The sequence below is a fragment of the Chelon labrosus genome (assembly GCF_963514085.1).
Source record: "Chelon labrosus genome assembly, chromosome: 10".
NCBI lineage: Eukaryota > Metazoa > Chordata > Actinopteri > Mugiliformes > Mugilidae > Chelon > Chelon labrosus.
The window spans coordinates 4,892,445-5,016,197 of NC_140360.1; the positions used below are offsets into that span (position 1 = coordinate 4,892,445).

Sequence of the window (123,753 nt, forward strand, 5' to 3'; positions counted from 1 at the left end):
TAATGCAATGCACAAAATATACAGAGCATCTCACAGGAGATAGGTTGTATTTCTTTCAGTGAAACAATCTAATAAAACGAAATTACGACACAGTAAAGTTGATTCATGAATCTTTGGATATAAAATAGAAACCTCGTGTGCAGATGATTTCTTCAAGGGAAGATTTTCTTCTACTCGCCACATTTAAAGAAAATAGATATCTTGTGTTTGGGAGGAGATTTTGCATCCTTGTGCCACATAATGTAGAATTTTACACCACAATCACTACACTAAAATATCTGAAGGGGCATCCTCGTCCTGCGACGGAGACAAAGTCCCGCTGACTGACCTGTTAAAAAAAAAAGTGTTGGTCTGAGGTTTATGAAACCTTATCTGAAGTTTTAATGTTGCCCCTGAGGCTGTCACAGCTTTGTTTGGGGTTTTCACTGCAAGAAGTTTCTGGGTTCTAATCCATGGGCCGACTGGTTCCTTTCTGTGTGGAGTCTGCATGTTCTCCCTGTGTCTGCGTGGGTTTTCTCCAGGTTCTCCAGCTTCCTCCCACCGTCCAAAGACATGCTGGTTAGGTTCATTGGTGATTCTAAATTAGCCGTAGGTGTGAGTGTGAATGGTTGTCTGTCTCTCTGTGTTAGCCCTGTGATAGACTGGAGACCTGTCCAGGGTCTACCCCGCCTCTCGCCCCAATGACAGCTGGGATAGGCTCCAGCCCCCCTCCCCCGCAACCATCCAGAGGACAAGCGGTTACAGAAAATCTCAGTTCAACTACAGATGAGCTTACAGTGTCCTAAAAATGCTGCTTAGTTCGTGGTTTACACTGTTAATGTCCCCAAAATATGCAAATAATGATTAGAAAACATCCGTCACTGATAGACTTTCCAAGCTTGATCCCATTTACCACTTGAAAATGCGTTTTTCTTTTGGACCCAAACACAGACTGGAAACAGTCTGACACAACTTATTGAGGGATAATTGAACAGATGAATGGTGAGAGCAGCTGTGGCCGACACAAGGGAAGGAGCGTGGTGGTAACAGGTGGGTGAATGATGAAGTTATTGGCAGAGTGAAGCAGGCCACTGTGGTCTTTCTTGTACCAAGTCTGTTTCTTTACTGGTTCAACCACAGGCTTTGCAGCTTTTTAGTTCCTGCCTGTAGATTGAAAATAAGTTGAGTAACATGCATCTTTAAAACAAAGAATGTGCCGTCTGCAGGTTGGAGGTTTGTGGTTTAAATTTGCCACGGTAATTGATAGAAAAATACTACTGATTGTATCATTGATTGTGTTCTATGCTCACCTTAGCTTTAGACTAGTTACACATGGACCTGAGTAACAATGGCACAACATATGCATAATCCTTTATTTAACGTCTTTATGGCCCTTTATGTGACATCTCTATGGTTGGATTTAGAATGGTTGAAGGTCATTGCACTGAGGATGTTGCGAGCCCAACCACATACCAAGATTATCTGTGTAAAAGCTCTATGTAGGGGAGGTAGCCCGAGGAGCTTCTCTCCAGAGAGAACCTGTAATTAGACTCTCTGTGAACTGCTGGTTAAAGAAACCTTTTTGACTTTTGACCAGAGTCATTAATGTCGTCAAACATAATTAAAACTTTTGTTTGTTTATCCAGAGTCACACCGGGCCCCTGAAGCACTGTACCAATGTATGTTCAATTCCAAACGTTTTTAGTTTCTTAGTTACTCAGGATGTGTGTGGTGAAGGTCCTCTTCATCACTTGGACAATTCAACAATATGAGATGGACTAAATAACTCACAGACACAGAAACACATAAGACTGATTGTATTTTATTGTGGGTTTTGGATGTGTTTCTCTTGATGGGGCCTCTCGGCTGCTACTGATGATGGCCACATTGGTTGAAAAGATTGTGTAGTGGTTTCAGTGGTGCAATCTGTCTGTATATTTTGAAATCTTATGTTGAATAATGTTTCGTACCTGTGCTGTCTGCTCAGGTGTTCAGCCTAAAAGAGTCCACCAGAGGCCTGAACACCTTCCTAAAGGCCTTCGAATAACTGGAGAGGGCGATAGCAAATGTTGGGAGATAGTAAATAATTGCTATGAGGGAATGTTGGGTATATAAGGCTTTTTAAATGAGGTGGATAAAACCAGAATATATTTACCAGGATACTGTATGGTGGATCTGGGGAGGGAGTGATCGATTGGCTGGGCTGTGACCCAGACCTCAGGCCTCCAAAGCGCATTAAGGATGAGTTTTCCTTTGTTGTGTCTTGTAAGCCTTTTTTTTTTTTGTTGCAATGATTTATATTGGTGAATAAACACTTGGTTTGTCTGCACCTCGTCTGAGCCTCAAGCTTCCTGTTTCAATCCAACTATCTGCTATCAGGCCATTCAAACAATGTGTTATGAATGTGTCACCGCTGTCATGGTAACTCATGGAGGACCTCCGCTTTGGGACAAGTAAAGAAGAGTGTGACCTGATGAATGAATATGTTATAGAAGCTCTCTATTAAAAAAGTGTTGACAGGTTTTCTTCAGCTAATCATATTTGTACTTAGTTTAAGATCTGTCTTGTATCCGTGACAGTGTTGTCCTTTTTTATTTATCTGGTGCTATGACAACGCCACTTGCCATCAATCAGTACCGAGAGCACAAGTCCTGGTTCTTCCAGTTCTTCTCCAGAAATGATACTGCGGGTTTGTCAAGTCAGGCCAAACTTTAGACGATCTTATTAGTACTGAAGAAGTTTTAAATGCCACGTCTCAGTCTGAGCCTCGTACACCACTGCTGTTTCCCTCATGGTACGAAGCGTCTTTCTCTCTTGGCCTCCCCTTCCTCCCTCCCCTCCCTACTTCCCCTCCACTCCTGTCAGCCACACTCACTTGTCCTGATGTGTTGAAGGCGGCTGAGATCATTAAGTAAAATGACTCTTGGTTGCATACCAGCTCTGATAATAAAACTGTCACAAGGGGAGGGAGGCAGCGTGATGGCTGCAGCCGCTGCGCTGATTAGGGAGAACATGACTCTCTCTCTCCGCTGTTCTACCTTCTGCTCGGTCCATTTGATTCTCTTCTTTTGTTATGTAATCTTTTTTTTTTTTAATGACGCTTGATTAAAATGTGTTTTATTTTGGGATTTCTGGCGTTCATAACTATACGGCAGTAGCCAAGAAATGTGATCCATCAGCCGTCAGTCTGCTTGTGAATATAGAGTAAAAGATACGTATATTTATGGGTCATTATTCATCAGAAGGTCTGAAGATCCTGAGGGGAAAAGTTAGGAGACAAACCCAGTTACACAGAGTACTGAACCCTTGTATGAGATTCAACTGAATTTTATAATAGTTTTTGCACAGAATTACTTGCGAACATGGGAAAGCATTTGAAGGCAGCATCACTTGCATGGGAAATTGCTTTAGAAATGAATATATTTGAATCAATAACACTTTTGACTTCATATTTGCTCTAGAGGTTTCAGACTCTGCAAAAGTGATCTCAAACATGCAAAACAGGCCCACCACATTGTCCAATCTTTTTAATGAAAGTAACGGCCATTCCTAGTTTGTCCACTAGGGGTCACACTTTTTCAGAGTTGCAAACATAACAACACTAGAACTACACAGCAGATGGCAGCAATGTGCAGAAATTGCACTTATTTCCTTTTATAAATTTGCGTTTGCTCATAACATGTTTTGTAAAAGTATGATTTACATTGTGCTTATTTGCATTAAAACAAAACGAAACATCCGGTGTTGTTATTTTATGGGTTATTAAGCTGTTGCGTTACTGGTCCTGCCCCCTTGAGAAACAAACTGTGCTGTATGTGGCCCCTGAACCCTGAAATGAATTTGACGCCCCTGGTTTAGAATCTATTAGTCTCCGTCTTTGTGTGGTCGGCTTGCATCTCTTTGTAATCTGACTCTGTGATAAGAAATGCGAAGTCAGTTTGTTGGAGTGTAACAGTTTTCCTCCGAGACACTGGACAAAAGCCCGACTCTGAAAAGATGAGCTTGATGCAGTGTTTGAGGCAGTAGATTAAAAGGGAACATGGGAGTTGGGATCACTTCCTCGGATCACTTCCTGGACTCTGATAGAGATCTTGTGCCCACTCCAACTGGTGCACCTGGGTTTCCAGTGACTCATTGTGATTCCACTCACTCCTTACCATGGTCTTTAGTTTCCTGTCCTGTCTGTACACTAGGAGTTGTACCAGTTCATAATTTTTTAAAGTCAGCAAATAAAAACACAGTAGAAAGTAATGCTTTGCAGCAATGAAATCTATATTCTTGACCTGAATACATACGCTGAGAACAGACAGTTCATGTGCTACATACTGTGAGCTGCAGATATGTATAGCCTGTATAAAAACAGGTAGCACCTCAGCACCGTCAACAGCATTTAACAGTGCTCCACGGCATGAAGCCTTCTCCGTGTACTGAAGCTAAAGGTCTAATAACTTTATCAAATAGTTGATGTTCAGCCTCCTTCTTCCTTCTCCACAGGACGTTTGATGAAGTTGATAAGTGACTCCCGTGCAGAGGATTTGGACCGTCCCTCTGCTAGCATTAGCGGATGCCTTTTTAGATCAGTGTGCGTTGCGGTAGTACGGTTGTATGGCCTTGATCTTTAGTGAAGTATTTCCACACACTCCATGAACCGCTGCTGGTTTGCTGCAACGACAAACTGGGCTGCTCACCTGTCTTCTTGGAGGCGTCCTTATTGTTATTGTACACTTTTTATTTTTATTTTTATTTGTTCACCCATTACTTGCCTCTATGTATAAGGTGTGTTTTGGCTGCGCAGTCCTGGTTGTGTTTCATTATAAGGCATCGTCTCGTTTGTTAAAATTGAAAAGCTAATTTAAATGAGATGAAGTTCTGATGCTAATTAGTGAAGGTAATGTAGGAGCGGCTGGCTCTTAGGCGACACATCATTAACTGAAATCTGGAGCCCTGGCAACCAGACCCGGCAATATTGTGTTTTGCAGCACATGCCTAACAATAAATCCTACCTGCTTTTCATCACTGCTCCAGCCCGCTGACCTGTAGGAGGTGTTTTTCATGCATTCATCTGGTTTCTGTGCAGAAACTTACAAAGGCTTCCGGTGGGATTCGTTGGCTTCAGATCGGGGCTGAGCTTTATAAATGGAGGCTGTTAGCGTCGTGGAGACATTTGGTTGCTCTCTGTGCGCTGTTGCCCGCTCATGGGTGACTGTGGGGGGTTGTTCTAAGCCGGAGGTAATGCTATTGATATCTGTCAGGACCCAGCGGGTGGCCTGCAGCGGGAGAAGGAGGGGCGCTAAAGAGCTTTTAATGACATTGTTTTAAAAATATCCTCGAGGGATACTTGTATACGTCCACACTGGAGCACACTCTGGACTGGTTCTCGCTTTGGAGAAATAATAAATGGAAAAGATAGATAGATAGATAGATAGATGGATAGATAGATAGATGAACTAATGCTAAATATATAGAGAGTCTCTTGTGTTGAGTGAAAATAGTCTTATCTGTGGAAAACACTTGCATTTACAGCCTTGTGCACGGTTGTCTTTCCAGAGCCAGCGGGAAGGGGAAGGCATGATATAACGGTGTGGGATTCTGGGATCAGTCCAGGACAGCAGGACCCTCACCATGAAGGTTAAAACTGTGCTCATCTGCAGCTTCAGCATTAGCAAGGTGGACCAGAGCGGAGATGTTTGCTTGAGGCCGGCCACGTGGAGAAGAGAAGGGAGATCATACATGCATCTAATAATAAAGCGCACATGCAGGATATCAACATGGGTAAAAAGAGAGCGGGACACGAAGTTCATGACATGCTGTGCAGTAGTAGCACGTAGCAAATGCCTGAATGGTGAGAGAGAAGAAAGTCGAGGATAAGTCCGCAGACCGTGGCGCGTCCAAACTTTTTACACTGAGAGTCACATATGAAAAAACATACAAAGTGCTGAGTCACTCAGGTGAAGTAGGCCAACAAATGTAGGTAAATTTTTTACAACCTGGACCTTATTTCTGGCATAAAATATGATCGTTTACTCACCCATATAACTTTGGTGTTATTTGGAGCCCATCGGAAGATATTTAGATCCAGTGGAGGGCCGCGTATATCCGTATAGTGGGAGTGACTGGGGCACCAAAACACAGCCTCTAAATAACGCAATATCTGCCTTGAAACTCATTAATTTCACCAATATTTTGTTATGATACGCTAGTGCTATTCCCCGTTGAGTCCCGAGTTACCTTCTTATATTTTTTTTAGGTGAGATGTGAAGGACATTATTGAGACAGCCGTTCTGGTGCAGTCCGCTTTTCTGTAAAGCAAAGTAAGTTATCGTCAACTTCCAGATGAAAAATTAACAGACGATGACATTTTTTCCAGACACATTAATCCTGTGGCAATCTTTTATGAAGTCACCATCTAACAAAGGCGTCTCGTGTCAGGCAATGAGTTCGGCTACTGTGTTTTGTTTTGTTAGCAAGGAAAAAGAAAACAGCTGCAGAGCTTCAGACCAGCTGCTGTTTAAATAAACTTTCTGCTCGTTTTGCATCAGTGTACGTCTTACTTTTGGTTTCATAGTGTCTTTCATCACAGCAACAGTTTTCTGTTTCTTGTGTTTCTTTGGTTTTGCCATTTTGGATCTCCTGTGGCAAACGTCTTCTTTGATTAATCTTGTTTTGTGGACTAAATAGTACAATACATTCAAGTTCCATATGTGGCACCATGTTCCATTATACACTATAGTGCCCAAAGTATTCACTCACCCATCTAAATAAATGAATTCAGGTGTTCCAATCACTTCCATGACCACAAGTGTATAAAATCCAGCACCTATGCAGACTGCTTCTACAATCATCAGTTGCTACAGACCTCCAAACTTCATGTGGCCTTCAGATTAGCTCAAGAACAGTGCGTAGAGAGCTTCATGGAATGGGTTTCCATGGCTGAGCAGCTGCATCCAAGCCATACAACACCAAGTGCAATGCAAAGCTTTGGATGCAGTGGTGTAAAGCACGCTGCCACTGGACTCTAGAGCAGTGGAGACGTGTTCTCTGGAGTGACAAATCACGCTTCTCCACCTGGCAATCTGATGGACGAATCTGGGCTTGGTGGTTGCCAGGAGAACGGTACTTGTCTGACTGCATTGTGACAAGAGTGAAGTTTGGTGGAGGGGGGATTATGGTGTGGGGTTGTTTTTCAGGAGATGGGCTTGGACCCTTAGTTCCAGTGAAAGGAACCCTGAATGCTTCAGCATACCAAGAGATTTTGGGATCCTGTTACTTTCCTGTTCCATCACCAGTGCACAAAAAAAGGTCCATAAAGACTTGGATGAGCAAGTTTGGTGTGGAAGAACTTGACTGGCCTGCACCTCAGGAGTCCTGACCTCAACCCGGTAGAAAACTTTGGGATGAATTACAGCGAAGAATGTGAGTCAGGCCTTCTTGTCCAACATCAGTGTCTGACCTCACAAATGCGTTTCTGGAAGAATGGTCAAAAATTCCCATAAACCCTTCCCAGAAGAGTTGAAGCTGTTATAGCTCCAAACGGTGGGCCAACGTTCAATTTTATCCATGTAGTGTCAGTAATAATCAAATCAGTCTCAATATCTCTTATAGTACCCAGAGCCAAGGACCCTCAGAGTCAAACATTTGGTGTGAAAATTTGTTGTTTCAATTTTGATAATGAATATGCAACTTACTTTGTATGACTAATTTGTTTTTACACTCAGGTGGAGCTTTCATCTCAAAGTGATTTCTATATTTGATATTGCTGTTATACTTGGCTGCATATTCGTGTTTTTTATTTTGTGTGTTTTGTTTTTTTAACTTGTGGCGTGTTGATCTCTGAGGGCCAAATGCTCTAGTTTCACTGTGTTATAATACCTCACCTCAAGCAGTGGTGGTGATTCTCTAAGCCAGAAATAACCCGAAGCATGTAATGTCTCAAACATTTAATCTCTACCCACAAGTTAACAAGTCACCCGGATGGGCCTAAGTGTCTACAGAGGCATGTTTTCACAGGTATTTTTGGAAAAGGTTGTCAATGATTACCTGTAATGAGTAAGCTGTGGTTTGGAGGAAGGTCGGAAAAAAGAAAAATAGAGATCTATTAATAGGCAATTTATTCCTTATCCGGTCAAATTATTGGGTCAAATGTCTTTGTGAACGTTTCAAGGAACTTCTCTTTTCATCTGTTTGCTCAAAGAGCTGTGACCTGGGCTACGTGTATAAAATAAATTCTTAAAATGAGTGCCTTGAATATATCCCACTGGCACACTGTGAAATGATTCCTCAGGTCAAAAGCGTCAGTCACCGACACCTAATGAGTCACCCATATGACGCTGTGGATGGGTGAAAGGTAAACTTGGAGAAGGACGTTGTTCTCCAGCGGCCCGCTAAGGGCAGACAGCTGAGGACTCTTCCAGCAGTGTGTTGGAGATAAGATAATCAGTCGAAGGGAGGAATTGCGGGAACACTCCAGACTGAATGGCTTAAATGAGCATCCGGACTGTCCCCCCGTCCCATACTTTATCAGGTGCCACATTCTCTGCTTACACCACATGGCGATGGACGCCGTGTTAAACGGAAAGTCAGAAAGTGTAACTGTGACAGAGCTGTTGCCATGTTTGGTGTGGCTATTAGCATGTTAGCATCACGTGTTGGCCTCAGGTGATGTTTCTAGCTGTCATTATTGACTGATTTGATTGTATGAAGGGATGTTACATCATAATCATGAATGACAAATTATGAACAGGTGCTTATTTTTAATCCATGTTAAGTTCCAAGATGCTAATTTCAGAGCAAATCCTAAAAACAGATGCCACATACGGAAAAATATGTGAAGAGCTGGGCCACTGAGGTGAGGCATATCATCATTATCGATTATCATTACAGCAGGACAGGAGGAAGTTTGGGGGTTGAGATTCTGGTCCTTAATCTGATTTTCTGTAACGCAAAGTAAGTTATCGTTGACTTCCAGATAAAAAATGAACAGCTATGCGGCGTCTCTGGAATCTCTCATCACAAGTCTTCAATTGTGTTTCTAGACACATTAACGTTGTTGAATTCCTGCCTTTTTTTCCCCCAGGCGCAATAATCCTCCCATGTCGGGCTAAGAGTTGAGGACCTAGGAACTGTCTACTGTGACATTTTACTGCGTTACGATAGAATAAAACTGCTGTAGAGCTTCAGGCTAGCTGCTATTAGCTTAACTTTCTGCATTCTTTGGGCTCCAGCGTAAGTCTGACGTTTGGTTTCATGGCGTCGTTTGATTTCATATCAATCAAACCCGTTTTCTGTGAAGAAATGTTAATTTTCCCACCGTATCTGAAATGTTCTGCACTCACTTACATATCTTGCGTTTCCTTGGTTCTGTCACTTTTGTTCACCTGTGGCAAGATAGATTTTTGTTTTGTGGAGAAGCTGCGGCGTTCAAAACGCTAGCGCCAACTACTGTTAAAAATTAAGTACAATGTCATGCGCCGTGTTCCATTTTAAATGTTTAGAATAATTTAAAAAAAAAAGATTTATTTCTCTGGGGAAATATCAGTTTGCTGCAACTTCCACCTCCGCACAATCCTCAGCTTCAAGGGGCCCAGGGACAATTGCCCATCATTTACCTCTTGTACCTCTCTGGAGATTGGTGAGCACTTGCTTGTGTCCACTCTGAGGACAATTACACATGTTTAAACATTTCGTAACTAGTTTCTTTATATTGCTTTTAATCGCCAGGGAAGGACGGCAGTCGAGTTTTATGTCTGGGTAAAAGGGAACTGTGTTCATTACTGCTATACCGTGACGCTTTAAGCCGGAAGTCGACAAGTCGCGCTGATCACGTGACAATAACAACATGGACGCCTCCGAGAAGACAGGTGAGGAGCCCAGTGGGTCGTTGCAGCAAACTAGCAGCGGTTCATCAAGTGTGTGTCAATTAACAACTTCACCTGTGGTAACAGAGAGAAGGAGGCTGCACATCAACTATTTGATAGTGAATTTCATTAGTTATTATACTTTTAGTTGCTATACGCGGAAAAGCATTAGGAGATATACCGCAATTTTTTATCCTATCTGACGCGCTGTGAAGTACTGTTGTCGATGCCTACTTAGGCTACTGTGTTTTATGTGTGACGTCATCGACTAGTCGACGCCGACTCGACTTTCACCACATATTAGTCGACTTTAAAATATCTGAACCCCTACTGGGTAACACAAATGATGCTTTTATGTTCTTCTTTATGAGGACTCTAATCTAAACCCTAAAACCAGGACTTAATGTCATCCAATCCAATCCAATCCACTTTATTTATATAGGACATACAGTCTGTATATCATATGTCATGTCTCTGAAGACATATGTAAAGTTTGAGGGCCGCCCAAAATGTCCTCTTTCATAAAGGTGGTTGTACACACACACTCATGAGTCACACATGCGTGCACATGTGTGTAACCAGGCTTATTATGCTGGCTGCATAATGGGACACTTGGAGGCAGAATGACGTGGGCGCCCTGTTGCAATAATGACTGGAGAGGGCTATCATGTCCACCGTGCCAAGTCTGGAGCTGTTAACAGCTGTACAGCTCCTCTGAGAGCTGGACAGTGGACGTGTTCAGGAGCCCCTGTACTGAACTGCCGAATTGCGTATTGTGTATTTGTGCCCTGGCAGCAAGTCACCTGGTCTGGGTCTGTAGCATTGGTGGCGAGGGAAGAGGAGACAACTAGCTGACATGCTAATGGAGCAGAGTCCACATGAAACTCTACCTCCACTGGAGTTAATCAACACAGTTTCTATCCAAAAACAATAAGCGAGCTAAATGCTGAAGACTCTGGACTGTGCAATTTCAAATGTGCAATCTCATCATTACTTAACACTGGTACCGTGCCCATAAAAACACATACAGAGATCAGGCATAACATCATGACCGCCTTCATGATATTGTGTACGTCTCCCTTGTGACTCATCAAAAAATGGACATGGGCCTTCTGAGGGTGTCCCGTAGTGTCTGGCAAAAGGATGTTGTTAGTGGGGGGGGTCTTTGAGGGGAGGGGCCTCTGTGGATCATCCCACAGACACTGGATCAGTTTTTGATCTAGGGAATTTGGAGGCCAGGTCAACACCTTGTGCTGTTCTTCATGTTTTATTGAGTTGTTCCTAAAGCATTTTTGTGTGTTTGTCTGTGTCAGGCTGCATCCTGCTGCCATCAAGGAGTGTCATTGCTATGGGGTGGGGGTGCCTGGTCTGATCTAGGTGGGTGCTACATGTCTAAGTAACATCCACATGAATGAATGCCAGGTCCAAAAGTTTCCCAGCAGAACACTGAGTTGTCACAAGATGGTTTAAATGTTATCCACCTCTCCTGTCATTGGTTTGAATGTTGTGGCTGATTGATATATATATCTCTATATATTCTGTGTTTCTCTTATCTGCACCTGTGTTCATTTTTCATAGTGTTGTTTTACACTTTTGTTCTTCAATTTGCTTTTATACAAAACCACAGGCCCTGTGATAGACTGGAGACCTCGCCCGATGACAGCTGGGATAGGCTCCAGGTCCCCCCGCGATCCTTCACAGGACAAGTGGTTACAGAAGATGAATGAATGAATGAATGAATGAACAAAACCACAGAGGAGGTGACTTTAATTCTCCTTGGCCCGTGTGCAAGGAGAATTAAAGTCACCTGATTCTGATTCTGACCGGTTGTGTTATTCTGTCCAGTCACTTGGTCCCTCATCATCCTCCAGAGCGCTGCACATAACACACCAATAGCAAACTAGAGAAAACAGCGGCCGTCCTGAAGAAAGGGAAGTTATTGCGGTAGTGCAGCGTAGCGTAGGTTGAATTCTCTGAGAATGGGAAGCCCGGTTTTATTCTCAGAAGGAGAGTATGAGGGTTTCCCAGAATCGTCGCTTTTGCAGCTGACTGAACAGTTAACGTATTTTAATCGTCTTCAGCTGCTCCATTTAACTAAAGCAGGTATTTGAGGTCATGGCTCTCGAACAAGTCATTCAAAGAGAGATGATGAGATATTTTGCTGTGCATGTACATAAAGGTGATATGGATTCGATGAAGGACATTTATTCAGACACAAACACCGTACTACGTATTGCTTACATAAAGAACCATGAACAAAGCGTAGTAATGCAATGATGCAAAGAAAGAAACGGGATTCGTCCTCATTGCAAATTTCCTGCTAACATGCAAATTCAGTTTCTTTGAGAATTAAATGCGTTGAATAAACTGTCAGTAGTTTATTCATTCGACTCATTTTGTTCAAAGAAGCCAAGTTAAAACGACTCCTAAAGACAGACGTAAGTGAGGGACAGATGCTAAACATCAGGGCTAATGCTTATTGTAGTTAGGACTGTGAGAGGAACGTGTGAGACGTCCCACCGCTGCTTTAAACTGCGTCTGCAGTGACCAGAAGTGGTAAAGGATACTCTGCAATGTTTTATCATCATGGTGCTGAACAGACAGCTCCATCTGGGAGCAGTGGTCTGAGTGTCAGAGCTGTCTCTTCAGCACCACCGGCAGCGCTTGGAACTGAGGGCTGCGTCTGCTGATCGTTAGCGCGACGCCGCTCGGGAGTAAGTCCAGTTTGACAAAAAACAACTAATTAAACACTGCTGTGTGTTCTGTTGGTGCAGAGCCATCAAAGAGTACAGTGCTTTGAGGCGCGCGTGTTCAAAAATCCAAACTGAGGAGGAGTTTTCCGAATGTATCGCGACTCTTTTGAGAACAACGTGGAGCACTCCTTGTTTGGGTGTCAAACTTAGGGTCACATAGACCCCAGTTTGATCTCAAGCGGGCCAGACCAGTAACATAACAGCATAATAACCTATAAATAAGGACCACTCTTAATGGTTCCCTTTGTTTTAGTGCAAAGAAGAACAAGTGGCGTGGCGGTTAGCACTGATGCTTCACAGCAAGAAGAACCTTCTAGCTAACCGCTACACCACTGTCCCCCCCTGGATGGGTTCTCTCCAGATTCTCCAGCTTCCTCCCACCGTCCAAAGACATGCTGGTTAGGTTCATTGGTGATTCTAAATTGGCCGTAGATGTGAGTGTGAATGGTTGTCTGTCTTCCTGTGTTAGCCCTGAGATAGACTGGAGACCTGTCCAGGGTGGACCCCGCCTCTCTCGAACAATTTTATGAACGACCTGATATTTCTCAAGAAAAATAAATGAAATCTCTGCGTGTTGTTGTCAGCTGTCACTAAAGAAGTGGACCAATCAGGAACAGCAGTTAGTTTTAGTGAAAAACCACAGTTTAAATCATATTCATGCTAAGGGCCAGATCAGACCCTCTGGGGGGCCGGATTTGGCCCACGAGCCATATGTTTGACTACCCTGCTATAGACTATGTTCTGTTCTGTTCTGAATCATGCAGAGTGAACTTCATATGTTCTACCTCTTTCCGACAAAGAAGACCAATTTAAAAATGGCACCAGAAGGAAGGTTAAAGAAGAAGCCAGTCAGCAGGAAGTGACTAGAGGTGGAGCGAGGCACCACACAGGACCGGCCCGGGGGCCCTGAGGACGACACGGTGCATAATGATGAGGCGGCAGGTCTGTGACCCTCACAGACTGGAGTCTTCAGTCAACGTCTGCGGCGGTTTGAACACCAGCCACGGTCACGTTAAGGCTGTCCTCCCACTCAGGAGCATTAGTCACACCTCCTTAATTTTCCCAGGCCTGTGACGGAATCAGGTCGCCTATAAAAGAGGCACCTGTTCACTGAGAGCCAGAGGAAGAGGGACGCACCGAGTGAGCCAGACGGTCTTTACGCAGAGCAGAGGAAGAAAATGAGCCCAAACATCCCAGTCTGCTCTTTATGCCTCTGGTTGGTGTTGCTTAATGTTGCAAGAGGCAGCCCTGTTTCTGACCTGCAGGTACCTATCTATCTATCTATCTATCTATCTATCTATCTATCTATCTATCTATCTATGTGTTTTATATATCTATCTGTCTATCTTTCTGTTTTCCCACACAGACTCTGAAGCATCTTCTAGAAGAGGAGATCCTCGCGTTGCCCTTCTCCTCCCCGGAGGAGGAGATGGAGGTGGAGAGGAAAGAGAGGAAGGAGGCGGCGGTCCCGGACACGGAGTCGGTGTTCGAGGATCCAGAGGAGCTGCCGTGGGACTTGTCCGACCCCAGGAACTCGGCCCTGGAGGACAAGCCCAGCATCCTGGAGCGGCTCCTCAAGGAGCTGACGAGGACCAGCAAGCGCTCGTGGAGCCGCTACAAGAAGGGCGGAATGAGGAGCTGCTTCGGGGTCCGGTTAGGGAGGATCGGCTCCTTCAGCGGGCTGGGGTGCTGAAGGTAGGACGGCTACAGAGAACCTGATCTGTAGTTTTCTGTGTTTCTTTTCTTAAATGTGTGTGTTAGTGTGTTAGTGTAAAACGTGAACTGATATTAAAGTACATGGAGGGTGTTAGATGTAGATGTGAACATGAGATTATGATCAATTCAATCTATCTCGCTCTCTTTTATCTCTTTCTCTTCACCTCTTTCTCATTTTTGTCTCTCTCTTTTCTGTCTATCTATCTTTTCTCTCTCTTCTGTCACATTTTCTCTTTTATATCTCTCTTTTATATCTATCTCTCTTTTTCTCTCTCTTTTGTCTCTATCTTTTATATCTATCTATCTATCTATCTTTTATCTCCTTTTCTCTATCTCTTTTCTATCTATCTCTCTTTTCTCTCTTATCTCTTTCTCTCCTTTCTTTTATATCTATCTCTCTTTTTCTTTATTTTCTATCTATCTATCTCTTCTCTCTCTCTTTTATCTCTTTCTCTCCTTTCACTCTCTCTTTTTTATATTTAAATATATCTCTGTTTTATCTCTCTCGCTCTCTCTTTCGTGTCTCTTTCTCTCTTCTATATCATTTCTCATTTTTCTCTCTCTCTATCATTATATCTCTCTTTCTCTCTCCCCACCTCTCTCCACCCCCTCTCCCTCTCTTTCTTTTCTCTCTCTCTCTCTTTTCTCCCCCCCCCCTTCTTTCTCTCTCTCTATCAGATTAGACGTCCTCCATCAGACACACCAGTGCAGAAATGAATCTATAAACAAGTAGATTATTGTTTTTCTTAACGTATAAAAGTAGAACCAGACCAAACTAGCTGATACCAGATCACTCATCCTCTGACTGGACCTTTACTCCAGCGTCTAAGTCTTCCTCTGAACCTTGTGTAATCATCAGATGTCTTTGTCTCGTCCACAGCTCCAGACCTGATTCCATCCGTGTGATGACTCCATCGGTGTGACCACAGCTGACCCCCCCGGGGTGGTGGTGGTGTTGGGGGGCTCCTCTCTCAGCTCTCGGCTTCCCTCCCGTCTCTCCCGTCTGTGGTTCTGTTTTCATATATGAAGCTGTTAAATATTAAGTTATTCTAAACGTATTTATTATTTTCTTCTTGGATAACGTTGAGTTGCCTTGTAATGGACTGTATTGTAGTAAAAGAGTTATTTTGCACAACGGCTGCGTCTGGGGTTTCATTCAAACTTTCTTGCTGATATCAGCTGCATATACACAGAGGGATATGACACCATCGGTTCATTTCATTTTATTGCATTATAGAATATTTTATGCTCTGGCACGTCTGTGAAGGTTCTCTGTCATCCAGGTCATGTAATATAAAATGCTTCAAATGCCAATCAGTGCAAAATGCAGAGCTTTTATTTAATGATATGTGCAAAAGAATAAACCCGATCATGACGGCAGTAGATTTGAAGTTAAGAATGTAAAGCCACGCTTAGTATAAGAAACCCCCGGGGTCTAGACGCCGGTGCTGGTGGTGATGATGGGAAGAAGAGGATGCTGGAGATCTGAGGAGTCCAGACGGATGAACTCGACCCCAGACGTGGAGGTGAACGTGGTGGAGGAGAGGGGCCGTGGAGCATCCACCGAAGCGACAGCAGAGAAAATCAGAATCTAAATCTGAATGGACAAGCTGGAGAGTCATCTGATCAGAGAAGCAGAGAAAAGCAGTGACTCATCCGCCCCGTCGCTCACACACATCGAGCACCGGAAGCGACTCGGGGTTTAGTGTCTTGCTCGGGGGCACTTTAGCTCATACTGGGTGATTGAACCGCAACGTGATGAATCCATGCACGGATCTAGAGGATGCATATATATATATATATATCTAATCACCTGCTTCACATCGGTTTAGTTTCAGTTTTGTCTTCTGAAATATATTAGTTGTTGACATTTTATTGTCAAATGCACGAGTAATTTTCATGTTGATGTTACTTCATTTGTTGGGATGTATTAGTGCATCTGTATTAAGATCATTTTATCAAAGTTGTTCAGATAAAGATTTATTCATTTAAATTTAATAACATTTTCTGATTTTTAAGGGCTGGTTAAGTGTGCTAGTTTAAAAAGATAAATAAAAATCTTTGTTAACTTCAGAAAATAAATGACGTTTGATTTCCTGTTGAATTATGGGTAGTTTTTTTTTGGGGGGGGGGGCTAATGAATTTGGAGACCAGGTCAACACCTTGCGCTGTTCTTCATGTTCTCTTGAGTTGTCCTCCTCATCTTTTACAATGTTTGCCTAGCATAACATTATGACCGGGCGGCACAGTGTTGTGGTGGTTAGCGCTGATGCCTCACAGCAAGAAGGTTCTGGGTTCTAATCCATTGTCCGACTGGTTCCTTTCTGTGTGGAGTTTGCATGTTCTCCCTGTGTCTGCGTGGGTTCTCTCCAGGTACTCCAGCTTCCTCCCACCGTCCAAAGACATGCTGGTTAGGTTCATTGGTGATTCTAAATTGGCCCTAGGTGTGCATGTGTGCAATGACAGCTGGGATAGACTCCAGCACCCCCCACGACCCTTCACAGGACAAGCGGCTACAGAAGATGAATGAATGAACATTATGACCACCTTCCTAATATTGTGTAGGTCTCCCTTGTTGCCTCCAAAACAGTTGTGACTCATCAGAGAATGGACATGGGCCTTCTGAGGGTGTCCTGTGGTGTCTGGCAACAGAATGTTGTTAATGGGGGGGCCTTTGAAGGGAGGGGCCTCTGTGGATCATCCCACAGATACTTGATCAGTTTGGGATCTAGTGAATTTGGAGGCCAGGTCAACACCTTGTGCTGTTCTTCATGTTTTTTTTAGTTGTTCCTAAAGTGTTTTTGTGTGTGTGTCTGTGTCAGGCTGCATCCTGCTGGGGATGTCTGCTGCCATCAAGGAGTGTCATTGCTATGGGGTGGGGGTGCCTGGTCTGGTCTGGTCTAGGTGGGTGCTACATGTCTAAGTAACATCCACATGAATGAATGCCAGGTCCAAATGTTTTCCAGCAGAACAATGAATGGTCACAAGATGGTCAATGTTATTTACTTCTCCTGTCAGTGGTCATTATGTTGTGGCTGATCGGTGTATATAGTACAAATATTGACACCATGCTTGTAGGTCAAAGGTCTGCCGTGCACCACCCCAAATTCATTTCCTCCCACTGAAGCCCGATTTCTCCGACCAGCAATCAGCAGCGACCCCACAACCATCACGTCTGCTCCTCGATTTAGTAACACCGTCACGCTGGTTCACCCGCTTCCTGTAGCTCTGTGACACCGGCGCAGAGAGGTGCCGGAATATGTGTCTAAAACAAAGTAGAGTATGGAAGCTAGCAGCTATGTCATCCGAATGTCCCTTATCTAACAGACAATTCTTTAAAAGGAGCAGTTTCCAGCGGCGCCTGTCATCAGAATCAAGTGTCAGGAATGCCAGTCCAATTCCTGGCATACCTACGTGTGTCCAGATTAAGTATAAAAGAGCAGAGGGTGCCGCTGTGTGCTCCAGCATCCGACAGCTACCAAACAAAGAAGCGAAGCGAGCACCCATCCATAAATCCATCCTCAGACCGACATAAACTCGTAAAGCAGACATGCATCTGTGTTCCATTCAGATCTGTGGGCTCCTCTTCATCTTAAACCTGCAGCTGTCCGTCACATATCCCATCAGCACTGGATTGGTGGACTCTAACATGGACATCTTAAAGGTGAGTGCAAATACTGACACTTTGGTTCTTTGGCTGCAAGAGACAGTGTGATATGTGCTGTAGGGAATCATAAGAAAGTGTTTGGGTACCATAAATGCTAGTTCTAAGAAATTAATTTACTTCTGAAAATGGTTTTTGAATGGTGCATCCTCAACAGAACGATTAAATGCTCAATTTTCTGATCTTTGTGGATGCTGCAGGAGCTCCTTCAGAGGCTGGAGCAGTCAGTTTCAGACCAGACCGCGGTCGACCAGGTGGCGGCTGCTGAAAAGGAGGATCTGGACCGCCAGGACGAGGAGCACCAGATCCCCAGGTGGTCGTCAGCGGCAGACGGACGTCGGACAGAAACCGACGACGAGGCCGCCATCAGGGAATTTCTTTCACCCAAGGACCTGAAGAGCGTCCGCAACGACTCGTCCAGGAGATCCTCGGCCTGCTTCGGGCGACGGATGGACAGAATAGGCTCCATGAGCTCCCTGGGCTGTAACACCGTGGGCAGATCCTGTAAGTTACCAAACTGGTGTGGTGTTCAGGTTCATACTTTTAAATTCAGACTGACTGTTTGGTGAATTTGCTCTCTAAGTAACGACTGTTTGTTGACATGGTTCTCTTCCAGATCCAAAGTAAAGATGAAGTCTTACCTCCTCCACCTGGAACTGCGACGTCTCTAACCAAAGACATTTTTAATTTCAAATGCTATTTATTCTATTTATTGTTTTGTGCCTTACATGGATATTTATTTGAATGGATGTAAGTGTTGTTGATGTTTTAATAAATGTAATTGCAAATTAAACTCGTAACGTGATGTTTACTTCGCCGACACGTGCATCACATCTTTTAATGGACATAAATAAAACAGATTCCTGTTCGGTGAGGTAACTTTTACTCCTGGGTCTTCAGTGTGCATATACTTTTATTTTTGCTGGAACTTTATTTAGTTTTAGTTGTAATCTGGCTGGGATATTTCTCTATTGTAGTGTATGTACCTTGTTCCTTGCTATTAATAGCAGCACATCTTTCTGTCTGCTTTTCAGGAAATATACCCGCTATAAAGAACTTAGGCTCTTACTTTAAGTCGAAGACAGCAATTTCCCTTTAAACACCTTTCCAATAATCCACGGTTTTAGGACAGTCCCATAGTATAGGGGTGAAATCTCCCACCATCCCACAGTCTCTCCTGCACAACCTAAATATATGTCCTGTTTTAAAAATATCCTCCCGCTAATTATATTTTATGATTATTGACCACCTTCCAGAGAATGGACATGGGCCTTCTGAGGGTGTCCTTTGTTGTCTGGCAACACAATGTTGTTAGTGAGTGAGGGGCCTTTGAGGGGAGGAGCCTCTGTGGATCATCCCACAGATACTTGATCAGTTTGGGATCTAGTGAATTTGGAGGCCAGGTCAACACCTTGTGCTGTTCTTCATGTTTTTTTTTTAAGTTGTTCCTAAAGTGTTTTTGTGTGTGTGTCTGTGTCAGGCTGCATCCTGCTGGGGATGGCTGCTGCCATCAAGGAGTGTCATTGCTATGGGGTGGGGGTGCCTGGTCTGGTCTAGGTGGGTGCTACATGTCTAAGTTACATCCACACCAATGAATGCCAGGTCCAGAAGTTTCCCAGGAGAACAATGAATTGTCACAAGATGGTTAATGTTATTCACTTCTCCTGTCAGTGGTCATTATGTTGTGGCTCGTAGAAGAATTTATTCCAGGAACTACATTTATGGACAGTTTAGTTTGCTAAATGCTAATCCATTATTATGTGTCAGTAACAAGTCAGCAGACGGCAATAACTTCATATAGTGCAAAACAGCAACTTGTAAAGTCCTTGGATGAGACTTATTAAACGTCATAGTTAGCATTCAAAAACATTAAAGAAAAGCAACTGGACTTGTGGGGAGTTGAGGTTTAAATAGGAACATCTGTAGGTGTTACCCATCAGAAACTTGACTAGAGTCCTTTAACTACCACATACTTACCTGGCGTTACCTGGAGGACTGTTTGTCCCTGTCCTCTTCTTCCAATGAATGGTGCTCTAACGACTCTAACGTCAAGTCGACACCGACCAGTCTCTGATGACGTCACTAATTAAAACACAGTGGAAAGTAATGAAATCTATATTCTTGACCTGAATACGTACGCTGAGAACAGACAGCTCATGTGCTACATACTGTGAGCTGCAGATATGTATAGCCTGTATACAAACATGCAGCACCTCAACTCCATCAATAGCATTTAATAGTACTCCACACTGTGTTTTATTAGATTGAAGCAGACTGCAGCTGAAGGTCTAATAACTTTATCAAATAGTTAAAGTTCAGCCTCCTTTTCTCTGTTACCACAGGATGTTTGGTGAAATTGTTAACTGACTGCTGTCCAGAGGATTTGGACAGTTCCTCTGCTAGCGTTAGCGTTAGCCTTTAAAAGATTAACCATCTTAAATCTTTCTTTTTAATTTACATTTTCTTACTTTAGCTCTGTGCCCAATTCAAACCAGACGTTTGCTAACAATCTTCTCAACTCATTCTTATAAGATTACAGCAATATTTCGACACTTATCCAAAGTATGTCCCACCCTAAACACACTTTGAAACATAACCCATTGATGGAGACACAAAGAAATCTCTTCATCTATGTTTTCTTTTTTACACTGCTGACATTTAAAATAATTTAAACCACGCAGACCCTTTGTAACCCGGCAGCAGCCGCGTTAACCTACTATGGTATTTTTCGTGCTCAGGATTGCAGACGGTGTTAAGTATTTGCTGCGTGGTGAAAGCCACATTCCTATCAATACACACCACGTCTGAGCTCACAGATCCGAGATGACTCCTGAGGTCATGCCACTGCCGGCTGCCCGGCACGGCGGTGCATAGACACCTATAGCGCGCCTGCCGTAAACACACACACACAACCACCACCAGCCTCCACTTAAAGAGACATCTGACCGGCGGCCTTATCACTCGGAGGTGTCAGAATGCACTTGAGGCGATCAACAAAAAACGACGGGCCACTGGCACTGTCTGTCTGTTGCATGGTGAGTATCTGTGTGTGTGTGTGTGTTGGCGTGTATATAAAATCCCGCAGTGCAGGCTGTAGTATCGTAGCAGCAGAAGGATAAAATGAGAACTGTATTCCTGTGGGTCCTGTTGGCCCTGCTGTGTCATCAAACTGTGGTTCGCAGCCACGTAGTGGGACCGCTGTCTTCAAACAGTGACCTGGCTCGGCTCAAGGTAAGAACACGGGGGTAGTTAAAGGTAGGGAGAGACAACTGAGCCAAGACCACAGATGAGAAACAAGTTAGGACCGCTTTGCTCCAGGATATAAGACGTTGCAGTGAGGTAGTGGAGTTGGAACATTTTATTTGTTTGACTCTGTAGTTTCTCAGTATTTTACTTCGAGGTTTCTCTGAAAGCCCTGCAGCACAATAGGTAATCGAGTGTAGTTAATCTATGTAAAATTGTTCGCATAGCACGCTAAGGACTATTTTCAGCCAAACAAACAGACCTGTGTCAACAACACATCTGTGTCAGAAGGTCTACGATAACGTGTAAAACGGCAGTGGAAAGCGAGAAGGAGGGCTGCAAGGCAAGAACCCAAAGAAACTATTTTTTTTCTTTTTTTTCTCTCATTTATAAAAGTATATTATTTATTAATTATCCTTGAAGTGTATCTACAACTTGTCTGGAGTCCACCTGTGTGTGTAGGGGCCCACACTTTAACACACTGCATGTCAGCCAGGACTAAAAGTCTCCAACTGGTCCTGGCCAACGTCCAGACTTCTGCAACATGATAAAGTGTGCACAGGTGGAAAGGGTTTGAATGCACTTTATGGAATAAAAGATTTTTTAAAAATAATACTCGACCTAGACGGACTGATTGATGGAGCTCAGGTAAAGGACTTCTGAGGCTGCCGAAGCAGACAAGCTAAAATTAAACAGGATTAAACAACATTATACTTATCTAGTTTGAAATTTGACACTTTAACACAACTTTTTTTTTAGCTTTTATTCTTGTTCCAGCAGCATTTATCAAACACAATTTCACCAGAAGACTAAGATCTATATTTATAACAATCGCACAGACTGTACCTCTTTTTGATTTCTCTTTAAACCTCCACCCTCTCACACCAGTCTTTACTGGAGCGTTTTGAGGAGGGTCTGGCCGAAGCAGCCCAGGAGGAGTACTCTGATTACGAGGGGGCAAACCAGGAGACGGAGCGCGGCCAGGCCGGCCGGGGATGGAGCCCGGAGCAGGAGGACAACAAAGAATCCTTGGCTCCTTCGGAGAGAGCGGCCCCGCCGGCTGAGGGCCCCGGTAGGACCAGCCAGAGCCAGAGCCAGAGGAGCCGTTTGCAGGACCTGTTGATGGGGGCCAGGAAACGGGCCTCTGGCTGCTTCGGGGCCCGCATGGATAGAATAGGGAACGCAAGCGGCCTGGGATGCAACAGCGGCAGAGGTAAGACTGCAGGGAGGGATTTAAAGGTATGTACTGATTAAGTGGTTATTTAGAGGTCATACACTTCAGGAACACCCAGCGAGGAAATGGTCACTTACTTGTTTAATGTCTTTGTTACCAGTTATTTAATTTGAGGAACGTTCCTGTGCACTGATGCCTTAGTGAACAGTATATGAGCTTTTCAATTTAAAAGGAAATCTTTCTGTCTGAGCGATATAGAATGGATCTGCAATGCATTTATTAGCTCTACCTGCAGTTGGTTAGTCGTACTATTTTATCAACCAATACGTTCTTCCTACTGTTTTTTAATAAATGCATGAAATAAAATTCCATAAATATGCACAAATGCATTAATTCCTGTGTTGCTCCACTTTTGTTTTCCCACCAGGTTAGTCCGACAGTTTCCTGGGACACGTGCTGGAGTCTGGTGGAACCTCAGATGCGACAGGAGAGATTGGAAAACTGGATTTTTTTTTTCCCCCTTTTCATTACAGACAGATTCGACTTTGTGTATTTCTCGTGTGCGCCTCTCTGCATGGGTGACAAATTGTCTGTTTTATCAACCCTGTGATGAATTTTACGGAGCCCACCACGGGCCAATAAGAGCACCTTGAAGTGAACGAGTTAAATGAATACTACAACTGCATGCGGGTTGGTGACAAACATAAATAAACACATTTTTAATATGAAAAAACATCTGCAGGGTTTGTTTTTTTTACTGCATTTGGACCACTCTGCTTTTATTTTAGCCTTTGCTTCAACTGCCACCTGCGACAGCCATGGGATGAGACAAAAAAACATCTGATTTGTCTTTGATTTGTTCATTAAACAGCAAAAAAACCCAAAATTATTAATGATTGAATTCAGCATTAACCAAAAGCAATATAATCTGAGATGTAGCTCACCCGCCTCAAAACAGATTAACCATGAGAAAACGTTAAGTAAAGAAATACTCAGTGAGGTTGCTTAGAATATATGTCCAAGAAAAGAAGAGCCAAGAAATGCTGATATTAAAGAGTCTTGACTCCTGAGGGGACAAAGGACGTCCAGAAGCGTTCCTTCTCTGGCAGAAGGAGCTTCCTTAAGTCCCAACCGTCTCATACGGGGGTGAGAGGGGTTGTTCCTGATATTGACAGTTTGTCCAACATCCTCCTCTCCCCCACCTGCTCCACTGAGTCCAGAGGACAGACCAGGATGGAGCCGGCCCTCTTTATCTGTTTACCCTGTCTTTGTTTTCATCCGTCTCTGCAACTCCGACATCAATGCATCAATGCGCAACACACGAAATCTTATCTTTTTCAAATGAGAAACCTCTGCAAACCTAAACAGCAAAACCAGGTGAAGTAATAAAAATAGACCGGGAGGGAAAGGTGGCAGTGATTCACCCATTAACTAGTGTCGTCTGAACGTATCTGACAGGCAGCGAGAAGGAGATGTCACTGCGGGTTACGATGACAGTGACGACCACGGTCACACCGTTCTGTCCAGTCAGATTATGAAGGGTCATTATGTTCAGTTCAACTCCATTAACACACCGGTGAAACACGTGACTCGACGGCAGCACCCAACCAGACAGCTGCTGAGGTAAACGCCGCATTTGGCTTCCAGCGTGGCCACAACAGAGGCCCGAGGGCCACCAGACCAGCGTCTGTTATCAGTCTGATCGTACTCATAAGGAAAACTGCAGGTTTCCTTTCCAGTCTAGATCGGCATGACCTGACTTCTAACTGAAACGCTCCCAGACTAATGTGGAAACCTTGGAGTTGGACTTCAGCACCAACATGACCGGCTGAACCCGAGTGAAATGTCAAACACATGATGGCGGGTAATCACGGAGCGCCCTCTTGTGCAGCAACGTTTTATTTTTTATTCATTACAGCTGAATTTAAGAGGGTCATTTTTACCGTCAGAACATTTACGCTTCAAATTAATCTATTATTCCACAATATCAGACGTTTGCATTTAATACATTTTTGATTTATTTAATTCCTACTGAATTTGATTTCTTTCTTTCTTTCAGTCACGGAGGAAGATTGTGATTTTTCATTACATTACAGACAGAGTACGTCTGATGTTAATATTTTTAATATTTTTAGCAGTTACTTAAGAGTTAAATTTAGATAAAAGTTTGTAGGTTTATTTTTTTATTTTTTTTTGTTTATTTTTTATTTTTTTCTTGTTTAATCTGTTCTCATAGACGGTATAAATAAATAAATATAATATAATATAATAGTATATAATATAAATCGCTCCACGCTCCTGTCGGTAGGTGGCGGTACTGCACCTTTAAGATGGTTTGCCATAACCGCCGTTAAAAAACAAACGAAGAAGAAGAGCGATTTGTTTTTGTCACATGACCGGAAGAATATGTTAGACGTTCACCGCTGTCCGGAAGTGTTTTTAACGATGCAGCCACCCAAACCTACGAAGTTAGTAAACACGGCAGTCTCCCCTTTATTGTGAGCGGATCAGCTGTTTCACGTGAAAACGAACGAGGCTGCTGCCGTTGGAGCCCGAGTCACCGCCAGCTGTCTGTGTTTTAGCTTGACAGCTCGTCGCATGCTAGTTTAAGCTAAGCGGTTAGCTAACTGGGATCGCCACCTTGCGCTGTCCTCGCTGCGAGCACGGGGACTTCTGCCTCTGTGCGGACGCTTTTCGTCAAGTTTCGCTTTCTTTCTCATCGCCCTCGTTTGGCTAATGTCTGTTGGATAGCTGCCGTGTGGGGACTTCGCTGGACAGTCCACGGTTCGCCGCTCATGTGCCGCTAACTCTCCCTGTAGTCTGTCCTGAGTGGCTTTGACAAGACAAGACAAGACATAACCGCCTGCTGCCAGTGGCATTAGGCTGGCACCGACATGGATTCAAAGCTGGGACGATAAGACGGCTGTCGTCTTTGGCGGTGAGTCAACAACAACAACAACAACAACAACACCACAGTTTGTCTCCTCACCAGTGAGTTCATTGTTGCTGGTGCGGGCTAATGCTACCCCGCTAACGGTTAACTTTAAAGTTTATTATCTTGAAGTCGCGGACTCTTGACAAGGTCGGCTCAAGGAAGGCTGTGATTAGTCCGTGTCACTAATGCTTTAATGTCACTGAGATTGAAACTGCTCCTCCAGCCTGCTTTCTGCTGAAGCTCGGAAACACTGAGACCACTGAACATGATCATTCACAGCTTTCAGTCACACCAGGTCACAAACAACAAAAGTGAACTATTGGACAATAATCAGGGAAGATATGTGACTTTGTTTGTGACGGTTTTTGGAGAATTAATCTGCAAATCAAACTGAATAAGAAACCGAATAAATGCAGGTGTTGATTTATGTGTTTAGATCTTTATGAATATGGAATTTAACTAATAAAATAAAGAGGCTGATGATATCTGTGAGGTGATAAAAGGAATCAAGACTCTTGCAGTGTGGATCTTAAAGTCAGCGTTTCTTTATTCAAGCACAGAATCTCACACAACACAAGGTTATGGGAGAGGAAAAATACACAATGGTAGATTATCTTCAGTACACGCCATGCTGCCCATCAACAATCATGCTATCTGTTCTCTGGAAGAAGGGAATATCTTCCTTGAGATGGCACCAAGGCCTCATGCCTCCTGCACTCTCCTTGAACTAACAGGTTTTCTACAAAACAAGGCACTTAATCATGCATGAATACAACCTGATTACTAAACCTAGTAACTAAACCCAAAATCTTTCTATCAGTATCATTACATTCAAAATGTGTAAAGACATTTTCGATCTCTAAAGCTATTACCTGTGATGTTTACTTTCTATAAAATGTTCAAGGTTCTTCATAAAACAAGCAAATTAAGCTTTCTTGCTATGATATATCCGTGGATTATACCCGGATGACTCTGAAACGTCGCAGACATACAGCACCAGACATTACTAATTTCTATTGTCAAACCGTGCAGAAACCTGCGTGTTGAGTTTGACCAGCCCGCCCTGAACAGATGCGTAGATGTTGTGTCCCATCGTTCGTTAAACAGTGAACATCTCCCCCACAGTTTTCTCCCGAAGCGCGGAGTTGCTCCCGCCTCCAGGATGTTGGAGGGCCTTGTTGCCTGGGTGCTGAACACATACCTGGGAAAATATGTCAGTAACCTGAACACAGATCAGCTCTCCATCGCCCTTCTGAAAGGTAAATAAACGTGTTGCGATTTGTTTGCTCCCTTCAAATTTCTGCTATGTGTCTTACAGTCTACAAAAGTATTTCCCTTCTCCCTGCTCTGTTTTACCGCTGTGCAGATGGTAAATACTAGGGATGTCCCGATCGAGTTTTTTGCTCCCCGAACCGATACGATCTTCTAATATTCACTATCCATCATCCGAGTCCCGATCCGATATCTCAAATATTATCTCTTCCCCTGGAGATTCATGAAGTCTTTTCTTATCCTACTTATCCTCCTAGATCTTGTGTACACCATGCAGCTAGATAAAGTAAAGATGTACTTTCCCTACCTTACAGAAATGATATGTCTCACTCCGCCCCAAAGCCCAGGTTTCCCAGTTTCCTGGTGACACATAAACGCAGCGTACGTTTGCGGATCTGTGTAGCCCTGAGCTGACTTGAAGTACGCTGTCTTAAAAAATGATGTCGTGAAGTTGAGCGATCCGATTTCTGAATCTTGATCATGTGCTTATAATAATAATATTTATTCAGACTGCTGCTGTGTGCGTTTGTGAAATTATTTTGCATTCCCATGTTCAAATTGCTCGGTAGTTGCTTGTGAATTTAAAAATACACATTTGTGAATCTCATGTTTCACTTGTGGATTATGGAACACCTGTTTGTGACCATTCTGAGACTAATTTCACTCCATAGTTTAACAAATGTAATGCTTCAATCCTCAGCGCTCTGTAGGATAGTCCGCGAGGCCAAGTGGTATGATTCCTTATTTTCTGCTTCAGGTGCGGTGGAGCTGGAGAACCTCCCTCTGAGGAAAGATGCCCTCCGAGAGTTTGATCTTCCATTCGAAGTCAAAGCAGGTGAGACACACTGACGAATGATGAACTCACAGAGTTTACACTTGAGTAACAACCATTCTAACTGTTAAAGGCAACTCAAAATCTAAGTTCTAAGTTAGTGATGTACAGGCTGACTCTGACACCTCAGTGGGATTAATAAAAGTTTGATGGCATCATAATTCTGCTCTGCAGTAGACCATTTTTAATTAAATCTACATGAATATAGAAGTTTTTGTAGTTAGAATGAAAAATCCAACAAGTATTTCCACAGTGGCCGCCACAGAGGCCGACGTCTAAAATAGTTTTATGACCCTGTCGACACTTTCTGTTTCTCTTTTTACTTCATGCGGTTGTGTGGCTAGTGTCTTGTAGAGCCTGTCAATGCTTTCTGTCCATCGTAGCAAACTGAATCAAGATTTTTTTTAATAATGCTGATGGAGGAGCAGCAGTCTTCATCACCGTGCGTGCCCTCATTCGCTGCTGAAATGAAAAGGGCTCGGGAGATTTGAGCGCATACAGCACAGGCGTCAAAGTCGTTTTAGTTGCTTTAGTGCAAAGATGTACAAAGTGCACTATGAAAAATGTTTATATTTAACGAACTGTGTTTTCTTAAAACTATTTAACGAGCAACCTGACATTTATAAAGAAACATAAATGCAATTTTCCCCCTGTGGCCCCTAGTGGACAAATTAGGAATAGCAGTTAATGTCTTCTGTGTAATGTACCAACACTACAATACCTACATTTCCCAAAATGCCACCCAGTAGTGTCTTTGATTAGATGTCCCTTTGTCTTTATTGCCCACTTCTTTTTAACCCAACACATCTAGTTTGTAATGTAGGCTTTCTGTCCACAATGCTGTGATTTGGCTCAGAATAACAGTGGATTATATACTTTTATACTTCACCTTCATGCTCTGTTTCAGCTTCAGTGTCCTTACTTCATGTTTTTTTTTTTTATCCAGGCTTCATTGGAAAGATCACTCTTCAGATCCCTTTCTACCGGCCCCACAGTGACCCGTGGGTCATCTCCATGTCCCAGCTCAACCTGATCATTGGCCCCGCCGAGCAGCAGGAGTATGATGGAGAGAAGGAGAGAGAGGAGGAGAGAGAGCGCAAAACACGCCTCCTCAAGGCTCTGGAAGACAAATTCAAAGTAGGTGGAGAGACACTGTCAATTAGAAGATGTCTGCTAGCTACACCTTAGTATTGGTGTGGATGTTACTTAGACATGTAGCACCCACCTAGACCAGACCAGGCACCCCCACCCCATAGTAGCCATCCCCAGCAGGATGCAACCTGAGACCCTGCACTACTTCTATCCCTTATTTAACAGCATGTGTGTATATGGTGTGTCTTTTTCTTCTCCAGAGCGAGTGTGAACAGAGAGGAGAGTCTTACTGGTACTCTGTTACTGCCTCAGTGGTCACCAGGATCGTTGAAAATATCGAGGTAAGCTGTCCTACATCAGATATCATAGAAATAGTATAATAAACAACACAGTGCAGTTTATGTAGAGAGTTATTCGTAAAGTATTCATTCCATGTTTTATTAATAAATGTGAAATATTACAAATTGTTCATTCATAGTATGGTGTAATGCCCCTCTGGCTGAACTCTGACTTTCTGTGATCTCTCATGTGTAGCTGAAGATCCAAGATGTGCATCTTCGATTTGAGGACGACTTCTGCAACCCAGACAAACCCTTTTCCTTTGGAGTCTGCATCAACAACGTGTCTGCTCAGAACCCGTCCAAAGAGCCGGTACGTGTTCATTCAAGACGTTAATGAGACTCTTTCCCTTTGTCGTAGTAGCCTGTATGTGAACAGTTTCACTACTTTGGAATAAAGTGTCCAACGACTAAAAGAGACAGGGAGAGATTTGAATTTTAAAGTCATTTTATTTCTTTGATTGTCTATTTACAAGCCTCGCCTAAACAAAGTATTACAAGTTAAATCATCGCAGGAGATATCGTATTCTTATAGCACTACTTTTAGCACTGCTGTCTCCCGCGGCGCCATCTTATAGTGTAATAGATCATGAACCTGTTTGTCCCACCATGGCTTGTGGGACATTCTTATCCTCTCTGTAGACGCATTCTTTTACACGCCCTAAATGAATACACCTATGTTTTTCTACCTGTCTTTGCATTTGAGGTTAACAGACATCATTCTGTGTGTGCGCAGGTCCAGAAGCAGTTCCGACAGAAGCAGCTGGAGATCAAAGACTTCAGTGTCTACTGGGATACGGAGTGTAAAATGCTGGGGAAGCTGCCTGCAAATCAGATCCAGGTCTGTCATATGACGAACTTCACCAGCTAGTTCTTAGCTCTCTGTACACAGTGTACAGTTGTATGACTGGAATTGCACCTTGGGGGTATATGCATATCCAAAAAACAAACAGAAACCAGGGGAACTGGACTTGTAGAGTTTCTTGTAGATGTTGCATCCAAGTAGCTTCTTCAAATCTAAGGGACTGGTGGAGGAGTTGGGGTGTAAATAGGAACATCTGTGGGTTTTACTCATCAGAAACTAGTTTCCTCCAACTATAGGCAGGTATCTGGTCCAGTTTCCCTTATTTTAGCTTTTTTTAATGTGTTATGACCTGGATGAGACATGTTTATGTGTAAACTTGGAGCACTGTTATTGGTCTAGCCACACAACCTGCCAACTAGAAATGGTCTTGAATGATGATCTGGGGTGAAACGAAACTATACTGGATGTAAATGCATCACCGAGGTCTGATGCTTTTCCGTATACATAGTCTGATTGTTCCGTTACTTTGCAGGAGGCAATGACCGAGTGCATGCAGAGCCGTGAGCACCAGTACATCTTCGAACCCGTGTGTGCCTCCGTGCTGCTGAGAAGAAACACCTCCAAGGAGCCTCTGAGGTCCCGACACACCCCGAGGATCGAGGGCCAGGTCCAGCTGGAGCCCATGTCCCTAAGTGTCTCACAGGTAAAGCCTTAAGATTTTTGTATATTCTGAAATTGGGCTCAGACTACTGGAGTTTTGGGTTGGATTGATTTTCCAGATTCACCTTTCTTAATGGGATTTGAACCCAATAGGATCCTTCACCAGTCAGCCATAAGGGAAGTGTGTCCATGGAGGCACAAACGCTATAGAAGGTTTTTTGGAGGATCTCATGTGTATGTCTTGTCTCTTAGGTCCAGTACCAGCAGATCATGACTTTCCTTAAGGAGCTTGACCGCAGAGAGAGAGAAATGCTTTATAGAAAGTGGAGACCCAAAGTGCCAGTTTCTGGGAAGTAAGTTTACACGAAGCATTTTGTCACAGATACTGTTCCTGTAACTTTAAATCAGATTTGAATCCCTAACTTTCTTTTATTTTTTTTCTTGATGCAGCTGTCGGCAGTGGTGGACATTTGCCATCCAGGCCAACCTGAGTGAGATCAGGGAGCAGCGGCGGCGAGGTGGCTGGGAGTTTGCTCTGCAGAGAGCCCGGGACGCCCAGACCTACACCAGCCTGTATTTCCAGAAGCTCAAAGGAGTCCCGCTGACTTCTGAGGAAGAGGTACTGCACCAGATGAATGACAAACATGTTACTCATGTCATTAAATGTGATCTGGTCTGAACAAAAAAACAGACAAGTGACAGATTTAAGGAAAATACATGATTAAATGTTCTCCCCCCTCTCCTGTCTTTTCCTCTCCCTTCTGCTTCTCATTCTTCTTTCTCTCCTTCTTCTTCTTCTTCTTCTCCTCTTTCTTCCCTCCCACCTTCTTTTTCTTCTACTTCTTCTTCTTCCCCTTCTTCTCCGTCTCCTTCTCCTCTGTCTTCTTCTTCTTCACCTCCTTCTCCTGCTCTATCTTCTTCTTCTTCTCGCCTCCCTTCTTTTCTTCGTCTTCTCCTCCTCCTCCTCCTCCTCCTCCTCCTCTCCCTTCTTTTTCTTCTCTTTCCTCTCCTCTGCCTTCTCCGTCTCCTACTTCTTCTCTTTCTCCTTCTTCTTCGTCTCTTCCTCCTCCTCCTCCTCCTCTTTCTTCTCTCCCACCTTCTTTTTCTTCTATTTCTCCTTCTTCTTCCCCTTCTTCTCTTTCTTCTCCGTGTCCTTCTAATTCATCTTCTCCTTCTCATCCTTCTGCTCTACCTTCTTCTGCTTCACCTCCTCCTACTGCTGCTCCCCCTCTTCTTTCTTCTCCGTCTTCTTAAAGTCTTCTTCTTCTTCTTCACCTCCTTCTCCTTCTGCTCTTTCTTCTTCTTCTTCTACTTCTTCTTCTCCTTCTGTTCTTTCTTCTTCTTCTCCTCCTCTTTCTTCTCCCCTCCCCTCCCTTCATCTTCTTCTTCTTCTGCTCCTCCTTCTCGATTGATTTGATTGGCAGTTGGAAAACCAACTTGCACAAGCTTGACTGGCAGCTACCAGAATAAATTATATCCTGTAGTCTGTCGTGTGAACTAATATTGTTTTAGTCACGTAGTTTGTGCTTGCCATCTTGAGGTAGATTTGTATTTCAAACACATTCACACACTACTGGACTTTGTCACCACCTAGAATGAGCTGGATCGAGTGGAAGAGGAGCAAACGCTAGAGGAGCTGCAGAGTCTCAGAGAAATCGTCCACGACTGGTTTCGAAAGCAGAACGAGATTGCAGAGGTATGATCTGATCACTCTTCCAGATGATCAGTGGCGCATTAAATTAAAATTCCAACCCTTCATTGACGCTTTCTAAAGAAAAACGAGCTTCTGCCTTCTGTTTAAACTCCTTTAATTACATTTTTGAGTCATATATGAGTTTGAAGTCCGTCCCTGGCACTGATCTGTGTTGTAGTTCCTCTTTGTTGCAGCTACATATACATTTATTTCTCCTCTTCCAGAGTGTGCGGGAGCCCAGCAATGACACAGAGCCCTCTTCACCGACCTCATCCATTCCAAAGAGCAGGAGCTCGGGGATGATCCAGTACCTGCAGTCCTGGTTTCCAGGCTGGGGAGGCTGGTATGGAGATTCCCAGGACCCAGTCATGCCTGAAGAACTCCTGCCAAGTCCGTCCTCCTGGGATATTTTAGGTGACTCTCCTGTCCAATGCCACAAGATTAGAGAAAGTTTAGAGAAAGTTGCTACGGCAAACTACGCATTCTGTTAAATTCTTGAAACCGGTGCAACGCTCTCATGTGTGATGCCGTCGTATGGTTTCTTCAGCAGAGACCGAGGACTTGTTTGACCCCTTGGAGGACTCTCACACTCTGAACACCGTCACCAGGCGAGATCACCTGTTTGCACGGCTGGAGTTCTTGTTGGAGAAGGGCAGCGTCACACTCATCCACCAGAACAGGAGGGGGCACACACTACATGAGAATGGGGTCATTCAGCTGGAATTCTCAGGTACGTCGATGCAGCGCTTGGACTGATGGAAACAGGATGTTGTTAAATGAAGAAGCAGCTCATTACGCCATTTTTATTATTATTCGACCAGTAGGATTGGAGATTTAGCTGGATAAAGTATTCTCTTGCATCTACAGGGGTGAAGGTGATAGTGGAGTCTCTCCCTCGCTCTGAGTCCTCCTTGCTCTCTGTGAAGCTGGGTAGTTTGTTCCTTAGAGACTTGACGACGCAGGACTCCATCTTCCCCGTTCTGGTGTCTCCCAAAACGGTAAGAACTCAGGGGAATCGCACTTCCTCAAGTACGTATTTATTTGATTTTCTGCTGTATCTTGAATCATGCTTTTTATGTTTTAACAATTTATTTGTTGTCACTTGTTGTAGGACAAAGTTGTTGTTGCTGTCAATCAGTCTTCAGGTCAGTCCAGCAGTACTTCTGGTAAGACAGTTCTGCGTTATTATTGTCACTCATCAGTTATTAATTTTGCCTGTTCTGCGCGGACTTTTGCACCAGATGAAAATATCAGATTTGCAAGATGTCAGAAACAAGACCTGAATATATAATCAGATTTGGACAGTTTGTCTCTTAATAAATATCCTGTTTGTTTTGTTTTGGTCTTTGTCTTGTCAGGATCCAGTGCAGACTGCTTGCCATCCCCAGTGTTTGAAATGATCTATGAGCGAAACCCCACGAGGTGTAAGTTTGAACGAAGGCTGGAAGTAAACACTAGTCCACTGAACATCATCTACAACCCACAAGCAATAAGAAAAGTGACAGAGTTCTTCTATAAAGGGAAAGTTCACACCTCTGGTAAGTACTCAAGCCCTGTTACAAAAGGGGTTTTATGATGGCTGACTTTAGAGAACAGTAGTTAGTTTTGCACTGATCAGCCACAACATTAAAACCACTGACAGGAGAAGTAAATAACATTGACCATCTTGTGACAATACAATGTTCTTCTGGGAAGCTTTTGGACCTGGCATTCATTGGTAAAACAACTCAAAAAAAACATGAAGAAGAGCACAAGGTGTTGACCTGGCCTCCAAATTCACTAGATCCCAAACTGATCAAGTATCTGTGTGATGATCCAAAGAGGCCCCTCCCCTCAAAGGCCTCACCACTACCAAGACACCACAGGACACCCTCAGAAGGTCCATGTCCATTCTCTGATGAGTCACAACTGTTTTGGAGGCAACAAGGGAGACCTGCACGATATTAGGAAGGTGGTCATAATGTTATGCCTGATCGGTGTATATAAACTGTCATGGATGCCTATTTGTACAGTTTCTTGTAAATGTATGCTTCATTTTTTATGTATTTTATTACAGCGGTAATAGTGGTGCAGATTATTGTACGTCTATCATATTTCTTTGATTCCCAGGTTTTGGCTATCAGTCAGAGCTGGAGCTCAGAGTTGCAGAAGCCGCCAGGAGGCAGTACAATAAGCTAAAGTCGCAGACCAAGGCAGAGATACGGCAAACCATTGATCAGCTACTTGTGGGAGAGTTTATTGTAAGTGGGACTTGCTGGATGGTGACATAAGTAGTTGACATTTGAATTGTTTCTTAAACCTACTCATGTGTTTTCTTTATAGGAAAACAGTAAGCGTTGGACGGTGAAAATGGACATCTGTGCACCCCAGGTGATTTTCCCCGATGACTTCCAGTCAGGGGATCCTATGTTAGTTGTTGTTGATTTAGGAAGGATTCTTCTGACGAACTCTCAAGGTAAAACAATCATCTACTTTACAGAATATATTAAAACTGCAAGAAAAGACATCTTTATTTCAAACTCTTCACTCACTGTTCTGCATTTTCATTGAAGATGACACTATGGCAAACTCAAAAGCTACTCCGCCTGAAAGGGACGACATGAGTGATGAGGAGTACCAGACTCCCCTTGCCACCCCGCCAGAGTCTCCACCACCTGAACTCCACTTTCCTTTAAAAGACCAGATCAAAAGCCCTGAACTCCCCAGCCTCCGATCCCCAGAAGGCATACAGGCCTACAGCAGAAAGCTTTATGAAAAGTACTCCTTGTCATTTAAGGATCTGCAGATAATGGTTGGTCGCTTTAAGGACAACTGGAAACATCTTCAGGAGAGCGAGGTTGGGCCGACACATGTGGTGGAGAAGTTCAATGTGCTTCTGCAGCTTGAACAGAGACTACGCTACACATCAGACCCTCAACTCCCCGGGGCTGTGCTGTCAGGAACCCTTCCAGACCTCAAGGTCCACATTAACCTTGAGAAGATGACTGCCCTCAGGAGTTGTCTAGCTCGGCTAAGCAGTCCGGCTATGAGCGAAGGAGGTCAAAGCCAGGCGAGCAGTCCAAATGCGAGGCCTTCTGATCCTCTTACCCTCCGCCATGACAAGATATTTCAAAGGGAGGACAGCTCCTGGAAGCTGCAGGGATCGGCCAAGAATCTGGCTCAGAGCGTGACGACATTAGAGCAGCACACACGGGAAGTTCTGGTGGAATCCCGTCTACTTTTAGCTGAATTCAACATTAACTACATGCAGCTTGGCGTAGAGAGTGACGGACGCTACATATCTGTTCTGAAGGTGTTTGGCACAAATGCTCATTTTGTAAAGCGGCCTTATGACGCTGAAGTCTCTCTGACTGTCCACGGTCTTCTGCTGGTGGACACCTTGCAGACCTATGGTTCGGACTTTGACCTCCTCGTGGCTTCTCATAAGCATCTGAGCTTTGACATACCCACTGGTAGTCTCAGAGAAAGCCAGCCGTCGTCCCCTTTGTCATCTGACGGCAGGTCTCCTGAGCATCACGCCAGCCACATTGACTCATCCGCTGGTTTTCCGATGGAAAGATTCCCCCCGGTCACTTCCTTTTTCAAAGACCAAGAAGCCCTAATTAAGCTTGAGTACCAATTTGTGAGCTCAGACTGCCCGTCGATGAACCTAGACAGCTCACTTCAAGTTATAACCATGCAGGTCAATAACTTGGACATCATTCTGAATCCTGAGACTATGGTGGAGCTACTCAAGTTCCTGCAGAAGTCTTTCCCCAAAGAGGAAAGCACCTGGTCACCTGTTCAACAATATACAATCCACCCTTACAGCGAGGAAGAAGACAGAACATATCAGTCCACCTATGAACAAAACAAAGAGCTGACTGTGGAGATCCACCGCCTAAACCTGCTCCTCCTTCGGACTGTGTCCACTGGCACTGTCTTGGGTGCTGAAAAGAAAGGGTTGAAGATTGCCACTGCCAGCATTACTGACACCAAGGTCAATGTGTCCATGCGCGATCGGTGGGACGTCAACGGTTCCCTGGGATCCATGCAGTTGGTGGACCTGACCCAGGACGGAGGCCGAAGCCAGTTTGTGGTCAGCATTGGCAGTGTTGAGGACAGCTCTTCGGGTCTTCCTGCATATTTTTCTGGTCCAGAATTCTCTTCTTCAGAAGCTTTAAATTTCCACGTCATGGAGAGATCCCAAGGGGAATGTTACTTGCGACTTAAAATGGCTTCCCTGCACTACAACCACTCTGCCAAGTTTCTGAAGGAGTTGAGTCTGTCGGCAAACGAGGTCGAAGACAATTTCCGCTCCATGCTGAAAAGTGCTGCCTCCAAAGTGTCAACAGTTCTTGTCACCAAAACGGCAGAGTACAGTGGTATGGTTTCACTCTTTGACACTCCCCTGCGAAGGAGTCGAACTTTGAGTCAGAATTGGACGTATCCATTTGAAGAAGAGGAGGATGTTCCCACGGAGGACCCTGAATCCGCCTCATTCTTTGTAAAGCTGACGCTGAATATCCATATTGAATCACCAGTCGTGTCCATTCCCCGTAAACCTGGACACCCCGAGCTTTTGGTCGGTCACCTGGGAAGCATAGCAATACAGAATTTTGTTACTGGACAAGACTCTGAAGGAGAGAAGTTGCAGGTTTTGGTGAAGGATATACGACTGTATTCACTCAACTTGGGGCATTTAGTTTCAAGACGGCCCCCCGCACAGGATAACCCTAGCAACGCGTCACCCTCCCGCAATGGGAGCGTCAGTCAGGATGAGCCACAGTTCACACGTCACGACTTCTTTGAAACCGTCAGCCGGGGAAAAGGTGAGAATGCTTGATTCTATATATGATCATGAACGCAATTCAAGCATGCAGTCCATGATATGAATTCATGAAATTTGTTTTCTTCTTCTTCAGCCTTCCATATACTGAAAGACACGACGATACAGTTCACCCTGGAGAAAGTTCCCGTTGACGAAGATGCCCACTTTACTTTTCTCACCGTAGAGGAGCCGTGCAAGAGCACAGGGCTACTGAGAATTGAGGGCAAATTTGTCAACACTGTTCAGGTATATACGATATCTAGGACAATCCTGAATACTATGTTTTTGGGTTCCTGAAATTTGTTTTGAGGGAGGCGGGACTCAGCCATTGGTTCTAGCTGAGATGAATGGTGAATTTTACTGTTAGGCCTTTGCTCATGTATCAGCCATGACCAGAGGCATTAAGAGGTTGGTTTGTCCGTCCATCTGGCCCAATTTTGAGCATGCAAATGTGAAAAGACGTCAAAGACAATCGCACAAATCTTGAATGAGAGATGAGATGAAGAAATGTGAACCAGGACAATGCTAGCTAATCTCAGCATTGCGTAGGGAGAGTGAGAAACAAGTGAACCAACTTAGTTTCACTACCTTCAGTTTGAATACAGGTCAAGATCAGGCATAAAACATCAGAACAGCTTGTGAATGAATGTTTGAAGTGTCTTTATCTACTGGTTAATAAGTGTTCGACTGTCTGACTCTCTGTTGATAGGTGAACCTGTGCAAGCCCGTGTACGAACAAGTCCTCCAGACGCTGGACAATTTGTTCCTGATTGAAGAGCAACGCGTCACACCCAGCCGACCACCCACCCCGCCGCCGCCAACTCCTTCTTCCACCAGACCCCACCGGTTTCCTGACCTCCAGGGAGGGCTGTTTGCAAGAAACCCTCCAAATATCAGCTTCTCCCACTCCTCACTGTCCTCTTCTTTGCCTCTCCAATCTCCCAAGCCTGATGTTCAGTCTCCCACTTTCACTCAGCTAAAAGTCACTCTTCATGTGGCGGAGCTGCAGGTCCAGCTCAGTGCTGACCTGACCCAGGGCTCCCAGGGTCTAGTCTGTTTGCGTTTTCAAGATTTGGAGGGAGACTTTACCAAAAATCACCCTCACTTACTGACAGTCCAGTTTGCTCTGCGCTCACTACTAATGGAAGACCTCCTGGAGCAGAACCCTGAGTCTCAGTACAAACATTTGATGGTGTCTCGTGGAGCCCCTAAGCCTTCCACCTTCAGCCCAAAGGAGTACCTTTCCCAAAGCTGCCCATCAGCTTCTAATGCATTGTGCCCTGACATGCCCCGCTCACTTCCTGCCCACATGGAGGAGGCCCAGAATGTCTTCCAGCTCTACCAGAGGCATCCCAGCACCCCATCGTCTAGCAGTCGCAAATCCAAGAGGGACCCAGGTTGCCCCAGCACTCCACCTCCTTCCCCTTCCCGCCATACGTCCTCTCCTCTACCACGCCCAGACTTTGACGACTCATTAGTCCATATCAACGTCCTGCTTGTAGACCAGAACCACCCAGAATTCAAAACGCGCTACGGTGGTGTGGGGCGAAGCGTGGATGTTGACTTCAACTGCCTGGACGTTTTGATCACTCTACAGACCTGGGTGGTTATTCTGGACTTCTTTGGTATTGGCTCCACAGCCAATAATCATGCAGTGAAGGTGCCTATGTCACCACCACCTGTGCCGGGACATCTTCTGTATGAGACGGACAGCAGCGAGGAGGAGGAGACGGCGGAGCCAGTCAACACGAAAGTAGACCTAAAGGTAGGTCGCATGGCCCGGCAGTTGAGGCTGTGTAGACGCTTTAGTAATGAAAATAGTTGTTCCTGTAGCCGTTCTTCGTTTCAGATTCCAAGTTATTATCGTATTGACTTTGAAAATATGTAATTTTTATTCCCTCTTTTCATTTTCAGGTTCATTCTTTATCTCTTGTACTGAACAAGAAACTCAATGAACTTGCCAGAGCTAGTGTGTCCAAATTATCTGCTCATCTGGAGATGTTGGGTGTGTATGGAAAACTATGAAAAACACGTTTGTCCTGCTTACGATCAAAAACAAACAAAAACAAAACAAAACAAAAAAAATTGTACATGATGTTGTCACGTTCTGTCTCATGTTTCAGACGGGGACCTGGCATTACAAGGCAGTTTAGGAAGTTTATCCCTAAGTGACCTGACGCCGCACGGTGACCTCTACAGAGAGCGCTTCACCACACAAGGAGAAGAGGCCCTCATTTTCAACATTCTCAAGTATACGTCATAAAAGATTTAACTCGGCATTGTGCAGAAGGTTTGGTCTGTTTTTCTTTAACTTTATATTCTGGTCCATTTAGGTATGGCAAGCTTCATCCTGACGTGGAGCGGGAGTGTGACATCAAGGTGTCTTTGCAGATGTCCTCAGTGCAGTATGTCCACACCCAGCGCTTCCAGGCGGAGGTGGTAGCCTTCATTCAACACTTCACCCAGCTACAGGACGTCCTGGGCAGGCAGAGGGCTGCGATGGAGGGTCAGGCTGTGAGTGTTGGTTCATAAATCATAAATTACGTTAGAAACATAGCAATGATATCAGTGTAATAGCTGCGATCAGCCACAACATTAAAACCACTGACAGGAGAAGTAAATAACATTGACCATCTTGTGACAATTCAGTGTTCTGCTGGGAAACTTTTGGACCTGGCATTCATTGGTGTGGATGCTACTTAGACATGTAGCACCCACCTAGACCAGACCAGGCACCCCCACCCCATAGCAATGACACTCCTTGATGGCAGCAGCCATCCCCTAAAATGCTTTAGGAACAACTAAAAAAAAACATGAAGAACAGCACAAGGTGTTGACCTGGCCTCCAGATTCACTAGATCCCAAACTCATCAAGTATCTGTGGGATGATCCACAGAGGCCCCTCCCCTTAAATCATTGGACCCAAAGACCCCCCATTAACAACATTCTACACACTCGCAATTTAGGAACAACTCTCTGTCTCCTGTCCTGTGCCTACAGGTGCGTGATCATCCTCAGCGAGCATCCAGGGTTTTGTTGGATATCGAGGCCGGTGCCCCGGTTATTGTCATCCCAGAGAGCTCGCATTCTCGAAGGGTCATTGTGGCGAACCTCGGCCGGCTGAGGGTGCAGAACTGCTTCCTGCCAGCTGGGGCGCATGGGACCTTTTCCCTCCAAGTCAAGGTAAAGAAATTCACCACCTGTTCAACCACCTACGCAGTGCCTCATGGCCATCCTTTCCTTTTTTGTATTAATTTATGCATCCAAAGGTGTTACTCGCCATATACTCGTGTATATATAACGACCATGTTGTTGTGGTTCTTTTCTTTCTTTTAAATAAGGAGCATCTCCGTACTGCAGCAGGGAGGAGTAGTGAGCAGGAGAAGCCTAAGACCTCCGCCGGCAGCTCCACCTCATCCTCTGGGTTTACCCTTGGCAAGCCACAAGCTGCAGACACAAGGAAGACCTTTGAGGAGGATGCGCCTCAAAGCTTGGGTGAGCATTGCTTTGTGGTTTGAAGGAGAATGAAATCCATGCAGTACTGTATGGAAGAGCAGTACTAAGATTTGAAGCTGACTTAGAACTGACTGTTGGAGATAGTGTTTGAAAAACTCACACAGCTTTATTCTAATGCTTTGTGTATTCCAATGTATATTTACATAAAAATTTAACTTTGAAATGGCCGTTTGTGCCACCTGGCGTTTTTCTTCCTCCTATTAGAAGACCACGTGTGCCTGTTGGACTGCATTTCCCTGGACCTGCAGGAAATGGACATCTTTGCTGCAGAACATCTGCAGCGTCAGTCCTGGGACAGTGGTGGCAAACCTACTGAATCCTCAGACCTCATCTTTCCTTCGTACTCTGTCCGCCGCACCGGAGACAACCTGCTGAAAGACTGCTGCCGCCTTAAGCTTAAAGTGGAACGCAACCTTGACAGGTACGTCCAAAGTCAAAGTTTTTCTTGTGACAATTCAGTGTTCTGTGGGATAAACTGAAACTGTTAGGGTTTTTCTTGAGTTTTTTTTTCCTGTATTTATAATTCAAACTCCATCAGGGAGCTGAGCCATGCGGTACCCGACATGTCCATCCACGGCAGCCTGTCGTCAGTGCATTGCTCTCTGGACATGGAGCACTACCAACTGATCCGAGGGCTTCTGGAGAACAACCTGGGGGAACCTGTTGAAGAGTTCCTGCGACCCTACAACCTGCAGGACCCTAGCACCCATGTGAGGAAGCAGACAGCCACATAAATATACTGCATGCTTTTTACCAACCGCTACTTCTGTCACATCTACTTGACATATGTAACATCCTTCAAATATGGGTTGGTTACGATACAATATTTTTCCATTGGTTGCAGTCTTCCAGTTTATATTACAATTATTTTTTAATTGTATTATATACTTTTTTCCCCCCAAATAACCTTTTAACATGTCCGGATGGTACATCTCTTTACAGACGGTGTTGAGTGGAGATGTCTACATGAGCTTGTCGTTCCTGGTGGACATGATGGGTGTCAGTCTGGAGCTCCTGGAGAGCACTAAGCCCACAGAATGCAAACGCTCATTAGCAAGGTCTGTGTTTTATGACTTCTTACAGCCCCTTAAAGAGTCCAACAGCTCAGCAGTTTTTCAAAACTGTTAATGGGTTTTGTCATGTCTCCAACCAGCAACAGCCATGACCAGAGATGGTCATTGTGTTTTCATGCAGTCCACCTGTCTGCCTGTCTGTACGTCCATGTGTCCCATTCGTGGGAGCGTGATATCTCAGGAACACCTCGAGGGAATGTTTTCAAATATGTCACAATGTTCACCACTTGGAGGGGGTCAAAGGTTACTATGTACCTACAAAACATTCATTTATTAGGACAGCTTGTCCTCTAGACTCTAGAGGATCTCTAGAGGCTCATGGGGAGGGATGGAGCCTATCCCAGCTGTCAATGCGCTAGAGTTGGGGTACAGGTCTCCAGTCTATCTCAGGGCTAACACAGAGAGACAGACAACCATTCATACTCACACCTACGGCCAATTTAGAATCTCCAGTTAACCTAACCAGCATGTCTTTGGACGGTGGGAGGAAGCTGGAGTACCTGGAGAGAACCCAGGGCGGGACAGTGGTGTAGTGGTTAGATAGAAGATTCTGCGTTATTTTATTACATATAATCAAAGTCAAAACTGCACATGTAAATTCAAGACCAGCTCTGTGGCACAGATGGAACTGGACAATCATGCCATTCTAATACTTTTGTTTTGCTTCTCTTGCAAAGGTTCGACTTCATGAAATCCAAGCTGCTCTTTGAGAGTTTCTCCAATGGGTCCAAGTCTGTCAACCTGGTGTCCCACTCCCTGCTGGCATATGACACTCGTTACACTGAGAGTCACGTGTGGAATAAAAGTTCCAGTCGAGACGATGGTTCGAGGCGCAATGTGTTTCACTGCATTCTCCAGCCTTCCAAAACGGGCTCTAACCGGGCGTCCCTGCAACTGGAACTGCATTATCGGTAACCCATGGAACTTTCCCAAACGTAGGAAGAAGTTAAGGTTGTGGTTGTTTTTAGATGATCAGGAGTCAGTCACTTAAAGCTGTGTTCCACCCATCCCCTTCAGATCCACGCGGGACTCCTCCTGCTTCACGGTAGTCCTCAACAATCTCAGGGTCTTTCTCATCTTCGACTGGCTGCAGCTGGTGCGAGACTTCCTGCGCCTGCCCGCCGAGAAAGCGTCGGGTGGTGCCAAGCCTCGTCAGCGCTGGCCCAGTAACCCTAGCTCGGAGTCGGGCGCCACTGGGGCCGTTATGCCCAAGACGGTCAAGAGTGGAGTTGTCACCAAGAGGTCCACGGTGCCAGTCAACCAGGACCGCTGTCTGGAGATCAAGATCAACGTCACAGGTCAGAGGCATGAAGGAACTGAAATATGGTTATAGTGTGGTTGTTGTGGGACTACAGGAGCTTTATTGCCTCTGCTAATGCTGCAGTTAATACGACCACAGACCTCACTAGCAACGTCCTACCTTGTACAATGACAGCTGGCTTTAAAAATTGAAGAAACCACCTTAGTGGCCTGTGAGCTTACAGGATTTACTGTATGTGTTAAGCAAACACTTTATTTGCTGGCAATGGATACAAAAGCATGTCCAGCATATAATTCTAGTTATTTTATTGAACTCAAAAATGTCATTGTGCTTTATCTTTGAGGTGTAATTGGCAAAAGGTTTCTTCTCCTGTAAGAAATTACAAGTGACCTGCTTTTCTGGAACCCTAAACGACGAGACCTGTGTATCTTACGGAATGCGTTTTTTTTTTTTTAAATGTTTACAGGCACAGAGTTTGTGGTCGTGGAGGACTCTTCCTGTCTGGATACCAACGCCATCATTCTGAAAGGCACCACTGTCCTCACATACAAGCCTCGTTTGCTGGACAGACCCTTCTCTGGCAGCCTGGCAGGAATAGAGGTCAGGCTGCCACACCTGGATGCTTTTAATCAAATCTACCAATATTTAAAGTCACTACAGATGCTATTAAATTATAACAAATGAACTGCTGCTGTTACTATTATTGTTATAGTATACTAATTAGTACTAATTGTAATCCTGCTGCTCCTCTAAATGCTACTTGTAAAGCTGCCACTGTTACCCACAGTGACCTAAACAATGTACTATGAGGTAGTTTAATGTGTTTAATTTGTTTTATCTATCCTCAGGTGTTCTCTTGTCGGCTGGGCAGCGAGCAGGAGACGGCTCTTTCCATCATCGACCCAGTCAATGTTCAGGTTGAGCTATGTGGGAGCCCCACGTATCAAAGTAGCTCAGGTCTGTTGGACGCCTTCAATGTGGAGGACATCCCACCGCTGTTGGAGGTTAGCGCTAAAATCAGCAATGTGTTACCGTGATCAGTGCCGTGGTTCACGGTGTTGCCTCACAGCTTGTGGGTTCCCCAACTGATATTTCATAGTAGATATAACTTTGGAGAGAGACACGTTAGGAGACAGGTTAAAGGTATACCGAGCAGCCACAACATTAAAACCACTAACAGGTGAAGTAAATAACATTGACCATCTTGTGACAGTTCAATGTTCTGCTGGGAAACTTTTGGACCTGGCATTCATTGGTGTGGATGTTACTTAGACATGTAGCACCCACCTGGACCAGACCAGGCACCCCTACCCCATAGCAATGACACTCCTTGATGGCAGCAGCCATCCCCAGCAGGATGCAGCCCGACACAGACACACACACAAAAACACTTTAGGAACAACTAAAAAAACATGAAGATCAGCACAAGGTGTTGACCTGGCCTCCAAATTCACTAGATCCCAAACTGATCAAGTATCTGTGGGATAGATCCCCCCCCCCCCCCCCCCCCCCCCACACACACACACACACTTACAACATTCTGTTGCCAGACACCACAGGACACCCTCAGAAGGCCCATGTACATTCTCTGATGAGTCACAACTGTTTTGGAGGCACAAGGGAGACCTACACAATATTAGGAAGGTGGTTTTTATGTTGTGGCTGATCGGTACATCCTCACTTTACATGCATCCAACCACAAACACACTGCTTCCTATCTGTCAGGTGATTTATTTATGATGCATTTCCTCTTACTACGAAGTGTCTTTGACATGTAAACTCCGTGGATTGTCCCCATTTAATTGTTTTATGTGATTCATTGGCAGATTCAGTTTCCTGCTCTGGACATCCGTCTGTCCTACAACGACATTCAGCTCTTCTTGGCCATTGCTAGGTCTATACCTACTGCCAGCGCTCCACTGCCTCCGGACTCGGACATCACCCCCGCTGCACCCAAAGACAGCTTCAGACAGAAGACTGAGGCCCTCATAGGTACTGAAAGGCCAGAACATACAGTGATTTTGATGTGTCAGTGCAAAAAGAGAATAATATCCATCGCCATTATTAGTTATGTCCTTAAAATATTTTGATTATAGGTATGCAAGTCTAACATTAATATTGTGTTCTGTCTCCACAGAGGGCCAGCTGACCCATTTACAAGACCTTGGTTTCAGGAAGGATGACTGCAAAAGAGCCTTGCGCCACTGTAAAGGTAGACCTTTAGCACAGCTCTCCGCCTTGAAGCAGAACTCACTCGACCAGTATTTAATGAAAACCTCCTTTAAAAGTCATTTAAAGCTGTTTGTGCCCCTCAGGTCAGCTGGACCAGGCCGCCACCTGGCTACTGGAGAACGCTGAGAACATTGCGGGACATCCCAGAGCCAGGGCTGACTCTGCTTCCAGCAGCCATTCAGCTCCTCTGTCAGGGGTGGAAGTCAAGGCTGAGAGCATCTGCATCTGTTTCATCGACGACTGCATGGACTGTGACATACCACTGGCTGAGCTCACCTTCTCCAGTAAGTTCACAAAAAATAATCCGAAAGCTGGCGCTGTGATCATGATGAAGGGCTATGTGTTTCATCTCGCCTCAGTGCTAGGTGTCCAGAATGTGCAGAATAGCACCAGCAGCATGGTGACAATAATAACTGCCCCAGTGTATAAGGGTGCACCATCAGTGGCGCCTCCTAGCAAAGCAATAGATGATGATGACGCTCTCTATCAAACAGGATCTTCAGCAGAACCTGCTTTAGAAAATTTGATACCTGCTACAAAGGTGCACGGAAGAGAAGGAATTGAACTACTTTATAAGAACCTAAATCTGTTATCTAATAAAGTTGTTCCATTTACCACAAGTGCTGCTGGAATCTTGAACCTGCTTTGACAGATCTACTCTAAAAAACTGCTCCACGTCACCTTTAAGCTGCAGCTACACACAAACTAAATGACAGTGCATCTGTACTTGATATTCAGCTGGGTTGTGATCTACAAAGTCATTGTCATTGCAGGGCTTTACGTGCTGCAGCGCATTGGTTCCACCCAAGAAGGTAACGCCAGCTTCTCTCTGTCTGGAGACTACTACAACAGAGAGTTGTCAGGTAACGTGTTTTACTGTTTTACTGTTTTACTGTTTTACTGTTGTACTGTTGATCCTTCTGAGTTGAATCAGCTTTAGGTTTCTTCAGACTTATAAAACCCAACAATAAGATGAAAGAATGTTAAAACAGTATTACAGTATTGTGGCATCTTGTACACCAAAGTGACCTACAGATTGGTTGGATCCATAGACTGTATATAAATATGGACGACGCGGCCCCACTTCCTCAAATTGGTCAAACTGACGCTTGTATCTCGGGGTGCCATGCGGCTTCATCTTGCGAGTTTGGAGCCAGTTGCAGTTGAGCCACGTTATCAATCACCCGTCCATATTTCCTCTAGATTCACTGCTGTTTGCATTTGTTTTAATACCAGCCACCTCTGCTCTGCCTCCCCATGTTGTATTATACACTGCACTTTGTTTTTTTTTCTACTCTCACGGTCCTATGTGACTGCTTCACAGAGCAGTCGTCATGGCAACTGTCAGTCATCATGATGTCACCTTGAACGTACATCAGAATTATATTAACTACCTAAAATGGCATAAACCATCCTTGAGGAAAATGTATTTGACGTGTACTTTAGTGTTTTAGTTTGGCTCAAGTCCCATCCACTAACATGGAGGAGGCGGAGCCTATGACTTACACCACTGCTAGCCACCAGGGGGAGCTCTACTTGCTTTGGCTGTCATGGCGTCCACTCTATATACAGTCTATGGTTGGCCCTAAAAGGACAATGTGTAGATTGAAACCATGTCTCTGTTAAAGCTGTAGTCTGGTAATCACTGGGACCAGTGGCTGATTTCTTCCATAGAATTAATAAAAAGAGTAAGATAATAATTAGACTGAAAGGCATTTAAATGATGTCTTTCTGTGTGTGTCTGTGTCAGGCTGGGAGCCCTTCATCGAGCCCTGGCCCTGCTTCCTGTCATGGCAGCAGCAGGCCGCCGGCCGTGTCCACCCTCCACGTCTCAAGATGGGGATTCGAGCCAAGCAGAGGCTGGATGTCAACATCACTTCTGTCCTGCTGGGTAAGTAGTAGTTTGGAGTTTAGAGGTCCTCGCTTGGTGTTTGTTTCCAGTTCAGTCACTGTTGTATAAAATGCTGAGCATGTCTGTGTTTTGTCCTTTCCAGAGCAATACAACACCACTAAGAGCTCCTGGATAGCAGACTACTGTAACAAGGAGGAACCTGCCCCCCAGTCTTCACTCACCCTGCCCTGGATAGGCTCCTCAGTCGACCCACCCAGTTTTGGGCAGAGTAAGTTCCATTGATACACAGACCATACATTTAATGATTATCTAAGGAGTGGTAATGACATAAGTTGAGTCAATCTACTAAATTAACCACAAAATCTTCAGCTCCGTTTAAGGCTGCCCGATCAATCGGCCACCAATCCTTACGGGCTGATATTCCACCAAAATAATTTGACTGACGACCTTTATAACGCCGATATAGGCAGATGAGATGCCGGTACAGACCCCAAAATGGACTCAAGTCCCAGATATGTTGCATCTTTGTGATGTCCTGGCGGCTTGACTGGAGCTGCAGAACTTTAATACCACAACTTTAATACCACTTAATAACTGGTTCCTTGCCTGCTATGTATGCTGACATTCGCAGCCAGGCATCATCACAGATTAACATCTACTTATCAGAGCCAGTCATTCCCCGAAGTGGACAAACGGTTGTTGTTTTTGGTAAGGCAACAAAAGCCTCTTTTCTGCTCTGGTCCAAGCAGAACAAATACGCCTCTGTGCACCTTAAACTAAGTGTAGATAGCAAGCAGCTTTTCAGCACTGCAGGCCATTTTGTAGATGAGAACAAGACTGGTTTTTGTTTCTTCTATATTAAATTTTTTTGTGTGTTTTTAGTTAATTTTTATATGGAAGAGTTTTGGGTTGGGTGAAAAGTCAGGATGTTGCTCAAGCTCAACACTATCAGAAGAGCAAAATCTTAAAGATATGTACACTGCCTGGCCAAAAAAAAAGTCTCCACCTGGATTTAACTAAGCAAATGGGTAGAAGCCTCCTATTGGATAATTACTGCATGGGTGATTATCTTTCAGCTGGCAACAAGTTATTTAACCCCAACTGATGCAATGAGTAGCTTCTCATTTCTTAAACAACCATGTCTAAAGACACATCCTGTGGTCGTGGAAAAAATGTTAGTCTGTTTGAGCAGGGTCAAATCATTGGCATGCATCAAGCAGAGAAAACATCTAAGGAGATTGTAGAAACTACTAAAACTGGGTTAAGAACTGTCCAACGCATTATTAAAAACTGGAAGGATAGTGGAGAACCATCGTCTTCCAGGAAAAAAATCCTGATTGATCGTGATCTGTGATCACTTAAACATTTGGTGAAATCAGATAGAAGAAAACCAACAGTAGAACTCAGGGCTATGTTTAATAGTGAAAGTAAGAACATTTCCACACGTACAATGTGAAGGGAGCTCAAGGGATTGGGACTGAACAGCTGTGTAGCCTTAAGAAAACCACTAATCAGTGAGGCTAACTGGAAAAAAAGGCTTCAGTTTGCTAGGGAGCATAAAGATTGGACTCTGGAGCAATGGAAGAAGGTCATGTGGTCTGATGAGCCCAGATTTACCCTGTTCCAGAGTGATGGGGGCATCAGGGTAAGAAGAGAGGCAGATGAAGTGATGCACCCATCATGCCTAGTGCCTAGTACAGTCTTCATTTCTAAAAGACTGTTGGGGAGTTGAGGTTTAAATAGAAACATCTGTGGGTGTTGCCCATCAGAAACTCCCATGACTAGTGTCTGTAATTCATAGCTAGTTACCTATAGTTGGAGGAGACTGTTTGACCGTGTCCTCTTTCTCCAGTGAACAACAATGAACTGTTGTTTGTTGGCGATGTCCACTCTGAAAGGATGATGAACCACTAACCCTCTTGTGTGCTCGTTCTGCATGTGTGTCTCTCTCTCTCTCTTTTAACTCTCTCTCTCTGCTGTCAGGTGCATCTCTTGCTCACCTTAGAACTAGGAGCACAGCCAGCTTGACCTGCCTCGAGCAGCAGATTCACTCCAGAGGTACAGTTCAGAGTGTAGCCACCCAGACGATCTCCTTCAGCAGCACACTCTGTATCAAACCCCCCCTCACTTAGAAAAGCTCGATCAAGATGTTGTTAGAGCCGAGAATGTTTTGATCAAGTTTTCACCCGTTGGCAATTGATGTCAACAAAATGTTCTGCAGCAAAAAGAAGCAAAGGAAGTAGATCCACGGGGATGTTTATAAATGGGGCTCCTTTGATGGCGATGTAATTTTACAGACGGAAATAAATAGCAAACACGGAAAAAGGTTTAATTTTAAGTTTTTTATGTCATGTCATGTGGTGCTTTAGCTAAACTTAAATCTGCTGCACAGCTGAAGGATCACTGTTTTTATATTCAGCAGTGCTGCAAACTGATGAATCTCTAGAATTACAGCATGCCTTGTTCTTCCTGCTCCTCCTCCTCCTCCTCCTCCTCCTCCTCCTCCTCCAGACCAGTTTTTGCTTTAAAAATTATTTTGCATGAGCAGCATGATTTGTGGATGTGTTTTCCTCTGCGTTGCCAGTATTTGTGAATCCATTGTGAAAATTGAAATAATGGCGCAGTAGACTGTTGAGCATTGTGAAGGATGTGTTAGAGTGGGCTTCAGGGCGCTTATTAAACACCGATCAGCCACAACATTAAAACCACTGACGGTACAGGTAAATATCTTGCGACAATTCAGTGTTCTGCTGCTAAACTTTTGGACCTGGCATTCATTCATTCATGTGGATGTTACTTAGACATGTAGCACCCACCTAGACCAGACCAGGCACCCCCACCCCATAGCAATGACACTCCTTGATGGCAGCAGCCATCCCCAGCAGGATGCAGCCTGACACAGGCACACACACAAAAACACTTTAGGAACAACTAAAAAAAAAACATGAAGAACAGCACAAGGTGTTGACCTGGCCTCCAAATTCACTAGATCCCAAACTGATCAAGTATCTGTGGGATGATCCACAGAGGCCCCTCCCCTCAAAGGCCCCCCACTAACAACATCCTGTTCCCAGACACCCACAGGACACCCTCAGAAGGCCCATGTCCATTCTCTGATGAATCACCACAAGGGAGACCTACAGAATATTAGGAAGGTGGCCATAATGTTATGCCTGATCGGTGTACATAGTACAGTCTGCTATAGAATAGAACAGAAGGTTAACACAGGCTATACAAGTTGATGTCTTTGTTTAATGGCAACAGTCTACAGTCAACAAGCATCACTCATTCTCTGTGCCATATTAATAGAATTTGTTTTTTTTGTAGACATATTAAAAACCAACAGGCAGTAATTAAACATTGTGATAGTCAATAGTCTCATTGACCTCAAGGAAAATAATCTTTGACGTGCAAATACTCGTGTATGCTTGCTTGTAGTTTACAGCTGATTCTACATTTTGTCTATGTTCAAGCTGATTATAAGCAGTGGTCCTGTTATAAGGATTCATTTTCATCTCGACTTAAGTTTTTTATTTTTTAAAGTGGTGCTCCTATATCTTCTCCACATCAAGAAACGGACAATCTTAACTGTCCTATAAACATTGTCCTTTATCCAAACCTAATCTGAGATGAACCCCCCCCAGCTGTCCGACAGCCTGCATAGCTATAGTACATAGACAGACTAGTTATCCTGGCCTTTCTTTCTGTGGGACACTAGTGGAGTACCCCTTTAAGGAAAAAAAAAAATCTGCAAGTGCATGATACAAAATGTCACACTAACGCAAAGAGCCAAGTGCACTCACCTTCTCGTCATTTCTGTCTTCCCGGCAGATGTCAAACTGTCCAAGAGGAGGCAGCCATTCGTCCCGTACGCCCTGCGTAACCACACGGGCTGCACCATGTGGTTTGCCACTCTGACTACGACCCCCACGAGGTAGGTGTAACCGCAACACATACGATCTGAAGAGACGGCACGTTTAACAGATTCAAAGGGAGGCTAGTTTTGTCTGTGTGCATCAGTAGCTACTGAAGGATGAGCTGCACCCGTGGTCAGGAGGTCGTGACGAAGCATCAAAAATAAACGTTTATATATAAAATACTAGTCATGAATGAAGGTTGTATTTTGGAGGCTGTTTAAAGTGTAAAAGGTGCTTCTCCATAGTCAGTGTGTTACGTGACAGTTGTATGTTATACATGCAACAACAAGCCCTTATGAGGATGTTTATGTGCAGTAATACGCAGGTTAATATTCATGCTTCCATTGCTTTTTGATCCCTTATATTAACAACCCCATGAAGCAGACTCTCGATGTAATAAAAATAAATGTCTCCAGTTAAAGTTCCTCTCGTGTCTGCCCCAGGGTGGCGCTGTCGCACAGCAGCAGTGCAGACTCCATCTCGGACGTCCACGGTCCAGGAACCGACGACACCCACAACGTCAGCCAGTGGAGGGAGGTGCAGCCCGGCGAGGAGATACCTTTTGAGTTTGAGGCCCGCGAGAAATTGCGTCACCGGTACGTCACGACCCACACAGCATTCAGCACTTGACTGCAGCCTTGACTGTCGGTCTGAAATTTAAACAATGATATGTGTGAGGAGGCTCTTTGCTAACCTGCTGGTAGAAGGTTTGTCTTTGTTGTCTGATTGGTTTAGTTGTACAAATGTACAAATCATTTATGCTCTATATTTAAATAAATATAGTGCAAAGACAGCATATTAAACTAATTGTCTTTAGAGAAATATTTGCTTTCAGAATAGGACCATGTCTCCTCAGACAGAGTTAATCAGATAAACATCATATTTGGTCAGATTTTGATGAATGGCACATCCTTTGCAGACTGAGCTAAAGTTTGGAAAAAAGAAATTGTCCTCAACCAACAGTCAGCCACGTTAGCAATTAATAATCGACCAGTTGTTAAAGCAATGAAACCCACAATTCCTTTTTTCGTATCCTGTCAAAACCTTTCTTACCTGCTAACACTTAAATGTGCAAGTGGCGGAGTTCAATAGGAGCTTCTAGTGAGGTACGCTACTCAGAGAACTGGGGTTACACAAGTAACCTAAAGTTCTTTCTATGTTTACTTTTAGTTGTGATAATAATTTGCTGATTAATATTTTATAAGTTAAAGCTTTAATTCTATATTTACGTTAAACTGGACTTATAATGGTCTTCTACACTCATACCATGCTTTGTTTCTCATTCAGCTAGACATTATTATATTGCTGTGTGGTATTTTGTGCATGTGGACAAGAAGAGAAAAGAGTTCCAGAAGACAGTAATTGCCACAGTTGCTCATATTATCAGGGGGTTTAATGTCCATGGAAATGTAGCACACCTTCTCCAGACATGGTCACTGAGGAAAACCAAGCCCAGATTTAGAAAGACAGTTGAAATGATGGAGGAAGAACCAATGAATACATCAGCAGGATACAGCAGCTGCAATGTGGGTCAGTTTATCAATGAAAGCTGTCGGAAAAAGATAAAAAATACAAGAAAATACGATGCATGATGACTAGTCACTAGGATCATGAGCTCATGAAGAGTCAAACTCTTCAGCTGAGAACTGCCAAAGGACTGACAATGTGACTACATTTTTGCTTTATTTGAGCATCTTTTAGAAAGCTGTCATTAAAAATCCCTGACCCTTGTCCGCCTCCTCCTCCTCTTCCTCCTCCGCAGACACACTCACGAGCTCAAGCTGCACCAGTTGCTGGTGAGGGTGTGTGGATGGGAACAAGTCAAGCCCGTGTCCGTGGACAAAGTCGGTGTCTTCTTCCGTTACGCAGCTCCAGACAGAAAGAACTCATCCAACACTGTGAGCAAGACTTACAGCTTGAAAACAAAACTCATGTTGAATAATGCAAAACAAAAAAAACTTTCTGGAGGTTTTGACAGTTCTTTGTTTTTCCTCCCTTACCCTCTCACAGGTTGGGAGCCCAATTAGCAGAACCAACATCATCCACCCACATGTTTATGTAAGTCTGACTTGTGGTTGTTTATGTGGTTTTAAAAGAATCTGACAGCAGCAAAGCCACAGTTTTGGCTCATTTTGAGCAGCGAGGGATGGCATAAGGACCTTTTTTCTGCTAAATGTCATACAATACAGTGAATTTCTTTCTTCTTTCACCCATCTCCCCTTTCCCTCGTTGCCCCCTGTTGGAATACATTTGTATGAGTCATCTGAACTCTCTACTAATCACTGCATCTAGCTAAAAAGTGTAGTTTTTGTTCAATTATTAAAATGGTTTCCATTTCCATTGATCATTTTAATCATTGGACTGACCGAGTAACGTCCCATGAACAATGAAATGTTTAAAAAAGCAATAAAAAGGTGAATTGGAGAACTTAACAAGGTGAAGCAGGAGGATTTATGCTGTGAATTATACTGAACTATTAAAACCACAGGATAAACCATCAGGATAATTCAAATAAAGACCTGTTTGGTGTCATTTCATGGTAGCCTAGCTGAACGCGCAACAGAAACTGAACCTGAATTTCAAGCTGACAAGCTTTTTCGTTTCCTCAGTTCTCGGCCCTGCCTCCTGTCAGAGTTGTCTTCTCCATCACGATGGAGGGCAGCGCCAGGAAGGTCATCACTGTCCGCTCTGCCCTGATGGTGAAGAACCGGCTGGACGTCCCCATGGAGATCAGACTCGACAGTCCCTCCGCTCCTGACAGTAAGACACCGCTCCATTTGATTTGTTTCCATCCCTTCATTTATTTTTTTGGATTGTGCTGAGGGTGTGACGACCCAATTGTTCTTCAAGGCATTGTTGTTGTTGATATATTTGGACCTAACATGCACTACACATACTCAAAAACTCTGCACACAGGTCGCAAGTGGTGAAACATTTTATCTGATATGGGTCTTTTGCAGTGGGAAGCAAAAACATGCTGTGGTGCGCCCTAAAGTCCACACTGTGTCCACCAGTTTTAATTAAATGTGAATTTTGGCGAGCCATTCTGTGAGGACAAATTCTGTAGGACACGTTTGTTACGCTACCATCCCTGAAAACTATTTGCTCCAATTTTGTTGCGTCCACTCTTGAGAGCTTTATGCAAACTTCACGTGGCGGCAATTGACTCTTCAAGTCCAGTTGCATGTCTTTAAAGGGGAATTTAGAACCTGGACCTTATTTCTGGCATAAAATACATCCAATCATTTACTCACCCATATAACTTTGGTGTCATTTGGAGTCGTTTGGACAATATTTAGATCCGCGTATATACATATAGTGGGAGTGACTGGGGCACCGAAACGCAGCCTCTAAATAATGCGTTATCTGCTGCAAAACTCGTTCATTTCACCAATATTTTGTTATCGTACGCTAGTGCTATTCTCTGTTGAGTCTGGAGTTGAAATGAACGAGTTTCGTGGCAGATAATGCGTTATTTAGAGGCTGCGTTTCGGTGCCCCACTCACTCCCACTATATGGATATACGCAGATCTAAATATCATCCTAACGACTCCAAATGACACCAAAGTTCTATGGGTGAGTAAACTATTGTATTTTATGCCAGAAATAAGGTCCAGGTCGTAGAAAACAGTAATTCCCCTTTAACATCAGTATTTCAGATTAGGTCTCTTTGGTCATTAAGTCACCTTCTCTTTTCAGAACCGGTGGTGTTGCCTCCTATCCTGCCTGGCCAGGCCCTGGCCGTCCCCCTTCACCTGACATCCTGGCGGCTGCAGGCTCGGCCCAAAGGACTGGGCTCGTTCTTCTGTAAGGTACCCATCCACTGGACCAGCGTGGAGAGGCCCGGAGAGGTCAGCAGCACTAAGAGGGAGTGTCAGTCGGCAGATTTCGACGACAGCCAAAAGCGCAACTTCAGGTACATCACTGAGTCGAGTCAGTAAAATGTTTTGTTTCTATCTTCTTGCGTTCCTCACGTCGAGTACCGTTCTGCTTTGTTTCAGGTTTTGTGTGGTCATCAAAAAGGAGAACTACCCGGACCAGCAACCTGCCAAGACGCAAGCTGCAAACAGTGCAAAGCAGATCTATCGACAGCCGGGCCACTCCATCTACCTGCTGCCAACCATGGTGCTGGCCAACCTGCTGCCTTGTGACCTCAGCTACTACATCAAGGGAACATCCATCAGAGGCGCATTGAAGCCGGGCAAAGAGGCCGTGCTTCACACCGCCGACACGTCCCAGAATATGGAGCTAGGTACGCAGCGCCAAAACCTCATTATCTGGTGTTTATGACTTTTCTTGTTTTTGCTCACGGTGTTCATCATCTGTTTCGTTTAGGCGTCCTTCTGGAGAGCTTCCCCGTGTGCAAAGAGCTGCTGATTCCTCCTGGGACTCAGAACTACGTGGTGCGCATGAGGCTGTACGACACCAACAAACGTCTCTTCTGTCTCACCATCCGCATCGTCCTGCGGGCGCAAGGGGCCCTGAAGATCCTGATTTCTGCCCCCTACTGGCTCACAAACAAGACTGGTAATGTTTCAACTGTCATGTTTTTCCTGATTGCCTTAAGACAGGGGTCTTCAACGTTTTCCAGGCCAAGGACCCCCAATCTGATGGAGAGATGGAGCGGGGACCCCCTACTTATATATATATATTGTATAAAATTGTGTTTTATATTAAACCGGTCCTATAGTGCCTTGTAGAAATGTACCTTGTTGTTCTGCATTCAATACTAAGATATTAAAATAACAAACAGGTTAATATATTCATGTTTTTATTTTGAACATGCAAGGTACAGTGGTATGGGTGGCCGTGCCACTGCCATTTATAAACATACCTCAAACTGAGGTGAATATAAAAAAATGTCTAATCAATCAAAACATTTTCGCGACCCCCCTGCAGTACCTCCGCGGACCCCCTAGGGGTCGCGGACCCCCTGTTGAAGACCTCTGCCTTAAGAACAAGCGTCTCTGTTACCGTTCTCTGAAGCCTTTTTTTTTTTTTTTTATTTCTCAGGTCTACCGTTAATTTTCCGTCAAGACAATGGAAAGGTTGACGCAGCGGGGCAGTTTGAAGAGCACGAGTTGGCCCGAAGCCTCAGTCCGTTGCTGTTCTGCTACACTGACAAGGAGCAGCCTGCTATGTGAGTGTGTTAGTAATAGATTTATGAAGACAACATCAAGACTATGGGTAACTCCTTCTGCAAACGTTCCACAGAAACCACTGACATATCAACATGTTCAGCTTTTTGAGGACATTCGTAAGCTGGTCCCTTTTTATGAAAGGGTATATCCTTTTATGCAGAGAGTGGGCAGCAGAATAGTGAGAGTGATGCAATCAAAGAGTGTGTGGGGACTTGGCTGGCTAGACAAGACAAGACACAAATAGCATCTCTGTCCTGTTGTAGATGTACCGTATGGGCTCATTCTAGTCTTTCAGGAAAAAAAAAATTTCATTAACATCTAGGCTTGCTCTGTTTTATTAACATTTCTGGGCTCTGGGATTTGTATCATGTAATTTAGTCCCAAAGCTTCTCCAAAACCTTGCTAAATGTGCTGCCTCACCATCTTGTAAGTAAACTATTACTTACACAGTCTTCTTCCTTTTCATACCTTGCTTTTTTACACTGATTTTTTTCTCGTAGAGCATGGTGGACTTATTTTTGGATGAGCTGCGATGTTAGGCTGCCGTTAAGCAAGGTCTTCTATCTTTATCCCAGGTGTACAATGCGGATCGGAAAAGGCATCCACCCAGACGGAGTTCCAGGCTGGTGCCAAGGGTTCTCCCTGGATGGAGGTAGTGGAGTCAGGGCCGTGAAGGTGATCCAGCACGGGAACAGGCCTGGTCTCATCTACAACATAGGCGAGTTGGCGTAAACAACTCTAAAGCTAAAACAAACGTGTTTGTCGGCAGAAGAAGTCTCTCACTGTTCCCTGTCTTATCAACGCAGGTATTAGCGTGCGCAAAGGAAAGGGACGCTACAGGGACACTCACATCGTGACGTTCGCACCCCGCTACCTGCTGGACAACCGCTCTAAACAAAAACTGGCCTTCGCCCAGAGAGAGTTTGCAAGAGGAAAGGTGAGAATAAAAAAAACAGAAATGAATCTCCAGTTCAGACTGAGGCAGGGACCTTGTTACCCCTCTGTCTTTCCCTCCCTATTTCCTGTCTGCATCTCTGCTGTCAGGATGCAAATGCTAGTTCATAAATCTTTGGGTTTAGATTGATTAACCTTTGCTGGGAATGAGCTATTGACAAGATACATGTGTCCTAGGGCACGGTTAACCCTGAGGGTTACATCTCCACCCTGCCGGGCTCCAGCGTCGTCTTCCACTGGCCTCGAAATGACTACGACCAGCTGCTGTGTGTGCGCCTCATGGACAACGCCAACTGCACATGGTCTGGAGGCTTCGAGGTTAACAAACCCAAGTCCTTTCACGTAAACATGAGGTGAGCCACGTTTACTGGTGCACTGTCCGGCCTCGGGAGATGTTACTCATGTTTTATTACATGGATCATTGAGTCGACCTCAACGTGAATATTGTGATGTTTTATTAGTGTGTTTTAATTGGATATTGGTTTCAACAGGGACACACTGGGGAACTGCTTCTTCCTGCGGACAGAGATCACCCTGAAGGGAGCCACCTACCAGATCTCCTTCACTGACACGGACCAGCTGCCTCCACCCTTCCGCATCGACAACATCTCCGAGGTGAGTCTCTGCTGTGACAGCTTCAGTAACGTAAGCTGTTAGTGGAGAAAGGCCGATGCCCTGATCTCTATCTGTATCTAGTGTATCTACAAAGAAAGGTCCAAGTAGAACACAGAGTAGAACAGATGTAATACATTTCTAATAAACCAGGATCTTTTCAGGTGCCTATCCAGTTCTGGCAGCACAGTGTGGCTGATATCCGGCTGCACACCGAGGTGAAGGCGAGCTCGGTGCTGGACTACGCCTGTGACGAGCCCACGCTGCCCCCCTACATCACACTCACCGTGAAGGGAGCAGGATCCTCCGAGGTCACCGCCGACATGAACTTCTTCAGAGAGTACAACAAACTCTACTACGAAAACTTCATCTACATCGCAGCCACACACACGTTCTCAGTGTAAGGACGCATGGCTTACTATAAACAACACGGTTATGAACATCTGTCCCGGTTGAAGTCATAAAAGCTAACCGTATCATTCGGTGTTTGCAGGAATGTGGAGAGGAGACCCGGGGGGAAGAAGCTGCTGAGCTGTGCTGAACTGGTCCTCGACGTGGACACCAAGACTCTCAGAGTCATCCTGAAGAAAAAGGTACTGTTGTCATGGTTAAATAAACAAAAGAAAACTAATCTAAGGGTGGTTTAGGTGACAGAAGTTGGAGAAACCTTAGCTGTTTGTTTTTGTTTGTACGTAGCACGTAGTATTTTATATGCTAGAAGATGGGAAGTTCTTTTTATCCGCCCGGTCCGAGTCCAGATCTGATCTGAAATAAACTAAATGTCCTCCCCTAGACATTCATCAAGGAGGAGGAAACTTTTCTCTTCTTTCAAACTCAGCGTGTTGTTGTCGTTTGGCTGATTGTGAAACTGAATATCTAACTCCTTCCTGATGTTTTTTTTGCTGTGCAGGAGCCAGGGAAGCGCTCTCAGCTGTGGAGGATGACCGGGACTGGCATGCTTTGTCATGAAGGCTCCTCTCCGCCACAGAGCAAGCCCACCCAGCCTCGCCCGCTGGACTCCTCTCTGGTCTTGGACATCGCGGGGCTTGCGGCTGTTAGTGACAACAGGTTTGTACTGTGCAGCACAACAGATGTATCATGAAACGCTGTGAGTAGCTGTATGTGTGGAATACAAATCCCAAAAGGGTTTGTCTAACATCAGGCTGAGTTCATATGTAAGTGATGCACAGATCATCTCTAACATCAGCCTTGATGTAAAATATTCCAGCCCACCTAAAATGCAAAGTGTAGCTGCTCCGTCCAAATGCAGACGAGTCCAATGTCTGGACCCGATCTCCTGGACTTTGTACGGAGCTCATACATGAACACGTCTACAGAAGACTTGATTGTCAGAGGTGTTTCTAACTCTCTGTCTCCCAGCTTTGAACCGCTGATGCTGAGGAGGCCGGACTCTCGCCGCAGCACCACCCAGACATGGCACTTCAGCTCAGGCATGCTGACCTGTGGACTTCCCCGGCTGGTAGTACAGGTAGGTTCACCAAGCCGCACGGAAATGTCTCGTAGACGTAGAATTTGAAAATGAATTCATAATTTAGAGTCACAGGAACTACTTTTCTCTTTCAATTTTTATGTATGACTTGTACCCTTCAGGTAAAGGGTGGGGTGACAGGCCTCTACGATGGAGCGGAGGTGGTGCTGGGCCCAGATTCAGGGCTGCAGGAGCCTGGACCCGAGCAGCAGTTCATTAACCAGAAGATGAGACCTGGCTCCGGGGTGCTGTCAGTCCAGGTCCTGCCAGATGGACCAACACGTGTCCTGCAGGTGAGAATAACAGTAAAGAACGACTTCTAACACTTAAAGCAGATCTGGGATAATACTTTTGATGAATCAAAACCAAACAAGGACACTAAAAACACAGACTATACAGTGGGTTCTATAAAAGTCTATTTAATTAACCAGATTGTGTTGATTGGTATTCTGAATATAACAGTTACTCATTGATCTAAACTGTTAAAAGACACCTTCAGTCCTATTCACACAGAAATAATTTTACCTGAGGACCTCTAGTTATTTGTAAAAATTACAGAGGTTGCCTGTGATCATAAACCCGTGTGAATCGGCCATCTACGTGATTGCGGATTTGATTGACCGTTCAAGTTGCCGTTGTTTCCAGATCAGCGACTTCAGTCAGAGGAGAATGATGCGGACGTCCCCCAGCAGCGAACAGGACAAGAGCAAAGAGGACGTGAAGAAGAAGGACCCAGAGCAGGAGCTGGAGGTACCAGTTACTCTCAAATTCATCCAGCATCTTGAAGGCACCACTCTTGGTCTGACAATAAACTCCTAATTACCAAATCCATGATTCATACTCTCTCCGCTGTCTTTTTGTCCAGGTGTTGGTGAACTTAGAGGAGGGGCTGGGTGTGTCTCTGGTCAACAAGGTTCCTGAGGAGCTGGTTTTCACCACTCTGTCTGGTATAGATGTTCACTTCACCCGCACAGCTGCCAATGAAGTGTTGGAGCTTAGCATTCAGAACATCCAGGTAAACCCTATCACAGCTGCAACAACAGGAACATTCAGCAAGGATCAGATTAAATTTGTTTAATGCTGTTTCATGCAAAGGCAGTTCAATGGTCTCTATGAGATGTTTAATGGGAAACTTTTCTTTTCCAAGCAAAGCTGTAGCATCCTGGAAAGTTTAATGAAGATAGCTGTTAAACTGCTGCGTCTTTCATGCCCTTCTCAGGTGGACAACCAGCTGCTGGGAACCACCCAACCCGTGATGCTGTGTGTAACTCCGAGCTCGTTTGACAGCGGCGTCAACGAAGGGGGTCCGGCCCTGCAGATCAACTCGGTCAAGGTCCCCAGCAGCCTCATGCTCACTGATCTCTTCAAGGTGAGCGTCGTTGCGTCACTGGGGTGTCTCAAAGCGTTTCTTTGTGGATTCACCGTAATTCCTCAAATACAAACCTGGGTCTCTGATTAGGGATCGGTATCGGGGGGGATCCAGGCACTTTTAAAAGGATCAGATCTGAAAAATAACTTCCAAAGATAGGTCTTTGCTTTAAACCAAAACCACGTCCCTGTAGCGTCAAAACATCTACTTCCTTTTCTGTTTTAATGGCGTCAAAGCTGTCAAAGAAGAATCAAAATAACACAACTAAACCTGTCTGCTATGTGAAAGTACTTTATTCTGGAAAATTAAGTCAGACAGACAGTAATTTAGAAATTGTACGAAGTGGATGTTTGACTTACGGCATTAACCGTTATGTGTTCGCAGCACCTCATGGTCACGGCCCAGCGCTTCACCGTCATCATCGAGGAGAAGCTCTTGCTCAAGCTGCTCAGCTTTTTTGGATATGGACAGTCAGAAGCTGGTGCGTCTGATGTTGAACGTCATCATTTATGTGTGTGCGAAGCTGTGTTTGCTTAAAAGTGAAACTAAATTAATGATAAATAAATCATAATTGTACTAAATGCAGAGTTGGAGAAGTTGGATGAAAACGTCCACGAGAAGCCCAGCGAGGACACGGGACCTCCCAAACGTTACTATTTTGAGAACTTGAAGATCAGTCTCCCTCAGGTCAAACTGAGCGTCTTCACCTCTAACAAGCTCCCTCCGGATCTCAAGGTAACTTAACATGTCTGCTTAATTCGATGCAAAGTGGTGGCGCCGCCTTTGATAGTGCAACTATGCTGACTGACCAAAGCTTAAGACAGAGACTCTTCATTCTTCACCAACTGCTTTGTCTTGACTGTCTTGACGTGTCTCACATGGATGTTTGTCACTGCAGGCTCTCAAAGGCACTCTGGGCTTTCCTCTGATTCGCTTCGAAGACGCCATCATCAACATGTACCCGTTCACCAGAGTGCACCCTTACGAGACCCAGGAGATCATTATCAACGATATCCTCAAGCACTTCAGAGAGGTAGGAGGGACACATAGGTCTATTGGATCTGCTGCTTTGAACGTATTTGTTTTAGAGGCCGTCTCAAAACGTCTGTGTTTCCTGTCTACAGGAGCTCATCAGCCAGGCAGCTCAGATCCTGGGCTCTGTGGACTTCCTGGGGAATCCCATGGGCCTCGTTAACGACGTCACCGAGGGTGTTTCTGAACTCATCAAGTATGGCAACGTGGGCGGCCTCATACGCAACGTGACCCATGGTGTGTCCAACTCTGCCGCCAAGGTACGTGCAACACACCTGTCTCTTGTTGTGTTTCTTACAGCACCACAAATTTATTTTCAACTTGTTATTATAGTGCACACGTGTTAATGTGTCTTCCTTTCGTGTTTCAGTTTGCAGGCACTTTATCGGACGGCCTGGGGAAGACCATGGACAACCGGCACCAGAGTGAGCGGGAGTACATCAGATACCACGGAGCCACAAGTGGAGAGCACCTGGTGGCAGGGATTCACGGACTAGCTCATGGTACATTTGTCTGGTCCATACTAAGCCTTTTCATTTATGTATATGCAGGCTTATATTTGTAGGAATGTGTAAAGAACATTATGTGCCTGAACTCAAATCAGTCTGTTGGGCGGAATAAGGATCAGCTGCAGCTACACTCTGTTTTTTGTTTTTTTGAAAGGACACAAAGCCTGTCTGATACAACAATTAGAAGGGTGTGTTCTTGTTTTTATCAGCTTATGGGGAGGCCAAGCCCTTGCAGAATACTTGAATACATTGTGGGGCCGTGTTGTTCTTTTGGGGACATAAAACCTGTTAAAAAAGGCTACAGTTACGTTATGGTTGGGGTTAAGGTGAAGGGGTAGGCACTTAGTTGGGATGGTTAGGTCCTCACAAAGATAGAAACGTGTGTGTGTGTATGTGTGTATCTGTGTCATCTTGTGCAGCTATCTTTCTGAGGACCTTACGATTTTCACCACGAAGTGAGGACATTTGTGTAAAGTGTGGATATTTGTGCAAAGTGAGGACATTTTGACCGGACCTCACTTCTTTACAAGGTTTTTTAACAGTTGAACTTGTTTTTAGGGTAAAGGTTACAATAAGGTTATAGTTGGGATTGGTCTAATGGTTAAGGTTAGGCACTTTGTTGAGATTGTTAGGGTCTAGGGAAACCATTATGTCAGTGAATGTCCTCACATTGACAGCCATACAAACGTGTGTGTCTTCATCCTTGGGACTCTGCAGTTGTCAGTACTGCTCACTGATTGTGCTGGCTTGTCCTCCAACAGGTATCATTGGAGGCATGACCAGCATCATCACTTCCACGGTGGAGGGTGTAAAGACAGAAGGTGGAGTCAGCGGCTTCTTCTCTGGCCTCGGTAAAGGTCTCGTCGGCACTGTGACCAAACCGGTGGCTGGAGCCCTGGACTTTGCCTCAGAGACAGCGCAGACGGTTCGGGACATGGCTAGTCTCAGTAACCACAGGTGGGTTGAGTGTATTACCTGGATTAAAGATGTCAAAGATGCAATGGCTTTTCATTTCTGTCTGAAGACTGAGACTAATTCAGAAATGGCTGTCAAAATGACCTCAGTTTTGCTGCTGTGTTCTTAGGCTCAGTGTGCAGCATGTTAGGAAGCCTCGCTGCTGTAAGGGACCTCAGGGTCTCCTGCCTCGATACTCGGCCACGCAGGCGGACGGTCAGGAGCAGCTCTTCCACCTCACTGACAACATCAACTTTGAGTTGTGAGTCTCGCTCGGTTCATTGTCATTAACACCTTAATATCTGCGGCTCCATCAGACTCATAGTTTTGTTTCCATTCCCCACACCAGCTTCATCGCTGTGGAGCCCATCGACAGCTACTGCGTCCTCATCTCCTCCAAAGCCGTGTACTTCCTGAAGCCGGGGGACTATGTGGACCGTGAGGCCATCTTCCTGGAGGTCAAGTACGACGACCTTTACCACTGCCTGGTCTCTAAGGATCATGGGAAGGTGTATGTGCAGCTCACCAAGAAGGCTGAGAACTCCAGCAGTGGTGTAGCCATTCCTGGCCCCTCCCACCAGAAACCCATGGTGAGTTTTCATTGACAACTCTGAACTGAACGACATCCAGATCACCTGCTGTCGTAATTCTCACCAAGCTTTGATTGAATTTGCTTTTGATTGGGCCAGTGCACTTAATTACACAATTGCCAAAATAAGAAGGTACTTAAATGTTGACATCAGGGTGAGGGTTTGACTCTGACCCTCTCCTAGCTACATTAGCTTTGACAGCCCACAAATGATCAAAGAGAATACAAGGAAGATTAGAAAAGTCTTTATGAATCTCCATGGTAGGAAACTTTACTTTTATTTAAGATTGGATTGGATGTCGGATTGCCCGATACTGAATATCAAAAGATCGGTATTGGATCGCGGGGCAAACCCGCTAACCCTCTGGTTCCTGGACAACCCACTCTACCTGCTGAGCCACAGGTAGAGTGGGTGGGGAGGGACCTGCCTTAGCTAGATGACCATCCATCATATCAAACCATCCATCATATCAGATGGTTTCTTCATCCCTATGTGATCCCAACATCTCTCTCTTTTCCACAGGTCCATGTGAAGAGTGAGAGCCTCGCCGTCAAGATCTCTCAAGAGATCAACTACGCCAAGAGTCTGTACTACGAGCAGCAGCTCATGCTGCCCTCCGGTGAGGACGAGGACTGTTTACTGCTGGAATCCTGATGACGGCTTTTTAAAGCGTTGTCTGTAGGACTTTTCTTAAAGCTTGAGAAGACAATGGTTTTCACTCATTTCTTAGACCACTGGTTTTTATTGCATTTGACAAACTGCCGCGGAGGAATAGCGAGGCGTCTGTGCACTTGGTTTAGACACGTAACAAAACACACATTTACTAATTTAAAACACTTCTGCAGTGCAGCGTTAGTTTGACTGCATCAGTGTGGAAGAAGCTGCTAACACACTGGTTCTCTGTGGCTATGTGACCGCTCATGGCACATCCCACAGGTGTTCTATATATTCTTGTGAATAGACAGAAATGTAAATAGAGCTACATACCAAGATGATAAAAACAGTGTAAATACTGTATTAATTATGAAGTATGGAGGGAAAAACACCAAGAGCTAATGTTGTGAACTGTGACACACTGAATATACAACTCCCATTTTGTGTATAGGAGACAATTAGATAGAATGGGGGTGAATGAATTGCACTGACGGGGGAGGGGGGGAGGGACATGCATCCCCCCTGCCTCACTCACAAATTGAAGCTGCCGGTCTATGTCTACTCTGCCTTTTACAATCACAGACTTCCAGACTTGATGTGTCTTTTATTTAACAGCCCTTTGTAATCAGCTCACCTCTCTTTCTAGTGTTGTCTAACAAAGTTTCACTCTGAACACAACGCAACATGCTGAAGAGTTGCCTATCGATTATCCGAGCTCTGGTTTTGTTTGTGGTGAGTTTGAGTTGTGTGTTAGAGAAGAGAAGGCCAGTGGTGTTAACATGTCGGAGAGAGGTGGTGGACTCGCTCTACGATTCAGATAACATTGACATGGACGCTGCTTCAAATAAAGCACCAGACTGCAGCACTGACTGTGTGGGATGTTTATTAACAGACTTTGTGTTTAATGAGTTCATCAAAGACGTAACTTTAATGATATTTATATGGAGGCGGTTGAAGTATGGTGGTGAAAGAACGTGTGAGGACATGCACTCACTTTAAATACCTTTGTGTGCGTGTTTAAAGGGGAACTACTGTTTCTTACAACCTGGACCTTATTTTTGGCATAAAATACGGTCGTTTACTCACCCATATAACTTTTGTGTCATTTGCACTCGTTCAGGAGATAATTAGATCAGCGTATATCCGTATGACAGGTCACCGAGACGCAGCCCCTGTCTTCTGACCTGGATGATGTCAGAAGATCAGAAGACATCATCTGGGGTCTGTAGGTCAATCTACAGACCCGGATGATGATAACAGGTAACTCCAGTCCAGTTGCGTATCATAACAAAATATTGTTGAAATGAACGAGTTTCGCAGCAGTTAATGTGATAATTATTTAGAGGCTGCGTCTCGGTGCCCTGTCACTCCCGCTATATGGATATACGCTGATCTAAATATCTCCTGAACGAGTGCAAATGACACAAAAATTATATGGGTGAGTAAACGACCGTATTATATAACTCAAGTTATATGGGTGAGTAAACGATCGTATTTTACGCTAGAAACAAGGTACAGGTTGTAAAAAACAGTAATTCCCCTTTAAGTTGTGTCCACAGAGCCACTCATGTCCCCAATGGGCTGTCCCCAAAATCATTCAGTCCATTTTCATAGATAGTTAAGCTGGGAATTGAGCCATCATGGGTGATGGGAAGGGTTTATCGATCACTTGTAGAAGCGACGTGTTGAAATTGCCTTCCAAAGCCTTAACATGTTTTATAACTAGCTTAGTAGTAAAGTTATGATTCACAGGTAACAATTACACCACTGCCCATGTTTAATGGCTCAGATTCTCAAGTCAAGGAATAAATAACTATAACTCTCTTACATAAAAGTCTTACAGCAACCTAGTCATATTACTGTACAGTTACAACAAACTTATAATTCACTCCAAGGTACATCCCCCTCCCCAGCCTCATCTATCCTTAACACAGGATGTATAATGTAATATATAATATACAGTGGGCATGTAGGGATCTATGTACATGATGCTGGAATGAACAAACCTTAACCTAAATCATGTTAAACGTCCAACCAGTACCAAATAAGGTACTGCCCGGAGACTTTGGGTCCCGGGATTCAGATTCAGGTTTATTTGTCAGGTGCAGGATTAACGCAGGGTTGACAGTTTAATGAAATGTTGTGCACAAGAGAAACTGGTCAGCTCATATAGCTCATAAGCATGAAAATTACACAATTTACAGCATATTTACGAAAGATGACGAGCGGAAGTGCCGGGTATATTGCACATTGTGGTGTACCGGCAACATAACAGACACTTCCACTTGTTCTAGAAACTCTACATTTTGACGGGAGTTTGATTAGAGTTCTCCATGGACAAAGAGCAGAGATGAGCACCAAACAAAACCTAACCCCTCTGGATGTCTTATGCAAGGAAGGAAATAAATGGCTCTTAATGCTGTTGCCCAAATGAGTTGATTTCTAAGGTCTTAACTAACTTTAAAACTCTTGCACCAGTGCCCATACAGCCCTGACCCATACCTGAGCTGCTGTTACGTGTTATGGTATGAAGTAACTTCCACATGGTTCTGTCTGCCCTCCAGAAATGTATGGTATCCATTTTTGTTGGGCAACTGTAGGGAAATGGTCTGATGTTAGCATGAGAGCAAGTTGCTGATTGGCAAGAATGTAGACAATCAGGGTTACCCTTCTCCCTTATCGTTACACCCTACCAATTCTTGAACCCTGTAAATATTTTTAAGATTCCCATGATTTCAGTCATTATGGTGCAGTTGCTAGCAAATTTATAATCCATCTGAGAAGAGAAACCCATTAGCAGAGTTGCCCACAAAGTGACAACATGCGCACAGCATCATGGTCTTTGTTCTTGTGCATGATGCTGTATCAGGATCTGTCCCGCAGTTGAAGTCCTCCTGCACCTTTTGAAGGTTCCTTTGAAGGTTCCAGCAGTGCTGAGTGAAGGTTAGGCTAATACCAGGGTGCGGGTGCCTCAGGTACACGTAGGTGGCGGTCTGTTCAGGAGCGGCGGAGCTTCGGGTCACGTCAACTCGCAGGTGAGTCGCAGCAGCAGCAACAGGTAGAGTAACGTCAGGGAGCGTTGGCTAGGTGCTTCGTCGTTGGCTGCACACAAACAAGACAGTACGCAGAGGTTACAACTTCATGTAATAGTTTACAATCAAACAATTTAGTCCCGGGGTCGCCAACTTTTAGCTGGCGGATGTGCGCCCGTGGCTCAGTAGGTACGTCTGTAGCCGTCTTAACTGAATAGTACACTGAATCGTACCTGTGTACTTTTTTCCTTTTTTCTGTCTTGGGTTTTCTGGAAAAAACAAAAGCAAGGAATGATCAGAACAAATAACAAATCCAAAGACGCTAGAGAAAGGAAGCGGGAATTGTGGAGTTTCTTGAAGACGTTTCATCGGAGTCGCTTCTTCAATTCTAAAAGACTGCTGGAGGTCTTTAAATAGGAACATCTGGGTGTTACCCATCAGAAACTCAAATGACTAGTGGCTAGATACTTACCTGTCTTTCTTTAAGTCCACCTCCCCTGTTCAGAGAACCCAAACCCCCCACCAGAACTTCGGAACTGAAGCTACTTGGATGAAACGTCTTCAACAAACTTCAGTCCAGTTGCCTCTCTTTATCGTTTTTTTGTATTACACCTTGACCTACGTGACCGACAACCTTCACGCAACAAACTGAACGAACAGATTCACCGAACACGATGAGGCGGGTGTGGGTGTCCGTGGAGCCCAGAGGATTCTGGGCCGTGCATCGGAACATGGAACCGTTGAGCTCGGCGGGGACTCTCTCCAGGATGAGCTCCCTGCCGTCGTGCTCTTCTCTGCCGTCCAGGAGATGGCCACCGACCCTGGTCCAGGTGAACATGGGCTCAGGGAAGACTTCGCTCTGTAGACACACAAATGTGCGGGAAAAGAGTGGAAGGGTCGTCTTTGTATCGCAGTGGGACTTTAAGCAAATAAAGGCCAAGTAAATGGACAAATCTACAAATCTTTTGTTCAATGAAACTTAAACAATATGAATAAATCCTGGTAACTGAATGCTTAATGCTTGATTAGACCTTGTTTGTATCGATCACTGATGCTAAAGCCACCGGGTTTCACATTGCTCCTGCTTCTAAGATGAACAAAGAGGACGTGAAGCAAACTGCTGCCCAGATTGGCAACTCACCGCAGGAGGTCCTAGCTGGAAGCCTTGTACGGTGATCTTCACGATGTCCCCCACTGTGGCCCTACTGGGACTGACCGACAGCTTAGGTCCCCTGGGAGCAGCTGAGAACAAGACAACATTTACTCATTCAATCTGTACGCATGATCCTGGATAAACCACAGGACGCTCACCTGGAAAACATTCAGCACGTGCACAACCTTCTTTTCGTGGAACTGTGGGATGAACCTGCTGTACCAACCGACTATGCTGAGGGCTTAGGATGACCCACTTACTGTTCATTGTTCTCAGTTTGAATTAATGAATTCACTGGCTTATCCTCCAAAAAAATTAATCTGTGTTGAAGTTTCAATCTCAACAGCTGTTATACATCACACTAGCTGTATTAGGAATAATGGCAATATGTCTGACTTCACTTGTTGCAAATATTTTGTATATACAGTCTATTTAGCTTCATGTGGCTCCAATGGTTTTTCAGATTTGTCACTATTATCAATCACGCCTCTTTTGGGTCACAAGACTACGAAGTATTGAATGAGCTTGAAGTAATATGGATTTCTTTCTTGTTTCCCTCACCCTTCTGCAAGCTGCATTTTTGCACGACTTCAGATTTTTTAAAGCAGACTGTTATATGATGAAAGTAGACGAGTCTCTGATGACGTCACTAATAAAAACACAGTGGAAAGTAATGAAATCTATATTCCTGACCTGAATACATATGCTGAGAACAGACAGCTCATGTGCTTCATACTGTGTGTTGCAGATATGTATAGCCTGTATAAAAACAGGCAGCACCTCAGCACCATCAATAGCATTTAATAGTACTCTACAGAGTGTTGGAAGATAGGATAGTGTAGCCGGGCTCAAGAAGGGCGGTATTTGCTGATGCCTTTTCAGATGAGCGCTCATTGCAGTAGTACTTTAATTGTATTTCAGGACTGACATGTCACAGTAAAATGGGCTTCATCTTTAGTGAAGTATTTCCACAAACTTGATAAACCGCTGCTAGTTTGCTGCAACGACCCACTGGATTCCTCACCTGTCTTCTAGGAGGTGTCAATGTCCTCCAGTGACTAGTCGACATGATGCTTAAATCATCTCATGGCACAGGACTGAAGTTGACAAACTGACTAGTTGACTAGTTTGTACAACCCCTACTCCTGAACTAACCAACCACTTTGGGTCCTATGGGTTGAGGGGAGGGGCCTCTGTGGATCATCCCACAGATACTTGATCAGTTTGGGATCTAGTGAATTTGGAGGCCAGGTCAACACCTTGTGCTGTTCTTCATGTTTTTTTTTTTTTTTAGTTGTTCCTAAAGTGTTTCTGTGTGTGTGTCTGTGTCAGGCTGCATCCTGCTGGGGATGGCTGCTGCCATCAAGGAGTGTCATTGCTATGGGGTGGGGGTGCCTGGTCTGGTCTAGGTGGGTGCTACATGTCTAAGTAACATCCACACCAATGAATGCCAGGTCCAAAAGTTTCCCAGCAGAACACTGAATTGTCACAAAATGGTTTATGTTATGTTTATGGTTTTAATGTTGTGGCTGATCTGTGTATATGCAGCATGCTTTATCCAGTTGCATGTCCAATGTATGTAGGAGGTTGGACGTGAACCCTGGTGACTATGGTGCAGTTAATCATTGTACCACTTTATTCAGAAGAAACTAATCTATGATACAGGGTTTTTAATGGAGTAAACTAGTAAGTAGAGTAACACCTGACCTTATAACCAGATCATCTGAGTAAATGGATTCAAATAGAGTTCTGTCTACATGTCACTCACCCAGTGTTACTTCAGCCTGCATGGGCATGGACAGAGCTGGGTGGTTGACCTCACAGCTGAACAGGGCTTCATTGTCCAGTTGGGGGTTGAGACTCCAAGTCAACAAGGCTCTCACCTCCATGGTGCCGTCCCCTATTGCCTGCTGCCTGTGCTGGAAGTAGTACAGCGGGTCGCTGCTCTGGACCCAACGGGGGAACTCCCGGCTCACCACCGTCTCTGGGATCACCTCACTGGTCGGCTCGGTGTTCAGCTCCGACCCTTCCTCTTGGCCCTGTTCGGGGCCGACGGGGCCGTCTTGGTCAAGCCGTGCTGGCTTCCCCTCTTGTTCTACCAGGGACAGGGATTTCTGGACTTTGGTGTCATCGAGGTCTCGACCAGGCAGAACCTTGGAACTCCGGAGCCCCGCTTGGCTCGCGGCCCGGCTTTTATCTTGACCTGAGCCCTTGCTTTGGTCTCCCGGCGGGGAGGAAGAGTGAACTGTTGGCACCACATCAATGAGCTCACCATCGCGCTTGAAGTACACCTGAAAAGCAGGGACAAAAAACCATAAGGAACATAAATTGGACTCCTCCACAAGAGGTACTGACGCTACAGTCAGTGGTTGGCATGGGGCAAAAACTCTAGGTATTCTATACAATATGCAAACTATTCAAACAATAATAACCAGTTATATAAAATGCAAGCATAATATAAAATGACAAGCAGTTTATGAATACTGCCTCTTTCTTTTTTTTATAAGCGCTTATCCTTTATAAATCCTGCATATATCAAGCATCGCCCAGTATCATGTAATTTTGTAATGTTTTATATGATCCATGAATGTTTAATCTAGATTAATGTATGAATTTATCTGCTTATTGCTTCTGCTTTCCTCTCCCTCTCCTCTTCCTCCTCCTCTCATCTCCTCTCCTTCTTTTTTCTATCTCTCTATCTGGGCCGGCCTCAAGCAGAAGTCGGCCCCGTACGAGCTTGGTTCTGCAAAAGGTTTCCTCCTCCCAGAGCTTCTATTTATAACTTATATTTTTAATATATCAGCTTGAATGCATACTGCATGTTTTGGGCTCTTGCATAATCTCTATCTCTAGATCTAACCCATATTCCAAACTAATGCAGCTGCAGTCATGGATATGTCCGAGGGCACCTTGCAGCTGGATGCCGCTATGTTTATTCTGTTTGTGGCTCAGAACATAGGGTGAAGTAGTGAAAATACATCAGTAAATGAAGTGTTATTCATTCATTCATCTTCTGTAGCCGCTTGTCCTCTGGAAGGTTGCGGGGGTGCTGGAGCGTATCCCAGCTATCATCGGGCGAGAGGTGGGGTACACCCTGGACAGGTCTCCAGTCTATCAACCATTCACATTCACACCTACAGCCAATTTAGAATCACCAACGAACCTAACCAGCATGTCTTTGGATGGTGGAAGGAAGCTGGAGTACCTGGAGAGAACCCATGCAGACACAGGGAGAACATACAAACGCCACACAGAAAGGAACCAGTCGGCTCATGGATTAGAACCCAGAACCTTCTTGCTGTGAGGCGTCAGCGCTAACCACCACGCCACTGTGCCGACATTGAATTAAGCGTTATTCTATTGAAATCACGATTACATGGAATATTGCTCTTCATCTCGCTGAATATGCAGCTGTCCTCTAATCCTCGATACATTTACTAAAGAGGTTGTAGACTAAAGCTGTAAATAACTTCGCCTTTTTTAAATTATTATTTCAGACTTCAAGCTGCTGCAGGCTGCACCACACGAGGATCCTGTGAGCGCTAATATTTCATAACCAGCAGTGCTCCTCCCAACGTCGTACTGAAATGAAAGTTCAAGCGCCTGCTTAAAATCTCCGGATCAGGATTTCTGTGATCACAAATGGAGGGCCGTGATCCTATCTTTAATACCATATGCTGTGATAAAGCGATGCAAATTTGATTGTGGAGACTGAGGCCTTTGAGACTAATTAACAGTGAGAACACTCCAACTCACCACAGGAGCTGGCTTTGCTCCGGTAACGATGCAAACCAGAGTGAAGTTCTGGGCCTTGTAGCGGCTGAATGGTGCCGGGCTATTGGCTGCTACCACAGAGATAGATTTGGGAGGTACTGAAGAGAAAATGCAAAGAAGATTAAAGACTCATGGATATACACCTTAGAAGGCCCATGTCTATTCTGTGATGAGTCACAACTGTTTTGGAGGCAACAAGGGAGACCTACACATTATTAGGAAGGTGGTCATAATGTTATGCCTGATCTGCGTATATGGTCTTAAAATTCTTGAGATAACGTCAAAGTGAGTACATACCTATCACAGTAAGGTCGATGCTACCGGAGGCTAGAATCACTTTGTCTCTGGAGCCTTTATCGTAGACCCCAACGTGACACTCATACAGGCCGTCGTTCTCCATCTGGACCTCAGGAAGCCTTTTTGTGTACAAAGTAGAATAAAGAAAGTTATAATTTTTCTTAATTTCTCAGATTCTTAGAGAAACCCCCCTAGGCTCTAAATCTGTGGCCGTATCTGAAAGGATATAGTTAAGAAACTTGTACAGTAATACCGCACTGTTGACTGGTAGACAAGGTCCTCTCGTCTGCGGTTGGCCTCCATGTGGGAGTAGCTAACGTTGTACATGGCATCATAGGTGAAAATCTTTTGCTTGGCACTGCCTCCTTCAATTACCTGCAAAAAACACATGCACATTGAGATTACTAAGTATGGCTACTACATGTGGAGCACGTAGACAGGATTTACATCCTCTAGTACAGGGGTGTCAAACTGATCCGTGAAAGGGCTGCTGTGGCTGCAGGTTTTCATTCCAACCATGCAGCACCCATGCAGTGGGTGTAGCTGGCAAGTTTTTGTTCCAATCAGGCAAGAGGACACCTGAAATGACTGCGTGAAGGCAGTTCAGTTGATTGATTGAGCCAAGTCAGGTGTGCTGCTGCATGGTCGGAATGAAAACCTGCAGCCACAGCGGCCCTTTCACGGGTCAGTTTGACACCTGTGCTCTAGTAAGTTTACCATACCATAAAAAATAGTACTAATTGATTGTTTGTACAGACATCTCCTTTTATAAGGAAGGTCTATGAAAATTTTCATCCAACAAATGGTATAGAAAGTTCATACTTATTCCCTTGGACAACAGTGCTGTAGAAGAGGTCATGAACAAAGGTTGATCTCGTTCTCCGGCAATTATGCGATTCATTTGCAGCAGACTCACCCAAAACCAGTTCATGTCCCGAGGCAGTGCAACTACATAGCTGACTCATGGTCTCACTGCTCTCTTTAGAGCTCAGACTCTTGGATTCAGATTTGAACATTCATTCCCCACTGATTTCTGTCTCAAGTCCAAGGCTGGCAAACCTCTCAAATGATTAGCTATAAGTCGTGATCGTTAACATCCTTGTTCCTGGCATGTACCCCTTCCAACCTAACTAACTAGGCCAGTTTTAAGGTGAATTTTGCCAACTACCAGCTTAAAGGGGAACTACTGTTTTTTACAACCTGGACCTTATTTCTGGCATAAAATATGATCGTTTATGTGGTGAAGCCTGGCCAGAGCGGTAGGAATTAGTAGGAGACGGACTCAAAACATTGTTCCAGTCCAAAAAAAAGTGTTTATTTCTCCGAGCCCAGGTGTCACCAAAACATCCTGGAAAAAAAGGAATATCTACAAAATTTACAAAATTAAAGTTAACAAAGCTTAACTGAATAAAACTAAACGTATAGCAACTTAGATTAACTTAACTTAACGCACCGTAACGCGCACCCAACTACACAGACATGGTTGTTCTCTCTCTTGAGGGCTGACAAGCAACTGCTTTTATAGTGCTGTTCATTAGCACTTGACTGACACCATGTTGGGGCATACCATTAAGCAGGTATGACCACCTTTTCCGGGATGGAAAAGGTAAGTGACAAATTGCAAATATACTTTTTGCACAAACAGACAGGCACCTTCCCGTTGGCCTTTAACTTCCATTGCTCTTTACCATCTCTACCTAATCTTAAACGAACAGATAAACTATAACCTCATTACAAAACACCCCCATTGATGGTTTTGTCTGTGATCCTCCGTGATGAGGTCACTGAGACCTTAAAAGCAGGAAGAAATCCAAATTTCCCTCCTTTTGTCCCTGGAACACATGGTGGGTATGGTTAGTAAATCAACAATTAACTTAAATAATGCACATTTGAAATAAACAAATTTTAACTTCCGAGTCTGATTTTATATGGAAATGTTGGAGTATGATTTGTAACCAAATATAATGCAAACACAAACAAACCCGGGATAGTAAGTGTAGGCACGTTACAGAAAAAGGTGGAATTTGGCAAACAAATATTAAACAAACATGATTATGCAGAAACGGTAAATGGGACAAATGGTGTGGTTCTCACCCACTTTGTCACAGTTTACTCACCCATATAACTTTTATGTAATTTGTAGTCAGTCAGGAGATATTTAGATCTGCGTATATCCATATAGTGGGAGTGACTGGGGCACCGAAACGCAGTCTCTAAATAACACATTATCTGCTGCAAAACTCGTTCATTTCACCAATATTTTGTTATGACTATTCCCCATTGAGTCTGGAGTTACCTGTTACCATCATAAACAAGCCGACCGTCACGGGTGCGCGCGGCGCTCAGAGATGACATCATCCAGGTCAGAAGACATCATCCGAAGTCTGTAGGTCAATCTACAGACCCCGGATGATGATAACGGGTAACTCCGGACTAGCGTACGATGACAAAATATTGGTGAAATGAACGAGTTTCGTGGCAGAAAATGTGTTATTTAGAGGCTGGGTTTCGGTGCCCCACTCACTCCCACTATACGGATATACACAGATCTAAATATCTCCCGAGGGACTGCAAATTACACAAAAGTTAAATGGGTGAGTAAATGATCGTATTTTATGCCAGAAATAAGGTCCAGGTTGTAAAAAAACAGCAGATCCCTTTAATTTGCACTTAGCAGAAATCTTGACCATCTGAAACCTCATCACGCCGGCTCATTCAAATCTAAAAATCGCCTCCACCATCCAGAGGTACTCATCAAGAATTAACTTCTTCAAGCCAGCCACAAGCTATCATTCCCACCTGCTAATACTCGTCAAAGGCTTACGAAAACAAGAACCTGCTCTTTCTTCTAAAAGTCTGCCGCTTACATTCAGGATACTTTTTGCCCTCATTTGAACTAACCCTAGAATCTATGCTCCTGTGTTGGCCTTTTTCAGCTTCTTGAGGTGCTCCAACCTCATCGTCATTTAATGCGTCCGTCTATCCCTGCCTCTCTCCGACATTACCCTCCACACCCCTGACTTTCTCAAACTTCAGAGAACCAAATCTGACCTAGGAGCTATGAGTGCGTCCATTTCTACATCTATATCATCTACGTCTTCCATCTAAACTCTTTCTCAAACCATACAAACCCACTTTCTAAATGCATCTTGTGCAGGTATGCTGCCAGCGCTGGGAAATTAGCCACTAGATTATGGTTCAGTTAATTATCTTATAGACTGTGTCCACTTGGCTATTGAATTGAGCATTTTGTGAAGTCTTGTCCAACAGTTGTATTACAGATTCTTCTACCACTACATGACACCAGTTTAAACTAATAGTGGCTACAGTCAGTTATGTGTCGGATATGTACAATTAGACGTTGTCTGAATGTCTGAAAAGTTGCCACTAGCTTGTGAACGTGCAAACACTATTGCTCACCCGAAACCACACGATCTCTCTGAGGTTGCCATCCGTTTGGAAGTTGCACTTGAGCGTTACCGTGTCTCCAATGATGACAGGAGGAAGAGGCTCAATGGAAATGGTTAGATAACCTGCCAAAGAGACAACAATGAGACATGGCTCGTACAGTAAACTGATCTTGGTGTGATGCGCCCAGAGGTTCAGAAAACAGTAAAATTTAATCCAAAAGGCACCAAGGTTGTAATCGTTGGATTGTATTTAGCATGCATTTTTTGTTCTGTATCAGGATAGGGGACTTGGGGCACTTCGAGGATCACCTGAACCCAAACATTATGTCTCCAGCACAGGAACACAGATTTGTCCATATCTCTGGCAGATCTTGCTGATGTAGTTACAAAGCTCCCCAGCTGCAAGGTGCATTCCCCTTAGCATCTTCTTCTGCAGGTCCTTCTTTACCTTCTCACTGCATTTCTGCACTCCACCAGCTCATGAATCTCTCATAGTTTTCTTTTTTATTTGTTTTGTTAGGTGTATTCACCACTTAGCAGGACATTTTAGGATTCTGTTTTTTAAGAGGCATAGTTGTAGACATGCTAACCGTGTTGCTTCGGAGTCAACAAAACTATGATTTAAAAGAGTTTCTAAAAATTCATAAAAAATATAAGGACTATTTATTTCTAAATATTTATTTAAAAAAGCAACAGGAGATGTTGGAAGTGTGTTCCTGGAGGGTGAGTCGTGCATATGATCAGCTCCAGTCCCATTTCCATTATGTGAAAATGTTGCACAAGAGTAAATTCACATGGTGCAGGCATACTTAAGAGATATTTCACCTTTGAATTTTTTTTAATTTGCAAAATCCAAACTGACTTTCTCATGCATGCATCTTCTACCTCCATGCTACAGTCTCTACATCATTGTGGGTTTTGTGAGACTGGTGTTAGGGTTAGATCTGTCTAGAGTTGAACAGCCCCATTTGGATGCGTACCAAAGGGCACCTTGCAGACCAGCAGCGCGGGAGGTCCTCTGATGCCCTCTCTCCCCACAGCCAGCCTCACCTCCACAGCTCTGGCCTGTACTGCATGACGTCAGCCTGGCTACAGATTATTTTTCCCATGTTTTTCCTCTTAATCCTCCCTGCGGCTTTTCATTCAAAAAGCCTGCAATTTGCCAAGCTCTGGTCTCTCCCCACACACACACACACACACACACACACACACACACACAAACAATGTGGCAGAGAGATTAACACGTATCAGAATAACACTAAAATGATTTTTTCTTTTAAAAAAACAGCACTTGGACATGATAACTGACTCATAATGTCCTCTGTAAACACGAGAAAGCAATAACTGAGGGGGAACATATTTTAGAATGAGATTAAGGTTAGTGAAATGAGATACTGACAAGTGATATCACTGTTCCTGCCCAGCTTGGGTTTGGCTGTGGACTACGGCTGCTTTTGGCCTACTTTATTGGGACGGCTACAGAAAAGGACAATTCGGGAGCTTATCCTTTAAAGAAGGTTGCGTGCCGTGAAGTATTTGATATTTTCTGTCTTGTCCTATCTTTGCTGGAAAAGATAAAGCATATCTTGTGATGGCGTGGCAGAGTCCTCATTGTACATTCATTCAAGTTTAGAAGGAACAGAGCCTTCCCCGCTGTCAGATAAAAGGCTCCACGCTCAGACACACCAACCAGCCGCCACCTCAGACTATAAAAACGCTCCAAACGGTGCTGCTATGCTGGGCCTTGGGCACCAAACAAAAGCTGCTTTGAAAAGGATATATGGGAGGTTCACCTCATGCTAATATCTGTCTTTGATCACTGCACTCAGTCCGACATCCAGGGCAACTACATCCATATTCTGACGAAGACGCTGACAAACTTCTAAAGGAGGATGACTACTATATTACATTCCTTTCATCTTCCAAAGCTCTTTTGGAGAAAAAATAAATATTCTGCAGTCAATCATGAGCAAACCAACAGTATTCATAATGTATAACCTGCACAAAACAAGCTAAATGTTGAAGAAGGGACGTATTCTGTCTTTCTGTTCAGATAAATCTTAAAATACATCTACTGCCATCTCTCACTGGTTGCTGTCACATGTTTAATGTAAATACAAACAGAAATGTAAAGAGTCACAGATTAACCTCTAAGCTCATGTGCTAACTATGGATTGCACGACTTCAGATTTTTTAAAGTCGACTGTTGAGTGGTGAAAGACTAGTCGCTGGTGACGTCACTAATAAAAACACAGTAGAAAGTAATCAAATCTACATTCCTGACCTGAATACATATGCTGAGAACAGACAGCTCATGTGTTACATACTGTGAGCTGCAGATATGTATAGCCTGTATAAAAACAGGCAGCACTTCAGCACCATCAATAGCATTTAATAGTATTCCACAGCGTGTTGTTAGCATCTGGGTTAAAAAAAATGCGGTATTTCTCTGAAGCCTAAAGGTCTAATAACTTTGACAACTTGTTGATGTGCAGCCTCCTTCTCTCTGTAACCGCAGGGCGTTTGGTGAAGTTGTTAATTGCATTGCATGTCACGGTAGCATGGGCTTCATCTTTAGCGAAGCATTTCCACATGCACTTGATGAACCGCTGCTAGTTTGCTGCTGGGCTCCTCAGCTGTCTTCTCTGAGGCGTCCACAGACACTAGTCATGTGATTTTCTGATTTTCTGTCTTCAAGAAACTCCACAAGTCCAGTTGTCTTTCTTTAAAGTTTTTTAGATATGCCATGACCTGGATGACTGAGAACCTTCACAGAACTACTGGAACAAATGATGTGGCTGTGGATCAACTAGTGTAATGAACAGGAGTGGGACATGAGGGTTGACCTCAATAGGCAGCTCCAGTTTCCCCACCGAGATTGCTACCACATGTCTTCGCCCTGACATTGTTGTGTGGTCCATGGGAGCAAGAGTAGCAAACCTCATCGAGCTTACGGTTCCATTGGAGGAGAAGATGGAGGAGATGGAGAAGATGGAGGCTGCCTTCGAGCGGAAGAAGGCCATGTATTCAGAGCCAGCGTCCGAGTGCCAGGAGGCCGGCTGGAAGACCACCATCTAACCCTCTGGAGGTTGGCTGCCGAGGCTTTGTGGGTGGGACTGTCAACCACTCGCCTTTTGAGGGACGCAGGAGAGAGACGGGAGAGAAGGCTGAGGAAGGCTACGAAGGAACTTTCAGAGGAGGCTGAAAAAGGCAGCTTCTGGCTCTGGCTGAGGAGGAAGGACAGGAGCTGGGGGGAGGAACAGCTAACCCCAACAACAGCTGCAAGGGGGTAACAGATACCAGCTGCAGGAGCTGCCCCGCCACCAGGAGATGTTCCAGGACCAAAGGGGTGAAACATTGGTGAATGGTGGTTCCTGGATGATGACCCTGCAGCTGACCCTTGGGCACTGGAGGAGGTGCCAAGTTGAACTAATGTCAGCGTTGATGCAGATGGACCGGTGGCTGCATTTACAGTATTTTCTTTTCAAAGGGAACGGTTCTGTCCACTCACTAGCAATATATATATATATATTTTATGTGTTCTGCTTGTTTCACTAGTAAATATTTGGGGTGGGAAATATACGAACAGGTCACCCTGGCTGGAGAGGATCCAGGGTGATTCGGTTCTGTAGTTTCTAGCAGTAGGAGAAGAGATGATTCAAACCCTGGCGCTGACACTCTAAAGAGCTCGGATAATAAAAAAACAAAACTGTGAATTTTGTTTTACAATTAACATCTACGTGCTTTCGTGGTTCGTACTGGGCGTACCGGCAGGCATCCACGTTTAATTATTAAAGTACAGATTACCTTGAGCAATATGGGTCAGGGTTAGATAAAGGGATTTTTTTTATTTTTTTCCACCAAGGGCCAGGGGTAAATCTCCAAACAGCAGCGTGTCTAACCCACAAGATGAGAGCCGCATCACCTGGTCTGGATCAGATGTGACAATAAAGAGCAGCTGCTGGATTTCTAATGATGTTAAATTACGTTCACATGTAGTTTAAAATCAGCTTTAACATGCGGCACGTCTAATTCCGCTGTGCTGACGTGTAATGACAATGAAGCAATCAAATCAAATCAAATTACTGCAAATCTCCCAGCACAGACATAACCTGTTTGCAGTTTTTACTTTCTTTGCCTCCACTGGTTTTATTCCACCTCAGACAGATTGACCTGTTAGAGAATTTCAGGCATTTCTGGAAAACCTTGGACTGCGTTATGCAACGTCACCTTTTTTAATGCTTACACTAAAACCCCCCGTCCCTCCTACACTATCGCAATGTATGGTTCAGGTCAGAGAAGGGTCGTGGTTGCTTGGTTAATATCTAAATCCTGCAAAATCATCTAATGTAAGCACATTTTTGAGGAGCTGCTCACTGCACGTCCAATCAGCTGGTTATAATGTGATTAAGTGCAGATTTATTATTTGGGAATGTGGCCTTTAAAAACTTCAAGTTGAATCAAAATAAAACAGCAAATAGCTCAGGATTGTAATTATTTCCTGCTTCAAGGCAGAGCTACAATCATGCACGGTTAATTAAATGATCAAACTCCACTGCCACACAGTAAACCTGGATCATGCAGCAACATAAAATACCTGACAATGTGACTGATTGCTACAAGTCATTTATTTCATTCTTGTTTTGTTATGGCCCTTTAATTTAAACATGCGAGCACACACACATGCATGCACCAGCACAAGGCACCCTAAAGTTTTTCTCTCCGGCTCATGCCTAACTGTGCAGGGATGTTGCAGAGAGCCTCCTCGTCGTTGGGTCGTGTACTCACCAGCCGTTGGACCGAGGGCGTGAGCAGAGAGCAGGAGGAAGCAGAGGGAGAGAGGACCGGTCATCTCTCTCTGTGGACGCCGCTGCTGGTCAGACCGAAGGATGCTGAGTGTGTTATCAGCAGGAAGGAGGCTGGCAGCTCTTCATCTCTCATCCTTCACACTGAGGCTGCCTCGCTGGGGCTCTCGGGTTTATAGTCAGAGGATTACAGCATCTCTCTCTCTCTCTCTCTCTCTCCCTCTCTCTCTTTCTCTCTCACACACACGTTTGCATGGCTATCTTTGTGAGGACATTCATTGACATAATGCATTCCCTGGCCACTTACTCTAACATTTACCCTAAGACCAAGTCGTAACCCTCAAACAGTCTGGGAGAGAAGTGGGGACCGGATGAAGATTTCCTCACTTTGCACAAATGTCCTCATTCAGATGGTGTAAAACTCAAAATGAGTCTTCGGAAAGATAGCTGCACATGAGCAGACACCCGCGCAGACTTCTGGTCTCTCGTAGCCCTTTGCAAGCTGCTGCAAAACTCTAGCGAGCTCAGAGGTTAGTTCTCCAGTTTATATTGGCCAAAGAAGGGATTATAAAAATAAGCACGAGTACTGGACCAAGTCAGCCAGCAAGAAAAAAACAAGCGTAGAAGTTAGCACTGATGGCTCACGACATGAAGGTTCTGGGTTTGAAATCCACAGGCCGACTGAGGCCTGAGGCGTTTGTGCAGAGTTTGCATATTTGGATAATTCAAACTTGTCAAGTTCGGCTCTGAAGTACAGACTCTGAAGGAGGAGGGGAGGATGCATTTATCCTTGATAAAACAGCCAGGGCGTAGTTTATTCATTCATTCATTCATTTTCTGTAACCGCTTGTCTTGAAAAAGGTCGCAGGGGGTCGGAGGGGGGCTGGAGCCTAATCCAGCTGTCATTGGGCGAGAGGCGGGGTACACCCTGGACAGGTCTCCAGTCTATCTCAGGGCTAACACAGAGAGACAGACAACCATTCACACCATTCACACCTACGGCCAATTTAGAATCACCAATGAACCTAACCAGCATGTCTTTGGATGGTGGGAGGAAGCTGGAGTACCTGGAGAGAACCCAGGTCAACAGATGAGCAGTATGAAGCTGTGCAGGTCAGAAACACACAACTCCAGGCCCAGAGACACCGACAAGAAGATAGATGGAGGACTTAAATGCATCAAGATGAATTCTGTCCAATAAGATACTTGATTCTGCAGAGGACGTTTGAGGACACTGAACTCCTCACTGATGTCAGAAATCAAAGACAAGGTGAAGTTATCTTTTGGGGTAAGATGGTATTATCGGGTCTTTGAGAAACGGTGGAGCCTGGTCTTTAAAAGCCTTTTATGTGCGGAGGAGGATTTTAAATTCTATTCTGGATTTTACGGGGAACCAATGAAGAGGAGCTAGAATTAGAGTAATATTAACTCTCTTAATCCGATCAGTGCTGTCACCGCAGCATTTTGAATCAGCCGGAGGCCTTTTAGAGAGATTTAGGAGTGAAAGGTTACAGGTGGGTCACGCAAGCCTTTGTGTCTTCAAGACGAGATTGAAGATAGATCCTTTTTTTTGTAATTTATTTGCTCAAACTTTACTTTTAGAGGACTCTTTGGACGAAGAAACGAAGAGACACTCTGAGGTTGATTTTACACAGTGATTTATTGCTCAGCTCAAACATAAATTTGTTCAAAAGTACAAAACAAACCCCAAAACAATTAAAAACAAAGACAGTTTGGACATTTTGACGCCCCGAACAGGACGTCTCATCGTTATCTGTGTTACAGTGAGTGTCTTTACTCATTCATTTTATTTGGCATGTCTGAGGAAGGTATTCCTCCAGTGAAATCCTTCTGCATCTGACATTCACACACGTTCTCCTCATTCTTTAACAAGTGTTTGTAAAGATATTGAGCTGTGTTATCTTTGCCACTATTTCATTAGTGTCCTTATTTTTAAATGAACTGCTAAAATATGAAACAAGCCTCTGAAAAACACTTAGACATGACAGATTAACATGGACTGAAACAATACAAGTTAACAAAGATTAATGTTTCTCAGATTTCACTCTGACATTGTGCAGTTTATGCCAACAGGGGGCAGTAAAAGCATTTCCAAAACAATAAGCGACATGGTTCATTTACTTTACATGTATTAAAGCAGAATCATTTTCAGTAATACTCTCCAGGCCTTAATGAAAATAATTTGTCCTTTTAGGACATCTTCTGGATCATCACCTGGAATTTACCTGCAGAGACATAAAAAAATAGAAAAAAAGAAAACAGGTCAGTTCCACATTTATTGTTATCTTTGTTTAAAAAGTAAATATAAACCCAAACATATTTTTACATCCCGACTTAAAAAAGTAAAAATCTCTGACATAGGATCAAACTCATGGGGCTAAAGCCATAAACTGTATTAAAACCATAGACTGTATATAAATATGGACAATGTGTCTCCACTTCCTTGCATTGCCCAAACTGATGCTATTTTCCCGGGGATATTGACGGCACCATCGTGCAAATTAAGAGCCAGAGTCTGATCAGTTCGGTCCGAGAGCGGAGCCATGTGGAGCCGAGATATCGATGACCCACCCACACTTCCTCCAAACTCGTTTAATACTGCGCTCTGCTCTACCTCCACTAGTAACAAGAAAATGTTGGATTATACTTGTTATACTTATTTATTTGTTTTTTTTCCAGCTCTCTTAGACTTCATGACTTCACATCCTGTTTCTTTAGTAACTAAAACGAAACTTATCAGAAAAATTGACACTTAAACATACACCAGCTTTATATTAACTACCTAAAATGACAGAAACCATCCTTGAAAAAAATATTTATTAAAATGTATTTTAGTGTTTTAGTTTGGCCCAAGTCCCGCCCACTAACAAGGAGGGGGTGGAGCTTATGACCTATACTGCAGCCAGCCACCAGGGGGAGCTCTACTTGTTATTGGCTTCACTTTTGAGGAGCAGTTCTGCCTTCCATCTTTATACAATCTATGGCTGAAACGTTTGCATTTCATTTGCAGACCTCGTGTATAAAATAAGGATAAGTACATTTTGGTATAATTCAGAATTTACTGGTCTGAGCCTCTGACTAAATTAATCATGTCGTGATGTGTCTTACATGAAGGCATGACGGACACCTCAGCAGTTACAATACTCTTCACTCCCAGGCTGCACAGGGCTCCTCTGACTAGACCACAGGTGAAGGCCAGATACTGCGAAGAGAGAAAAAACAGTTACCACTGGCGTGATATGAGCGCCGTTGTGCTAACACATTCAACAGGGTTGGCAGAGATAAAGTCAGAACTTGTTTTAGAAGATAAAGGTATAGTCTAGATTCTGTTCAAGTGCTGATACAATTAGTTTGTATTTGCGATGTCCCGACTGGAATCAGGAGATCGGTACTGGGACCAATCCAGACATTTTTAAAAGGAGCAAACCCCGATCTTTTGTAGTTATTTATTTTAGGTCAGCCATAAACCAAAACCACGTCCTTGTAGCGTCAAAATGCACTCTTCCCCTACGTTGCCTAGCGTCAAAGCTTCCCAAAAATTCTTCCGTTTTAGCAGCGGTTGGCTAAAAGGCCAAAATCTAAGAAGCAGAAGAGGAACCAAAATCACATGACTAAATGTGTCTGCTTCTGCTGTGTGGAAGAACTTTACTCTGGAAAATTAAGTCAGTCAGACAGCGGTGTAGATGTTTGGTGAGGTGGTAGAAGGTGAATGAACAATTGTGATCGATACCAGCGCTTCGAATAACATTTTGGCCAGTAGCAGATGTAGACAAGATTTGTTTTTATTTCATCACATGAACTGTTTGCTTCGGGTCCTTCCACAACATTTCTTTAGGATTAAAGTCAAGATTGTGCCTCGACCAATCATTCTTCTCTTGTAGAATGAATTGGGTTCATGGCCTTTGCAGCACTGACCCAGTTTCTCTTTAGACTCAGCTCACAGACAGATGTCCTGACATTTTTCTTTCAGAATTCATTGGTATAATTCAGAACTCCTTGGTTCATCAATGATGACAAGCCGTCCTGGCCCAGGTGCAGAAAAAAAACAGGCCCAAAAAAAAGACATTGTTTCACAGATGGGATGAAATAACTGCACAACAATAGTTCAGATATCTCTTGTAAGAAGAACAACTATAAAACAAATCACCACAGAGTCACACTGTCACATGAAATGAAGGCAGATTACCTTTGGGGCATGCTCCAGATACTGTTTTCCAGCTGACAGGTTACTCAGCAGTCTGAACTTGTTGTCCTGCAGAACGTAGATGCCCTGAAAACATGACAATTATATCAGCACTGACAGTCATCAACACAGCCGTACAAAGAGGCAAACATAGTAATAATATAGATATTTATGTACAATACATTCTACGTTTTATCCAAGAAAGCAACAGAGGGCTCAGTGCTACCTGGTGGTTGGTGCGAAGGTTGTCAATTTGCTTCTTGAACACACAGGTCCAGAAGTCTTTACATATAAACTTCATGACATCCAGCTCATCTTTGAACCGTGCCATCTCTTTAGTCAACCTAGGAAAAAGAAATGAGAAAAAAAATATATAAATGAAGATCAAAAAGCTTGGCAAAACTATTTACTCTGCTCAAAATATTATTGCCACAGCAAATTCCTAAGATCTACAATATAAGTATGTCAGAGACTGGTTGCAACAAACTATATCGCCATTTTTATGTCAGTATTTTACCTTTAAAAAATATAAAAAGGAGTTAAATTACTGAGCTTATGCCAGGTGTGACAGGGTTAATGACCATTTTGATGTATTTTATCCCACAGAATACAGACAACAAAAACAGTAGCATCGTGGAGGATTCTGGGGCGTAAGTACAACAGAAGTAGTGTGAACTGTCTGAGGATGACCAAGATGGAACTGGTGGCTCTAAGTGAAGATGTAGAAGTGTTTGCTGGTTTGAGAAATGTGCTCTATTAATTGATCTCATATAATGTCTGAACCTAAACCACCAGAGCTCGAGTGCACTTTGAAACTCTGGCAGCTTCAATCAGTTGCACACACACTGGTCACAAATAGTGTTTCTATTTCAGTTCATTGCAAATCCTATGATGGCTAATGTTCAATTTGCATTGCACATTGTTTGGGATGACATGTGCGGAAATGTGTAGATCCGAAATAGAGTCACATCAGTATCACGTTATAATGTGAAAAGTTTCTTTATAACAAGATGTTTCACATGACATATTGTTATACACTTAAATTGTACTACTATATACTGTTGTATTTTTAATTGTATCGTTAGTGAGTTATTGATCCCCGAAGTCTTACAGTTTTACTTTTAAATATATTTTTATATTTAATTTTTTACTCCATCTCCTTGCAACTGTCACTATATGGGCGCAAATGAAACTCAAATTCCTCAAAGGATCTATAAAGTACAATATAAGAATAATAAGTTATCACAATATGATATAACATGACAGTTTTTATGTTCTAACAATATAAGTTATCACGATATAACATGAAATTTCTTATGTTGCAACAATATGTTATCATGATATAATGTAAAAGTTTTTATGTTCTAACAATATGAGTCATCACGATATGATAGAACATGACATTTTTTATGTTGCAACAATATAAATTATCACAATATGATGTCAAAGTTTTTATGTTATAACAATATAAGTTATCACGATATAACATGAAGGTTTTTATGTTGTAACAATGAATTATCACGATATGATTTCACATAAAAAATTTTATGTTGCAACAATATAAGTTATCACGATATAACATGAGTTTTTATGTTGTAACAATATGTTAATGCGATATAACATGAAAGTTTTTGTGTTGCAACAGAATAAGTTACAATGATATAATGTAAAAGTTTTATGTTGTAACAATATGAGTTATCACGATATGATATAACATGACATTTTTTATGTTGCAACAATATAAGTTATCACAATATGACGTCAAAGTTTTTATGTTATAACAATATAAGTTATCACGATATAACATGAAAGTTTTTATGTTGTAACAATGAATTATCACGATATGATTTAACATAACATTTTTTATGTTGCAACAATATAAGTTATCACGATATAACATGAGTTTTTATGTTGCAACAGAATAAGTTACGATGATATAATGTAAAAGTTTTTATGTTGTAACAATATGAGTTATCACGATATGATATAACATGACATTTTTTATGTTGCCACAATATCACAATATGACGTGAAAGTTTTTATGCTGTAACAATTATCACGATATGACATGAACATTTTATGTTGCAACAATATAAGCTATCATGATATAATGTGAAAGTTTTTGTGTTATAACAATATAAGTTATCACGATATAACACAAAAGTTTTTATGTTGTAACAATATGAGTTATCATAATATAACATTAAAGTTTTTATGAAAGTTTTTGTGTTCTAACAATATGAATTATCACAATATGCCGTGAACATTTTATGTTGCAACAATATAAGCTATCATATAACACGAAATTTTTTGTGTTCTAACAATATGAGTTATCACGATATAACATGAGTTTTTATGTTAAGTTATCATAATATTACATTAAAGTTTTTATGAAAGTTTTTGTGTTCTAACAATGAGTCTTCACGATATGATATAACATGACATTTTTTATGATGCAACAATAGAAGTTATCACGATATAACGTGAAAGTTTTTATCCTATAACAATTATCGCGATATGTCGTGAACATTTTATGTTATAACGTGAAAATATCAGGTTAATAACGCTAAAAACATCTTGTTGTAGCAAAAAAAAAAACTTTTCACATTATACCGAGCCCCTGATGTGTTTTTATTTATTTATTTTTTTCCCCATCGTGGCATTAATCCACTTCCGTACACACAGAGACCGCGACGCTGCCGCAGAGGACAGGTCACGTGACCACCTCCGTGTCTTCCGCATGCTCGGTGCCTCCATACAGTCAGTGTTTACCTCTCTATCAGACCTTGGCCGACTCTGAACCCCATGTTCTCCAGCTTGGTGATATTTCTCCCATTCTCCTGGAGGCGGAAGCAACAGAGAGAAGATGAACAAACACTAATAACGAAGACTCTTATGATAACAAAAACTGCTCGACAGTTTCTTACCGCCCCCGTGTTGTCAGCTGACGAGTAGATGTACTGTATGACTTCGTTGTGTAAAAACTGGAAGGGGGCTTCGTCTGCCATTCTTCTCTAAAGTCTGAGAGGCTTTCTACGGCTGTTTGTCTGTGGACACTCACACCGGGACAGACATCCTTTCATAAACAGACTCACAGCTGAAACACTTCATCACACCAAACAAACAATATCTGCACTTTCCTTCCTTGTTGTTCCTCTTTAGTTAGGGGAGGGGTGACAGCTGTACTACTGTACCATTACTGCCCCCAGCTGGCCTGGAGCTCCAATATTTATTTGTCATAATGAAACACCTGGATTTAACTGAGCAAATAGGTATATGAGCTTCCTATTGGATATTTACTGTATGAGTGATTATCTTTCAGCTGGCAACAAGTTATTTAACCCGAACTGATGCAATGAGTAGCTTCTCATTTCTTAAACAACCATGTCTAAAGACACATCCTGTGGCCGTGGTAAAAGATGTTAGTCTGTTTGAGAAGAGTCAAATCATTGTCATGCATCAAGCAGAGAAAACATCTAAGGAGATTGGAGAAACTACTAAAATCCAACGCATTATTAAAAACTGGAAGGATAGCGGGGAACCATGGCATCAGGGTAAGAAGAGAGGCAGATGAAGTGATGCACCCATCATGCCTGGTGTCTACTGTACAAGCCTGTGGGGGCAGTGCTATGATCTGGGGTTGCTGCAGTTGCTCAGGTCTAGGTTCAGCAACATTATGTTGCCCAAAGAATGAGGTCAGCTGACTTCCTGAATATACCTGAATGACCAGGTGATTCCATCAATGGATTTTTTCTTCCCTGATGTTAACAGGCATATTCCAAGATGACAATGTCAGCATTCATGGGGCTCGGATTGTGAAAGAGTGGTTCAGGGAGCATGAGACATCATTTTCACACATGGATCAGCTTAATAATCAGCTTTATTAACTTTGCAACATTTCTTTTGAAACTAATAAGTACAAAAACAACTGCTAGGCATGGTAAAACATCTTTATGTAACAAAGGATATAACCACATTTGACAAGTCAGTTGAAAATAATACAACGTAAAGACAGACAACATATAAACACTCTGTATGTGGATGGTTACTCCAGCTGCTGGGCGGGAGGGGCGGCTTGGTGCTGCTATTTGCTGGCATTCAGGCGTCTTCAGGGCAGTAACGGGAGTAGGATGTGAGCCACTTCACAGTGCAGTCCCTAAAAACATACACAGTTAGTGTGACAAGCATACACTCACAACTAACTGCATGCTTGTAATGTTCTTTTCCTAACTCTCCTTGGAAATTGAAAACTTATTTTGAGAGACGCCGAGATTGAAAAGTGGCAAATCGCAATATGTTAACCACTGCACTGGGCATGTTGACATGTTGTATATCTATGTGTGTGTTCACAGTCTGAATATGCTTGTCTGCTTTTTTAAAGTCGACTGGTATGTGATGAAAGTCAAGTCGACACCAACTAGCCTCTGATTAAAACACAGTAGAAAGTAATGCTTTGCAACAATTAAATCTAATATTCTTGACCTGAATACATATGCTGAGAACAGACAGCTCATGTGCTACACACTGTGAGCTGCAGATATGTATAGCCTGTATAAAAACAGGCAGCACATCAGCACCATCAATAGCATTTAATAGTACTCCACAGCGTGTTGTTAGATGGGATAGTGTAGCTGGTATTTCTCTGAATCCTTCGCGTTTGGACGTTTGGTGAAGTTGTTAACTGACTGCTGTCCAGAGGATTTAGACTGTTCCCCTGCTAGCGTTAGCGTTAGCCTTTTCAGATGCATTGCAGTAGTACTTTAGTTGTATTTCAGGACTGACATGTTACAGTAATATGGTCTTCATCTTTAGTGAAGTATTTCCACACACTTGATGAGCCGCTGCTAGTTTGCTGCAACGACCCACTGGGCTCCTCACCTGTTTTCTAGGAGGCGTCCATGTTGTTATTGTCACGTGATCAGTGACTAGTCGACATGATGCTTAAAGAGTCACCCCTAGTGCCCAGGCGTACTTTTATGTCTTGCTGATGTACTCAAAGCTGTTTTTAGCTTAGCCATGGTAGCAAGTCTGAGCTAGCCACGTCACATGTATGTTCAAATGGTCATAATTCTCGGCACAGCTTCAGTGCGGTGTGCTGCATATAGCCACTTTTCGATCTCTTCACTACTGCAACCCTGTCCCCCATAATTCATCCTGAACAGAGAGTAGATAGCAGGTTACGTAAGTGTGTGTTGAGGATGTTTGTACCTGTGATACTTCTGTCCCTTCCTTCTCTGGTACTCGCTTTCGTCCACTGTCCACACGGCTCCCTTTCCACCCTCCACTCGTACAAAACACTTGTGAAGACTGAGGTTGTGGCGCACTGCATTCTGAGTAAAGGGTACAGAAACAGAAATTCTATTGCCAGGTAACCAAATTAAATTATGCTCCCTTTGTAATATCACATTAAGGAATCTTAAATCAAGACAAAATGTTGTATAGTGTATATATATGTGAGCAGGCCTCAGAGTAAATGTCAAATGTGAGTAGTTCAAACCTTCCAGGTAGCTGTATTGTGTCTGAAGTAGAAGAACATGGTCGTGAACCAGTTGTAAATCTCATTCAGAGTGCGTTGTTTGTCTGGAGATTCCAGGATGGACTGCAGACGGTAGTCGGACACAATGAGAAGCACACAGAAGGACGAGATACAAATAAGTGACCAGTTGGAATATTGAACGAGTGAACGAGAAATGTGAGAAAGTGTCAAATCACATCAAGCAAACTCACCCATCTTATCAGGTACGCATAGGTGTACGGAGGTCTGATATTGTTGTATTTGTAACATGCAATACTGGTGACCAGATCTGTAAAACAACAATGATTATATGACCATAGATTTAATTTATTTGTGTGTAAGTGACCCTGAACATCATTTTATTATGCTGCTATGGGACAAGACTGCTGATCATTGCAGTGACATTTTGATTTAGCTAACCCTAACCCTTACCTGGCAGAAGATGGGCAGAACCAGCAGATCTGTAGCTATGATGGGGAAACTCCTCCATGTGTTTGACGCCCCACTGTTGCGCTCGGCCTCCGTCCGTTACCTGAGGCTGGGGAAGGAACAGAGGAAGGCTGCACGGCCACTCGGAAGCTGCCTTCTGCAAACAGTGATAGAGGGTGGACATGAACAGACACAATCGTTTATTTTACTTCCAGGTATAGAGCTGAAAGAAAAACTGTGCAAGTCAAGAGTGAAATGAAGCAACATACCAAGTCAGAGTATTTGTGATCAGAGAGATGAAGCTGCATTGCGATGAGTTTCTGTTTTTCCAGGATGAGCTGGAGGAAAAAGTGAAGGTCTCGGATGAATTTAAGTCAAACTGTGCTCAAAGAAGTTGTATCACAGCTCAAGACTGACAGAGACTGGTTTCATACATAGACTGTATAAAAACAAGGACGCCATGACAGAAAGTGAGGCCAAAGCAAGTATAGCTCCCTCTAGTGGCTGGCTGCAGTATAGGTCATAAGCTCCACCCCCTACATGTTAGTGGGCGGGACTTGGACCAAACTATACATCAAACTAACTTACGTAATTATTTTTTTAACAATAACAGAGTGTGAAGAGGTAAAGACAGATACCACATTACAAAGTAACTGTGTTCAAGACCATCCTTTAGCGTCAGTGAAGTTCCCACCTGACTCTCCATGTACTGAACAATGTCCTGCTGGACTCTCCACTGAGCGATGCTTCTGTCACCATGTCCGTGTTCAGAATGGAGATGTCTGGAACAGAACAAGAGAACAAGACAAGGTTAATAGTCCAACATCTTTTGGGATTACGCTTCGTTAAGGTACTGAGTGACCCTGTTTGGTTTTTTTAGTGTTTTCAGTTTTTATTTTGTAAGCTGTTCCTTGGTATTTCTTGTCCTGCTGTACTTCCTGTCTCCCCCCCCCCCCCCCCCTTTGATTGATTGGTTTCTCCTTGTAGGCTCAGCCCCTCATTAGTTTCACCTTTGTCTCGTCAACCCCTTAGTCCATGTTTGCGTATTTACAGTATATTCCTGCCTTTCCCTTTCGGTTCCCAATGTTCCAGCCTGTTTTCCCCTAGTTCCCTGTCTCTTGGTTTTTGCTTTCTCTTTTTATTAGATTACACTGTTTTTTGTATTTCTGTTGTTGCAGTTTTAGTAAGTTTCTCTAAAGTTGTTTTTATTTTCTCGTTCCTGCCTCCCACCTTCAACAGACTTGCAATGAAATCTTAGATCACATGAGAAGCTCTTACATTTTTCTGTTCAGTACAGTTCCTTTGCAGACTTGTTTTTTGCCATCAAGTTGACGTGATCTCACCTTAACCAGAACCCAAAGTTGGCTCATCGGTACCTAGCCATCTCTCCCATGCCTAACTGGAAGTGAACTTAAAATGTACAATTCAGTAAAAGTTGGACACCTAATCACACATTTTTTTTATTACTCTATTTTGTCTGCTTCTTTATACAGTGTACGAGTGCTACAACGCTGTTTTTCAATACAGTTGTAAATCTACAGATATTGTTCATGTTAAGCAGTAAATAACACTTGTGCCTTTATGGCACTGCTGTAGTAATCTACCAGTGTTTCATCAGTTTTATGTATCTAATAGAAGTTGAAAAGAACCATTTCCAGACATGCCATAACGCTCCAATAACAGGTGAGTCAATAAACGTGGTATTCAGCAGGCTGCTTACTTTAGGAAATTTGACAAATCTTCATAAACAGCATCGCAGCCAGGCCAGCGGCAGAGGCCACTCACAAACAGAGCACTGATTCCCTCGGGTATGCTGCAGGATACAGAAATGACTCAGTGATAACGTGCAGAATGCTTTGTAAGACATTAGAAAAGGAAATCTGAGTTACTGAAGAATGCACGTGTGGTGAGTAATATATTTCAAATCAATCACACCTATCAGCCTAAAGTAGGGCATATCAAGCAGAGTTAAGTTAGATGTGGGTTCGTCTATAAATAAACTTCTGCAAAATTAAGCCTATGTCTGAGGCAGCTGAATGCTTGAACGTTGCACAGGAGATCCCTATTCATTCTTAACAATCTTATTTTTTTGTACTATTTAAAAAAAAAAATGCAATTTACTGAGCACTAGGAGTTGTACAGACTAGTCGACTAGTCGTCAGTTTGTCGACTTCACTCATGTGCCGTGACGCTTTAAGTATCATGTCGACTAGTCACCGATCACGTGACAATAACAACATGGACGCCTCCGAGAAGACGGGTGAGGAGCCCAGTGGGTCGTTGCAGCAAACTAGCAGCGGTTCATCAAGTGGTGAAAGATGAAGCCCATACTACCGTAACATGTCAGTCCTGAAATACAGCAAAAGTACTGCAATGCATCGCCAAAGGCATCCGCTAACGCTAGCAAAGGAACGGTCTAAATCCTCTAGACAGCAGTCAGTTAACAACTTCACCGAACGTCCTGTGGCAACAGAGAAGGAGGCTGAACATTAACAACTTGCCAAAGTTATTAGACCTCTGCAGTACACGGAAAAGACTTCCCGCTGTGAGTACTATTAAATGCTATTGATGGTGCTGAGGTGCTGCATGTTTTTATACAGGCTATACATTTCTGCAGCTCACAGTATGCAGCACATGAGCTGTCTGTTCTCAGCATATGTATTCATTCTGACCAAAAAACAAATATAAAACAACACAAATGACCACAAGCAAGCTATCCCTGTTCTAGACACCGTTCTAATACTTGGCTCTCAGAACAGTTTCAACTGTCATGGATTCCACAGATATACTCCTGCAACCAAGATGACATGACTGCATCACATCATTTCTGAACTTCACTGCTGGATTTAGGTCACACGACTAACAAGGTGCTTTATCATCTTGGACGGGGCCATTACATGACGGTAGTTTCAAAATGACTAAAGATATCCCATCTGGTACCAACAACCATGCCCCAGTGAAAGTCATAATCCAACCACCCCAGTCCTGGGGTTCATTAGAGGTGACAAAACCAAGCTATAGTAGGTTAGAAGACTGGATGGGAAAAACCCACACTCCCTCAGCATGTCTGCTGACTCACAAAGGAATCTGCAATCAGGTAACCTTATATTTCAATCCTTTATCACGGAGCAAGACAGTAGATAAATCTAAGTGTGTTGTTTTATGATCGATTTAGACGTTTGATTAGTTAATTCTGTGTATGTGTGAAGCAGTCACCCATCGTGAAGCCTGGCCTCCATGGATGTCTGTTTCGAATCATCTCTTCTCAAAGGCAGGAAGTGATCGGTCGGTCCAGGAGAGAAACCGGTGTGTGGTGAAGACGATTGGGAAAGATGGCCGACATCCACCTCTTCCTTGCAAATGGAGACGGCCGCGATACTTTCTGGACGCACTAGAGGTGGAAAACATTTGATGTGGTTCTTTTAGTCAGTTGTTATAAAAACTAAATACTCATACACAGGTTTCCACTGTTACATACAGTATACAACAATCAGGCATAACATTATGACCACCTTCCTAATATTGCGTAGGTCTCCCTTGTGCCTCCAAAAACAGTTGTGACTCATCAGAGAATGGACATGGACCTTCTGAGGGTACCTCTGTGGATCATCCCACAGATACTTGATCAGTTTGGGATCTAGTGAATTTGGAGGCCAGGTCAACACCTTGTGCTGTTCTTCCTCATTTTTTTTTTAGTTGTTCCTAAAGTGTTTTTGTGTGTGTGTCTGTGTCGGGCTGCATCCTACTGGGGATGGCTGCTGCCATCAAGGAGTGTCATTGCTATGGGGTGGGGGTGCCTCGTCTGGTCTAGGTGGGGGTGCCTCGTCTGGTCTAGGTGGGTGCTACATGTCTAAGTAACATCCACGTGAATTATCACAAGGTGGTCAATGTTATTCACTTCTCCTGTCAGTAGTCATAATATTATGCCTTATTGTTGTATGTAAATATATATTGCAGCTGTAGAGTTGAGGACATAAATATTCGTACTGTGTTGTTGTCTGGAGGCTGTTTGGGCAACTTGACGTAGCACCGAGGGCCTCTGCTGCTTCTGTCTTAGGACTTCGATACTGTGCCAACACTGGACAATGGAAAAAGATTAGATTTTGTGTCAGGAATGGTTGATTTACCTCAAATGATGCATCAATTTGTCATAAACTACTTCAAATGCCTATAAAGCCTATTATTACATATTAAAATAAAAACATAATATAAAGACATTCTTGAGTTTCTTGAAGACATTTCACATCCAAAAGACTTTGTCAGTTCCAAATGACTGGTTGATGGTGGGAATCACAGACCTTTAACCCTTTAAGGTATTGAGGTCATGAGGTCACAGACAAGTGGTAAAACATCTCCTACAAAATCAGTTTGACTACGTTTTAGCTCTCTACCATGACCTGGAAGAGAATAATACATGAACAGTGTATTCATCGTTCGAACGTGGTGTCATTTGTTTCATACCTGACTTCCTGAGGCGGTTGTTGACACCACTTCCCTGGTCTGAAGTGGAGGAGGAGGAAGAGGAGGAGAAGGAGGAGGAGGAGGAGGAGGAGGGGGAGGAGAGCATGGCTCCTTCAACTGTTTGACGTTGTCACATTTTGGTTGAGCTTGGTGCTGTCCACGTCCCACCTTCGCATTAGATGTCTCCGGCATGTCTACAGTGACAGAAAATACAACAGTGTCAGGGTCGGTTCACATAATTGAAATGCATTTTATCATCTGCCCCAGCCCACGAGGGTTGGTGCAGACTTCTCTGAACTCTTGGTTTTAACTTTGAATGCATCCTTAATCCTTAAAAGTCATCAAAAGTCTTAAAAGTCATCAAATGCCATGAGGGCCACCCAAGGGAAAAAAAAAATCTACGATGGTTAGGAGCAAAGAAATTAAGGAAGGTGAGGATTAGTGAATGTCCAGGTTGCCGGATGAGGAAGGAGAGAATCCCTGACCCTACAGACCAAGACGAAATAACCTGGAAGACCAACCAGCACATGGAGGACGTACTTAGTGTCAAGAACTTCGTCCAGAGGCAAGAACAGGGTGGCCTCAAGAACACGCCCCAAGAAGGTCCAGGTCCACCACTTTTTATTTGAGTTTTTTAATCTTTGCTTTCTATGACAACAACATAATCTGGTCACTTATATGTAATTACTGCTCCTGCATGAAGAACAGAGGTGTCAAACGTACGGTCCCCGTTATAAACTCAGTCCCCTTAGAGAGTCCAATCTGTCCCGCGGGATGAATTTTGCAAAGTGCAAATATTACATCTCAGATATTAAACTGCAGTTTTTCAATAAAACTGGCGCCTGTTCCTAATTTATCCACCAAGCTTCAAGCTGTTTTAAGTCGGAGCTGCAGACATGAACGCAACACTGACACCCAGAACTAAACAGCAGGTGGCAGCAACGTGCCGAAATTCCACTTATTTTTATTAAGAAATTTAAAAAACGTTTTGTGAAAGGACATTTTCATAATCTACTTCTTTGCACTAAAACAAAAGGGAAACATTTATAGTTGCTGTAATTTACAGGTTCTTACACTTTTTTTTGCAACTGGTCCTGCCCACAGGTGATCAAATTGGGCTGTATGTGCTCCCCACCCCCACCTCCACCTCTGAACTAAAATGAATGTGACACCACTGATGCAAGAGAAGCTGCAGATTCCCAAACAGGAGGAGCGAGTTAACGTCGATATCCAAGCCGTGTCGTGCGGTTAATGTTGGAGCCATGCACACGTTTAGCAGTTCACGTGACAGCTTTCCTGTTGCAGGCCTTGATGCAGAGAGGCTGTGGTCGTTCACAGGTGCTCTCTCTCTCTCTCTCTCTCTCTCTCTCTCTCTTTCTCTCTCTATCTATCTCTCTCTACAGAATGAGTGGGAAGTTGCTCTACTTTCGTGCATCGTCTCCTGCAATAAACGGGAACTAATTTTCTTTGTAAGACACCTGGATGGCACGTCATTCTATATGTTCAAATCACACAGCAGATTTCCTGCAGTAGCATTTCCCTGTGCGACTTTCACAAGGAGCTTTGTGAGCTGAAAAGTTTTCAGTCCTTCACAAATCACAAATACCACCTGTTTGAAATGACAACAGTTTACCTTAGCTGGCATCCCTTTAAAGATGATAATCATTTCTAATCACTGTTGACATGTAGATGACTGGTTAGTTTTACAAGGCTGTGGTGCAGGACGTGTTATATATACAAGACATTTATTAAGTGCAGGATGATGCTAATGAAGCTAATCAGCAGACAAATCTCTCTGTATCGTGCGCCGCATTTAATGTTAACCATGACCGATGAATTGCTCATCGAGAACATTTCCAGCGTATAACACCCACTAAAAACCTCAAATGTTGTTTCTGTTTTTTTTTTTTTGTCAGATTTTGACAGAAATTAGACCTCAACGTATTAGTCAGTGAGCCTTTAGAGGTGGCGTAAGTAGGCGGATTGTTTTCCATTGCTAACCTATTTCCTCCCCTTTCCTCCTTCCGAGCTAAAATAAATCTGCTCTGACTCCAGCTCTGCACTCATCCACCTGGACGTGACTGGACTTTTTCTGTCCTGCTCCTGTTCGGCGTTACTCTTCCGTCACTGGCAGACACATCTGATTGCATGAAAGTAGTTTAACGCAGCAAAGAAAGACAAGAGTGAAAAGGTTAGTGCTCTCTTTCCTCTCCATCGTTCTATATATTCTGTATTCAGGTTTGTGCTGGGAGCTGTGGAGCGGTGGCCAGAGAAGGGTCACAGGTACGCGGCCCACTGCCGGATCAGCTCAAAGGCTGAGAAAGAATTTTTTTCCAATGACGGGACTTTCATGTGTCATTTTCATTTTCTATTAAGAATAACAGACCCTCAGTATTCAAATTTCCAAGACATGACATTTCCTCCCCTGTCTTTTGGTTTCAGCTTCTTTTCTTGTTTTAAATACGCCGATGATGATCTACTTTCACGATGACATTCGGTCCCCGGAGGCTCTAGTGTGACTATATAAGTAGTAATTTTGTAAATACTGTACGTCGGAGTGTACAAGCCTTTCTTTCTTTGTCCCATCAAAATATTTCTTTCACGGCTGCAGGAAAGCGTGCAGCGTCGATAAAATAAACCAAAGAGCGCATATCTCTTATGCAAATGCACACCCACAGAAACAGGAATTCAGAAAGTGAGAGCACTCAAGATGTTTGTGGCTTCCCACTGTCATCTCATTCTAGCTTTCCTTCTCAACCTTTTATGTTGCCTAGAAGACGCCCAGCAAAGCTTGCATGCAGGCGTTTCGTCGGTGAGGAAAGCTTTAGTCACGGCCCCCCCTCCCCACTTAAAACAGACCTCACCGACGCAACCCCTCAAAATGATGCCATACTTTCATATTTGGTCGGTGTTGCTGTGAGTCAACATCTGTCTGCAAACAAAGTGGGGTTCTGAAGAAATGTTTCCTGTTTGGATATCGCTATTGGCTACAGTACAGTGTGGAAAGTTGCAGGTGCCTCATAATGGTACTACTGTGTGGGTTTACAGCTCACGCACTCCCAATTCTCAGATCACATTGATATTTATTGAATAAATAAAGTAGGAGACTCTTGATATCGGATCTCAAAGTCAAACGTTCAAATAAATACAGACGCCGTTATCGGGCTTGCTGTAATGTAACAGTGCTTATTATGTCTCATATGCTATAAATAGAATAAAATACTTTTTATTCCTTTATCTATACACATCAGTTATATGTTTGGAATAAAGTTTATCTGTCAAGAATAAATCACATTGTCAAGAGGTTTTATTCCAACTTTAAGGGTGACAGTTTATAATAAACGTACATGTTTTAATATATAAATGAAGTTTATGCATCAAAGTGCGCGTCATTAAACCTCTAAAAATGAAATCAGCAAGCTTTTTATTTATTTTAATTCATTAAAATGACAAATAAGTTTTCTTTTATATTCATATTTCTGAAAAACATCCTTGTTTACTGTATATTTGGATCAATAGAAAGGTCCCATTAGACAAAATCTCATATTTAATTTTATACACACATTATAATGTCATTAATAAACCGAACCCGTTTCTTGGTGAGTAAAGAAATTCTACTTTAAATTATTATTATTAGAATCCAAATCTAAATCTAAGCTGCAGTCTTTTAACAGGTTCATTATTTCCTGAAATCATTTGGCACAATGTTTAGGTACTCCTAACTAATTTTGGGTTTACAGATGTTTTTCTCTGTACGTTTCAGTGTATTTAAACATTTTTGAATGAATACAATTTTATTTTATTTTTTTTAAATTCCTAAATCGTAGACCAATGTACGTGGTTCGGGCGTAGCCGCATATGTGTCGATCTTTCGGTTTTGGCCTCTCTGTTTCTGTTCTACGTGTCAGTGCTCCATACCTAGAGGCACCGCCACACATACACAGGTTTTAAATGACAGGGGGAAAAGGAAGTGAGCCTACGGAGAATGCTATTGTCACAACAGCTTCTGCTTTCTCTAAAAAGATCACCTGGTGGCACTGATGTCCCTGTGAGAGCATCAAATCATATCTACTTTAGGATGGTCACATCACAACACCAGGTTATACGTTGTTATCTCATACGGTCATTAGGACCTTAAGGTGAAAGACCTGAAAAAATAAATGACAGTCACTGTATTAGATTGCCCAATCATTTGTCTCTTTTGATCAAATTCAGACGTGATGTTCAGAGAGTTTCATTCGTCGAAGTTGACTGCTGTTTCCCAAGCATTCAATTACATCTCACTCCCTTCAGAGAATAATGCTCAGAGGCAGTTGTAGCCTGTTTTGTGTCCTGGCTGCCCCTCTGCCTGTGGCTTATTGGGCCAATACTAGAGGGGAACTACTGTTTTTTACAACCTGGACCTTATTTCTGGCATAAAATACGATCGTTTACTCACCCATATAACTTTGTGTAATTTGTAGTCATTCGGGAGATATTTAGATCTGCGTATATCCATATAGTGGGAGTGAATGGGGCACCGAAACACAGCCTCTAAATAACACATTATCTGCTGCAAAGCCTGTTCATTTCACCAATATTTTGTTATGATACACTAGTGCTATTCCCTGTTAAGTCTGGAGTTATCTGTTATCATCATCTGGGGTCTGTAGATTGACCTACTAACCTCTGACCTGGATGATGTCATCTCTGAGCGCCACGCCAGATGACATCATCCAGGTCAGAAGTTAGTAGGTCAATCTACAGAGCCCAGATGATGATAACAGATAACTCCGGACTCAACGGGGAATAGCACTAGCGTACGATAACAAAATATTGGTGAAATGAACGAGTTTCGCAGCAAGTGAAGCGTTATTCAGAGGCTGCATTTCGGTGCCCCATTCACTCCCACTATATGGATATACGCAGATCTAAATATCTCCCGAACGACTACAAATGACACAAAAGTTATATGGGTGAGTAAATGATTGTTTTTTATGACAGAAATAAGGTCCAGGTTGTAAAAAACAGTAGTTCCCCCTTCAAGAGTAGAACAAATGAATTAATTTGTGGTTTATTTGACAGCGTTACATGGCGTCATTATGAATGCATAGTAGTCTACTGTATTTAACAGATCCCCTCCTGAAATCAACCTGCACCTTGTCCACATCTTCTGCCCTGGGAGCAGAAGCATCACAAAGCCGGAGGGCGCCCAAATCATGCAAATATCTTAAATATAATTTTTCCAAGTGGCCCTGCTGCTGCTAAAAAGTCTGCAGAAAACAGAACCCCGAAATTGAATTTATTGTTCATACATACTGCAGATAAACATGTAAAATATTAAATTGTGCATTCTTTATAGAATACTATGATATTATTATACTGTTTATTATTTACTCACCAATGAGCTAATGAGCGTCTATGGGCATGCTAACATCTCTGAGCAAAATGCATCGTAACATAACAGAGACAATGGTAATGCCCTGGTTTTATTCCAGGTATAATAGAATTTGAAAATCCTAGTTTAACAGTGGACTAATTGATGTTACTAAATAAAAAAGTCAGTAGAGTAGAGAAAACATTCAAAGTTTCTGAAACGTTTTTTTTTCTTGATATGTTTTTTGTATTTTGACAGGTGGTCTCTCTGTAATAACACAGAAAGAAAGGTGTGAAGTCACGTTTTTACTTGTTGTTCTGGAAAGTCTTTCTCTTTGGCGGTTTCACCAATAAACTAAGCTTCACAGAGGTAGGAGAAGACTCGCTTGCTTCTGCAACCCCACTTCCTGATTTCTGCAGAGAACAACGGGTCGCAGCTTTTTACAAAAGCTTCCTGAGGGGAGGGGGGGACCGATCATGCACAGGAATGCCCATGTCTGTCTGTGCTTTGTGGCTGTCAAGCCTTATGAAACCCCAGATCGTCCCAGCTCTCCAACAATGTGTATGAGCTCCACAATAAAACCACCACACGTGCAAAACTAACAACCATCAAACCAGAAAAGACCTTCCTGTCCTTGAAAACATCAGCTTCTTCTCTGGGTGAGGTTTTGAAGATGATGATGATGATTAGGGACAGAGCTCACGGGAAATGTTTTCGCCAGAAAGTCTTTCTAACATGCGGTTAACACTGCGCTAGGGTTGAAACAGAAAATAAGTCACTAACACTGACTTTTTGTTTCACACGGGACACATATCCTAGTCTCCTCCTCTGTGCATGTGGGCCCAATCTGATATTTCCCTCAGCTGTGGGATGAGCACATGGATGCTGGGACCTTAAACTGATCTGACAAAGTGGGTAATGAGCAAAATAATAAAAATAATAAGCAAAATACAGAATATCAGCTCTCCTACTCTTGTTGAACGTGTGACTCAGAGTATCCACATGGTCCTATCCATGTGTCCCATGTTATAACTTACAACAAGAAGTTGCACTGACCTATTTTACTGCACACGACTTTTAATTCGCAGCCACGTCTCCGCAGAGCATCTGGTAATAGGTCAATGCGTGGTTCTCAAACTTGGGGGGCGAGCATGGAGCCGCTGCAGGGGAGCATTTCTCATAAATGTGTCTTTTCTTGCAAATTAATGACTTTCCCACTATAAAGCTTTTCTCATATTTTAATTATAATGGGACATTTGGGACCCCCCAAATAAATCCATATTCCTTTTCTTTTATTTACAATCGCCCCAAAAAGACACGGTGATACCTGCAGTGCATCGAAAACGTCTTAAAGTTGCCCCAAAGCCAACTCTTAGATTCTTATTTGAGAAAAGATATCTCGCTTTCGTTAAATCGCTCATGGCGTTTATACTTTGTGAACTCATGTACATATACAAGAGTGTAATTTAGCCTCATTTTTTTACACTCAAATCATCACCAGCACGCCTTTCATTAATTTTATTTATTTATTTATTGTTTTTTAAGCATGTGCAATAAGTTAAGTATGCAGCATTTAGCATACAGTTCAGTTGCAACTGTACATTAGGAGAGACTGGGATGGAAATATTTATTTTTAACAGGCAGCTTGAGGCTGATACTGGATGGAATGATCGTGAAGCTCATCTGTACTCCTCGATGACGTATTTTGGGTTTTATTAACCTTTGAACAACGCAAGGTGAGACCAGTTCTTCCACCGCAGAGCATTTATAAAGTAGCCTCATTGGACAACTCACATGGAAAATATTATACATATGAACTAGTACTACTTCAACCTAGTATAAATATATATCACCAGTTGAAGTACTGATCTGAGAGATTGCATCCAAATACGACCATGACACCTTTCTCAAAGATTTCCCGTAGTGTGTGTGTGTGTGTATGGATTAACATTATTTAAGAAGAGCTTTATTATTTTGGGAAAGGAATTCCTCAAATTATCATCTTTACCTCGACATTTCCCTTCTATATCACCATCTGATCAATCTCAGTTGTACAGAAGCAAAGTCAGATCTTTGGATCCTTTAGCAGAACCCCGTTTTTTTTTTTTTTTTTATGTGTGTGTGACCAAACGTTGATTCTAAGATGTTGGAAATGTCACACACAACATTAAATCCTCACGTTTCACACACACACACACACACACAGATAAGCTCTACATTTTTTTGAGCCCGGTTGGATGAGTTGAAATGTTTTGCATAAAACAGTGAAATTTTGTTCCTACCGTCGCGCCGTGTGCAGAACCTCCTGCTCACCCTAGTCTTCCTTTCACAGATTCTTCAAGGGAGATACTTGAAGAGGAGGCGCTCTACAGGAAATATGTTTTTTGAGGGTGACAGTATGACAGACAGACGCTCGCTCTGAAGAAGACTGCAAAATTTGACTATAAATTTATGTACAATTGTTCATATTTATGTAAATATTTGTATATTTGTATATTGATATATACAATTTCACAATAAAATCAAAAATATATATATATAATGCGTGCATTTTTTATAAAGTTTTAGTTTTAATTCAGTTATTGGAAAAAAATCTTATTTTAAACTTAAATATTCCATCACCTTATGATAAAGAATATTGTTTAAAATAGTTTTCACATTCTCACCGACGCCACAATAAAAGCAATAAAAGGTTGACGTTCAGAACTCACCTGAGCGAGCGTCTCGGAGGAAGGAGACCTGAGGAATGAAAGCCGCGAGATGTCCTCCGAGCATTTTATACCTGCAGGAGACATAAGGATGTTAAAGCTCGTTGTCCCCCGACAAATCAAACCACAAGAAGAAGCTGCAACACAAACATCTGAACGGCACGCAGGAGTCTGTTTTTTGAAAGTATGTTTTTTTGATGTATTTTTTTTTTTTATAACCAGGACAAAAAGAGCAAACAGCAGAACAAACTGTTTCACATGTAAACCTGCTTCCTTCCATCAATAAACAGGTACTTCACACAGGTTATTTTGCCAATTCGCATTCGTTCGGGGGTTTATTTGAAGCGTGAGAGAAAGAAAAATTAGGTTTTAGCGAAAAACAAATGAACGCCACCGTGTTTATTTTGCAACGAGACGATCGCTTAAATGAGATGTCTCACATGTTCTGACTCTAACTGATCTCTAAAGGTCATTTACCCACCATTAAAAAAAATATGTGCACTGCAGATTATAAGAAAAATCATCTGGTGATAATAGAAATGAGAATTGTTATTATTTGCTGGGTATTTCTGGCTATTTTTAAAATTTTATCTCTGTATTTTTAGTGCGTAGTTGTGATAACACTGCACTCCTGTACTTTAATGTGGGTTTTTTGACATTAAGACTATCTGACTCTTACTGTAAATGGTGCACACAGCTCATTCTGGTGCTTCTGTTCCTCATGCAGGATGTGCTTTCATTCTGGGACAGTCTAAGAAGGGGGTCTATGAAGCTCTGGACTGAGGTGTGTGTGGTTAGAAAACAGGAAATGCAGAGAAAAGTGGCGGATGTGTTGAAAAGCCAAACACCTCCTGTTTGGTTGTCACCAACATTCAACCGCAGTCTTTCCTTGAACGTGACCCCAACGTTGCCTTGAATAAAACCATAAATGAATCATGCTTTAAGCTCCCTTTGCACGCTCGTTCCCAGCTGACATTTTATTTGCGTCATACAACGCCTGCAGGTTGTCAACCGGACACAAGAGCAACCTCAAATCCACGCTGTAACCAGTTGAAAAACAATCAGAAAATATTACGTGAACGTGTCCGTGTAAAGGTCTCGAAGATGTTCCACCGCTTATGTGACCTCATTCTTCTGCACATCGTTGTATGAAACTCCATGACTATCATCTCTAGTATCTGTAACAACCAGATACTTACCTGCAAATGGAGCACTGTGCTATGATCCTGCTTTCTTTAACTACATATTAACAGCCGGAGGCTTTTGGGGGGATCATATCTCTAGTCTGCTTCTACCGATTCAGGTTCCGTTACTCCTCTTTCAAACCATCAGTCTTCTCCGGATCCAGCGTCCTTCTCCGGTCCTTCGGGTGCAGATGAACTGCAGAATTGTGGTTCTCCTGCGTTGAGCCGTGTGTTCGTGAATGGGTTTGTTTCCGCCGTACAAGTCCGTGCCTTCCTCACCTTCCTGTTTGCTCCTGAATAACCTTCTATTATGTTTTTAATTCACGACTAAAATATGCTTTAGATTCACATTAGACATTTACATTGTGTGATTACTGCGGTTGTGCATTTACAACTGTAAATATACTGTGCGAGCAATATGCTTTCCATGGTGACTGTCTGTCGTATTTGCATATTGCCCTGCAGTTTCCTAGGCGCTGTCACTTTTCTGTCAGCAGTTTTTGTGATTTTCGCTTCCTCCGACGAAGTCTGTCTATTTAAGATCAATAATGCAAAACTGCCGCCGACCCTCCCTCCTAACCGCGCCTTCTTTCCACCCCGAGAGGACAGGTTTTTATTTTATTCACGGCACACGCCTTGACTTGGAAAACACGATTCTGCTAAGAAATAATGGCGCGCTGACACCGAGCTAGAAAGAACAAGGTGAAGCTACGAAAATAATTTACTCATGGCAAATTAAATAAGTTCTTTGAAGGCGACTCCTTTGTTTTTACGCGTTTTTTTCCTGCATGTAAGCGAGTTGAGTTTATTTACATGTTTATTCTGGTTTTTCCACGTTGAAGCCACGTGAGTCAGCTTTTTTATTTGTTCAATATACATCCAGGGCGATGCGAGCGGCGACAAATTGATTGGTGAAATTGGTGAGGACGTGTGCTGGGAAGAGCTTTTGCGTGTGCATAATTTTTTTTTTTTTTGCACTTGCATGCTGACATGCAAGTACACAAACTTAAATGCCGAGTACGGCCTTCATACCAAACGTGTGAGTTACGTTCTCGTGTGAATATCGCGCTTCTGTGACTTTACGTTGCGATTCCACGGCATGCCATGATGATGTGGTGACAGTTCTTGCTGACGAGGTTCTGGGAGACTGAGTGATGTGTACTGTAAATGATGCTTGTCCTCACATTGTGTGTGAATCAGTGTGAAAATCATATTGTCGTAGTGATTCACTCCTTCCCTCACAAAGGCTTTGTATGTAAGTCCTTACTCAGCTGATTCTGTCCAGAGTGCGGGTGAGTAACTCTCTTTCGACAGATGTCAAATTCTTCTCCTCTAGATGACATTTTATAGGAAAAGCCTTGAACTTAGAATTATCTTTTTATATATATCTATATCAGATATAATCACTCATATAGATTAAAATCTTGGAAACATCTCTACTTGAATGATTAATGGAAATATTTGAACAAAATGTGTAAGCACATGAAGTATTTACTCACTGCAGGTATATATTTGATTTTTCAAATCTAGTGACGCTTTGTTTGTACCCGCAGCAGTTAGTGATGGGACTTTCCCAGTGAAACTGCATATATTTTTTGCACATGCAAGGTCTATGTGGGGCCCAGTATACCTGCAATATAATCCGAGCAGTCGACTGTACAGTGTGTGCTTTTCGAAAGGTGGTGTCGCCACAAAAAGAACCTAATTAAGTGATGGATCAATCAATATGTATGAGTTATGACGCTACTTGAGCTAACCTAGCGTGCAAACGGAGTGCTGTACCTAAATACCAGCAGTACACCTGATATACACGCCTGAATACGTGCAAACACGGAAGCAAATGAATGCATACGCAACATACGCACTATGCACCGGAATTGGAAATGCACCAGAAAGAAATTACAAAAAGCAAAAGGGTGGAAAAATATGGTTTTAGCCACAGGTTAAGGAAACAGGATGGGTTAATCTGTTCCAGAGCTCAGGAGCAACACCTGCAAAAGCAAGAGCCATCTCTGGGCTTATAAATGAACGTATGTAAATGGGTTTTAAAAAGGAGGGCGATATTACACAAGTTCAACACGGTTAGTGTCACGTGTAGGCAGTGAGACGTGGAAACATGCCTACTGCGCGCCATTAAAAGTTGCCAGACAGAACAGTTTGTTTCTGAGAAGTAAACACCGACCTGCAGACCTGTTGAAAAATTACACGCAAAACAGGTTAGTCATAGAGTCTAGAGCTCAGAGACAGACAGCAGCGTGAGCAAAGGTCAGGGGTGTAGCCCGGGGATTTGAAACGGAATGATTTCGCGGTGGTTAAGAAATGTTGTGACAAGGGAATCTGAGAGACCGTTGTGAAAATGAACGTTGTCACCTACGGCGGCTGATTTGGTTATCGATGAGAAAAACAAGACGTGAAATGGGACACAACAGCACTACGGCCACCGACTGAAAACAGCGCGCTTGCAAAAGTCCTTTCTCGTGGTTTCACTTAAAAGAAAAAAATCTTCCCATTGCTTGTGTTTCTATCATAGCTTCTTCATAGTCGTAGTAGTTTTCTCTCAGGGCCTGGAAGTGCTCTTCTGCATGTTTTCCCGCCTCTGTGCACAATTCACTCTAAAAAACTTGACTGTTCATTTCTTTAAATGTTTAAGAGCCACTTCTGCAGCTTGCAACTTCAGTTCATATATTTTCTTTCTCGACTTCATGAAATAACCTTTAACCATCCGTCAGAAACGATAATTTCTTGGCGTCTGAATGCTCATTCTGTGTAAACTCTTCATTTTCAGCGTCAACAACCTCAAATGGTGCACCAATACATCTTTTTTTGGAGAGGAAACATTAACAGCAGTGAGCGGCGAGGGGGGGAAGCCCAGTAACATGCCGTATGACATTCGAACAGGTGTAAACAGCTTGTTCTGAGGTTATTTTTTGTGTTGTCAAAGGTCATCTCACACCTAACAGAATGCCACTGAGACACAACGAAAGCCCGAGTCTTTTCAGAGCTCGATTTTCTTTAGAATTTGTTTTTTTTTTTTTTTTGTCATCATTATTAACCTTATTAGGTAACCCGTGTTTTGAGGTTCTTTGTCACATGGTCGCTGTACTTTTTTTTTTCTTTTCTACACAACGTTTGATCATAAAGATTAAACAGAGTCATGTGATGTGTTTAGATTAATGACTCAGATAAATACATTCAAATTAATTCTCACCTATATATATGTATATATGTATATATACATACAGATCAGCCACAACATTATGAACACTGACAGGAGAAGCAAATCACATTGACCATCTTGTGACAATTCAGTGTTCTGCTGGGAAACTTTTGGACCTGGCATTCATTCATGTGGGTGTTACTTAGACATGTAGCACCCACCTAGACCAGACCAGGCACCCCCACCCCATAGCAATGACACTCCTTGATGGCAGCAGCCATCCCCAGCAGGATGCAGCCTGACACAGACACACACACAAAAACACTTTAGGAACAACTAAAAAAAAACATGAAGAACAGCACAAGGTGTTGACCTGGCCTCCAAATTCACTAGATCCCAAACTGATCAAGTATCTGTGGGATGATCCGCAGAGGCCCCCCGACTAAAAACATTGTGTTGCCAGACACCACAGGACACCCTCAGAAGGCCCATGTCCCTTCTCTGATGAGTCACCACAAGGGAAACCTACACAATATTAGGAAGGTGGTCATAATGTTATGCCTGATCAGTGTGTAGAATTTCACCCCTGCCGAAAATGAAATGAATTAATAAAAGACATGGAGCAATGCAACGTACTGTTCATCAACAAACATTTTGCTTGAGCAAACCCATCCTCAGCTGAATGAAGCGGGCGCCGTTATCAAGGTCAGATGTCATTCATTCATTCATCTTCTGTAACCGCTTGTCCTGTGAAGGGTCACGGGGTGGGGGCTGGGGGGCTGGGGGGCTGGGGCCTATCCCTGCTGTAATCAGATGAGGCTGGTTCCAGTCAACCATTCACACTCACACCTACGGCCAATTTAGAATCACCAATGACCCTAACCAGCATGTCTTTGGACGGTGGGAGGAAGCTGGAGAACCTGGAGAGAACTGAGAACCCACGCAGACACAGGTTCATGTCTTCCCGTTCTTCATCAGATCACACCCTGACGTAACCTTCTCTTTTTCTGAGTACAAATAAATACTAGTACTGCATATATCAATATAGAGGCCGAGCATTAAACTACATCCGTTTTTGAAAATTAAAATAAAAAGGGGAGAACAGAGCCGTCAGAAACGAATCAAAGGAAAGTTTTGTTTTATTTGCTCTAGCGGTCACGACGCGGAACGAGACATTTTGTGTCTTGTGTTATTTATTGGAAAAGAGCTGAAACGGCTGCAACAGAAGGTGCAAGACTCGATGCACTGATTACTCTGTTGCAAAGGCGGCGGAGACTCACGGGTTCCGTCTGTCGAGCCAGACTGACAGAAGACACGTACGTAGGCTTAAAAATAATTTGAGCAGAACATGAACCAGAAGAGGCCGAGTGACACCACGGTTCACGTGCTTAGGAGTTCCTGTCAGTAGGAAAAAGATTCTGTTCAGTTAATAAATTTTAAAAGACATGTTTACATTAGGACCTTTCTCCACTCACAGGCCTTCTTTCCACTCTCCTCTGCTCCGTAGCAACCAACACCATATACGTGCATGTAATATATTATAGTAAATTGTCCTCCCACGTGTCGTCGCCGCCCGAATTACGCTCACGGGAAACATACTCAGTTCGACTCGAGCTCTTATCTGCTGCACGTAGGACGGGATCAGGAGCTGACCGGACAGAGACCAGGTTTCGGATCCTGTCCGGTCCCGTCTCTGGTTTTGGTATTCAGGCGAATGTTCAAGAGAAGGAGTGTTAACTTGCTGTGTCAGCTTAGGTGGTTTTCAAACTATCTCATTTGAATGAATGAATCACGGAAAGTAGAGATAAAAAATCAGACTCATTTGCATCTTTGTCATTTTGTGACTGAAACTGTGTTTGTCACAATATTTATGTATATGAAAGTTTCTTTTATGTGTTTGATAATGAGTTAAATGTTCTATTTGTGTACCGCACGTATATAGTATTTATAGATGAACTATATCAGGAGATATTTCTTTTCAGTCAAGCAGCAGTCTCGTAGAGAATATTTCTTTGTGCAGCTTTCAAATTAACTGTGGCAGAGCTTTTATTATTGATGGGGTTGCGTATATTGGGAGTAGAATATTATGCAGTCTGCGTTTAGCTAATTCCGATTCAGAGCCTGAGTCGGTGGTGCTATAACCTTTGCTTCTTAAAAATCCAGCATGATTCTTTCTCTCTCCATGCTGCCAGTGTCGGCGGCCATTTTTTATTTTATTTTTGTCATTTATTGCTGTTTTTGCACTACTGATTAAGTCTTTCCAAATTCCTTCAAGGCCGGGCAATGACTTAGAAAAAAAAAAAAAAACTCAGATATTATCGCAAACTTCTTAACCCTTTGAAGTCTGACAAATAATAGTCAGAAAAATAATCTTTTTTTTTTTTTTAATCTAAGGGCTTTAAACTACTTAAAAAATTAAAATAAAAACTTTCTCACATCTTATTTTAGTTTTATATCGTATTCAACCACATTTTTTTTTATTTTAGAACAAAAAACAAAAGAAATCTAAAAGAAATCCACTAATATGAAATAATTTAATACATGTTTGGAGATTACATTTTAAGCTTTTAAATTATCAGTGTATTTAAACTGGAAAACCTGACAAAAAAATAAAATTTGAATTTGATTGAATCAGGAAATGCATTACAGTAGCAATTAAAATAAATTACCACATATCCCTACTTTATCCTATTTGATCCAAACCTTTTTTGGCATAATTTTAGTCTGACGTGATGTGTAAAGTATACGTTCATATTAAAATATCAGTGACAACATAAATTATATTCTTAATGGAACCTTTTCCAAATGAGGAACGGATTTCCCTGCAAAAAAAAAACAAAAAACAAAAGAAAAAGAAAATGTTGCGAAGGCCGCCATTTTGGGAATGGCTGCCAAAAGCTACAGAGCATGGATAAATCCAAAAGGGGGTAAATGACAAGTCTCAAATTGTTGAATACAGGGTTTTCTGGGAAATATTGATCCTGTGAGTGGTGCAGACGTCTTAGAAACTCAAATATAATATAGGGTTAAAATCGGTTATGTGTGTTATCAAGTCATGTCAACTTAATGCATCTTTTTTCTATAACCTATTATAACCAGTCTTAAATAATGGGCTGGTGAAAGTCATGAAATGTCGCGGTCTGGAGACACTTTTAGCATCTCTGCAGTTTTGATAAGATTGTAAAATTATCCCGAGAGTCTGCGCTGAGTCACAATGTGCTCTCATTTATCAAAACGAAAGGCTTACAAAGAGATACCCACTCTTGCTCTCTTTTACATTTCAATCAAGTTTCACAACTCCAAGTGCTGATTTGCGTACGAGTTCCACCGTTCTTTCTCTGTCACTTCCACCGAACGAAAATCAATGTTATCTTTGATAACGATCGATCCGTGCAAAAATCTCCGACCAGATTTGGCCGACCGTTCTCTCTCTGCGATGATTGTGTCAGTTCCCGTAATCCTGCAATTTACCAGTTTCTTGAAAAATTATTGCATTTGATCCGTTCACACCGACTTGTGCACGCGACACCTCCTCCCCGCCGTCCCGTAGGCACCGCTTTCAACATTTCTGCATGAAAATGACTCAAAACATCAACGGAATTTCACACGAGTCCTGAAAGTAGACAAAGACAACCCAACAAGAACAAACGAAGAAACTGAAATATTACGCATATATTTTCTATATATAGAAGTACATTATACATATTATATTTGTTTATTCAAAGTGTGCCAATATTACATATTTGTGAGTAGCAAAAGTTTATGAACTCTTGTTTTCAGTATCTGCTTTGACCTCCTTGTGCAGCAATAACATCAACTAAACGTTTCCAGTAACTGCTGATCTGTCGTCTACAGCAGCTTGGAGGAATTTTAGCTCATTCCTCAGAACAGAAGCACTTCAGTTCTGAGATGTTGGTGGGTTTCGTCACATGAACTGTTTGCTTCAGGTCCTTCCACAACATTTCTATTGAATTAAGGTCAGGACTTTGACTTGGCCTTTCCAGAACATTCATTTTGTTCTTCTTCAAACATTCTTTTGTAGAACAATTTGTGTTTTTGTGGTCGTTATCTTGTTTCGCGACCCAATTTCAGCTCGCAGTCAAGATTCTGACATTTTCTTTTAGAATTCACTGGTTTAATTCAGAAATTATTGGTCCAACAATGAGGACAAGCCGTCCTGGTCCAGATCCAGCAGCACAGGCCCAAACAGGGACATTACCCCCCATGTTTCACGGACATGATGAGGTTCTGATGCTGGAATAAAGTGTTGTTTCATCTCCAAACGTGATGCCTCTATTTTAAACCAAACTATTCTACTTTGTTCTCATCTGTTCACTAAATTCCCAATGTGATCAAGGCAGAGAGAAAGACATGACTGGAAGGATGATTTTCCAGCATTTGTTTGCCTGCAGAAGACAATGGCACGTAAATTGTCATCATATTTGACTTTCTGTTCCCTCTGTTCCCTCAGCAATGCCTCAAAGTGCAGTCAAATTTCATTGCTTGTCTTTTAAATACAAATACAGTTGTGTAAAAAGACATTTTTAACATTACACAGAACATGTAGCTCAAGGTACACTGTACCAGCTATTTATGAGTCTTTGAAATGATACTGGAAAACCAATGAATTTACAGGAAATAGCAACACTTCTCCAAACCAGGAGCAATACACACGAGGTAAAACAGTGACACCTGGTGGCCAAAGCAAGAAGAAAAGCACGGAGTGGGCTGACTAAACAGAGATAACGAAAATGATTTGAATTTCCAGAGAAAACCACTAAATACCACAGCAACAGAACATTTTCCACACAGCAATACATCAAAGCTCAGAGAGGGGCAGCCAGGAAGATCTATGGAAACCCAAGAGGTACAAAAAAGACAATATACAGGACAGACATTTTCACAAGAAATTATTTTAAAAAAAAGAGTAAATAAAATAATTAATCGAGATAAAATATACTTATATTCAGCAGAAATAGTTAAATGATAATTAAATTTCACAAATTAAAAATTGTTAATTAAATAAGTCTATATGCTGTAGCTGCTACTGGGTGTACAAAGTAGTCGACTAGTTGTTGGTTTGTCGACTTCACTGCTGTGACACAATAGGCGTGTTCGACTTCATGCAGATCTGTGCAGATCTGACTTGACGTGATGCATGCTGGGTTGTTCATGCTCATAGACCTCGAATATGATTGGTTAAAATGAACTTGTTCAACCCAGCATGCATCACGTCAAGTCAGATCTGCACAGATCTGCATGAAGTCGAACACGACCTAATGCTTTAAGCATCACGTGGACTAGTCACTGATCACGTGATAATAACAACATGGACGCCTCCGAGAAGACAGGTGAGGAGCCCAGTGGGTCGTTGCAGCAAACTAGCAGCGGTTCATCAAGTGTGTGGAAATACTTCACTAAAGATGAAGACCATACTACTGTGACATGTCAGTCCTGAAATACGACTAAAGTACTACTGCAATGCATCTGAAAAGGCTAACGCTAACGCTAGCAGAGGAACGGTCCAAATCCTCTGGACAGCAGTCAGTTAACAACTTCACCAAACGTCCTGTGGTAACAGAGAGAAGGAGGCTGAACATTTGTCAAAGATATTAGACCCTGGGGCAGACCAAGAACTCCCCGGAGGGATTATATATCTCGTCTGGCCTGGGAACGCCTCGGGATTCCTTGGGAAGAACTGGAATGTGTCGCTGTGGTGTGGGGCGTCTGGAGTTCCGTACTTAACCTGTTGCCACCACCACCCGACCTCTCATCGGTGGATGGAAATGAATGAATGAATGAATGAATGAATTAGACCTTTAGCTGCGGTACACGGAGAAGGCTTCCCGCTGTGGAGTACTATTAAATGCTATTGTTGGTCCTGAGGTGCTGCCTGTTTTTATACAGGCTATACATATCTGCAGCTCACAGTATGTAGCACATGAGCTGTCTGTTCTCAGCGTATGTATTCAGGTCAAGAATATAGATTTCATCTAAAGACTAGTCAGTGTCAACTCAACTTTTATCACACAATAGTCAACTTAACAAAAATCTGAAGTCGTACAACCCCTAATATTGCTGCTATTATTATTATTATTATTATTTAGCCATTGCCAAGACTGTTTTTCATAAATAAGCTGTGGGAGATTTCTGTGGTTGGGGTGCACCCACGTACCCCAAACATCTTCGGGACGCCCCTGTCCATGGAACAAACGGGATTGAAATCACCGCCGTTACCAGCAGGAGTTGCCCGTCCCGACTATTGGATGATGAGCTTCTTCCCGAAACCGGCTCCATCGCCAGCGTCTCTGCTCTGAAAAACACTGCGCTTCTGCACTGCTCCCGGGGCAGAACACGGGGCAGAATTTTCCTCCGGATATTTCCATCCACATGGTTGTCCCTCACATACGCACCTGTTTTGTGATGCGCGGCCGCTGACGGGTTGCGGAACAGATCGAGGACCGGCCTCGGTGTTATCCCGCAGCCCGAAGCAGCCTGATCGGGGCTTTCCGGGCTCCTCTCCTCTCGTCTTTTTTTTTTTTTTCTTTTGCCCCCCTTGTATTATGGTGCACTATCGGAATGCATAAGGATTCCATACATCTGGCTTCCTTCGCTTTGACCGGAATAATGCGAGAGGAAGCGCATCGGCGGATCGACGCGGTCTCAGGGCGTCTGCTGGCGTCTGTCAGCTCCAAGGGAAAATGGCTTAATGAATGCTTGAACACCACACCGCTGTGTCTGATTTAGAACATCGGGGGATTACTGGAAATGGATGGCACCAGTGTGAAGTGAACGGTGAATGTGATGAACCCACCACCACCGCCTCTGCTGTCAGCGGGACTGGAGGTTTTATTTTCCGGCGGCGCGGCGGCGGCGGCGGCTTCTGTGGAAAAGCACGGAGACATGACATGCACAAGAAAAAAGAGGAAACGAAGTTATGACTTTTGTAGGCCTAAACCCTTTGCTTTTTAGAAGGGAGTCTGCAGGAGCCTTCGCCTAGCGCACATTTTTGTTTTGTTTTTTGTTTTTTTGTGGATCACTGATAAGGTTGCCTCTGTCCTGTCAGGTGGGTCGCTGGAGCCTGTTATTTCATGTAGACTGCAACAGACGTCCAGCCTGCCATAGTCTGGAGGACAAGTGGCCCCACAGCAGGTAAGAAGCACACCATGACAACCATTTTGTGTTGACTTGTATTGCTAAATGTCAGCGGTGGCTGCCTCTGCATCCCTGCAGGCCGTTCATTTGGCTGTGATAAGGCTGTGTTCCTCCCAGCAGCCTCCTGCAGGCCCAAACTATTGCAGCTCACAGAGACTGATGCCTTTTGTCTACCTCAGCCTCTACGGGGCGACTATCTAATGAGCACTGCTTAATGCAGAGTAAAAACTCATTTTTGATGCATGCCTCACAGCAGCTGACACTGGCGGATGTGACGCTGTGTTGTGAAGATGATAAATAATACAGGATGTCCACTAGGCTCAGGGCTTCTCCCAGCACTGGGACAGCCAAGTGATTTTACGTCGTTTTCTGTGTATGCACGCCCCCCCCCCCCCCCCCCCCCCGATGAAAACCAGCCTCATCCCGGAGGAATGCAGAGCCTATGTGGTGTGAAGATTTTAAGCCATCCACACCCCTCGGATGTGGACTGCAGCAGCCGGGGGTCCTTGTGTCCTCATTAGACCCGTGCGCTGTTATGTATGCGAGGAGGCCTGATGCACTGGGCCCCGCTGTCAGCAACCAGTGAGCGTTGTCGCCTCCTCCCACCGACATCGAGCCAGAGGTATTGGGCTGCTGTTGCTACCCAGTTCCTGACAGAGACTCTGCCCTCCAATGCCAACCAACTTCCTTCACAAAGCCCCTCCTTCAAGACACACAGCCCGTCTCTCATTTTCCAGCCGCTCCTGGTGGCCAGTGAAGAAATGAGGGCTGAAGCTGTGACAATGACACAATGAAAAAAGTTGACGGAAAGAGTTTGATTTGATAAATTTGATCTTTAATTGTTAGTTAACCATTCACACCGCTACGAGGTTTCTTTCATCTCTTTTTCATTGGTAGGCATCTCAGTCCCTCCTGTCACATTAAAGACAAGTGTGTATTTTTGTATTTAATAATTACTAAGTGAAAGGAAGAAGGAGCTATATCTTGAAAATATATCTATGTACACCGGTCAGCCACAACATTAAAACCACTGACAGGAGACGTAAATAACATTTAAACCATCTTGCGACAATTCAGTGTTCTGCTGGGAAACTTTTGGACCTGGCATTCATTGGTGTGGATGTTACTTAGACATGTAGCACCCATCTAGACCAGACCAGACACCCCCACCCCATAGCAATGACACTCCTTGATGTACAGCAGCCATCCCCAGCAGGATGCAGCCTGACACAGACACACATGAAGAACAGCACAAAGTGTTGACCTGGCCTCCAAATTCACTAGATCCCAAACTGATCAAGTATCTGTGGGATGATCCACAGAGGCCCCTCACCTCAAAGGCCCCCCACTAACAGCATCTTGTTACCAGACACTACAGGACACCCTCAGAAGGCCCATGTCCATTCTCTGATGAGTCACCACAAGGGAGCCCTACACGATATTAGGAAGGTGGTCATAATGTTATGTCTAATCTGTGTACATAGTACAGTGATCCTGTGTGATCAGATCAGAGTCCAGCTTAGTACAGGTGTGAACACACCCAAGATACATTAAGGACGCATTTATTTGATGCAGTCACTCAAGATCCACTTTTTTTTTTTTTTTTTTATTAGCAATTTAGCAGTTCCCTTGGTAATATCTATATTTATCAGCATGTGTTGATCTCTACAGTAGAAAGTAGCCATGTGGAGTTAAGGTGCATGTTTTCTCAACAATGACGGCGTAGTTCAGTATCGGGGATCTTCGTATATCTCCGTGTGGAAGTTTCCAGGGTTCGCTTATAATCTGGGCTTTCGTGCGACTAACTCATGGCACGCTTAAAAACGGCATTAGGTAGAGATCCTTTGTTCTCATGACAGAAAGTGAACAAAAGTCAAGTGGGACACTGTATTAAAGTGCATTTTGATGATGGGCGTCACAAAAGTCACAACTTTAAAATCGGGAGTTTGACCTTTCGACTCACTTTAGCAAATTTTAACTTGCGAGTAATAAACACTAAGAAGCACGGCTCAGCAACATGGACCACAAATCATATCTTTGTATTTTTAGGCAATATATATATATATTATATCTCATTCTTTTCTACAATGTGGGGTAAAAAAATATAAATCAAAGCTACACGTGTAATGTCATGATATGTACTTTACTACTGCAAAATTTGTAAAAAAATAGAAATAACCTATTGAATAAAACTATCCTTGTGTTTCCCACAGGTTGAGGAATTTATTTTATTTGTGGTGACCACGTGCAGGCTGGTCTCACCGACAGTCAGAGCCTGAGAATGACAAGGATGCTATGCAATCACTGGCGAGATCCCCTTCTTTGTCACTGGCACCTACTAAAATTTCATCAGTCTCATCAAACCCCAAGAATCAGAACAGGGGATCAATCACTCGCCTCGCTTGCACTGAGCCAGCTCACTGACAATCAACCACAATCTTGGATATAAGCTACCGATATATACAAACGGAGCCCCAAAACGGACCAATCTGAAGTTTTAATTGTTGGGTATCGTCACCTGTTTTATAAAGCTTACAGCTGCCATCACCTACAGTCTCTCGGGGGGCAGATTTTTATCAGTTAGTTCCTGCCCACCCTTGACATCCATCCTTCTGTTCAAACTGTACCAATGATGTCATGTTATGGGGAGTTGCATAAAGAATTCAAGTCTGTTTTAGCTTCCTCTGCAACTCATCTATAGTTGCAAAATTACTAATGAAGCCATCCGATTTGGCTTCATTAGTAATTTTGACTCTTTCTGAACCATGCATGACACGATGAGTTGCATCTTAAAAGGAAGATAGCAAACAAAAACTGAAGTTAAACTGCCAGTTTCATTAACCCTGTTTCCTTTAACCTTCCGTGAAAGCTTCGTCAGCAGAATCATGTTTACAACAATGTGGGTTTTGCGGTGGTGTTTCTCTAATACGCCCATTCCTTGGGTTAGGATCTAATCTGCATGCGGTCTACGTACAAACAACCCTATGGAGGATGTGCAGCTGAATGCAGGAGCAGAATACAACAAGCATGATGTACCGGTGAATGTTAGTTGCATTACCACAGAACTGGGTGGAACATACATTTTATTATTTTATTTTTTTTAAATACTATAAGAAATGACACTGTATCCAGGCTGTAGAGCTGTGATGTTCACGAATGAACCGAATCTATTGACCGGCTCTTTAAAATGATCGTTGCAACGAACCGAGTTGCAGTTGCGTTGAGCTGTGTTTGTGAGACGGTGTTGGTGACGGAAGTGGTATAGTGGTGAGCAGTGGACCAGCGTTCGATTCCTGGTTAGTGTGAAGGTGTGTACCTAAATTTCTCACGCGATAAATACCCACCTGTCTATCTAGAATCTAGATTTTAGATATAGATGGGCTCAGATATCTCACCAAGAGAATATGTACTGGTAGGATGTCTAAGTTTGAATGATCCTGATCCAGATCTTACCCTATCACAATGCTTATTTCGAGGATAAAATAAATAAATATAAAAATGAACCAGTCTTTTGAACAGCACTTTGAAAGGAACAGCTCCACAAGTTTCGGCTCCCTGCAAAGAGCCATAAATCCCATCTGACAAACCGGCATGGCCTAGTTGAGCATTTCTTTGATTCTTAGTAGAAACTGCTTCATGAGTTTCTTTACTAACAAAATTAGAGCTGTTGGAGAAAGAATTTCAGTACATTGCTTTGCACAGTTGTAACCACTGAACCCAGAAGCAGAACTCAACATGCAGGTGTTTATTTTACCACAGATTTGACCGCAGATACAGGCAGAGCAGAGCAAAAACTGTGATCTGAAGAACAGGGTTTATCAACAAAAAGGCTTCTTTTGAGTACTGCGGGACATAGATGCCATAACTTGAGCATGTAGCCTAAGCTGGTGCGAGCCATTTATATTTGTGCGCTCACCCTATAAAAACTCCACCCAAACCCACAGTGCTAGTCAGCACTATGTCTTATTTGCCAGTCGGGTTAATTTTTGTTTCTACTTCCTGCTTCACTTTCAGCAATGGCGACTGAAACTTGTGAAGACAAGTCATACAAATGTTTGTATCTCCGAACCTCCTCAGTTAACCTTTCCTCGATGTGTTCTGTCTTTATTGATCCAAAACAATCAATTCAAAAATTGCAGAGGTGGAGAAGCAGCCAGGAAATACCAAAGGGGAAACATGCTACTACCAAGCGGACCAATCACAGCTCTTGCTCTCTGCGTCGTAGTTATGTTTCTGGGGAGGTGCACGTCAGGCTACGTCGCTAGGGTTTGCGTAGGGTCTGGGCCTATTACACATGGCTTGAACGTGTCTACCAAGTGACTGAGACTACGACCTGGGGATGAGATGGATTAGTAGCCCGGTATACATAGGGGTCACAGGCAGCTGGGAACTACAAGCCCATTCTGGTGGCTGACAGCATGTGATGTTGAACTTTACTGAAGCTCATGTGATATTTTTTTCCTGGTGTCAAACATGACGATCAAAAATAACCCGTAACTATGAACTTATACCTGGATAAGTTGTTATACAGGATAAGACCTGGCAAGGCCCATAAAACTAATACTTGTTTATCTCTTCTGACTGCTTTCAGGCTTCTGGAGAGGATCCATGAGTGAGATGAAAAAATACACCTACAAACGGACCTTGCTCAAAGTGGCACAAGGTGGATTGAGGTGTTCCTTTTCCTAGTGAACTGCGGAAAAGAAGCAACCACGAGGACGAAAGAACGACCAGTAGGCGGGGGAGGCGGCGGTGGAGAGGTGGCTCTGGTGTTAGAAGAAGAGGTGGCATTGGGGGGTGGACATTCGGGATGGCAAATGGAAATGAGAGCAACGAAGGGCCTCCGGGGCCCATGGCGGCAGTGGCTGCTACTGCAGGGGGTATGGTAGCGGAGAGTTCTTCCTCAGCGGTCACAACCTACATTAAGCTGGTTTTACTGGGGCTGATAATCTGCATCAGTTTAGTGGGCAACCTGGTGGTGTCTCTGCTTGTTCTGCGGGACCGGGCCCTGCACAAGGCACCTTACTACTTCCTGCTGGACCTCTGCCTGGCGGACACCATTCGCTCAGCCATCTGCTTCCCCTTTGTGCTGGTGTCTATAAAGAACGGGTCTGCCTGGACCTACAGTGTTCTGAGCTGCAAGGTGGTGGCCTTCATGGCAGTGCTTTTTTGTTTCCACGCCGCTTTCATGCTCTTCTGTATCAGCGTGACTCGCTACATGGCCATCGCACACCACCGCTTTTATTCGAAGCGCATGACATTCTGGACATGCGTGGCGGTTGTGTGCATGGTGTGGACACTGTCTGTAGCGATGGCCTTCCCACCGGTTTTTGATGTGGGCACCTACAAATTCATCCGTGAGGAGGACCAGTGCATTTTTGAGCATCGCTACTTCAAGGCTAATGATACGCTAGGCTTTATGCTAATGCTGGCTGTGCTCATCCTAGCCACACACGTTGTGTACATGAAGTTACTCCTTTTTGAGTATAAGCACCGCAAGATGAAGCCCGTGCAGATGGTTCCAGCTATCAGTCAGAACTGGACCTTCCACGGTCCAGGGGCTACGGGCCAAGCAGCAGCCAACTGGATTGCGGGCTTTGGTAGGGGCCCCATGCCGCCCACTCTGCTGGGGATTCGGCAGAACTTGCACAATCAGAACCGGCGTTTGCTGGGCATGGAGGAGTTCAAAACGGAGAAGCAGCTTGGCAGGATGTTCTATGTGATCACTCTGCTGTTCTTGGTGCTTTGGTCTCCCTACATAGTGGCTTGCTATTGGAGGGTGTTTGTCAAGGCTTGCACAATACCACACCGGTACCTCTCCACCACTGTGTGGATGAGCTTTGCCCAAGCTGGGGTCAATCCTATCGTCTGTTTCTTCTTTAACAAAGACTTGAAGAAAGGGCTCCTTTCCTACCTACCAGCCTGCTGCAGGACTAAACCTCATCTACCACGAGAGCCTTATTGTGTTATTTAACCAGAGATGATGATGTGAAGAGAAAGCAGTAAGCGGATTGTATTGCATATTGTATTTGCTTGAGTAATTGTGGCATTTGATGCAATGCAAGCTACTTTTAAGCAGTGGGTGTAAACTAGTGAGTGCAGTGGTAAAGAAAAAACAAAGCAGAAAAAAAAACCTTTTGACTCAAAACTCAAAAGCATATATGGAGTAAGACTTAAATAAAATAAAATACTTTAATAGTAAAATATGCCAGTAATAATACAGTCACTGTGGAAACCATGCTAACAAAAAAGAGCCACCAATAAACTACATGAGCTGCATCATGGAGAATTAGAAAAGTCCTGAGTTGATGATGGTTGAGTTGGAGAAAATCCCGAAGAAAACAAAGAAGCCATTCCACACTGAAAGCCAGGAATCCGTTTAATACTGTAGTGTATTCTGTCACATAAGGAAGAAACAGAATCACGTGTGAACGAATGTGAATTTAAAAACTTTAATTGAGCGGTGTGACTGATTGTTACCGACGTTTCGGACAGGAACGCCCTCAGAGGTTGGTGCAGTTAAAACAACTCAAATTAAAAAGATGAAAACCCCAGGAACAGCAGCGGCAATTTATAATAGCACCTGTACTATGGATGATTAAACGTATATATACAGTGGAAGAAAACAAGATGATGGAGACTTTAGAGGTGAACAAAGCTGACTTTTTTTTTTTTTAATTATTATTGAAGGGAACCTGATGATGTTTCTATTTAGGGACCACTGACAGGAGAGGTAAATAACATTGACCATCTTTTGACAGTTCAGTGTTCTGCTGAGAAACTTTTGGACCTGGCATTCATTCATGTGGATGTTACTTAGACATGTAGCACCCACCTAGACCAGACCAGACCAGGCACCCCCACCCCATAGCAATCCACTCCTTGATGGCAGCAGCCATCCCCAGCAGGACACACACACAAAAAAAACATGAAGAACAGCACAAGGTGTTGACCTGGCCTCCAAATTCACTAGATCCCAAACTGATCAAATATACCCATTACAGCAGACACCATAGGACACCCTCAGAAGGCCCATGTCCATTCTCTGATGAGTCACAACTGTTTTGGAGACTCAAGGGAGACCTACACAATATTAGGAAGGTACCTGATGCCTGGTTGGTTTATGTCCTCAAATACCTGTGTCTTGTAGGCACCTAGCATTTAAAATGAATACTCCCAATGGCCTAGCTCTCTTGTTTTCTTGCACCGTACCAACATTTAGGCGTCAGTAGGAACCTGTGAGTATTTTATTGGTACCTGATCCACAACACAAAGCAACTCGCAGGTGATATTATTTCTGTAGATGTTGGTTACGTGATTGTACTCCTCGACTCCATCACAGAGTGAGAGAATTATTAAGAAACCTTCGACACATCGGAGTAAGTCTAGCAAGCAACTGAAAAGACAAAAGTCAGAGAGAAGAGGGCTGAACTGGGCTGAAGAGGTGACACGTGTGGATGATAAATAATAAGTAAATCAAGCACTCCTTAGTAAATGTAAGTATGTGAAGAAAAAAAAATGGAGGGAATCCCTGTGAGATTGTCTGATCCGTGTTTAGTTTTATTTGCTCGTCGGTGAAGAAAACTAAAGTTCCATCTGTGGCGTTTCATGCAACAGAAGAGGTTTAGGTTTATTTCTTAAAGACATCACCGTTCCACTGCAGTACTTCCTGCACGCCACGAGACGTGTGTGTTTAGAAGGTTCCTCAAAAGCAGCTCAAAATGAGAATAAATTTGGAGCCAGTATTGGCGCGATATCGCTTGATTGCATAGCAGAGCCGAGGTGTGAATTTAGACTAACATCATCACCACACGGAGCTCTGAACAGATGACGGCGCAGCGTAGCTAGATGTTTTGATGAATTCAGATAAGTCAATTCAAACGTTCTTCTTTTTTGTTTTTCCTCTGACGATGAACTTTGAGATCAGGCGGATGGAGAAAGCAGGGCAAAGAGATTGTAATTAGTCAGTGAATGTATGTACGGAGCATTACTGAGTCTTTGAGACTGGGGGGTATATAAATATATATATATATAGAAAAATAAATTAATAAAAAAAAAAGGCGTGTTTGGGGTTTGACGTGACACTTTGTCTCTGCCGTGGCATACACCCAAAAGAAGCATGCTGCAGAGAATAGCTAACCTTGTTTTTACTTTCAGAACTATGGCCTTACTCCATATAACTGTAAAACCAATGCAACAAATGTGTGACTTCTCTATGTGCTGAATTCATCCAAAAGGAGGAACGCGGTGGAAACTAGTGACGCTCTGGAAGACCGGTCGTTCTTTCCGTCAAACGCAGGAGGAACTGTGGTCATTGAAAACACGAATAAGTGACTTCTCAGTAGACTAAATAATGTCCGCGAACCCCGCTCTGAGTTTTTCTGCGAGACTGTTTTTCTCAGTCGTTTTCCTGAAGGGGAAACGACTCCTTTCTTTTCTTTTTTCCATTTCTTCTGAAACAAAGCCAGAGAAAAAGAAAAAAAAAAAATATGGATTTCTGTTGATGCTGGAGAGGCCTCTTTTGTAAATTTACTGTGACCTCTGTACTATTTAGTGTGTATTATATTGACAGGAAACTAACTTTGAAATGCAACGGAATAGCTCATCATGTTTTTAGCGTGAGTGTGAGAGTGTGTGTGTGTGTGTGTGTTTGCTGCGACTGGCAGGTGTGAATTGATGGTGGGAAAGTGAAATGTTGAGGATATCATTCCTGCAAATACTTCCTCAGAATTTCCCCATGCTCACGTTTTTTTTTCCTGACACCAGGATCTGAATGTGTTCTCAAGCCAATTATTAATTTTTTTGTTATTAATCACTATGGGTTTTTTGGCACTTATTTAGAAAGAATTAAAAAAAAAAAAAAAAAAGAAGCTTGTGGTACAGTAAATGTGATTGCCTAAACTTTCTGAATGTTTCATCAAAGATTTAATGCATAAAAAATGTAAAACCGTAACTTCCACAATGATAAATAAATAAAAATTGGACATTTTAAAACACAGTTATCTCTTTAAAGCACAGGTGTGAAACGCGGCCCGCCATAGGGTCTAATCTGGCCCTCAGCAGCATTAATTTGCAAAGAAGACTGCAATTTTTCAATGAAAATAACTGCTATCCCTAATTTGTTTTAGTAAGAGAAGT

General features: G+C 43.3%; 8 protein-coding genes across 13 annotated transcripts; 5 read left to right on the forward strand and 3 right to left on the reverse strand.

Moving 5' to 3' along the window:
- Positions 1-12,399: 12,399 nt before the first annotated feature.
- nppal (natriuretic peptide A-like) lies at positions 12,400-15,263 on the forward strand. 2 transcript variants are annotated; one of them, XM_084552613.1, is made up of 3 exons: positions 12,400-13,851; positions 13,953-14,281; positions 15,183-15,263. In XM_084552613.1, exons 1-2 carry the CDS (start codon positions 13,765-13,767, stop codon positions 14,277-14,279), a joined length of 414 nt encoding a protein of 137 aa, XP_084408739.1. In that variant the 5' UTR covers positions 12,400-13,764; the 3' UTR covers positions 14,280-14,281; positions 15,183-15,263. The 2 variants fall into 2 exon arrangements, with proteins under 2 accessions (XP_084408739.1, XP_084408740.1); XM_084552614.1 differs by lacking the exon at positions 15,183-15,263 and having other exon boundaries at positions 13,953-14,300.
- A 2,589-nt stretch (positions 15,264-17,852) lies between these two features.
- nppb (natriuretic peptide B) lies at positions 17,853-18,593 on the forward strand (the record flags this gene model as incomplete). The annotated part of the gene is made up of 3 exons (XM_084554361.1): positions 17,853-17,966; positions 18,167-18,470; positions 18,583-18,593. 3 exons carry the CDS (start codon positions 17,853-17,855, stop codon positions 18,591-18,593), a joined length of 429 nt encoding a protein of 142 aa, XP_084410487.1.
- A 2,444-nt stretch (positions 18,594-21,037) lies between these two features.
- Positions 21,038-22,815, forward strand: nppa (natriuretic peptide A; the record flags this gene model as incomplete). The annotated part of the gene is made up of 3 exons (XM_084554362.1): positions 21,038-21,197; positions 22,098-22,422; positions 22,811-22,815. The coding sequence occupies exons 1-3, from the start codon at positions 21,087-21,089 to the stop codon at positions 22,813-22,815; spliced, it is 441 nt and encodes a 146-aa protein (XP_084410488.1). The 5' UTR covers positions 21,038-21,086.
- A 1,994-nt stretch (positions 22,816-24,809) lies between these two features.
- On the forward strand, positions 24,810-64,837 carry vps13d (vacuolar protein sorting 13 homolog D). 4 transcript variants are annotated; one of them, XM_084553003.1, is made up of 69 exons: positions 24,810-25,321; positions 26,444-26,577; positions 27,348-27,425; positions 28,369-28,559; positions 28,775-28,855; positions 29,049-29,165; positions 29,589-29,693; positions 30,190-30,360; positions 30,570-30,670; positions 30,768-30,936; positions 31,912-32,013; positions 32,235-32,424; positions 32,558-32,740; positions 32,878-33,008; positions 33,122-33,176; positions 33,369-33,548; positions 34,120-34,250; positions 34,333-34,465; positions 34,563-36,821; positions 36,915-37,066; positions 37,530-38,585; positions 38,735-38,825; positions 38,944-39,070; positions 39,154-39,334; positions 39,821-40,003; positions 40,162-40,315; positions 40,541-40,757; positions 40,875-41,046; positions 41,279-41,394; positions 42,087-42,320; positions 42,427-42,707; positions 43,137-43,270; positions 43,519-43,674; positions 44,497-44,662; positions 44,808-44,882; positions 44,986-45,186; positions 45,676-45,765; positions 46,653-46,793; positions 46,897-47,022; positions 50,586-50,688; positions 51,115-51,267; positions 52,434-52,569; positions 52,682-52,729; positions 53,281-53,431; positions 54,371-54,587; positions 54,673-54,923; positions 55,007-55,198; positions 55,685-55,811; positions 56,388-56,530; positions 56,619-56,749; positions 56,944-57,119; positions 57,258-57,381; positions 57,543-57,778; positions 57,872-57,971; positions 58,289-58,446; positions 58,759-58,867; positions 58,990-59,160; positions 59,513-59,617; positions 59,733-59,882; positions 60,087-60,236; positions 60,621-60,717; positions 60,823-60,971; positions 61,135-61,269; positions 61,361-61,528; positions 61,639-61,771; positions 62,539-62,734; positions 62,862-62,993; positions 63,081-63,321; positions 63,844-64,837. In XM_084553003.1, the coding sequence occupies exons 2-69, from the start codon at positions 26,481-26,483 to the stop codon at positions 63,973-63,975; spliced, it is 13,041 nt and encodes a 4,346-aa protein (XP_084409129.1). In that variant the 5' UTR covers positions 24,810-25,321; positions 26,444-26,480; the 3' UTR covers positions 63,976-64,837. The 4 variants fall into 4 exon arrangements, with proteins under 4 accessions (XP_084409129.1, XP_084409126.1, XP_084409127.1 ...); XM_084553000.1 differs by lacking the exons at positions 24,810-25,321; positions 26,444-26,577 and having other exon boundaries at positions 27,198-27,425; XM_084553001.1 differs by lacking the exons at positions 24,810-25,321; positions 26,444-26,577 and having other exon boundaries at positions 27,198-27,425; positions 40,544-40,757.
- A 1,077-nt stretch (positions 64,838-65,914) lies between these two features.
- Positions 65,915-80,549, reverse strand: LOC311494473 (immunoglobulin superfamily member 21-like). The gene is made up of 10 exons (XM_084553537.1): positions 80,430-80,549; positions 75,652-75,764; positions 72,485-72,606; positions 72,232-72,350; positions 71,917-72,032; positions 69,929-70,451; positions 68,149-68,249; positions 67,674-67,866; positions 67,241-67,276; positions 65,915-67,077 (listed from the first exon to the last, which is right to left on the reverse strand). The coding sequence occupies exons 1-10, from the start codon at positions 80,491-80,493 to the stop codon at positions 66,995-66,997; spliced, it is 1,470 nt and encodes a 489-aa protein (XP_084409663.1). The 5' UTR covers positions 80,494-80,549; the 3' UTR covers positions 65,915-66,994.
- A 1,542-nt stretch (positions 80,550-82,091) lies between these two features.
- On the reverse strand, positions 82,092-87,813 carry trappc6b (trafficking protein particle complex subunit 6B). The gene is made up of 6 exons (XM_084552870.1): positions 87,578-87,813; positions 87,423-87,490; positions 84,877-84,994; positions 84,654-84,737; positions 83,576-83,669; positions 82,092-82,692 (listed from the first exon to the last, which is right to left on the reverse strand). The coding sequence occupies exons 1-6, from the start codon at positions 87,656-87,658 to the stop codon at positions 82,658-82,660; spliced, it is 480 nt and encodes a 159-aa protein (XP_084408996.1). The 5' UTR covers positions 87,659-87,813; the 3' UTR covers positions 82,092-82,657.
- A 720-nt stretch (positions 87,814-88,533) lies between these two features.
- Positions 88,534-102,827, reverse strand: foxp3b (forkhead box P3b). 2 transcript variants are annotated; one of them, XM_084553343.1, is made up of 12 exons: positions 102,694-102,827; positions 95,056-95,249; positions 94,582-94,672; positions 93,811-93,985; positions 92,315-92,407; positions 91,289-91,376; positions 90,864-90,932; positions 90,598-90,751; positions 90,378-90,454; positions 90,148-90,249; positions 89,859-89,980; positions 88,534-88,806 (listed from the first exon to the last, which is right to left on the reverse strand). In XM_084553343.1, exons 2-12 carry the CDS (start codon positions 95,245-95,247, stop codon positions 88,749-88,751), a joined length of 1,221 nt encoding a protein of 406 aa, XP_084409469.1. In that variant the 5' UTR covers positions 95,248-95,249; positions 102,694-102,827; the 3' UTR covers positions 88,534-88,748. The 2 variants fall into 2 exon arrangements, with proteins under 2 accessions (XP_084409469.1, XP_084409470.1); XM_084553344.1 differs by lacking the exon at positions 92,315-92,407.
- An 11,109-nt stretch (positions 102,828-113,936) lies between these two features.
- gpr173 (G protein-coupled receptor 173) lies at positions 113,937-121,203 on the forward strand. The gene is made up of 2 exons (XM_084553345.1): positions 113,937-114,612; positions 119,207-121,203. Exon 2 carries the CDS (start codon positions 119,426-119,428, stop codon positions 120,587-120,589), a length of 1,164 nt encoding a protein of 387 aa, XP_084409471.1. The 5' UTR covers positions 113,937-114,612; positions 119,207-119,425; the 3' UTR covers positions 120,590-121,203.
- The last annotated feature ends 2,550 nt before the right edge of the window (positions 121,204-123,753 follow it).

Coding starts and splice junctions, on each gene's coding strand:
- LOC311494473 (XM_084553537.1), bottom strand. CDS start 80,493: ATGACCGGTCCTCTCTCCCTCTGCTTCCTCCTGCTCTCTGCTCACGCC. Junction 72,351..72,484: donor GTCTACCAGTCAACAGTGCG/GTATTACTGTAC, acceptor GTACACAAAAAG/GCTTCCTGAGGTCCAGATGG. Junction 72,033..72,231: donor CATCGACCTTACTGTGATAG/GTATGTACTCAC, acceptor TTTTCTCTTCAG/TACCTCCCAAATCTATCTCT.
- vps13d (XM_084553000.1), top strand. CDS start 27,215: ATGGAACACCTGTTTGTGACCATTCTGAGACTAATTTCACTCCATAGT. Junction 33,549..34,119: donor AGGGAAAGTTCACACCTCTG/GTAAGTACTCAA, acceptor TTTGATTCCCAG/GTTTTGGCTATCAGTCAGAG. Junction 60,718..60,822: donor ATATGGACAGTCAGAAGCTG/GTGCGTCTGATG, acceptor TACTAAATGCAG/AGTTGGAGAAGTTGGATGAA.
- gpr173 (XM_084553345.1), top strand. CDS start 119,426: ATGGCAAATGGAAATGAGAGCAACGAAGGGCCTCCGGGGCCCATGGCG.
- nppal (XM_084552613.1), top strand. CDS start 13,765: ATGAGCCCAAACATCCCAGTCTGCTCTTTATGCCTCTGGTTGGTGTTG. Junction 13,852..13,952: donor GCCCTGTTTCTGACCTGCAG/GTACCTATCTAT, acceptor TTTCCCACACAG/ACTCTGAAGCATCTTCTAGA.
- foxp3b (XM_084553343.1), bottom strand. CDS start 95,247: ATGCCGGAGACATCTAATGCGAAGGTGGGACGTGGACAGCACCAAGCT. Junction 92,408..93,810: donor GAGGCCAGGCTTCACGATGG/GTGACTGCTTCA, acceptor TGTATCCTGCAG/CATACCCGAGGGAATCAGTG. Junction 90,752..90,863: donor ATCACAAATACTCTGACTTG/GTATGTTGCTTC, acceptor CACTGTTTGCAG/AAGGCAGCTTCCGAGTGGCC.
- trappc6b (XM_084552870.1), bottom strand. CDS start 87,658: ATGGCAGACGAAGCCCCCTTCCAGTTTTTACACAACGAAGTCATACAG. Junction 87,491..87,577: donor CAGCTGACAACACGGGGGCG/GTAAGAAACTGT, acceptor TTCCGCCTCCAG/GAGAATGGGAGAAATATCAC. Junction 84,738..84,876: donor ACCTTCGCACCAACCACCAG/GTAGCACTGAGC, acceptor TCATGTTTTCAG/GGCATCTACGTTCTGCAGGA.